At 49.6% G+C, this 140,051-nt stretch overlaps 3 protein-coding genes and 1 long non-coding RNA gene across 4 annotated transcripts; all 4 read left to right on the top strand.

Moving 5' to 3' along the window:
- Positions 1-26,684: 26,684 nt before the first annotated feature.
- Positions 26,685-55,844, top strand: MTMR4 (myotubularin related protein 4). The gene is made up of 18 exons (XM_053961547.1): positions 26,685-27,896; positions 30,222-30,311; positions 32,969-33,085; positions 33,725-33,807; positions 34,003-34,169; positions 35,948-36,044; positions 41,518-41,631; positions 46,831-47,027; positions 47,255-47,383; positions 48,412-48,523; positions 48,912-49,107; positions 49,558-49,743; positions 50,506-50,676; positions 50,785-50,939; positions 51,283-52,492; positions 52,813-52,923; positions 53,163-53,251; positions 53,634-55,844. The coding sequence occupies exons 1-18, from the start codon at positions 27,516-27,518 to the stop codon at positions 53,809-53,811; spliced, it is 3,783 nt and encodes a 1,260-aa protein (XP_053817522.1). The 5' UTR covers positions 26,685-27,515; the 3' UTR covers positions 53,812-55,844.
- Positions 55,845-72,945: 17,101 nt separating this feature from the next.
- Positions 72,946-74,541, top strand: LOC128798049 (uncharacterized). The gene is made up of 3 exons (XR_008434315.1): positions 72,946-73,158; positions 73,410-73,539; positions 73,646-74,541. It is a non-coding gene; the product is annotated as an uncharacterized LOC128798049 (long non-coding RNA).
- Positions 74,542-74,584: 43 nt separating this feature from the next.
- Positions 74,585-133,064, top strand: RNF43 (ring finger protein 43). The gene is made up of 9 exons (XM_053961204.1): positions 74,585-74,935; positions 113,865-113,987; positions 118,317-118,391; positions 119,728-119,859; positions 120,369-120,470; positions 121,159-121,314; positions 121,814-121,916; positions 122,391-123,914; positions 130,012-133,064. The coding sequence occupies exons 1-9, from the start codon at positions 74,699-74,701 to the stop codon at positions 130,053-130,055; spliced, it is 2,496 nt and encodes an 831-aa protein (XP_053817179.1). The 5' UTR covers positions 74,585-74,698; the 3' UTR covers positions 130,056-133,064.
- Positions 133,065-133,190: 126 nt separating this feature from the next.
- Positions 133,191-136,113, top strand: SUPT4H1 (SPT4 homolog, DSIF elongation factor subunit). The gene is made up of 5 exons (XM_053961205.1): positions 133,191-133,671; positions 134,183-134,289; positions 134,400-134,455; positions 134,650-134,703; positions 135,722-136,113. Exons 1-5 carry the CDS (start codon positions 133,594-133,596, stop codon positions 135,787-135,789), a joined length of 363 nt encoding a protein of 120 aa, XP_053817180.1. The 5' UTR covers positions 133,191-133,593; the 3' UTR covers positions 135,790-136,113.
- The last annotated feature ends 3,938 nt before the right edge of the window (positions 136,114-140,051 follow it).

The following is a 140,051-nucleotide window of genomic DNA, read 5'->3' as shown; positions in this document are numbered from 1 at the left end:
TTTGCCCGGTGCCCCCCTGGAGGCCGCATACGGCTGTGTTTGGGGCAGGTGCCTCCCCTCCGTGTTGGGTCGGAGCTGGTTGTGTGCTGGTTTGGAACTGAGGCTGGCTGGAGTTTGGTGTGGATATGGTGATGCAGGTTTGACATTTATTTAGAACCCCCTCTGCTGTGTTGTAAACACTGGCTTCCCTAAAGCAGCTGATGTGATGCCTTTGGGGTTTCCTGCTGAATTAACTGAAGTGGAATGAACTCTAAATAATCCATGGTAAATTGGAGAATCCTGGAACGTTATTGGGCATGTTATGTTAGCTGTCTCATAAGGATCCTGATGGTGATTTTGGCAATGACTTGAAGGAAGCTGACAGGTAAAAGCTGAGGAACTGCATGAGCAACTCAGAGTGCTGAGTAAAAAATGGGAAATGAGAATCCGACACTGTGGCCTGGTTAGTTTGGCAGTGGACTTTGGGGAGACCACATGTGTTTTACCAGAAAAAGGAAACTTCAGGAAGAGTCTGAAATGGGAACAGAGAAGCAAGGGAGGGACAAGTGGGATCTGTCCTGGGAAGCAGGAATTTTTGCCTGGGTTCATGAATGTACTGAACACAGGGAGCTAGGCTGGAGGTGGTCTTTGGTACCTCACTGAGGAGGAGGAGAGGGAGTGTTAGCTCAGCTGCCACACTGGTGCAAAAGCTGCTGTGCCAAAGTTTGGTCTTTGTGTGTGGTTCAAAGCTGGTGGAAAGCTGGGCAGAGTTTGGAGATGTATGAGGTGGGAATAAAGGTGAAAAAGCTGCCATGTGGTGCTGAGAGAACTCCATCTGCTTTCTCCAGCAAGAACTTGAGAGAAGATCTGGCCAGTCTGCATCTGCTTGTGGAGAACAGAGGCTGGAGACTGGGAATTCAGTCTGGCTGGTCAGAGTATGTGTACATGGAATCCAAAATGCATATCTTTAGGTGATAGAGATGCAAGCATGAGAACAAACTTCCCGAAGTCAGTGATGACTTGGTATTAGCTACCAACTTTTACATGGAGGCTCCATATTTTTCTTTTTTTTTTTAATAAAAGCATCTGGGCTCACAGCCCCAGGAGTTTGGGGGTCTGTGAGGTGGCTGTGGTGTCTTTAAGAGAGTTTGCTGGAAGATGAACATCTAAGTAAACTGGGAAATAAATGTAAAAGTTTCACTTACAGATTTCTAGGAACATCTGGGTTCCCCTTTTCCTTGCTGCATTCTCAGGAATCTGTTTATCTGGCTGTGACAGTTATTTAATTTTTTTGAGAGAGCCTTGACTGGGACATTACCTCAGAGGTGTCACTGCTGTGGGTTTTGTGGCAGGGTCCGTCCAGCCCATCTGTCTCAACAATAGTGTAACTTACCTGTCAGATTTAGTTGTAACAAGCCAGAAGGAAAAAAAAACAAGCCCAAAACCCAAATCAAGGGAAGCTTTAGGACAGATCTTGCCACAGAGACTTTGGAGAATGCTGCTGTTCCGGCTTTTATTGTGATCTCAATCTGCCAAATATGCACTGGCCTGCTTTTGTTTTTTGTTTCCGTGGGGCTTTTCAGAGTCTCCCTTGTGCCAGTGCTGGGGAGCACAGGGATGATGTGAGCAGCCTTTCCTCGGCCTGGTGCCTGTGTCTCGCTGAGCTCTGCTCACCTGGAGGCAGGTGCCAGGCCTGGATGACTCTCATCCGCCCTGTTGGTGAGGATTGCTCTGGGAATTGGGCCTTCTCCTCCAAGAGATGTGGTTTTAGCCTGTGCTCTTTGAGACAGCGTTATTTCCATCCCTCTTTGCTGTCTCCAGTTTGTTTCAGAGGCTGCTGTCAGTGGAGGGAGAGGGTTGTTCTCAGTAAGACTTTGGTAGGTGAGGAAAAAGGAGGGTAGAGAGAACTGAGATTGTTTTGGGGTGTGTGTGGTTGCACTGAGGGTGTGCAGTGGTGTTGGAAATGACTGAGCATTGTTTCACAGGAAAATCCAGCAGTGTCATCTAACCCAGGTTATTTTTATGAGAGAGAAATGTGAACAGAAGGAAAGAAATCAGTGTTGTATGCTTGCACATCACACTTAACTTCCCAGGACATGGTCCTCCAAGGAATTAATAATTATCAGAGTTATGAAAGTTCATATCTTTCCCCTTCTGAGGCAGCTCCAGCCAGCCAGTTTCCCGTGTGTTTTTGGATTTCTAGTGGTCTCTGTGAGACTTGTCGCTCTTTGCAGAACTAGATCAGAGCCCTTTTTAGATAATGATGAATGGAGATGAGAGCTACTTAAAAAATTACTTTGCTCTTAGCAAATTAGCATAACAGATTAATCCCTGCTCATAATCACTGGCCTGTTCTTCAGGAGGATGCTGGGGCTGTGATGGAGCAGGACGGAATTTTGTCTGGTCACTTGGAGCACGCTCCTGGCCGATGTAATCATGTTTCTCCCTGACGTTCCCGCAGTTCCACGCACTCCCAACAGCCCCAAAGGGTAGGATTTCCCTCCGGAGGGATCAGATGATTAGCTTATAAATAGCAAATGCCTGCTCAGGCCTACTTTCCAGGGTGATTTGGTCCCTGTCCTGTCCAAAGCAATGAGTACAGCTGCCTTCACACGTTGTGGCCCAGAGCCGAATCCAAGGAAAGGGGGATGCTTTCCCTTGAGATGGTGAATTTCTGCCCAGAAGGAAGTGCTGAGGTTTGATGTGCAGCCTCTTGTCGCTCTGACATACCTGGGTTTGCCTCGGAGCTGGAGGAGCTCCTTCCCAGTGGGGTGGGGATGGTTTTCATGGGGTGTGTTTTGCAATGTCATTGTGCAGTGATCTGTGTGTGATGGGTCTGGGAGCAGCCTCGGCCTTTCCAGACAGAGGTAACTTTAGTGGGACAGAGCATCAGCACAGCTAATCTGACAGTTCCCACTCTTAACAGCTCTCAGGCCTTTGTTGGTACTTATTATTTTGTCTGTGTTGCTCTTTCTTAGTTGAGAGATGCCCTCAAATTTCTTCTTCAAGAGAGAAGCCTGCCCAGGGCCTATCCCAAGAGAGGAGAGTTATTTGTCAGTGTATTCTGTTTCAACATGTATCAAGTTTCTGGCCTCAGAGGTTTCCTCTTATGTTGTGAGCTTTTGTAGGCGCTTTATTCCCTTTAGTCTCTGATGGAGAGCATTCCTGATCTGCCTTCCCTTGTGGATCCTATTGCTTCACTCCTAGGTGGAGTGTTTGCTCAGCAGTGTGTGTGAGACAGCTGATCTCAGGCACTGCACACCCGGGATTGTCGGCTGGCCCAGCCACACACGACAAGAGTTCTGGTTTGCCAGCATTTCCTAGGGGACAGAAACACTGTGCTGTCTCTTGCAAGGGTGCGGGTCTGATCCCACCACAGAGCGTTCACAGGAAGGATGGCAGTTAGGGTTAAGGTTTTCCTAATCCTTGCGAATGGGATTTGCTAGAAATAAGATCGGTGGGAATGTTCTGATAACAAAGTACAGGCAGCATATTGGGTGCCTCTGTCTGAGATGGAGCAAGAGCCAAATCTGGTGACTCTTGCTGAGGCTGCTGACCACTGTCAGCTCCTCCCTGCTTCGGAGGAGCCTGTGCCTGCGGCAGGGACAGAGGTAGACATGGCTCACAACTTATCTGCTTGGGGGCAAAGTCTTGTAGCTGAACTTAAGCCCAGAATTGCAGCAGGGTATTCTCTGGAGCTCAGCTTTCTGCCATTTCATGCTGTCAGAACAGCACTGTCTGCAAAGTGGAGTCCTGGTTCCTTTTCCAACCTGACCAGTTCTTTGCTGCAAAATGAAATTGTGGAATTGTTCTCAGAACGTGCTTGGACATGGCACTGCCTGTTAGTGACAACTTTATGGTAAGGACCCTCAAAGTATTTCTACTCTGTAGTCAGTTCAATTGCTCAGGCTCTGCCAGCCTTTTCCTGATGGTCCCTGCTGAAGCTGAGGATCGCTCCAAGCAAGCAAGGGCTGCAGTTTGCATTGTTCCTTCTGGAAGCTTCAGAGGGTTTTGTTGGTATGTTTTATTCTAGAAACTTGTTGAAGTAGACAGCTTCCCTCGAGTGGATGAGTGCCTTGTGGCAATCCAGCATGAATCTATTCAGTTGTCTCTGTTGTTTCAACTGTGCTGCCTGGATTTGCAATAATTTTTTTTTATTCTTTCAAAGGACTCAGCAGAAGTCTCCTTATTGCAGGAGCATGACTGGCACATAGCACTCAGGGCCACCAGTGTGACAGAGCCAGGTGGGATCTGTTTTAATGGGAACAAGAGCAGCCATTGTCCTGTTTAGTATCTCATTTATGAAGCACCTACACCCAGTTTGGAGAATGTCTCACTGAGGGTACTCTGGGAGAGCATGGCTGGCTGCCAGCCTGGAGCCTGGGTCATGCCCGTGCTTCCTGCAGCTCAGCTTGGCTGCCAGCACCACCTGGCAGCTTCATCACCCTGCAGGTGCCTCATGACCTGGAGTGCTCAGGAGGAGCTTTAGGAGGATGTGAGGAGCCCTGAAGTTGTTGCTTCTCACCCCAGTCAGAATCATTTGGGCTTATACTCACTTCTGCTTTCCAACCAGACAGCACCCCCTTCCTGCCTCCCCCAGGTCAGGCCTGCAGCTGCCCCCGTGCCAGAGGCACTTCTGTCTTCCTTCCCAAATGGCAGAATGAACTTCCCAAAAGCTAAAATGTTCTGTTCTTGCTGAAAACTTTGGAGCAAGCCCATGGCATCTGGACACAGGCCAAAAAGCCAGTGCTGCCCTGAAGTTCAGGCTTGGGGCAGTAGAAATGAGTCTCTTCAGGCACAAGGCCTGGGGAGACTGAAGTTGGATATGGGATGGAGCAGCCTGTATGTGCTAGGACAGAGTCTGTGTTTGGATGGGGGAAAAACAGCTGTGAGGTATTTGGGCATTTGGTGGGAAGAAACCCAGCCACGTGGGAGTTGGTGAGCTCCTCTGGAAACACTAGAGATGTTTTTCAAGCTGCTTTATGTACCACTGAGGATGCTGTGTCTGCAGTACATTCCCAGTGGCCTGGGGTATTAAACTTTCCTCTGGCTGCACTGAAGTACAGTTCATGGTTTGTGTCCTCTTGCCAACTTTCCTGTGCCCTTAGGTAGGTCTGGACCCTTTTCAGCCATACATTCCCTCTCCAGTGCTGCTTCAGGGTTTCTTACAGCCTGAGACTTATGTCCTCTGTATGTGGGATTTATTTCCTTTGATGCTCTAGTTCAGTCCTGCTTTATTTTTTAAAAGCTATGGCCCTTGTGACTTGGGGAACTGCTGCTGACTTCTGTTGTGATGAGAGTGTCTGTCTGTGTGCTCCAGGGCAGCCATTTCCCTCCAATTCCAATGGACCATGGGATGGCTGGGCACCCTGCAGAGGGATTCATTCTGGCTCCTCTTTCTGGGGTATCAGCTTTTCCTTCTGTGTGTTTGTACTCCTAAACAATGTGCCTGGTTCTTCTCAGTCCTCTGCAAACATTTGTCTCACCTTCACTGGGCTCTTCATCACCTGTCTCCTGTGGAGGGAAGATCTGTTGCTCCTGGAAAGTGCCAGAGCGTAATATTTTGCTGTCAGGAAGTCCTGGCTTGTGCTTTTCATATCCACCCCTTCACAAGAGGTAACTTCTCTAGGAAAAGAAAGTTCCTTGTGTCTGTACACCTCCTCTGACAAACAGGTGATATCTTGAGGTCGTGGATGTGCGTGCAAACCCAGCCAGGGGAAATGGATACAGTGAGAGGGAGTCTGGGCAATGAGAATTCTCATCTTGCTTGTAGCAAGGAAACGGCTCCCCTGGACCTGGTTTCCACTAAGTGCCAGGGGCTCTACCTGTTGCCCCTTTCCCTTCTGCAGAAAGAGGGAATAACACCATGTGCAGGAAGAGGGACAAGAGCTGAGGTCAGCAGTGGCTCTTCCCAAAGAAGCTGTAGCCTAGCTGAGCTGATTGGTAAGCAGCTGATTGGGAATTTTGGTACTGATGCCAGCTCTGACACTGGCAGCCTTGGTTGGTGCTACAGCTCACAGGGTACAGTGCCTTTATAAAGTAACTTTGTTACTACATTGACGGAGTTTTATCATACCCAGGATAACCATATCCTTCCTGTTTGCACTCCAGCTCCCTCACTGCTGCCCTGCTGAGGGCCTTGCTGCCTCTTAACTCAGGCGAAACTCAGGTGAAATTGCACTGGCCTCTGAATGTTTGTTATCACTGTGCCCTGAGTGCTCATGTTTGGATATAGCTGCCTACAGGAAGAGAAAGTCCCTTGATTTCCAAGGAGAACTGCTTGTTTGTGCTGTGAAGTCCCTATTTTCTAGGGGGTGTTGAACCTGTGGTATATCCTAAAGGGCACATAATGGCAAGAATAGAGGATCTTTTCATTAGAACTGTTGTGGTGAGAGAAGGGGCCGTGGGAGACTCCCAGACAGTGGAGGGGGGTGCAGAAATCCCCAAGGGGACCCAAGAGTGAGTCCCAGATGTTCTCTGCATCTTTGCTGGATTGCACCATCCCTCAGGGCCATGTCAATGGCTCCTGCCCGCAGGGGAAATGGTCCCTTCAGCAAAGCTGTTGCTGCAGCAGCTTTGCTTTGTGACAGCTCCACTTCTGCTCCTCCTGGCACTTGGGATCCTTGGAGTGGGTGTTCACCGTGCCCAGTGAGAACAACGCGGGGTGTTTGGGGGAAGTGTCTTTCGAAGGACTGACCTGGGCACAGTTCATCTTTCCCATAAACATTCCACAGGGATGCTGGCTGTTTCTGTGTGATGTGGTGATACTGGGGATTATCGCCCTGGAAGAGCAGATCCTTTGTCTCCCACAGCTGGTTGGGAGCACAAAGAACTGTGTTGGAGAGGAGCTTTGCTGCTTGCTGAAGGTGAGGGATGAGTCTTGGTGCAGGAAGGGGTAATTAGTAGAGCTGCCTCAGGCTGAGATTTGATGGATGTTGGGAGGAGCAGGGGCTGCAGAGAAACCTCTGCAGGACTTTGAGACAATACATGATTAGAAGAACTGAATGAACGGGTTTGCTTTGGCCTGAAGAATTGGTCACGTCCTTTCTGATGCCTCTGGCTGACTCATACCACTGAGTGCTCCTCAGGGAGCTGGTAGCTCCCAGCATCCAAGGTACTGTGCTTGTTATAGGGCAGCCTGGAGACATATTGCAGGCAGCTGCCAGAGGGAATGCCACGTTACCGGCAGGCAGCCAGCACAGCCTGGATGCAGATCCATGGGAAGTGGATGCCAGGGCTGGGATGTGCCAGTGAACGACTCATATCCCTCCCTGCTATCCTTTGCACTTCCTTGGGCTAGCACGAGGTTATATCTTCCTTACCCTGTTCTTTGTTCTTTCCCCTATCTGGAACTGGAAAGTTAATCTATTGGGACTCTCCAGAGAGTGCCACTCTTCCCAGTATGCCAGTGAGCAGATCAATCCCTCTCTGCTGTCTCATTTCTGCATTTCCAAACAAAAGTGGGTAGCTAAGCACCTTTGGATGCTGGCTCAGATGATCCTAGACAGAGCCTGTTTTGTTCAGCAAGGAGAGCAAATTGAGATTATTTTTTAATGTGAAACTCTTGAATGCAGAGGTTCTGTGCAGATTTAGCTCATTAGGAAACTCTGCAGAGTGCTTTTGCTGCCATTGCTAAATGAGGCAAAAGAGGAAGTAAAAGTGGTTCTGTGCTGTGAAGTGGATTCATAGTTTTCTTTTATAATAAACCACAGACTTATGGACAAGTGAATTCCCCGTCTCCCTTTCTCTTTGTTCCGCTGCATCGTTCCTTCTTTAATAGGCATTTTTACTAGAGGAATTCCCAGAAGTATGAGAGGAACTGTTCTTCCTGTGAGCTTGTCTTCTATTGAAATACAAGAGGAAGTTCCTTAGACTTCTGTGAAAAGGTTCAATAGGTCTCATGGCAGAGGAAGTCACATTTTCAGCATGTTTTCCTAATGATGAAGTACTCAAAACCGAAGCTGGAATGAGCAGCCAGTTCCTCCTTGGAATTCCTGGGGAGCAGCAGCCCAGCAGGTCCTTGTGCTGCCACTCCTGCTTCCTCCCACCCCCCAAAATCCTACAGCAAAGGATTGATACAGCAAAGGGAGTGATAGAAGCTGGGAAGTGGGATGTTTGAGTGCTGCGACTCCAGCTTTCCATTCCACCTGTTCTCTAGAGCTGTGAGGCTGGAGCCCAGGATGCTGGCCTGTGTGGCAATGTGGGCTGGAGTGAAAGCACAGTGCTGGGGTAAACCTGGATTCAGCTGGAATTGCTGATAGAGCTGCCACTGGTGTCAGTGACTGTGGGATTCCCTCAGTGCATGTCAGTGATGCACTGTTAGGAGGAAGGGAACTGCCTCATGTTTGGGCAAAGATGATAAAAATCCCAGTGCTTCCTGAGATTTGTCTTTGTGTTAGATAAAGTCTGATGCATTGCAGTCTTATCCTAAACCTTGCAGTGGTAGGAATTTGATCCTTAATGAGTTTTATTATAGTCAGTTATGAAGGGGAAAAACCCCCAGGCTCTGTTCCCTGTGTGAATTGCAGCAGATGAGAATCAATCCTCTGGCTCCTCTTGGTACCCAGCTCAGCATGTGGCCACCTTCATCCCTCGTCCTGCTGGAAGCTGCCAGCAGGGCAGGGACAGTGTGTGTGAATTTGAGTAGCTCTTGCTACTAGATAAGCTGGGGACTTGCTATATATATCAAATTGCCTTCTCTTCCCTTGTATCAATTGGCTGGGGATTTCCCTTTCTAAGAGTGCCTTTGGAGCAGCCGGCATGGCCAGTGCTGTTTTTAGAAGCAGTTAAGCTCGTGCTGAGAGAGAGCACGAGATGGCAGCACTTAAGCTCAGCTGAACTTGCTGACCTGCCCACATCCTTTGAGGTGAGGTGATTAATGAAAGCAGGTCAGTGTGCAAGGCATTACCTTCATGGGATTTTCCATTGCTGAAGTGGAAACCAGTTTTGAAAGGCCCCAGATACCTGGAAATTAAAGACCAAAGGCTCTGGTTTAACCTTCTTAGACTTTGGGGGCTTGCGGGGGGAGTGGGGGGGGAAGGGGAATTGTTAAACACTGGGTGATGTTTTGCTTGGTTTTGGGAGGGATACCACCTCCAGAAAAGCCTCACGGAGGCCAAGTTTTCAAGTTCGTTGCCTGGTTGTGAAGAACAGCTGTGGTAACACAAAGCCCTGAGAGGGTTCCTTGGGAAGGAGGATGTCCAGGCTTGTTGACATAGCAAACCATCAGGAGATAGTGCCTGCAAACTCTGGGTTTCCATGGGAGCCAGCAGCTCTGACCACGTTCAAGTTGGACATGCAATTGAAAGTGAGCTCTTAGCTTATTAATAACTGTCAAGGGTTTTCATCTCCTCTTGTGGTCTTCTGTAGCTTGATGGCAAAATCCCTGAGCAGATGTTCATTGCTCTGTGTTAGAGGTTCTTCCTGTGAAAGGCAGAGCTGGGAACTTAATGTGATGATGGCACAATTATTGCAAGTTTTGGAGAGGAACTGGCTTTCCCCCAGGAGCGGGGAGGAGCATTCAGCAGAGCTGTGTGTTCCCAGCCACATTTCAAGGGTCAGTGCTGCAGGGCCTGGCACAGGATCCTCCTTGTTGCTTGTGTGAAGGCTGCTGGGGAAACTGGGCTTGGTCTGGGTGAGTCAAGAGAATAAATCCTGATGCTTCCTTGTCCTCTCAGACCTGCTGATGGTTTCAGTCATAGCTTTTTCACATAGGTGTTTATGTGCGTTACTAAATGATGCTTCATTTTATTCCTGTGGAAGAAAACTACCCTTGGAGAAACCAGGCTTTCCTAGAAATTTTGCCTGTGGTGAATAGTGACACTTGAGCTCTGGCCTGGGGTCTGCCTCCAGCCAGCATGAGTTTCCAGAGCTGAGGAGCCTCAGCCGGAGCTGAAGCGTGGCTGTCACAGGGCTGTGAATCCCAGTAGTGTTATGTGATCACCTGGAATAAAAGCAGTATTTTCTGCTTTCAGAAACTGTTTCTATTGACTGTTGCAAGGGAGATTCCAGATCCTTGCAGGCAGGCACCACTTCAGATGCCAAAGGTGCCCTGGCTGCCCTTTACCAAGGGCTATAGTTCCCCCCATCCCATCCTGTCCTCTGGCTGCAGGAACATGCCTCAGAAACCTTAGGACTCCTAAAGTAATACCACATGGGTATGTTTATGCACTTGTATAAAATAATAATAGTTACATTTGTAATAGCAACAGGGCTGATGTTGTGTTGCTGCTGTTTGGTTGGAATTATTTTGAAGTACCCACATGTTGAATGCCAGGGTATTAGACATGGGTGTTTGGGAAAGCCCAGAGCTTGGCTGGGAAAACTTGTAGTGGGGTAGGGAGGGGAAGTGGCATACTTCAGGACTCTATCTTTGGATTTCAGAGCCTTCTGGTGTGTTTGGGTCACATATCTCAGGTTTTTTCTGCAGTCACAAAGATTGCCTTTCAGAAAAAACTGTGGCTGTCAGAGATTCCCCAAGCTGATGGGAGTTCAAGGTGAATTCTTCTTGTGCGTAATGAGAACTGAGGGTTTGCGTAGAGACCAGTTTAGGCAGCACTTCTCTGGCCTGGAGACTTGGGATGTGACCTCAGTAGTGCAGGCACCATTTCCTTGGAGCTGTCGCTGCTTCCTTCCCGAGAGTGGGCTGAACTCGGTGCACGGTGTGGAGGGAGGGGCCAGGGCAGCATGAGAGGAGCCCTGCGCCGACAGATTCCTCTCTTGGAAGCTGCAGGACGCCAGGAGCAGGCGGGAGCCCGGACTGCAGCTGGCATGGGTCCGTCTGCCTGCTTTGGGTAGGGACCAGGCAATTGTTTGCACTTGAATAAAGGCTTAGTTGTGACTTGAAATGTCCCAACTGCTTTTTTAAAGAAAAGCAAACAAAGCTGGAGAACAACAGGCTGTAGTTACAGGGAACTTTGAAAATGTTTGCCAAAGCTGTGCTTCCTGTCTCTGTCAGTCCTTGGTTATGGAGTTCAGCTCGGAGCCTTAGCTTTTAATTCCTTCTCTGTCATCTTGGGATGAAAGATCTGTAGGGTGGGCATGGCACAGGGGCAGCAGGGCTCTCTCGGTCCGTGGTTCCTCATGGAAAAGACTGAGGGGACTGTCACTGCCAGCGGCTGCCGCGGGCTGGCTGGGATGGGAATGAATCGGTGCGGTGATGGCAGCGCCTCCGCCAGGCCCTGCTCCCGGCCCTGCTCTTTCCGAGTACGGAGCAGGAGGCAGATGCTGACCTGGCAGGGACCATCTCCGGTGTACTGCTGCCACCTGGTGCCACCGGCTGCCCCAGCCCCGGGGCTGCGGCGCCGGCAGAGCCACAGCCCCGGGAGGAGAGGGCAGATGAGCTGAGAAGTTCCTGGTCCTGGCTCTGCTTCCTTCACCATCATTGCGGTCCCCTTGAAACTCCGATTTCACTGTCGTTAATGTAAAGAGCAGAGTCAGCTGGCAGGCAGGCAGGCTGCTGAAATTAATTATGCTTAAATCATTGCAGAGATGGATAGCAGTGCTCGTTGAGGGTCTGGCAAGGTGCTGGGTTCTGTTCTCTTCCCTCATTATCCCGTACACCTTGATGGCATCTGGGTGACACTGCTGCACCCTGCAGCTGGGGTCTGTCAGAATCTGCCCCCATCTCAGACTCACAGAAGGCAAGGTTTGAAAAGGACCTTAAAGATCATTTTGTTCCATCTTGCACATGATATAAACTGTTTTCTGGCTCCTTATGTATCAATCTCTCCTGACTCCTGACTGAGCAAGATGTGGCAGAGGAAAGGATGGGACAAACAAAATGCTGCTGGGGACATGGTCCTGCAGCTTGAATACACCATAAGGATCTCCCCCTCCCCGGTTCTTTCACTCTTCTGCAAAACAGTGTGTCATTACACTGCTTTGACAGTGTCCCCAGGCTAAGCTGTCCCCTGAGCCTGACACAGAGGTGGCTGGCAGGTGTATCCCTGGCCCAGCCTATCGAGTTCAGCATTTTTTAGAGTTTGGTGGTGTTTTCCTCCCCCACTAGCATCTAGTCTTGTTTGCCTGTTTCCCCCTCCAGCTCTTTCCACACCCGCTTCTACATTCCTGCATCGTTCCTTCCACCCTCACCAGTGCTCAGTTCTATGCTGTTCAGCAGCACAAACCCCAAAACTGCCTGTAGCCCAGTGCTGCTCCTGCTCCAGTGATGTCTGCTCAGCTCAGTGACCCCTGTTCCCACCAGCAACTCTGCCGCAGGGTCTGCATTGTTCTTCCCAAGCTCTGTGATCTTCAGCCACCTCATGTATTTCCTTTCCCAAAATTTCTCCTGTTCATTCTCCCTTTTGGCAGTGGTGCATCCATGGCAGCTCTAGGGTCCAGGCCTGCCCACAGCCATGCAGGCTCAGGGCTCGTGGCAGAGCTACTCTGGGCTTTGCTAAACCAGAGCTTTGTTTTTATTGCGCATTAAGCCTGTGGCTGCTCTGGGCACCCCTCTGATTTCTCCAGCCTTCTTTCCCCTTCTTTTTTACTGCAGAGGACTTTGTTTCTTTAGAGGGAGAAGGACAAAATACGATATCTGCATTCCCTCCTGCCTTTCTGCATTCTTCCTGGCACTCTGCTCCTTTCCCTGCACCAGGCACAAAGTTCTCCTCTGGTTTGTCCTCTGATCTCTGCCCCTGTGCTGTCTGTTCCCCCCTGTTGTGCTATTCTTCTTCGCCCCTTGCACAGTTTCTCACATGCCTCTGAATCCTTCTCCATGCTGTGTAGTTTCTCCTCTGTTAAAAGCAAAGCTCACCTCTGCTCCTACTCACCTCCTATGCCTAATTTTTTTTTCCCCAATTCCATTATAAGTCCCTTGGACACAGCCCAGTCAAAGTGAAGTCCTTCATCTCCTCAGCCTGGAACTGCTGCTGCAAAAACCCTGAGCTTGGCTAAATCTCCATGTTATTCTCCTCACCTTCACCATTTGGGAGATTTGACTCCGTGGCAGTTGTGCTCCTGAAATCCTGAACTCGCTCTGCCCGTTCTCTCCTTTGCTCTGCTCCTCCTCCTGCACTTCCTTGGGGATTTGCTGTCCCAGCAGGGCTCTGGTTTCTGTCCTGTTGCTCTGTGTAACCTTACCCTCACACACATTTCCTGCCCTCCTTTGCAGCTGGCACAGGCATATTCTCTCCCTCTCCCCCTGTGCCTGGCTGTCAGTTACAGGCCTGGATAATCTGTCCCTGTGTTCCCTGTGTCCCTTCGTGGCTGATCCCGGCCTCCAGCATCCTCCCTGTACAGCTGTATGTGCTTGCCCTGGGAATGGGCATGAGGACCAGCTCAGCACTGGCCACATGTGGGTGTGTTTTTGAGGGCTTGAAGACTGCTGTGCAGTCAGGAGCGTTCCTGGCTATGGCAGCTTTCCCTGAACCCTGCAATCCTGCAGAGAGCTGATTTATGTGTCCTGGCCTGAGCTCTTGGGAGCAATCCCACGTTTGAAACCTAGATGTTCCCCCTTGGAATGCAACTGAAGCCTCAGCAGCCTTCAAAGAAGTCATGATTACTTTGAAATATGAAAAAAAATGCTTTCAGGGTATTTTGATCATCACCTGACTCCCGGGTTGGACAACCAGAAAGAGTTTGCAACTCGTGACCTTCTCCTAATGGCTGTGGGTGAGCCAGGTGGGATGTGGTTCTGTGCCATGGGCTAAGTGAGGCAGTGGCCGTGTCTTGCTCTGTGTTGGCCTGAGGCTGTCCCCTGGAACTCAGGATGGGCCATGCAGTGTAATGGCAGGTGGCCCCCTCCCCTGGGGTGATTCCTCTTGCCCTCCTCACATCTCCAAGGTAGGATAACTTTGGACATGAGACTCAGTCTGTGATCCCAAGTCACTGATCATGCGAAGAGCACCTGGAGGTTGGGGTGTGCCGAGGGCACCACGGGCTGCTCTGCTTTCCCAGAGCCTGTGGAGATTCATGTATTCAGACCTGGACTAAAAACAACTATCTAATGGAGTTTTAAATACTCCAAGTATCAAAAAGGACAACTTTTCCCATAAGCTTGATGGAATTTATTCCATTCTGAAACTTTATCTACCAGTAATTGGATTGAGATCCGTCCTTGTCAGCAGGACGGATACTTAGCATAAATACTGCAGTATATTGAAGAATTCTTTTATTTTATTATCTTTGGGTTTCAAGCTGCATAGGTGAGCTGGTTTTGCTTTGGATCAGTACATGGCATTGGTCTTCCTGCTGCAAGTGTGCTGGCTGAGCTCTGGCAGTTGTAGCCATGGTCCCAGCAGTGCTGGGGACAGAAGTGCCACCCATCAGTCCCTCCTGTCATCACTGCTATTACATATTTTTGCAGTGTACTTTTTGCCAGTCCCTGTTGAGCAGCTCATGTGGGGGTGCCTGTGAGATCCTCTAATCTGCACTTCCAGCAGCCCTTCATCCATGGGTAATTCTGCATCTTGGAATTCAGCCCTTCCCCCTGGTTAGACCATAAATTATGATCCCTTCATGCTGCAGAGCAATCTGAATACTTTGGCAACTTGTCACCGTCGTCTGGTATTGCTGTGACATTCAGGGGTTCTGGTAGTCTGATCTTTTCTTTTTAATAGTTATTCAGCAGTAAAAGAGTTTTGTTGTTGAAGAGCAGCTGGTCACGGCCTTCATTAGAAACAACCCTCTTAGCTGCAATTTTGTTTAAAATAACAAAGACCAGCCCATTCAATCTGCTTTGCATGTAACTGTGGGGTCTGACAATTACATTTTTAGCCTCTAATTAGTGGGAGGCTTGAGATGGCTGTTTCTGTTTCATTTGGGATCACAATAAGGCTAATAGGTTTCCTGGCTTTTTCCTTCTAACATCCCCTGTTTAATATTGGACTTGTTCTTCCCCTTTAAGTGCACCAGGACCAACTCTACCATTTTAGCTGAAATTAAAGCAAAAATCTCTGCCTGGGGCAGATGCTGAGTGCAGAGAGCTCAGCTCCAACTGCAAACAATGGCTGGAGTTTTATGAGCAATTAAAATCGAGTCTCCAAGCAGGGAGTGAGGAGCTGCCAGGGGCCACCCACCTCGCCTGGGGCACCCATGACACCCCTGCAGCCAGGAAGCCTTAGCCAGTTCCTGCTCCCTTTCCCAGCTTTCCAAAGCTTCATGTGTGTATGTGTATGGGCACCCTCCCTCCTTCCCACAGGACCCAGGTTCCGTGCTGTGCTGGCAGGGAGCAGGTGCTGTTCTTCATTATTCTGTGTTCTCACCATTGTTAATCCCACTGTGCTGGAGGCAGGACTTTCAGCTTTTTTTCAGAGGTTCCTATAAATTCACAGCACTGGGCTTTCATGGCACCTCTGGGACACCTGAGGAGGCAAAGGGAGAGGAAGTGATTGTCCTGGGTTTTGACAGCCCAGTTGTTTGTGGGGATTGCTATGATTCCCAGTTCCTGTCACATCCTGGCTCGCAGCTGAGAGGGGACCTGGTTGTTGCAGTCCAGAGCTGCAGTTTGGAAAAGGAGCAGTCCTTTTCCCAGTGTGTGTGTGACAGTCTGGCCAGGGCCGAAGGCTGAACGTCCTGGAGGATGCAGGGAGAGCTTAGTCCTGGCCAGGTTCTTCCAGCAGCCTCTTCCACCATCTACAGGGAATGGGGACAGAGGTTCCAGACACTGCTCCAGTCCCTGCCCCTCTGTTTTTCACCAGGAGGGCCAAAGATCCCTAGAGGCAGCAGTGTGGTTGCATAAGGAAGTGTGGGAGAGCAAATGAAGTTTTACGGGTGTTCTCAACTCTGACACAGCTTTATTATCTGAGGTTTGTCTCCCAGACTGAGAGTTCCAGAGGAGGCTACAAGCTGTAAAAATGCTCAAGATAAGTGAATTATTTTCTCTGCTTCCCCCAGCTCAGATGTGTCAGGTGGCATCACCTCACCAGTCCCACCAGCAGCACCAGTTCCTCCTTCCTCCAGTGAGCTATGGGGAGGGCAGGCATCTGCTGCCCCATGCTCTGCCTGTGACTGCACAGCAGCAGAACAGCCTGAGGCTCTGGGCTTTGGGGTGACTTGGGGGTGAAAAAACTCAACATGAGCTATCAGTGTGCCAGTGACAGGACAAGGAGGGATGGGTTCAAACTGAGAGAGGAAATTTAGGCTAGCTATATTGGGAAGGAATTCTTCTCTGTCAGGGTGGGGAAGCCCTGGCACAGGTTGCTCAGAGACGCTGTGGCTGCCCCTGGATCCCTGGAAGTGTCCAAGGCCAGGTAGGATGGGGGTTGGACCAACCTGGTCTTGCCCATGGTAGGGCCTGGAGCAAGAGGAGCTTTAAGGTCCCTTTCAACCAAAAGCATTTTGTGATTCAATGATTCCATCTGTGTGTGAAAGGCCATTGTTCTCTTTTATCTTCAGTGCCATCCTTTTTGTCTTGGCTTTCTCTGTCCCTGGTTCCCTCTTCATTTAATTCTATAGCATCAGCCTTCATCTTGGAATAGCAGGTAGCCAACCCCAGCCCATGCCCTGTGATCAAGATTTTAAGGGGAACTTCTGTCCTGGATTTTGGGGTAATCCAGCCTCTTGCAGGGGAAGCACCTCCTTGAACAGGTGCCAAACCTGACTTCCACAGGAGAAGTTGGTAGGTCCAGCCCAGAGAGGTGCTGGACAGCATTGCTGGGTGCAGTGGGCAGCTACCCAAGGGCTCTCTCACAAGGGCTGGAGACCCTGGGCTAGAGGCCACAGGGCAGAGCCAGCAGCCAGTGGAACACAACAGCCTTTGAAAGGAGGAGGGCATGGCCAGCCCTGAAACAGAAGGATGCATTTGAGATGCCAGCACAGGAGCACATGGAGCTGCAGAAGTGCTTGAGTGAGACTGCCTGATAGCCTGGGCCGAGTGTCATTCGGGTAAGGCTGGAGGTCCCCAGAGGTACAAGCAGCACTTGGATTTTTATGGTATCTTCTGCTTTTTTATCACCCCATAAATCCTCAGGAACCTCTTCAGCTTTGCCCTGCTCCCACAGGAGGAGGAAGGCCCTGGGGACACAGGAGCAGCAGCATTCCAGCAGGCTGAGCTCATGGGGCCAGGACTCCTGCTGCCATGGATTGCCTTCCTCTTGGGCAACGGGCTGTCCAGAGAGCTGGGGGATGGGAGTGAGGAGGAACCTCCTTGGTCATGACACAGCCACAGAGTTTCAGTTTCTGGTCATTACTGACTTGTACAAGGAAGGAACTGAGAAACTGCGCTGGCCATTAGCAGTGATTGGATAAATTGGTACACAGCACACTGCAGGAACGGTATTCCTGTTGTTCAGTGTTGTCAATAATTCAAGTGTCTTCAGATTTAGGGAAAAAAAGCATATTTAACATTTTTCTTCTTCCCTTTCTTATTTACAAACTAATTGTGCTTCACAGGTCACTCGCAAGTCACCAGTTGGCAGTGACTCTCCTGGTAGCTCCTGCTGGAGGGTCTTTCCTCTGTGAAGTTTGATATGCGAGATCATTTGCTAAGTAGTGGGAAAAAGGCTTTTATAGTTCAAAAGAGCCAGACTGATTTGGGTTTGAAGGGTGATAGTGCAGTATTTGGCCTTTTCTGTTTTCAAAGGAAATTTGATTCCCAGTGTGTGCTTTTTTCATAGTTTCCTGGGACTTGGTGATCTGCTTTTAAGTGTAAGGTAATATGACAGAATGGTTTGGGTTGGAAGGGACCTTACAGACAATCTCGTTCTACCCCCTGCCATGGGCAGGGACACCTCGCACTGTCCCAGGCTGCTCCAAGCCCTGTCCAGCCTGGCCTTGGGCACTGCCAGGGATGCAGGGGCAGCCACAGCTGCTCTGGGCACCCTGTGCCAGGGCCTGCCCACCCTTGCAGGGAACAATTCCTTCCCAATATCCCATCCATCCCTGCCCTCAGGCAGTGGGAGGCCATTCCCTGTGTCCTGGCCCTCCATCCCTTGTCCAGTTCTCCTGGAGCCCCCTCAGGCACTGGCAGGGGCTCTGAGCTCTCCCTGGATCCTTCCCTTCTCCTGGTGAACACCCTCAGCTCTCCCAGCCTGGTTCCAGCACAGAGGGGCTCCAGCCCTCAGAGCAGGTCCATGGCCCCATAAAGATAAGAATCAAATGTAGAGATATATTGCATGAGTCTGCAGTCCTTTCTGACCTCCCATTCCTTTCTCCTGTCCTTTCCTGCCAAGTGCATGGTGGGATGTGAGAGATGACCTGAAAGGCCAAGGATAACAATTCCAACCTGGGCACAGCAGGAGCATGGTGGGAGCAGCTGCCTCACTGTCGAAATCACATCTCAGCAATGTCTCCTGTGTGCTGGCATTCAGCTTGGCCTTCTGATGTGTGGGTGGCAAACCTGACTTAATTCTGGGCTGGGAAGGAAATCCCTGAGCAAAGGAGAGCCTTGGGCAGGTATTCAGAACTCTTCTGTAGCCAACACAATTCCTGAGTGGTGGAAGGAGGGGGATTCCCAGCTGGGGTGTGTTGTGTGAGATGTTTAGATAATCTCCAAGTGCACATTTGTTGGCATTTGTATTTCACCTGAGGAGAAGAAAGGTTAAAATTAATAGTGGCAAAATTTACGGAAGACCTTGAGCATTCCCGGAGTTCTTGACGTGCCACAGGGAACTGGCAGAAATCAGGTTGGGTTGGTGAGCTCTGAGCCATCCTCAACCTACACTGAAATACTGAAGATCCCTGTTTAAAATGTCATTGTATTTAAAAAACATTGGGACACACACATGCAGATTTCTGTGCTGCTTCACAGAATCACAGGATGGTTTGGGTGGGAAGGGGCCTTAAAGCCCATCCCACCCTCTGCCATGGGCAGGGACACCTCCCACTATCCCAGTTTGTTCCAAGCCCCGTCCAGCCTGGCCTTGGACACCGCCAGGGATGGGGCAGTGGGAGGCTGCTCAGCCACATGAGTGGTACCAGGACAGGAGTGCCCAGGGCTCAGCCCATCCCTGGTCCCAGTGTTTAATTGTAGATAATTCCATCCCCTCTGGGGGTGGCTGGAAGAGCAAAGCAGAGGCAAAATGTGGGCAGATGAGAGAAATGTTGGTGATCAACTGGTCTTGTATTGGAGACGCCTGAAAACTTTGAGGAAGGATCTCTTCCTCCATGGAGTTCCCAGGATCACCTGTAGGAGCATCTGGTCCTGTTGGAAAAGATCTTGGAGCAGAACCTTGTTCAAGTCTTGATGCATGGCTTTTCCCTTCCTACAGACGCCCCCTGTGACCTCCCTCAAGCAGGGCAAAGCTGGCAGAAGGACCTGCTGGTTTTTCCTGGTACTCGGAGTGCTTGCATCCTGCCCCACCTCCCAGGCAGGACCCAACTGGATTTAGAGGTGTTTTCCTCCCAGCACCACAGTGATCTTCTCCAAACACTCAAGTTCCCTGTGAAGAATCTTCCCCAGGTCCTTGAACCACAATGACCAAGTCTGTCTTCCTTCAGCTCCCTCCTGTGTTCCCCCAAAGTGTGGGTTTTGTGCTTGTGGGGCACAGGCTGATGTGTTCTTATGTGACAAGTCCTGGGTGCTGTGTTAGTGAGCGACCAGAAGGATTTGGTGTGTTCCCCTGATGCTGAATCTGGTTTCCAGCAGCTCCTGGAAAGGGCACAAAACAGAAGTTGGCAGGGATAGGGAGAGACTGGGCACTGGCCTCAGGGGTCTTGATTTTTTTCTCCTCTGTGTTCACACTGGAGTACCATTCCTGTAAATTAAATTTCTTAACTAAATTCGTATAAGCTAAACTTCTGCTCTGGGTTGTCTCCTCTTTGCTGCAGGTGAGACTTGTGGAAGAACAAGAAGAGACTGAGCTGTGATTGAACCAGGAGGGTTTGGACGGTGTCTGAGGATGGTGAGTCCATGTCCTATTTCATCTCTACAGGATGGACATTGAGGGGCTGGGGTGTGTCCAGGGCAGGGAACGGAGCTGGGAAGGGGCTGGAGCCCCAGGAGCAGCTGAGGCAGCTGGAAAGGAGCTCAGCCTGGAGAAAAGGAGGCTCAGGGGGGCCCTTGTGGCTCTGCACAGCTCCTGACAGGAGGGGACAGCCGGGGGGGGGGTCGGGCTCTGCTCCCAGGGAACGGGGACAGGAGGAGAGGGAATGGCCTCAGGCTGGGCCAGGCGAGGCTCAGGGTTGACATTGGGAAAATTTCTCACTGAAAGGGCTGTCCAGCCCTGGCACAGCAGCCCAGGGCAGTGTTAGTGTCTCTGTGCTGGATGAGTTTAACAGCCCTGTGGATGTGGCACTTGGGGACATGGGTTAGTGGTGGCTTTGGCAGCACTTTGGGGATGGTTGGACTCATTGGGTCTTAGAGAGCTTTTCCAACCTTAATGATTCCATGATTCTGGTCTGCCTCTGTCCTCTGTGGGTGGTCTTGTTCTTTGTGTGTCCAAATCTTGTACTATTGCTAAATGTAGGAGAAGAAATACAAGAATGAGCAAGAAGAGTGCAACAGTATTGTGTATTATATACAATAATATAATAGAGAGGATTTGTCACTGTCATCAAGATGCTGTTAACAGGAAACATTTATTCCTCAATCGCTTATTGGAATATATTGGGAAAAAAGTAAAAAAGACTGAAACCCTCTTCTGTCTCCCTGTACTACTGACATAGTCATCCAGTTTTTGTGGCTTACTGATTTATTTTTTCTTTAAAACTTACTGCTGGGGTTTCTCATTGTGTTCCTCTGTTGCCTCTCAGTGAAGGATTTCACACCATGTTAATAACAGCTCTGGTGCCACCAAAGAAGCAGAAATTTCACAAGAATTAGTCACAGAAAAATGTGGTAGCAAAGAATCTGAACCACAGCCAAAGCAGCCAGATTGCTGATAAACTCAGATAAAGGGCCTCTAATACCTCCAGCAAGAAATAACCCAAAATACAAGGGATCTGCTGCGAGGAAAAAAGCTGGAGACTGCGAGGAAAAAAGTTGAAAGATATGCTGAGAGTGTCCTGAAGGGGTTAGTCTGAAGAGGGGTGATCTGTGGGTGGGCAGATCCTGAACTTGCTGCAAGTGACATGGATCAGCACCAGCTTCGTGTTGTTGTGGGGGAAGAGGTGCTGAGCAGAACTGCAGAGACAAAGGGCTGCAAATTCAGACTGGGAACATGAAAATTCAGGTTAAACATGTTAGAAAAAATAAAAGATAAAAATCTGGCAGAGTGCTTGAGGAAATGGTGGTGTCTCCTGAGGGATTGTCCCCGATGTATTTTGTTAACAACTGGAATAGGAAAGAAAATGTGCTCTCTGCATCAATCAGTTAAGCTCTCAGCTCGAGTAGTTACACACTCAGCATTTTTGCTGTAGCCCCTGTCCTCATGCTCCCTGGTGCTGCCTCACGATCTCCTGTGCTTCTTGCTGGAAGAGCTGATCCCCATGATACAGGGTGAGGAACTTAGTCTGGAGTGAGGAGATGAAAGTCCTCGCCTGCCGAAACCTGTGAAAGGGCCTCCCACTTCAGCTTGGAGCTGCCCTGGTGTCACATTGGAGGTGTAAAACCCAACAGCTCCTCTGGGTGGGATTGAGGCGAGAGGGATGCAGATGTATCCAGATATGAACAAAAAAAAGGGAATAAACACATGGAAAATGCATCAAAAATCCCCCCAGGAAACACAGAGAAGGCCAGACTGGGTCCCCTGAGGGCAAGGCTGGTCAGACACCCGGCCCAGTGAATGCTGCAGGGGTTTGTGACTCAGGTGTGTGCCCTCACCTAGCAGGACCTGCAGCTCAGGGACTTGGTAATCCAGAAACGATTTATTGATGTTTTATGAGCCCTTGGTAGGTTTTCCTTCCATGAATTCATCAGGCTTTTAAAGACCAGGTGAAGATTTGCAGTTGTGTCAGAGCTGTGCTGCCTAGCACCTCTTGCTTTGTTCGGAACCAGCTCCGTGCTGTTTTGGCTGGTTCTTGTATTGGGAATAACAATAAGGTGTGGTGCTGCCTGTGAGCATCTCCTGCCCTTCAGGATTTCGTAGATCTCCACACACGCCCCTTGGAAATCTGAAGAACTCTAGTCTTTTAAATTCTCTGTAGAAAAAGCCACCTTTAGTTCTCATCATCCCTCCCTGGACCTGTGATTTTTGGTTTGGTTGGTTGGTTTTTTTTAATTTTTTTTTTTTTTTTTTTTTTTTTTTTTTTTTTTTTTTTTTTTGAGTACAGAGACTGGACTTTTGAATTTACTAAAACATAGAAGCTTTTCTTTTCCCTGAACTCATTTCCTATGTCTGGACAGACCTTACCCTGACCTGGCCCTGCCCACCCTTAGCTGTAATCATTGTTTGATTTCTTGTACACGAGAGGGTTTCCTTATCAGTACCCTAAGATACCTTTACTGTTTCAAAGGATCTTCTGAAAAGGTTGTTTGGGGTTTTTTTAATATTTTATTAAAATGCTCCTGTGATTTTTTGAAAATTTATTTTTTCATTTCAGAAAAAATAAAACAACCACCAAAAGCCCCTCCCATTTCACCCATAGTTTTGGGAAGAGACTATGGGCTTTTTGTCTCCCATGGCAAGGGAGAGAAAGTGACTTGTAATTGCAAGCTGTAGAAATAAGCACTTACCTCCACCCCCTTACCTGAGCTTCTGTCAGCAGAAGGCAGAGAGCTGATGAAACTTCTGCCAGCCTCCTTGGAGTCCTGTGACCTCTCTGGAGGGCTGTGGCTCCCGACTTAGACAAAGGGTGGGCTGTGGGTTTAGGGGTGCCTCGGAGCTGGCTGGATCCCTGTTCCCTGCAGGCATACTGGGTGCTTCCTTAATTCCCTGTGCTCACGGCAGGCTGAGACCACAGCACCCAGTATGCCTGTGGTTAGCAAGGGCAGGCCCAACAGCCTTGCCCTTATTCAGCAGCACCCCAGATGTGCCTCACCACCTGCTCTTCCCTTTCTGCTGCTCTGGATTCATGGTCTAGTGTGAACAGCTTGGATTGCATGACTCTTCGCACTTTTCCCCAAAACTAGCTGCTGATAGGAATGACCTTGAAGACAGCACTAGTGCTGGTTTAATCCTGAACTCTGGCTAATGGCGCCCTAACGAGCACTTGGTACCTTAATACATTACCTAAAACTAATCTGCCAGGTGGGTTGGTGCAGGTGCTGTGCTGGCACTCAGTGCTCAGCTCCCACAGCAACATTCCCTCTCCTGACTGCTGGGATACTGGCACTGTAGGCATCTGGTTCTTACCCTGTGGAGGGGCCCATGACTTACCTGAGGTGGGCATTGGCAGCCACCCCTCATCCCCTCGTGCTGGTGCATGGAGTTGACAGCCCATGACTTGTGCCCTTTTGTCCCTCTCCTCAAAGGTTTCTTGGGATACTGGCACTGTAGGCATCTGGTTCTTACCCTGTGGAGGGGCCCATGACTTACCTGAGGTGGGCATTGGCAGCCACCCCTCATCCCCTCGTGCTGGTGCATGGAGTTGACAGCCCATGACTTGTGCCCTTTTGTCCCTCTCCTCAAAGGTTTCTTGCTCACCTCTGGGCACCTTTCTGAACAAATACCAAAAGCAGTATTACAGAGCTATAAATTATTCTATCATGCTATCCAGATTAAAACATGACACTCACCATGCCAGTCCTGATTTATGGGGTATAAAACAGTAACTTCTCTTTGCACAGGTTTAAGGGTTTGTTTCCACCTCAGGCTAAGCAGCCTTTCAGTTCACCCACAAACCTCCCTAGGCTTTGAGGAAATTAACTATTTATGTAGGGGGACCTGAAACAAAGATGCCCTTTGTGCTACAGAAGTAGGGGAGGCAGAACAAGAAGTGCTTTGGCCACAGCTCATCAGTCTCAGCATCAGCTTATGGAGAGAGAGAGGAATATGTGTCTGAGTGCAGCTCATCTCACCCAATGCAGGCATCTGCCAGGCAGAAAGAGAATAAATTTTAACTTTTAGAATGAGATAAATGGTGCAAGTCTCTCCCTTCCCCATCTGACCTGGAAAAAAAAAAATCTAGATAACTAGTTCCTAGTTTGATCTTCACTGAAAATAAATACTCAGGCCTGGAAGGATCTAAAGTAGAGTATCCTGATGGCCCCTCTACTGCTGGAGCCCCTGGCTGTCAGGCAGAGCTTCCCTGGCTCCCACTGACTTATTTCTCATGTCCTGGAATTCCCTTTCCAGGGTAGTCACCTCCTCCTGCCAATTTTTCTGTCAGTTTTCTCCAGCTGGAGGCGGATCAGGGCAGTCTCTGCAGTGGATGTGCTACCAGGGACAGGGCTGTGTATGCAGATTTCTGCCAGCCCTTGCCTTCCCTCCCCTCCATCTGTACGGTGATGCCCTGTGCTGGCGTGAGGAGACGCTCACTCTTAATCTATAGAAGGGATGTGTGTGGTGCCTTCTACCTAAGGAGAGGGCAATTTTATTTGCGGTGCCAAAAAGACATAGAGGATAAAGCTATGCCAGGATTGGGAAGGGTGTACATGTCTGTGGAAGGCTGAGTCAGGTGTGCTGGCAACTCCCTACAGTCAATGGGACCAGTTTTTCTCTTAGAATCATGGAATGATTTGGGTTAGAAGGGACCTGGCCAGGTGGGAATTAGCTGCTCCCTCGCCCACACTTTCCCAAACTTGCAAAAAGCTGGACCTGCCACTGGCAAAATTATTCATTTCAGGATGCTGACTGGCTCCAGACCACAAGAGACATTTCAGCATCCTGATGCCTGTCCTGTGCTCCCAATGCAGATTCCTTGGGTAAGTGGGACCAGATGTTCCCTGTGAACCCTGTGCCCTAGGCTGGGTTCCTGGTGCATGTTTGCGTGTCTCCATAAGGAATATAATCTCCTTTGGAGGCTGCAGGATGGCCCCTTGAGTGCCAGTCCTATCTTTGCCAAGCACTATATCATCTCCAAGCCTATAAATCCCTTTTGGGACCTTCAGGAGAAGGCTGCAAGCTGTTTACCTGCAGTGTGGATCCAGGGATGTCTGGAGGGGTGGGAGGAGCAGCACAGGAACAGTGGGCATTGCTAGTGGGAGGGAAAAGGGACAAATCCCTGCCAGCTGCCCTTAAGAACATGCTGCCCACATTATATTCAGCTCTTCCTCCTCAGAACTGAGAAACACTTGTAATGGTGGTTGGGAGATGATGAAGGAGATTTCTCTCTGCCTACATGAGCACACACACTGAGAACACTCAGAGGAGCCCAGTCCTGTGAAATAACCTTCTCTTCCTCTGTGATTTGTGACAGTGGAGAAGAGAGCCCAGCTGGGTAGGCATCCGAGGTAGCATTTAGGAATTCCCTCTGGCTAAGCCAGCTAAGGAGTCTGGAGCACTCTGCAGTCCTGTGCTGGGCTGCCCAGCACCACTCCTGCCTTTGCCTGGGTCACTGGAGGGAAAGGATGGCAATATTTTGGGAACTCTTGAAGGAAGTGAAAGCAGAGTCTGAATCAAGTTCATCTTGAAAGTCTGTGAAGCCACTGAACTTCAAAGCAATGTTTCTGCTCTGCACCAGGCTCAGTGCTTGGGCAGAACTTTCTAAGTCATGTGTGAGTCTTTTTCTGATACTTAAAGTGCAAAAATATTTCAGTGAAAGCAGAAGTTCTATTTGTGGACGTTCAGGTCAGCTTAGGTTGGAAATTCAGAGTACTGATCTGACGAGCAGCCCTTTAACTCTGCACAGCTGCAGCTTAGGGGGGTTACAATGCAAACAATCCCTGTGCCAGGCCCTGAACTGAGCCTTGGCCCTAAAAATCTTGCTGTTGGTTGGAGCAAACCTCTTACCTACCTTGTCTGTGGTTTTGTGTGTTATAGACTCTGTTCTTGTGCTGTGTGCTTTTAACAGCAATGTGTACTCGCACTCTGCCCGAGAGAGTCACGGACTTCAGCTGTTCCCCGGATGTGCTGTGTTGCTTTTCCCCTGATGCATATCAAAAACCCAATAAATATTGGCTTTACGGTGTTTCTAGCCACACTTTCTCTCCAGTATAAAATGTTCCTTCAGCTTCAGCTGCTCTGGTTTCTCTCAGCATTCCCTCCAGTGACCCAGGCAAAGGTCACCTGCAGGGAGCAGGGCACTCCTCCTGCCACTCACTTTTGGCCAAGAAAAATCTGTAACCTCATCCACAACCCTCTGTCCTTATGTGTAACCCTCTGTTTGTGTCCATAACCCTCTATTCTTGTGTTCCGGTTTGTGGGTGCCAATTGGTTCAGGTGCCCCAAGGATGAGCAATGCCTGACATCCACCCACTGCTCCGTGTAAATGGTGGCGTGGGGCAAAGCAAGGGTGAAATGGGATTTCATGGCTTATCTGCAGGTGTGGCTATGTGTTCTTCTAAGTCTTTTATCCTAAGTAGTGAAACTGGTGTAACCATGTGAGTCTGTGGGATTGTTTTGTCAGCAAGGGAGCTTCATGGAACTGAATTTTGCCCTGCAAGTAACAGTGAGCAGCATGTCTGTGTGTCACAAAGCTGTCCCTTTAGCGGAGGCAGCTCTGAATAATCTAACCTTGAGCAATTTTGCAGAGAAATGCTGAAGTCTTATCTGACTTGAGAAAAGCTCTTTGAGATCCCATTGGTATTGCTGGGGAGAGCTGTCTGTGGTGTCTTTGGGGCAAACACATCTAAGAGGAGCTCAGTGGCTGTGCTCTGTTTGGATTTGTGTTTTGGGAGCAAAAAGCTGATGTGATTTGAGCCAGATAGTGGGGCCTTTGAGGACTGATGAAGGGTCAGGTTTTAATTTTGCATTTTAACAGAGATTCTCCCTCTGGCTCAGTGGTGGGGGCAGAATAGCAGCTGATGGTAGAAATGAAGATGGGTTTGCCCAGGAAGCTGCTCCTGTGGTTCCTGAGAAAGACTGTGACCCGGGAGCTGTTTGCTCCTGGGCTTGATGAACAGCAGGTAGTAAAGGTGAGCCCTTAGGGGGCTGGTGTTGGGAGGTGGGTGCTCAGCCACAGTGTTTCCTGAGCCCATGGCCTTACCCTGTTCCTGTGAGCATTTCCAACAGGAGCTGGGAGAACTTCACATGGGAGCTAAGTGTCCAAGTGGTGAGCGAGAGGAGCCTTGTCCACTCCAGAGCCCAGGCACCAGCACACAGGTGCTGGTGGGAACCAGGGACATCTGACTAGTCCCTGTGCACATGAAGCTCCTGGAAAGGAGGACTTTTAGTCTTGGGAGTGTTGAATAGTGAGATGCAGCAGGGCAGCCCCCTTATCCTCATCTCCTGGTCCAGGCACGGAGGATTGCTGGCAGATAGAAGGCTCAGGGGTGCAGTCGCACATCCTGGCTGAGCTTCTGGGAGCAGGGCCGGTGCTGAGGCCTCGACATTGGAGTGGAGGGCTGGGGACAGAGGCCTCGGGGCAAAGGGCTTGATGCTGGGGTGCAGAGGTCAGCACGGGGTTGAAGGGCTCAGGGCAGAGGGGTCGATGCCAGGGTGGAGGGCTCGGAGCAGAGGGCATGCAGCTGGGGCAGAGGCTTCAGTGCTGCTGTGGAGGCATTGGTGTGGGGTCAGTGGGCTCGTGGCAGAAGGCTCCGTGCCGGGCTGCCCGGGTGGAGGGCTCGGGGCAGAGGGCGCGGTGCCGGGGCACGGAGCAGCCTTCCCGCTATTGTTCCCGGCGCTCCCAGTGCCGCCATCAGTGCGGCACGAGGCGGTGCCGGCGGGAGCGGCGCCATGGGCCGGGAATGCCGCTCCTGGCCGACGAACGGGCAGTGCCCGCGATGCCGCTGTCCGCTCCATTTTCTGTCTCGCCCGTCACGGGGACGCTCAGATGGCAGAGTCGCGCTCGGCGGTCCTGGGAGGGAGGTGGAGTCTGCCCATCCTCCGCCCGCCCTCCCTCCATTGTCGGCGGCGGCACCGGCACCTGCTCGGGCCACCGGCGGCCGGGATGCTCCTGCCCTTCCTGGCGGAGCGGGGACGCTGCCGCAGTGCCGGGGCCGCAGCTCGCAGCCGGAGGGAGGAGATGCTGCTTGTGCCTGCCCGGCCCTGCTGCCGCCTCGGGAAATGAACATGAGTCTGCCAGGCCGCGTCTCCTGCTCCATGCTCAACTGCTTTGTAAGTGCTGCTTTTTATTCCCCTTCTCTCCTCCATGGAAGCGGGGCCGTAAGCCAGCTGCGCTCTCCAACGCACATGCCGGTGGAGGCATCCTCTGGATCTGCCCGGGGAGAAGGGGGACCCCCTTCTCCTGGCTCCCACATGCCGCCGGAGGACGCCGCGGCCCGTCCCTGCTGCCCTGGCCGGGCCCAAGGGCACAGCAGTGCCCGGCGCCGCGGGCTGAGCCCAGGCAGGCCCTGGCCGCTGTGCTGGGCCCCGCAGGCTCTGCACCCTGCCTGGAGCTGGGCAATTACCGTGCGAGAGCAGCCGACCCCCGGGGAGCCCCGCGCCCCCTCCCTGGCTGCGGCTGTGCAGGACCCCTCGGGTGCTGTGCTGTGCTGTGCTGTGCTGTGGGGGGTCCTGCACTCGGCGCCTTTTACACCTTCAGCGAGAGGGGGTTTCCTGCTCTGACCCTTCCTGCAGACCCACCCTCAACCCCCCAGGGCACTCCTGGCCAGATTGGCTCTGAGGGCTTCAGGAGGCTTGTGAAGAGAGCAGCGTGCTGACCCCCACCCTGCTGGTACCGGGGATGGGGCTGTGGCGGGAGGGGATGCTCAGCCTCTGCCTGCCCTGTGCTGCAGGCGAGGAGGGACTCAAGGACACCCAGGCGGGTGGAGAGCTCAGGCTGCCCTGTTCCAGTTCCTGCTGCTCCCTGGGATTTTCTCTGCGAACTGCAAAGTGAGGATGGGAGAGGATCTCTGCTTCCTGGCTGCTGCACCGGCACATGGGCGCACACCTTCCCTTTGTGCTCTTCTGGGCTGGTGCCTCAGTCTTGGAGTTAGCCACTGGCAGGAGGGGCCCCAAGACCCCATGGTCTCCAGTGAGCATTGGCTGCTGCTGGAGCTGGTGCTGTGCTCTGTCCCTCACAGCATGGTGACAGGGCCGGTGCCTTTGCCCCCATCCGGGCCTGATGCTGAGATTTGTAAAGGCTCTAACAGCATGTTACATGTGTGCAGGATCCTTGGATGCGGGGTGGGAGGGGTCTGGCTGCCTGTCTGAGGTCCGGGGAGCACCTCAGGCCAGGCTCTTCCTTCAGGCACTGAGGCTTTAGCACCTGTCAGTAACACAAGAGGATTCAGCATCTGAAATATTCCTGAGCCAGAAGGATTGAGATCTCCTTTCTTCAGGTTGAAATTGGGATTCTGGCTTGGGTGACATATCCAGAAAGATATGTCATTTTAAAATATTACTCAGTGCTCACAGGACACAGTGTTTCCTGGTAAATGCTAGAGCCTAGAACTAGCTTTAGAGAGCAATCAGCCTTCTGAATAAAACATTCCCACACCAAATACATGTGGAATTAGCACCATCCTGGACTCCCAGCAGTGAGCATCTCCAGCTGAATGTCTGGGTGCCACTCCTTTGGGCAGCAGTTCAGTGATGTGACAGGGCCTGGGTGAGGGCTGGTGAAAATTGGCACCAGTGGTTCACACCAGAGCTCAAGGAGCATTGGGACAATGCTCTGAGACACATGGTGGGATTTGGGGCGTCCTGTGCAGGGCCAGGAGTGGGACTTGATGATCCTTATCCCTTCCAGCTCGGGATACCCTGATTATATGAGTGAATGAAGATTCTCATGTTCCAAACATGAGTGGAGTGTGTGGAGACACATACTCCACTTGTCAAGGATGGCATGTGCAGGTTCTGTGTGACCATCCTAGTCCTCTGTGGGTTTTCTCAGGTGTCCATCTGAACAGGATCGACATGTGCAGCTGCCCTGGGCTTGGTGCTGGCACCAGTCAGTAGTGCCTGTTGTGAATTATGTGCACTGGGGTGCAGTTGTGGTAGGGTTGTAGGTTGTTCACAGTTGTATCTTCTCCTCCAGAAGATTCAGGCTCTTCCCAGATTTCTTTGGTGTGAGAATGAAAACAAAAACTTCCAAAACAAAGCAGTCCTTAAGGGAAGAGTAGGCTGACATTGGACTGTAGGTGGAAACCCTCTGTGTCATGGTGTGTCTGCTCTGGTACCATGGAGCAGGTAACGGGAACAGCTGACGTGACAAGTTACTGTCACATCAGTCCTCTGTGACCAAGGTGTGTCTGTTTGACTTTGGAAACACCACTCAGCTGGAAGAGGCGGGACTCGGAGGCTTCAGCATTTCACTCTGCTGTGGGCACTCTGCAACAGCCAGAGGAACTGCTGGGGTCTGGAGGCAGAACAGACATTTCCATGAACAGGTATCCCCAAGCTCCTGGGCTGCCAAGAGTATCCAGCAGCTTCAGTTTTTGTCTTTCACAGCGTGTTCTGGCCAAGGCTGTCTGACTGTGTGCTCTGTTTGCAATGCAGGGTGAGGAGGGCCCTCCCAGTTTGGAGTACATCCAGGCCAAGGACTTGTTCCCCCCGAAGGAGCTCATAAAGGAGGAGGAATCACTGCAGGTAAGGAAGTAAAAACACCCAAACAGCTCTGGGATGTGCAGGCTGGGCTCTGCAGAGCAGCTCTCCAGCCCAGCACATCCTGGAGGCCACAGGCGGGCCAGTGTTGGGGGCACGCTGGGGCAGCAGGTCCCTGTGCGTGGGGCCAGGCCGGCTGTTCCCAAGGCCCTGTCCCTGTCTGCCCAGCCCTGGCAGGATGTGTCCGGCATCGCCAGCCACCGGGAGCGCGGCCAGAACTGCTGCAGTGCACAGCCAGCCCCGGCATTCCCTGTGGGAAGTGCTGCTGCCTGCCCTGCCCTGCAGCCAGCATCCAGGGAGGTTCCCGGGACAGGGGGAGCAAGGGGGCCGTGCTCTGTACAGCCGTGCAGCTGCACTGCCTGCTCTCCCCTCGAGCACCTTGCCCCTGGCGTTGTCCTGCTGCACGGTGGCTGGAAGAAGGAACCTCCGTATGGTGCCAGCCTCCTGCTGCAGAAAGCCCTGGGAAGAGCCCTGGGTGCTACTGCTGCTGTGCAGCAAGGGCAGCATTCCCTCCTGGGAATTGGTGCTTCCTTTAACAACCTGTGGTGCTCACCATCCTCCTCCTGGGGCTGGACCCAGGCTCACCTTGTTCTTGCTGCTGCAGTGTTTTGAGTTTGTTCGGAGACTGTCACTGCCTTGGCAAACAGTGCTGGGGAAAAGAAGGACTGAGAGCTATTGGCTTGAAGGAACAGCCATAGACTGGGGAGTCGTGCAGGGTCAGGCCTGCAGGGCTGTGACTTTGGTGGGTGAAGCTGCTGAGGCGACTCTGAGCTGAGACTCCTGGAGAAGAGCACACTCTGCCTTAGTTTGCTGTGTTGAGAAATGAAGTCCAACCCTCCCAGGGGTAATTTGCCTTCAGGAAATTGTTAATTTATTGTAAAGCTGAGTGTTCAAGACCAGCTTGGATGGGACTTGGAATATGGCCTAGTGGAAAGTGTCTCTTGCTCATGGCAGGGCATGGAACTGGATGAGCTTGGGTTGGGATGTCACTCCCAGCCCAAACCATTCCAGGATCCTGTGACTCTAGAAGGATGCCATCAATTGATAACAAGCTGTATTGGGGTACCTGCTGGTTTATTCCAGGATTTCCTTCTGTTGCTTCTTGCAGCCTTACCAGCCCCTTCCTGTTCTGTCTCCCTTCTGTTGCTGTGTGAAAGAGGCACGTAAGCAGGAGAGACACATGCCAGATAAAAACAGCTCTGGCAAGCATGCAGAAATCAACTGCAGAAATAAAGAGAGGATATTCTCTTAGGCAAATAATTAATATTTTTCAAGAGTGTTCGGACAGATGCCAGGCTAAGGTGGATTTTTATACAAAGAAAGGAGAAGTTGTTAGTACAGTTGTCACTTGAAGTCTGAAATTCAGGTTTTTATACCCAAGCCATAGAAACAACTTCAAAATAGAGAGAAGGTGGTCTGACTTTTACTAATTACAGTGTAATGAATTGTGTCATTAGCTGCCCTGTCTGGCAGGTTTCAGCTCTGGCTGAAATGATAAATTGTCATGACATTTTTTGCATAATTGGTTACCAACTTCACCTGGTGTAGGTGGCATTCAGGGAACAGGAGGAGCCTGATTAGCTAAGGACAAAGAAGCCTGGTGAATTTTAGGCTGTTCTGCCTTCTTTTTTTTTAATATAAGAAAAGTCAAACTAGACTGTCTGCCAGGATCCCATGTTTTAAAAACAGCTATGGCGTGTCCAGACTGATGGGGAAAAACAGACAGTTGATTATGGAGATATTTAAAATAATGGAATACAGGTAACTTTAATGAAGCTTTCTTGCAGTTTAATCAAGACAAGTTTCCTCAGTCATATAAATAACTATACTTATACTATAATACATATATAATACATATACTATAATAACTATACTAATACACAGTGAATCCCTGAGAGCCTTGTTAGCAGAAACTGGGTACAACTTTGGTTCATTTGCTTACCTGGATGTCACTACTGAGTCTCACAGGGCTGCTGAGGGCACCCCATGTTTAAGTGGCACAGCAGGTTCCCATAAGTGACACTGCCCTGGGACAGAGGCTTTTGATCAGCCACAGAATCCCTGAATCACTGAGGCTGGAAAAGACCCCCAAGACCATCCAGTCCAAGCTGTGCCCGATCCCCACATTGTCACCCAGCCCAGAGCACCGAGTGCCGCATCCAGTTGTTCCTTGGACACCTCCAGGGATGGTGACACCACCACCTCCCTGGGCAGCCCCTTCCTCCAGTGCTTCCCCATGGTGCTGGGCTCTTTCAGGAGCTGTGCAGAGCTTCTCTCTGAGCTGTCCTGCAGTCATGTCCCTCTCCATGCCTCTTGTGCCAGGGCTGGTTTCCCCTCTCTAAAGAGCGGGGACCATCAGTCCCTCTGTCCCCAAGGCCACCCCTCACTGCCGGGTGTGCATGGCACACAGGTGATCCTTCAGGAGGTGCTCGTTGGCTCCAGAGGCATCCTTGGGGAGAGCTCCGTGTGTGGGGCGGGGCAGCGGTGCCAGTGCTGCCCGTCCTGCTCTCGGGACACGGGGAGCACCTCGCTAGGAATGGTTCCTTGGGAGATGCACTGCGGAGGCAATGGGAACAGTGGCTCTGGGAATTCCGGTGCACAAGGTACCTGTGTGACCTGACCTGGTGCTGTCTCCCTTCCAGGTGCCATTCACTGTGTTGCAGGGTGAGGGAGTGGAGTACCTGGGCCATGCCAATGACGCTGTGATCGCCATCTCCAACTACCGCCTGCATATCAAATTCAAGGACTCTGTGATCAATGTGAGTGTGGCTCTGCCTGCACCATCACCTCTCCCAGGGTTTCAGAGCAGGGAGGGGTGGGAATACCCTGTTCCTGGGGGCTGTGGCACAGGAAGGGGCCTCTTGGAGGATGCCAGGCCTGGGCGTGCAGTTGCTGTTTTGTTACCGTATTTAAGTGTGAGGATGGGGTTTTCCTTTGGATAGTAATTAAGTCCTTCCTTTGCTGTTTTCTTTAAATTCAAGCAATAACTTCGGTCGTTTTAAGGCTGTTGAGGTCTCTTGCAGGCCAATTTTAATGAGACTTCTCACCAACGCAGAGTCAGGCAGTGGAAGCTTGAGGCTTTCTCTCACTGCCTTGACTTGCCGTCTCTTTACTGCAGCTGTTATTTGGTTCAGTTACCTGTGCTTGACTGGATGTGGTTGAGTCAGGAACTGGCCCCAAGTGGGAGATCACCGAGGGAGAGAACAGAAATCAGAATAATAATCATGGAAGAGCTCTCTGCTGACTCATGGAGCTCCATAACCCTGGGAGTGGGATTGTAGTTCACAGAAGCAGCTCATGACTGGTGGAGATGTGCTGCAGCGAGAGGAGCCTGCAGGCATGGCTGCTGGGACTGCTCTGCCATGGTGTCATGCCCTACATCTCTTCCTCCCTCACAGGTGCCTTTGAGGATGATGGAAAGCGTGGAGTGTCGGGATATGTTCCAGCTTCACATCGTCTGCAAGGACTCCAAAGTGATCAGGTATCTGGTTTATTGCTGTGGTGCAGCTGCTGGTGCTGCAGGCTGGGACCAGCTCCGGTAGCTCCCCCTGTGCTGCTGTTGGAATTGAGCTGTCCATGGTCAGGGCTCTAAGGCTTGGGGCCACGTTCCTTTTTCTGTCTCAGTCCTGGCTGAGTGAATGTCCCTGCTGAGGGTGATTTGCCTTTGGGTTTGCAGGTGCCATTTCTCCACCTTCAAGCAGTGCCAGGAGTGGCTGAAGAGGCTGACTCGAGCCATTGCCCGCCCTGCCAAGCCTGAGGACCTCTTTGCATTTGCCTACCACGCCTGGTGCTTGGGGGTGTGTGTGGATGAGGAGGATCAACATGCACATCTCTGCCGTCCTGGTGAGCTCCTGGCCTGGCCCTTCCTGCTGCTCTGGCAAGCAGCACTGCACTGCAATTGAGCTCTTGTTCATAAACCCTCTCCGGTTTCAAATTCGCCTCCCTGGGTCATCCTGTGCCTGGCCTAGAGATCCAGCTGATGGCCATATGCTGTTGGATAAGAAGCACAGTGAAAAGAATTAGTTACAAATACAACAAAAAGCTTTCTGAACCAGCAACACAGAAGCAGCTTTTCCCTTTCTCCTTGAGAGAAAACATCCCATACTTAAGTTCTCTCATCACAGTGATAGAGACCTCAGGCAGTCCTGTCCGGGAGTGGCAAACAGTGTCAGTTTTGAGGCAGCCTAATTGATATGAGCCCATCTGCATCTCTTCACCAACACCCAAAAATTCTGTGACATTCCCAGGATCAGGTCTGCAGAGAGCTCTGGCTCACCCTCGCGCGGGTGCAGATCAAGTCTTTGAGAAGAGAAAACCAGAGCTGTGCTGGTGCCCTCGTGTGGACTGGGAGTTTCCTTTCCCTGGGAACACAAAGTTTGCTTGCACTTGCTTTGTCTTATCGATAATGAGGCTGTTTAAAAATGGAATTAAAATGAGTGAGAAACCTGGCTTTAGACTGAAAAATGAGAGGATCCTAGAGGAGAGCAGCAGTAGCCTGAATGGAATGTCCAAAGACAGGCGAGATGGAGGGGTGGGGTTCAGTAGTACAGCTATTCCAAGAGAAGCTGATAGAGGAAAGGTAAGCTCTGTGTCCTTCTACCATGCCCCAAACCCCAGCAATCAGAGATATTTCCTGTGTTTCCTTTAGGGGAAGTGTTTAGTGTAAATAAACTCACCAGTGCAAGTTGTTGCTGCAGGATATGGCTGAGGTAAAGAGCCTTGCAAATTAACAAGATTTGACACTGGAGCAACAAAGGCATCCAGAATTTGTGAGGCAAGGCTAAAACATGAGAGAGGAAGCCCTGAGTCAGCGTCTGAGAGCAGTCTGGAGGAAGGAGCTGCCTCGGGTGGGTGCTCAGAGCTCCTTGCCGTAGGGTTCCTGACATCCACTTTGGAAGCTGTCTCTGCCAGATGGGCAGAAGTGGATTAAATTAACCCCCACACACCCCCTTGACATGGAGAGGCTGTTTCTGTGCCCTGAGATGAGATCTGACTTGACAATACAAGCAGGGGTACCCCTGTGAGGGACAAGTCTTCCTGCCTTCTGAAGCACAATCCCTTCTGCCATCCACTTGCCCTGGAGTTTCTCCTTGCCAAAAAGATGCTCCCAGGGCTGGAGCCCCTCTGCTCTAGAGCCAGGCTGAGAGAGCTGGGCGTGTTCATGTGGAGAAGAGAAGGCTCCACGGAAACTCAGAGCCCCTTCCAGGGCCTAAAGGGGCTTATAAAAAAAAGGGAGAGATTTTCATTAAGGGTGGGTAGTGACAGGACATGGGGGAACAGTGTTAAAGTGACAGAGGGCAGGGTTAGATGGGATGTTCAAAGGAATTCTTTAATCAAGGAATGGAGAGGCCCTGGCAAAGGGTGCCCAGAGCAGCTGTGGCTGCCCCTGGGTCCCTGGAAGTGTCCAAGGCCAGGCTGGAGGGGCTTGGAGCAACCTGGGATAGTGGAAGGTGTCCCTGCCCATGGCAGGGGTTGGAACGGGATGGGCTTCAGGTCCCTGCTGACCCAAACCTTTCTGTGGTTTTGTGACTCTCTCCAGCCTGTGACAGTTGCTGTGGAGTTCCACAAACAGGTTCGGATTCTTCTGTGCTGTCAGTAACTTCCTGTGCTCTGTTCCTCAGGGGACCACGTGAGGTTCCGGTTCGAGATGGAGCTGGTGAGGATGGGCTTCGACCTGCAGAACGCCTGGCGCGTCTCTGACATCAACAATAACTACAAGTGAGTGTTTCATCGCCAGGCCCTCCCCGCTCTCCTCTTGCCTTACTTTTCCCTTGGTAATCCCCGTGCAGAGCAGTGGGTGAGTCAGACTCCAGCTAATCCTCCTTCCTGGCCTTGACAGCCCCCAGGCTGATCAGAGTATGAGCCAGATCCCTTTTCTTTATGCCTTTCACATCATAGAATTGGAGAGGGAATACAGCCCAAACATCAGAGCTAGCAGGAACTGTAAATGCTGACTTAGGTACTTTATCATGTGGTAGCTCTTACTCCTCATGGAAAACATTTGGGAGTCTGGAGGTCCATCCATTGTGGGTTTGTCTTTCTGGTCAGTCCTTCTCTCTAAAGTGCTCAGTTTGACATAACAACCACAGTTTTCATATACTCAGGCAGCTGTTCAGCTCTGTGAGGAGCTAGGGTTAGCCAGTGGAGAGCTGTGGGCAGGCTCAGGAGTCTGGGATGAGCAAGGCTCATTCAGTCAGAGCAGAAGCTGAAGGGTGATCTGCCTCCAGCTGCTGGCAAGGCATTCACAAAGGGCATGGAGTAAAACTTCTGACAGTGACACATGGCAGAACAAGAGGTGGTGGCCTCAAAGTGTAGCTTGGGAGCTTCACAATGCGGAAGGGAAAAGAGCATTCCCTGGGAACATGGTGGTGTGCTGGGCACATCCCCACAGGGGGCTTCTCCATCACTGCGGTGTCATGTTTCAGTTAAGCCAGTGTTGAAAGTGTTCCCTATGGTCATTGGAGTGGAGATCTCTACAAGGTTTTCCCACTCTCACAGTGGAAGAGACCTTTTGCCACCAGTCAGTGTTTCCAGCCTGCCTTCTATTCCTGCAGGAGCACAGTACTCCTGGAGAAGGGCAGCTGCGCTCTTTGCAGCAGGTGGCATTAAGCCAATGGGATTTCAAACTTTGATGGACATACTCATTTGTGCATTTCCTATAATCCTGTTCCTGAAACCACTGGTATCCCTCAGCCTTTCCTCTCTGTCCCAGCCAGTCCAGGCATCCCCATCACCTATGGATTGGACAGTTCTAGGTCACTGGTTTCCTGTGGAGACCATGAGAAATCTCAGACACACTGGACTGGGGAAATCCCAGTTTTGGAGCTTGCTGCCTGTTCTCTTTTTCCTGAAGAATCCAGGCCACGAGTACTAAATATGGGGGGTGATTTCCATTTTACCTCTGTCCTACTGACCACGTTGTTGCTTTGGGACTGTTCACATGACTTTGCTGGCATTTACACAGTTTCTTCAAGGCTGCCAAATAAAAGTTGTTGTCCTGAACTGCTCTGTTTTGGAGTGCACAGCCTGTGGGCCTCTGCCCTAGATAGAGTCTCTGTGTGTTGGGCCTTCTTCTTTGTTGGGTCTTGGGGTGTGGTTCCCTCTGACTATTTCAGGAAGTTCAGCTTCCATTGACCACCTGTGCTTTGCTTCATGGCCAATAATCCACAGCCATTACCCACCTTCTCTGAAGACAGGTTTTTGATTTCCAACCAAACCAGGGAAGAAAGGACTTAAAACAAACCTCAGCAAGCTGGGTGTGGGCATGGCTTTGCTTCCCTCCACCTGCCAGGTTCCTCCCTGGGGATCCCCGCAGGTCCCAGCTTCCTGCAGACATCCCGGGATCTCAGGGGTGGGGTAATTGCCTTGTGCGACTCAAACCAGTTCTCTCTTGCTGCTGGGGGAGTGTGGCTTTAAATCCTGCCCTGGCTTTTGATCATAACCACCTGCCTCTATTCACAGGGATCAGGTTACTTTTTAACTGTTTATAGTCTTTTTTATCTTTTATTTCCCTGCATTGGCAAAACAGTGTTGTTAAAGACAGGATACTCCAAGGTAATGGCTTTGTTCCTTGTCTTTCAAGTCTGTTCCGAGATGTCCTTATCTGGGAACTATTATCTCCTTCCTGGCGACAGCCATCGTAAAATGAGAGCAATACAAGCTTATAATAACCACTCCTTCAGTCCTGATAAAAGTGTACAGTGATAATAAAATTATTGCATGGTCTCTCCCTGGCTTTCACATCTTCAGGGATCTTATACCCAGGGAAATGGAATCACTCCAGCATTGCCCATCTGGTCCACACAGGCTCTCTGAGGTAGTTGTTTCATATCAGCCTTAGTACTGGTGCATTTGATACACATATAGTTCCTTCAAAAAAAGAAAAAAAAAAAAAAAAAAAAAAAACCACTTTTCCTCCAATGTTTGATGCCCATTTTTAGGTTTCATCTTTTTACGGTTGTGATTTTATTTAACTTTTGAGTTTATGAGGAGAAAGTTGCCTGGAGTTCTGTTACTGCTTTAGCCAGATGGTGTTTCCTACTGGTCTCTTGAGACTGCTCTTAATTCAAATTTTGTCTTTTTTACACTTCTCTATAAATTTTAATACTATCCATACCATTGGAAAGGGATAATTACTGTGCCTGCTTGGATTTGCCACAGGAACATGAGGACTGGTAGTGGTACACGTGTTTGCCTTCTGTGAAACAAGAGCTTGGACAAGGCTCTGAGGGACGAGATGGGGTTGTTGGGGTGTCCTGTGCAGGGCCAGGGGCTAGACTCAGTCCTCGTGAATCCCTTCCAAACCAGGGTATTCCATTGTTATCTCTGTGCTAAGAAGGTTCTCCATCGATCCTCATTCACAGGTGCTGATTCCTGTGTCTGTGCTGTTCCAGCTGCCCTCTCCTGCCACCAAACCTCACAGTTCAAGGCTGTTTCCCTTTGTTGTCTGGCTCAGGCTGGTCCCGGAGCTTTCCAGGCCACCCCACTGCAGGTGGTTCCCTTTAGGACTCCCGTTGTGGTGAAAAATGATCGTTGAGGTTCTCAACTATTTCTTATCTTCTCAAGAGCAGCTGTTTCATAAGAGGAGCATCCTTCAGCTCTATGGGGACACACCTGTTAAAAAAAACACGGGCACACAAAAAATTTCAAAAAGCCTCTTCTGAAAATCTAAATCTGCCCTATCTGCTCATTCATTGATGTTTCAGGTAGCTCTCACACATGAGGGGTGACCCCCCTCCCAACAGCTGTGTTGGCTCAAAACCCAAGTGCCTTGAACTTAACCCTTTGTGTTGTTGTTGCTGCTGTGGGAGCCTTATCCCCTCTAAAACATTATTGAATCTACTGAGTGATGAATGCTGTAACAAAGGGAATTTTCAGTTATTCTACTTTGGAGCAGCTTAGGTCCAAAGGAATAGTCAGAGACTTTTGCATGATTTTGCTGGTAACACCAAGAAACACCTGGATGTGTCTGAAAATGTCAGCTTTGGTTCAGACACTTGTGTGTTCTGTGTGGAAGCAACACAAGTCTCCCATGGGAATTTCTGCCCTTGCAGAAATTCCCTTTCTGCTTCTCTTCCAGGCTCTGTGGATGTCATTACTGTCACTCCAGGGGTTGGTAGTGTTGCCTCAATGCTGTCCTGTTTCTCTTCAGGCTTGGGGTTGATCCATGCACATTCTGGTGGATGCTGGTCATTCTGAGCATCACACCGTCACCCTCACCTTCCCCTGGAAGTTGTCCACACTTTGTTCACAAGCTCAGCTTATTTCAGCCTTCCTATAAAGCTTGTACCCTGAAATTTAGGGTGCCACAGATAGCCTTCCTTGTATCAGTTTATAAGATGCTGTTAAGCCAACAGAGTTGCTTATCCTGGGTTTCCACTTCCTCTACTGTATTCCTCTGGAATTCTAGCCTAGAAAGACATACCTCTTTCTCTTGACCTTACTGCCTGTTTCTATGCACCCTGCTTGAATTTGTCTTCACTTCTTAAAGATGTCCTGTTTCCTACCTGAATTTTATTGATTTCTATCTTACTGTTTTTCTAAGGCTACAGAGTTTAAGTGATTTAACTCTTGGAAGATACACTCCTGAGCCTCTTTTGGACTACCTCTCCCCAGTCTGTACTTTTAAGACATCACCCAAGTTTCATCTGGGGTGCCAGGGAACTGTTTGCACTTCAGTGAAGCCTGTTCATGTATAGACTCAGCTATTCCAGAAGTTCCTCCAGACCTGAACAGGTGCTAACCCTCTCCCACATTCCTGCATCTTCAGTCATGCTTCACTGCTTGTCTAATTTCCTGACTGCCTTTATTTATGGAATCTGAGGCATTTCAGAGATGTCCAAGCCCAGACATCCTACCACAAACAACCTGGTCTTCACCTTCTTAACTGACAGCTTTAATTTTGCTTCCTGAATTCCTCATCCTCACCCAGTTGTTTTTATCCCTTAGCCACCCTTGCTTTCTGCCTGGGGCTCTCAGAGGAGCTGTCTAGACACTGCAGTGCCATTTTCCAGTGTGGCAGGCAGTTCTTCACTAGCGCCATAAACTAATACTGAATTGTGCCTGTTGCCATCAGCTGGAATAGCCTGGGCTCAGGAACACCAGACCACCCTCTGGAGCTTACTGGCTGGATCCTTTCACCCTCCTCACATTGCTCCCCATCTGCCCTGAAACATTCCTGTTAAATTATGTGGGATAGCCTTGAGCCAGAGCTGCTCTTTGATGTTCCTTGCCATGTACCCTCCTGTGCCTGCCTGGCTGCAGGGGCTCAGCTGGTCCAGCTCCCAGGCACTGCTGTGTCTGAGCCTGCCCTCGACCTGTGCTGGGAGCAGCAGGGGCAGGGGAGGAGCTGCAGGAGCCAGAAAAGCCCCCCTGTACTCCTGGAATTTCATGTGTGCTACAGTCCCAAAAGGGTTTGTGCTGGAAGGAACCTTAAAGCTCATCCCATTCCACCCCTCCATGGGGAGGGACACCTCCCACTGTCCCAGGCTGCTCCAAGCCCCATCCACCCTGGCCTTGGACATTTCCAGGGATCCAGGGGCAGCCACAGCTGCTCTGGGCACCCTGTGCCAGGGCCTCACCACCCTCCCAGTGAACAATTTTTCCCCGGTATCCCATGTCACCCTGCCCTCTGGCAGTGCTCTCTGCTCTTGGAGTTATCTTCTCACTGCTGGTACGTGTTCAGCTAGCTATAAGAATTTGATTTCTGGCACCCCACTGAACAAGTTATGCTGTAGATCTCACTCCTGTCACTTTATTTGCATACCCCCAGTCCCCGCTGCTAAATTTCTGGGCAGATTGTGTCTTCCTCACTGAACAATGTGTCGTGTTCTGCCGGGCAGAAAGTGGTGGGCCATTCTTTACCAGAAGCTCTGTGTGTACTTCCTACAAGAAAACAAAAACTCCATGTAAATTATTGACTATTCCCCTAAAACCTCATGAATTCTTAAATCCAGAGGTTGTTCCAAAGGCATCCTAGCCCAGAGGTGAGGCCTGAGGTGAAAGGAGGTTGTCTTCTCTCAGCTCATTCCTGACAGCACTTTTTGGCTCACTTGTTGAGGCTGTGCTGAGACAGATATGAGGAGGAAGAGCCAAAGTCCTGCACGTTGAGTTTGGGGAAATGTGAGCTGCTCTGGGGCAGATTTTTGATTGCTCAGTCCTCATCTTGCCTTTCATGCTTTCTCTTCTCCAGACTTTGTTCCAGTTATCCCCAGAAGCTGCTGGTCCCTGTCTGGATCACTGACAAGGAGCTGGAGAATGTGGCTTCGTTCAGGTCATGGAAGAGGATCCCTGTGGTGGTGTACAGGTAAATGCAAACCCAAAGTCCCTTCCCCAAACTCATGACAGCTGCCGTGTCCTCGTAGTCCTGCAGGGGCTTTGGGACAGGGATGGCAGGAGAGCTGTTTATCCTTTTGCCTCCTGCCTGCAAAGGAGGTGCTCCCAGGGCTCCTTCTCCCAGCACCATCTGCAGCAGGGTGTTTTCCAAAGAGAGAAGCAGTGTTCCAGAACTGTCCTTTGCTGTTCTCAGTTAGATTTGAAGGTGTGGGTGACTTTCCTCCTACGGGAGATGTTGCAAGATGAGGTCAAATTAAAGTTCTCTCAGAGTTTCAAAATCTTTCCACACGTTGGTCCTTGTCTGGCTGCTACTTTGAAAAGAAATTGGAGCCAAAAGGAGCCTGCTGGGTGCCCCATGCTCAGAAGGGTGTGCAGGCCTGGACAGACCTGGGAATGCCCAGATCTGCAGCTTTTCACAAGGGGCAATGGAGGGGCAGCTCTGATCTCTGCTCTTTGATGACTAGGGACAGGACCCAAGGAAACAGCTGTGTCAGGGATGTTTAGGTTGGATTTCAGGGAAAGGCTCTTCCCCCAGAGGGTGCTGGGCACTGCCCAGGCTGCCCAGGGAATGGGCACGGCCCCGAGGCTGCCAGAGCTCCAGGAGCTCCAGGGATGCCCAGGGTGGGATTGTTGGGGTGTCTGTGCAGGGCCAGGGGCTGGACTTGGATGATCCTTGAGGATCCCTCCGAGTTTAGAATAATCTGTAATTCTATTAAATATTCCCTGACCAGCCTTCCAGAAATAATCGAGAGGGGGATGCAGGAGGCCACGCAGTCAATGGAGCTCTGCAGGATAGGGGCTGCTTCCTCATTAAATGTGTCTCCCCAAGTCTGATGTGTTTGAAACCAATGGGAGGCTGATGGAAAGGGGCACCCAGGCAGTTGTCCTGTTGTAAAATGTACATTATGGTTTGTAGCCTTAGAACTGTGTGTTAGCAGTCACCAAATCCAAATATAAGAAAACCTTAAAATATCAGAGCTGTATTGGAAAATATGAAAGTCAGGAAGCAAAACCAGTGAATTTACAGATACCTTAACTCTGCATCTTCACACTTCATGGCTTGCTGTTAGATGTGGCAAAACACTGTGTGTTCCTTCTAGAACTCAGTTCTGCAGCAGAGTGGGAATGAGCACAGCTTATCGGATGGAGCCTTTCCCTCCTTGTAGCCAACTCAGCTAAGAAGTTAATTGTATTTGTGATTCCTTTTGCTAAAAATGGCCTGGTGCTGGAGCTTGTCCCACTGTGCCTCCCCACCCGAGGGCAAAGCCATGTCTTTTTCCTACTCCAGCAATTATTTTGTTCCTTGCTTTACATCTCTGTAATGGTACCCAGTAATTTATGAGCTGAGTACAACCCTTTGCAGCCTGGGATCAGATTAGAAGACGCTGACAAGTGATGTTACAAGATGGGGCAAGTGCTTGCCCATGTGTCTCTGATTTTCATGCACTTTTTTTAGTCTTTGCTCTCAAGATTGAAGTCTTTGGAGCAGGAGGGTCCTTGAGGGTCATGGGTGCTTCTGCAGTGCCTTGTGCTGTGTGGAAATGAAAAGCCTGACACTCAGCTCCTCCTCACTTGGAGCTCAGGAGAGAATGGATGAGTGCCTGCATCCCAAGGGACTCTGATAGACCTCAGAGCTTTTGGATAAGGCTGATCTCACTGGGTCACAGTCAGAGCTGTGAAACATGACACCAAAGGTACCTCATGATCAGATTTCTTGGAAAAAAGTATAATTTAGCTATTAAGCAAAACAGAAACTCAGGTCTCCATCTCAGTCCTCAGCAGAGATGTGCTGGAGAGATGCAGGAGCCTCCAGGCACAATCCACTTCTAAAACAAGGCAAAGGATGCAATCAGTTATGTAGCTAAGTAGAGAGGCAGACAGGCACGGTGTGGCAGTTCTGGCTCTGTCTGCTCAGCCACCTTGAAGAGACCTTGCGCCTGTGGCAGCAGGAATGCTCCTCCCAACACTCGGCAACCCCTGCCAGGGGACAGTGGCTCTGCTCCACCCCACGGCTGAGCCTCGCTCTCGAGCTCTCACATCCTGCCGCAGTGAGATGGGGGTTTACCCCAGTGATCTGGGAAATGGAGCACTTATACACACACACATCTCAGTGGGGAACCTTTAGGCTCGGCTCAGTAAACCCTCTCCAAGCTCTTTCTTGTGCTTTAAGCCAAGCTCCTTGACTTGTCCAGGAAATAACAGAGAGACTTGGGAGATCACAGAATCATGGAATGGTTTGGATTGGAAGGGACCTTGAGAATTGTCTACTTCCAACCCCCCTGCTGCCTTCCACTAAACTAGATATTAATCCATTGTGGAGGATTGTTGAAGGTTAAATGGCATGTGCTGACAGTATCAGATATGCTCTAGCCTCGTGCTCAGAATGAATCTGTGAGGAAAAATTCAACTGATAAACTACAGAGGCACTTCATATTGCAGCTTTGGACCATGAAAGGGTCTTGAGTCATTAAAACTAAACTGAGGATCACTAAAGAATCATTTGCTCCATGTAAGTTAAAACACTCTGGCACTTTCTGACATTCCAGTTTCAAGAAAGAAACTCTTTCCTTTGAGGAAAAAGCTCCCCAAAACTCCCAGGTAAGAAAAGGCCTTAAATGGTTCCTGTACTCGTGCTGGGGGAGATGTGCAGGGAAGGCAGAGTCAGGTTCTGGTGCTCCCCTGCCCTGGGAAGCTCCTTGCAAGCTCAGCTGTGGTTTTGGTTCCTTTGCTGGCACCAGGTGTGCTTTCTGCTTGCTGGTGGCTTCACACGCATTAGTGCTGCCACATTTCTTTGTTTACTGGCAGGTCACTGTGTCCCTTGAAAGTCCCCGGCTGTTGTTCAGTCCTCAGAGGTTTTGTTACCAAGAGTTTTGTGAGTTCGGCACGACTGCGGCAACATCGGCAGCTTTGCCTGGAGCTGCTACAGTGCCCTGCACCCTGTCTTGCCCCCCAGACTGCCTGCTGGGAGCAGTCCCTGGCACAGCACCTGCCTTTCCCAAAAACGTGCTCAGGCGCTGTCTGGGAAAGTGCTGCTTGGCACAGGCCAGGAGCTGTGGGTGGCTCACAAACAGGCTTGGATGATCACAGGCTGGTGCTTAAGTCCACACCTTGGCTCTGTTTCATTTACTACTATAAACAAAGCCTTTGCTGCTCTCTGTTATCCATCCTTGAGTGATCCTGAAGGCAGAAATAGATCTCCTGGGAGTGACTGCTCTGCAAGTCACCTTGCAAAACAGAGCAGCACTGAAAGTAAAGGGTCCCCACGGTGTTTTGACTTGGCCAAACATGAGCATTATTTCTTTGGAAGGCTTCAGTTTAAAGTCTTCATTGTTATTATCTGTGAGATGTCATTAAGGAAGCAATGTAAACTGACAGAGGGCAGGGTGACGTGGGATATTGGGGAAAAATTGTTCCCTGTGACAGTGCTGAGGTCCTGGCACAGGGTGCCCAGAGAAGCTGTGGCTGCCCCTGGATCCCTGGAAGTGTCCTAGGCCAGGTTGGACACTGGGGCTTGGAGCAACCTGGGGTAGTGGAAGGTGTCTCTGCCCATGGAGGGGGTGGAATGGGATGGGCTTTAAGGTTCCTTCCAGCACAAACCATTGCTTGATTCTGTGGTCTCCAGATAAATGCTGCAGCAGGGGTGGTGGGATGGTTGAGCATGGTTGGTGTGTGGGTCTGATTCAGGGCTGTTGAGATCATTTTCCCATCTCCAAGAAGGACCAGGCAGCAGGAGCAGCACTTCAGGGAAACGTAACAAACAGGATAGGGATGCAGGTGCTCTTTCCTCGTGCATCTTTGGAGCATCTGCTCTCTTAGATTTCCTACACCCATTTGGGAGAATCGGTGACTGTCTCATGGTCACTTGGTGAACCTGCCACCAAGTGTTGGAACCACTTAGTAGTTCCACATTGCACTGTGGCTGAGTCCACTCTTTGTTTTGTGTGTTGTCCAAGAAATACTTGTGTTCCTGAAACATGGCATGATCATTCCAATGCTTGCTTGTGTCTGTGCCAGCCATCTCTGGAGCTTGGTTTGACTACAACATGATCCTTTTTGAGAAGAGTTTGTGTTATTTTAGGATGGTTAAGATGTGAAGCCATAACATTTTACTTCTTACTCCTTTCCCAATAACTGTTAGCACATCCTTAACCTTCATGTTTCTCTTGAGCACTGAGTTGAGGCTTTTGAGAGCTTCCCAGTGACTTCAAAGCCTTTGGGATCTGCACTAAACTGCTCCGTGTCACAGCTGCGGTTATGCTTTGATCATCTGTAAATACTCTTCACTTACTAATGCTAAATTTCACACTCTCTGGGTCATTCTCTATCATCAGCAGCTTTGTCACATCACAGTTCCTTCCCTTTCCAGGCCAGTTGGGAATGACTTGACCAGTGTGTTCATGTGAGAAATGCACTGATTCCTACTTCAGGCCTCCTCGTCAGTAAGCACAGGCAGGGTAGGGTTCAGATTTAGGGGTTGTTGATAAACACCAGCTCAGGCCTCCACCCAGAAACTCCCTGGTCTGATGCCAAGTGAGCTCATCTTCCCAACTTGCAGGTGATAAGTGAAATGGTTTAACAATGGGTCTGTAATTTGAGGGAAGAAAAAAAGAAAGAGAAGGTGAGAACAGAACAGCCTTAAAATCAAGTGGGAGGTGTCCCTGCCCATGGCAGGGGGGGGTCAAACAAAATGATCTTCAACCTCCCTTCCAACCCAAACTGTTCCATGATTCTATGAAATAACTATTACTTTCTCAAAATACAACCATAATGATTTAAGTTCTTCTCTCTGGTTTAATTTATAAATACAGTCATATCTATATACAATAATATCTATTTTATATATTATATATTTATAGGTTACAGGATATATTAATATATATAAATAGAAGTCAGAGATTTGACTTGGGGATCTTGAAGGTCTTTCCAACCTAAATGATTCTATATTATTGTAAATAAAAGTTTGAGGCTGGTTTAGCCTCTCTCACTGCTGCGGTGATGAAAAATGGTTATTTGAAATTCCCTGCCCTCTTTCACTTCTCAGTGAGAATCAGTGCTGTAGATAGAGCAGTTGCTGCAGCCAGGAGTAGCTCAGGTGTGGCTGCACACAGGGAGCGTGTCCTGGGCCGGCCCCGCGCTCCTGGGGGCTCAGCGAGGCTCTGTGTCCCCGCAGACACGTGCGCAACGGGGCGGTGATCGCGCGCTGCAGCCAGCCCGAGATCAGCTGGTGGGGCTGGCGGAACGCCGACGACGAGTACCTGGTGACATCCATTGCCAAAGCCTGTGCCTTGAACCCCGGAGCGAGGCCGTCGGGCGCCGCGCCGCATGCCGGAAGCAACGACGGCAGCGAGCCCTGCGACGCCGACTTTGGTGAGATGGCTCCTGCCAGCCCTCCTGAATGGGGACGTCACAGAGGGGCTGCCAGGCTGTCCCAGGACAGGGCTTTACCCCAGTGTCCAGGGGGAGAACCTGGGCCCCATCAAGCCATGACTGCGGTGTGTGGGTGGCTCTCTGGGCTCGCTCACGGTGGCACTGGGGTGGAGGGAGGCAAGGAAGGAGGGAGGTGCCAGGAGCTCAGTCCCTGTGTGTCCCTGCAGACTCGTCCTTGACAGCGTGTTCGGGCGTGGAGAATGCAGGAACCCCTCAGAAGCTGCTGATCCTCGATGCCAGGTCCTACACGGCAGCTGTGGCCAACAGAGCCAAGGGGGGCGGCTGCGAATGCGAAGGTACCAAGGGCCAAGAACCTCCCAGAGCATCTTTTTCTTGGGCCTGGCAGTGGCTCTTAGGGCACAGCTGGGGATTGGGACAGCATTTTGATGCTTGGTCTCTGGGAGCAGGTTCCCACACAGGGATCTGGACAGGCTGGATCAACAGGCCAAGGCCAATTAGATGAGGTTCAATAAGTCCAAATGCTGGGTCCTGCATTTGGTTCACAACAGCCCCGCTGGAACGTTCCAGGCTGGGGCAGAGTGGCTGGAAAGCTGCCCAGTAGAAAAGGACCTGGGGGTGCTGGTTGGTAGCAGCTGAACATGTGCCTAGGTGTGCCCAGGTGAGCAACGGGTCAATGACACCTGAGCTGTACCAGCAATAATGTGGTCACAGGGCAGTGACCGTCCCCCTTATCTGGCCACTGGGGTCAGTTTTGTGCCTATTAGGACAAGAAAGACCATGAAGAGGGAACGGAGCTGGGAAGGGTTTGGAGGCCCAGGAGCAGCTGAGGGAGCTGAGGAAGGGGCTCAGCCTGGAGAAAAGGAGTCTCAGGGGGGACCTTGTGGCTCTGCACAGCTCCTGACAGGAGGGGACAGCCGGGGGGGTCGGGCTCTGCTCTCAGGAAACAGGGACAGAATAAGTGGAAGGGGCATCAAACTGTGCCAGGGGAGGTTTAGGTTGGATATGGGGAAAATTTCTTCATTAAAGTGTTGTCAGGCCCTGGCACAGCTGCCCAGGGCAGTGTTGGAGTCCCCATGTGTGGAGAGGTTTAACAGCTCCGTGGATATGGCACTTGGGGACATGCGTCAATGGTGGCCTTGGCAGTGCTGTGAAATGGTTTGACTCAATGACCTTGGAGGTTTTTCCCAACCTTAGACCGTCCATGAACACCAGGAGTGGTGTGTGAGGGGTGGCTGCACTGGGGTGTGGAGGCAGTTGCTGCAGTAGCAGCAGAGTTGGATTCGATGACCCTTGTGAGTCTCTTCCAGCTCAGAATGTTCTGTAGCTGCTGTAGCTCTCTCTAAATGTTCCTCTCTCATGTCAGAGTATTACCCCAACTGTGAGGTCGTGTTCATGGGCATGGCCAACATCCACTCCATCCGGAACAGCTTCCAGTATCTGCGTGCTGTCTGCAGCCAAGTGCCAGACCCCAGCAAGTGAGTGACTCTTCTCTAGCTGAGTTTGATGCCATATCTGTCAGTGACCTGGCGGGGTGGGGGTTTCCACTCCATTTTCCTTTTTTTTATCCCAGGTTTCTAACTGAGAAAATGGAGGGATGGGAAAGTGCTCACAGTGCTTGAATGCTGCTAATTTAGATCTATTAATCCAGAAGGGATTGTGGCACTGTCTCAGTGTCACTTGTGTGTATCCTCTGGGGGTTTCTAAAATGTGGGTGTTTTTGAGAAAAACTAAATTTGGGGTTGGATTCTTTGGCCTTCTTTCCAGGCTCCCTGGCTCCTCTGGGACATGTTTTAGAAAAGACTGATTTTCGCGGAGGACTCCAAGAAAACAGCAATCATTCTTGCCTTTTTTTCCCCTTTGCAGCTGGCTTTCAGCCCTGGAGAGCACCAAGTGGCTTCAGCATCTGTCTGTTATGCTGAAGGCAGCAGTGCTGGTCTCCAGTGCCGTGGACAGAGAAGGGCGTCCGGTGCTGGTTCACTGCTCCGACGGCTGGGACAGGACTCCACAGATTGTGGCACTGGCAAAGATTCTCCTGGACCCTTACTACAGGACCATGGAGGTAGGATTGTGCTCTGGTGCAGTTCATGTCTGTTCAAAGGCAGCTTTTATCTCGGAATCCCCGTGGAAAGGAGCAGCACTGCATTTGGGAATAAGCTTAGTGGTGTTTCTGAGCTGCTGTGGTGGGTGTTGAGTTTTCCCTGTTCTCTTCCTGCCTGTTTTGGGTGAACTGTTCCTCACTCCTCTGCCCAGCCTGGGGAAGTGCTGTGGGAAATACCATCTTATGCTCAAAGTTCAGCTGCTTCCCTACTCTGAATTCTCTGAGCTGGTTACTGCATAGACTTAACAACTGTTAGTTTGTGTCTGGAAACCTCCAACCCTGGTGAGCTTTGCTCCCAAACCAGGCACCACTGCAGCCTCCTTCCCAGCCTTTCCTGGTGGATGGGGCTTGCTTTGTCCTGCCACGTGTCCTCAGCAAAGTCTCTGCAGTTGTTTTTTCTTTTAATCACAGGGCTTCCAGGTGCTGGTTGAATCGGACTGGCTGGACTTTGGTCACAAGTTTGGGGATCGCTGTGGACACCAGGAAAAGGTGGAGGATCAGAATGAGCAGTGCCCAGTTTTTCTCCAGTGGCTGGATGCTGTTCATCAGCTTCTGAAGCAATTTCCCTGCCTCTTCGAATTTAATGAAGCTTTTCTGGTAAGAAATACATGTGAGCAGAGACGGAGGGAAGGTTGTGGTGTTTTACAGTACTGGAGTTGAAAGAAAAGAGGTCTGCAGAACCTGGGACATTGTGATGTGATCACAGAATCCCAGAATGATTTAGGTTGGAAGGGAACTTGAAGCACATCTCGTTCCATCCATCCCCTGCCATGAGCAGGGACACCTTCCACTACCCCAGCCTGGCCTTGGACACTTTCAGGGATGGGACAGCCACAGCTTCTCTGGGCAGCCTGGTCCAGGGCCTCACCACCCTTACAGGGAACAATTTCTCTGTAACATCTCACCTAAATTTGTTTTCTTTTAGTTTAAATCTGTTCTCCCGTGAAGGGGTGGTGGAAGGTTTATATACTCTGGTTTTCCTGAATCCCTTCTCCAGTCCCTTTCCACCCCAGGGAATTCAGATGCCAGCAGCAGCACTGGTTTGATTTGCATATCTCAGAGCTATATGGGTCTGAAATATTTTTTAAAAAATAAAATAGGGGGAAAAAAATTAATCTCTGTCTTACCAAAAATTGCAGGACAGGGTTCTAGAGGGATGGGTTTGGTATCAGCTAAGTGTTATTTTCCCTTCAGTTGAAGTGATCCCTGTCCTGCCCAGTATGGAAGCAAGGACAGCAGTGAGGTCACCCAGGACAGGTAGTGCATGAGCCATCCCAGAGGGGGGGAAGACATGTCTCCTGTAGGCAGGAGCCCCCTTTTCCCCGTGGCTCTGAGTGTGGCTCCCCCTCCATGCCACAGGTGAAGCTGGTGCAGCACACGTATTCCTGCCTCTACGGGACCTTCCTGGGGAACAGCCCCTGCGAGCGCGAGATGCACAACATCTCCAAGCGCACGTGCTCCGTGTGGTCCCTGCTGCGGGCTGGCAACAAGAACTTCCACAACCTGCTCTATATGCCCGGATCCGAGCAGGTCAGTAGAGCTCCCGGCCCCGCTTTCCAGGCTTTTCCCCTGGCGGGCACCGGGGAGGGGCTGAAGGGGTTTCTGAGGCTTTGGGCTCTGACACGGGTGGCGTCGCAGGTGCTGCATCCCGTGTGCCACGTGCGTGCCCTGCACCTCTGGACAGCCATGTACCTGCCGGCCTCCTCGCCACATCCCCTGGGACAGGAGGACATGGACATCTACATGCCCCCCGGATCTCAGAGCCAGGACTTCAGTGGCAGGTGTTTGGACAGGTAAGAGCCTAGAGCTTCAAGCTCAGGGTGTTGCACACCCACAGATCTTCCTGCCCTTCTTGTAGTTTCCCTGTTGTTGTTCTCATCTTCCTTCTGGGACCAAGAGCTCTGTAGCATTGCCCCAGCCATTTGGAGAAGGAGCTGAGGTCCCTGCTGCACCCCAAAGGCAGGAGGCCACACACTGTGGTGTTGTGCATTTCAGCTCCTGCAGCTGCACTGCCCCTCTGCACCGACCCCTGGAGCTGCAATGGGGAATATTTCCTTGCCCTTATCTCAGTTTTGACTGAAACCAGGGAAGTTTTGGGGGGTTTATTGTGAGATATGCTTTGCTTTTGGGTTCTAGATTACCAAAGACAAGATCTATGGATGACCTGCTCTCAGCCTGTGACTCCAGCAGCCCTCTGACCCGCACATCCAGTGACCCCAACCTGAACAACCACTGTCAGGAGGTGCGGGTGGGCTTGGAAGCCCGGCATGCCAACACTGAGGGAGCTGAAGGTGCTGCAGTGGCCACAGGAGAGGCACAGCCCAGGGAGGAGGAGAAGGAGGAGAACCCTCCGCTGCAAGGCAGCAGCCATGCTGAGCACGAAGGGCCAAGCAGACAGCTGGGCAGCCAGTCTGCTGTGCCAGCCAGCAGTGTCCCTGTGGAGGCAAAAGAGGGAAATGGAACACTCACCGAGGAACTGGATGGCAGAGGTCCAGATCCAAATCCTTCTGGACAGGAAAACAGTGACAAGGTTTCCACCAGTTCTGGAAGGCATTTGGAAACCTCTCCCCAGGAACCTTTGAAGGCTGCTGGCACTGTGTCCAATGGAGGAGGCTGTCCTAAAAGAGTCACCACCCACCCAGACATTTCCAGCCAGGAGTCCCTGGCGCCAGACACCCCTTGTCAGGACATCCCAGGCCCTGCCCTGGGTGTCTCATGCCCAGATGCAGACAAGGGCCGAGGTGATGCTGGCCGGAGCATGCCCTTCGAGGAGCCTGGCCAGCCGGGGAGGCTCCTGCTGGAGCAATGGCGCAAGCCCATTTCCCAGAGCCAAAGCAGTGAGTTCTCCTTCCTGGGGTGCAACTGGGACAGTTTTCAAGGCATGGTGACATCGCTCCCCAATGGGGAGCCCACACCCAGACACCTCCTTTCCTATGGCTGCTGCAGCAAGAGGCTGAGCAGCAAACCCCTGCGGGCCCCAGGCCTGTGCATCAGTGGCCCATGGTCTGGCAGGGAAGGTGGGAAGTCCTCGGCCTGCGCTGGCCATGTGAGCACACATTTCAGGAAGCCCAGCCGTTTGTGGCTGCCCTGTCACCTGAAACAAACCTCTGGTCCCAAGCACCTGCCGCCAAAATGTCCTTCTCCTGTGCCTCCTCTCTACCTGGACGACGACGGGCTGCCCTTCCCCACGGACGTGATCCAGCACCGGCTGCGGCAGATCGAGGCCAGCTACAAGCAGGAGGTGGAGCAGCTGCGCCGGCAGGTGCGGGAGCTGCAGCTGCGCCTGGACATTCGCCACTTCTGCGCCCCTCCGGCCGAGCCCCCCATGGACTATGAGGATGACTTTGTGAGTACAGGCCGCTCGCACCCCACGCTGGGTCCCTGTACCCCTGTACACCTCCCTCTCCCACCCACAGCTCTCCATACCTTTGGGAGGGGGTGGGAAAGATTGTTCCTCTGTCAGTCGCGTCCCTGTCCTGGCCACCCAGAGGTATCTCTGCTGCTCGAGGACCAAACTCCTACACACTCATGGATGCTTTGCCCCATGTCTGGGGGCTCGGGAGCCACCTGGGTGCCCCTCACCAGCACAGAGCGCACGGAGCAGGGCGTGCCCTGGAGTGTGTGCCCAGCAGCAGAGGGGATTGGTGACCTGGTCTCATTTTGCAGACATGTCTTAAGGAATCAGACGGTAGCGACACGGAGGATTTCTGTTCTGACCACAGTGAGGACTGTTTGTCAGAAGCAAGCTGGGAACCTGTGGATAAGAAGGAAACTGAGGTGTGTGTCCCATCATGGAGCTGTGATGCAGTGGGAGGGAATGCTTATTGCAGCTGACCTGGGTGGGCACAGCAGCAGAGTGTGGTCTGGAAGTGAGGCGGTGAGCATGTCCTTGACACATGCTGCTAATGGCTCAGGTGGGGTAGGCTCACTGTGGGGTGTGGCCCAAAGCCACACCCAGCCTGCCCAGAGCTGTCACTGGGGGGTTACAGATGGGAGTTGACTGGTGTCTGCCCTAGGTCACGCGGTGGGTCCCAGACCACATGGCCTCACACTGCTTCAACTGCGACTGTGAGTTCTGGCTGGCCAAACGGAGGCACCACTGCAGGTAAAAATGTCAGCGCTCTTAGCCCTTCCTCCTCTCAGCCTGGTGTCACAAAATGCCCCTTTGCCAGGGCTGTTCCCTCCAGCTCCCAGGAGAAGCTTTTAGGTCTTTCCACTACATGGCAGGCCTCATCAGTTCCCTGCAGAGTTCCATTCTACATTGTACTTGTTTCTATTTTTCCAAGGCCTTTGATCCCTTTCTGGGACAGCAATGAGTCCCTGTCAGCACTAGCAGTTTGCTTGCACTGCTGACCACAGTTTAAGAAACACATTTACAATCCTCAGTCAGGCTGGTGCTTTGCCCTGACCTGGACCCTTTCTACTTGCTAAAGTTCTGCTGTGGTGGTCCCAGCTCTCTTCTCACTGGTTTTCTTGCTCCTTGACAGGAACTGTGGGAATGTGTTCTGTGCTACCTGCTGCCATCTGAAGCTGCCCATCCCTGATCAGCAGTTGTACGACCCTGTCCTCGTTTGTAACTCCTGTTACGACCATATCCAAGTGTCTCGTGCCAGGGAGCTCATGAGCCAACATATGAAGAAACCCATTGCCACAGCTTCCAGCTGAATGCCAGACAAGGGACCTGCCTAAGCCCAGCCTTTTCTCTCATGGGTTTGAAGGGTGACTCTGCCTCCAGGGTAACTGTGAAGGCCTTTGGTGCAACACTTGAACACCAAGCTGGAATGCACTGTCTGCAGCAGCCTCGCTGCCGGGCTGGAGCAGAGGAGCTCAGATCAGAGTTTGCTGTGTCCCCACCTCGGAGCTGGTGGGCCCATGTGTTGTAGCCCTGATGGCCTAGAGCTGAGAGAAGATCACAACCTCTTCCTTTTGTGGGCTGGAAAGCAATGTTTTCACAGCTCTTTGCCTGTGCAAAGTCCCCCCAAAAGCAATAGAAAGGCATGTTTAGAACCACCTCCCCCTCCAAAGGCAGGCTGCTGTGTGAGAAGGAAGAGGGCAAGCTCTGGATGGTACTGTGGGCGTTGGAAGGGCCTCAGCCTGGAGCAGATCTGTAGATGTGATTTGGGATCAGCTTGATGAACAAGACTCACTAGCCATCACTAATTGATTTTCTTTTGGGCTCTGAAGAGAAATTAATTCCAGCTGAAAAGGGCTGAGCAGATCGTGCCCATTTTCAGGCTCCGCTGGGATCAGTGTCACACTGGACTTTGTCCCTGCCCCCAGCACCATGGGGAGATGGGAGATTGGCTTTTCACTTCTGCTCTGCCCGTCTGCTTTGTCTGCGGTAGTGTCACAGCCTGGTGCTAACACAGGAATGGCACCCTGATCCTCTCCTGGCATGGAAACAGAACTCGTGTTCCTGTGTTGCTCCTTCTCCCCTTTTCTGCCCTCAGCTCTCCACTTCCTACTGCTCTTTATCCTGAAAACTTGATACCTTGAGGGTATAGGCCATAATGTGTTGTTTTACCTCCTGGAATGTGCTGTCTGGTGTATGTGAGGGTTTCAGTCCAAATGCTGCTATATATTTCTGTGCACTTAATGTAACCCGAAGAAGGGAGAATGAAGCATTGATACCAAAACGGGGGTGGGGAAGGACACTGGCTGACATAGACACTACGGTCTGTGCTTTTCACTTTAGGATGTACAGCTGCAGTGATAACAATAACATGTGGCATTTGTTCAGTGGTGGAAACAATCTCTCTGACTTGCCCCAGTGCTACCTGAAATGCCTCTTGAATTTGACTTCTTTTTTTTGTCTCCTGTACAGCGGTCAAAGTTCAGAATTGCCAACTTGTAAATGCCTCTCTGCTGCTCCTTTAAACTAGAGAGCAGGAATCCCAACTCATCCTAAGGACAAAGAACTGGGTTTAGAAAGGAAGAAAGGTTTATAAAGTGGGCTTCAGTGGGCTTGTAATCCCTAGATCCCTTGGGGAGCATCCATCCTACCTCCTCTGTAAGGCATCTGTGGATACTAGTCAGGAAGAAGAGTTTGAAAGTGGGGCATTTCTTTGCAGAAATGTAGGTTTTCTTTCCAATATATTCTGCACTTCAGGAGTTGAGACTCTGTATGTGGCAGGGAGGACCTTGGTCTGCTAACAAGGCAAAGGACTTGACACCGTTGTGATCTCCCACATCTTGCAGTAGTGGTTTGTCGTCTCCATCAGAAGAAATGAAATAAGGACCCTTTCCTGCAGTTTGACTTGTCAGCCTCTGGTTTTGTAAATCCTGATGTGTAAGTGAAGCTCATCTGAAGACCCTGTACTTACTTAGACTCTGCTTCTTTTCCATACTGGGAACAACCAGCTTGGCTCTGGGAAGAGAAAGCACCTTGCTTCAGATTCTCCCCTGCCTTGTACCTTGCAGTCATTGCCAGACATGGAAGCGTGACCATTGGCTGGCAGAAGAAACTTGGATTTGCTCCTGTTTTGCACGTGTTGGAATGACTGCAAGTGATGAGGAAGCCAGAAACCAGGTACTGCTTGGCCCTCCCATTCAGGCCATTAGTCCAAACTGCTTTTAGCTCTTGTGAGTTTCAGCATCACAATGTGCTGGCCAAAAACTCCAGTCAGTTTGATGGCATTGTGACAAACAAAATGTGCTGTACAACTCGATACAGTCGAAATAAAATCTCTATATTAGTGCTGCTGGGTTTGGCCCCTTCTTTCCGTTGTGGGGAATTCTGCTTGCCCAGGGGGTTTCAAGCTGCTGTTACTCACCACCTTTTCTGTTGATTAAGGCCTGTCAGGGATTTAATATCCCTTCTCACAATCAGAATCACAGGTAGGGCACAGAACACCTCTGCCCTCTTCCAAACAAACCTGCAGGATGTCCTTCCCAGGATAACCAGGGCCTTTCAGCCTCTCCTATAAGGACTCAAGGAGTTGTTTTCTTTCTAAGGAAGCATTGTTAGGCAGGATTCCCTGCTATGAGGAAAGGCTGAGAGAGTTGGGATTGTTCACCTGGAGAAGAGAAGACTCCAGGGAGACCATAGAGCCCCTCCCAGTGTCTAAAGGAACTCCAAGAGAGGGATTTTGGACAAGGGGTGGAGGGACAGAACACAGGGATTGCCTTCCCACTGCCTGAGGGCAGGGATGGATGGGATATTGGGAAGGAATTGTTCCCTGTGAGAGTTGGGAGGCCCTGAGAGAGGATGCCCAGAGCAGCTGTGGCTGCCCCTGGATCCCTGGCAGTGTTCAAGGCCAGGTTGGACAGGGCTTGGAGCAACCTGGGATGGTGGAAGGTGTCCCTGCCCATGGCAGGGGGTGGCACTGGATGAGCTTCAAGGTCCTTCCAACCAAACCATTATTTGATTCTATGGTCCCCTCACTCCTCACTGATGTTTTCCTACCACCTGCTCCAGGTGGGTGTGTGGGTGGTTGCTCTATGCAGAATAGTGGGTGGGAGAGTTGTGCTTTGTCAGCTGGATGGTGCTGCAGGTCAGTTATAGTTTGTGATGGAGCCAGAGAGATCTCCTGCAAAGCCTGTCCTCAGTTCAAAGATCCAAGGATACTGAAATTCAGCAGATCCCTGGTGAACTACTCCCTCAGTTTGGCTCAGGTGTTCCTGTCAGACAGGTGACACCTAAAGGCCTCGTATCAGAAATGTGGGGAACAGGACAGTTTGTCACATTGAAACATGAACCATTGTTCCTCACAGTCACATGAGGTCCGCTCAGGAGGTTGCTTTTGCTGGAGATTGTAAAACTGAGACAAAGAAGGTGTTTAAATGAGATTATTTCTAGAAACCAGATAAATCAGTGAAGTTATAGCCCTGCAAACACTTGAATACAGATTTGCGATGTAAAATGGAATTGGTACTACCCAACTGACATGAGAATTATGAAGAGTTTAGAGGGGTAGCCTCTCTATGGAATGTGCAGTCACTGCCCCAGAGAGGCGAGGGCTCGGCTTTGAGGAATTCCCTCAGGCAGCTGCTGACCCTCAGAGAGAATCCCTGACTGCTGACCCGGGGATGAGACTCCACTGACCCTCGGCAGGGCTCCAGCCCAGTCCAATCTGATCTGTGATCAAACGTTCACATGAACCGTGGCTGGCCAGCATCTGACCTGCTGCCCACCACAGCCACCACAGGTGTGACAGGCTGGTCACACTGGGACTGCCTGTGGCAGGACACTGGCTGGAGGGGCTGCTTCCAGCTCTGGTGGGTGCTCTGCCGCAGCAACACTGCTCAATATTAGTCATGACCAGCATTTTTGCAAGAAAAGGCCATTTATTATTAACTTCCATCTTTAGCAGTCCCGATGTCATCTGGAGAGGCAGAGGAAGGCTGACTGCTGGGACATGGGTGTGACCTGTTGGCTTCTTATCCCCAGCAGGGAAAATACCACAGCAGAATTCCCCTATGTACAGTTAAAAGATAAATCATTATTTATAAATAATATTTATTAAGTAACAAGCTGCTGGGATACTCATGGCTAGTGTCACGTCAGCCTGGCCACCCCAGTGAGGGGTACTGAACTCTCCTGGTTATTAAACATGGAGGGAAGTGTTATCACTACAGGAACATAAAGCCCTCGTTGCCAACGCGTTCAGCCTGAGGTAATCAGTATCTGCCGAAATGGGTCTGAACCCAGCACAAACAGGGACATCAAAGCCTTCCCCATCCACGCACCAACTGCCAGGAATCCTTGGTGAATTAACAACCGGGGCTGTGTGTGATGTGCCACGCTATCTCAGCTGCCACTGAACAAAATAAACACGTATTTCGGTGTAGTGAGAAGCCAGGTCAGGCTGGCAAGGGCTGGGGTTACTCAGGTGTGTTAATGGATAACGCTGAAACAGCTGGGGATGTGGAGGAAGAAGAGGAAGAGGAAGAGGAAGGTGATGTGTGGCCTTGTGAACCCTGCGAGTGCTGCGCAGGAGGCAGTTCAAAGTGAGGGACACAGGCAGGAAGAGTTTCCGAGCTTTCTGAAGTGTGTGAGTGTCTGTCCAATCCATTTTCAGTCATAATTCACACATTTCACTCCAAAATCTTGGGCTTCTGTGAAACTGAACTTGGGGTGCTGCCATTTGTTTATGGGACCTCAGGTATCTCTGTGTGTCCCTAGATAAAAGAATGGTCTGTAGGTGAAAGATGCTGCACGCACCAAAGCAGCACACAGCTTCAGTCTCACTGAGCTTAGGCTGCTCATGCAACCTTCGAATCACAGAATAATTAAAGTTGGAAAAACCCCCTGAGATCACTGAGTCCAGCTGTTCTCCATCACTGCCAAGGCCACCACTGCCCCATGTCCCCAAGTGCCACAGGGCTGTTAAACCCCTCCAGGGGTGGGGACTCCACCACTGCCCTGGGCTGCTGTGCCAGGGCTGGACAACAAATTCCAGGAAGGAATTTCCCCAAAATCCACCCTGAGCCTCCCCTGGCCCAGCCTGAGGCCATTCCCTCTCCTCCTGTCCCTGTTCCCTGGGAGCAGAGCCCGACCCCCCCGGCTGTCCCCTCCTGTCAGGAGGACTCACCTCAACACCAAGTTAGGAAGAATTTAAGTTAAGATTTGATTATTAACATTGTTAAAATGAGTCATTAGAGACTTCTTCAGTGCAGCCTGCTCTGGCTGATGCACTGCAGGGCAGTGGCAGAGCAAGTGCTACGACAGGACCTTTTGATTTTTTGGCCTATCTTTCTATGGGATGCAGTTTTAGGGAGCTTTAGTTCTCAGAGTCACAGTTTCTAGAAAGGCAAAACAAGGTAAACCTTGGGTTTCATGCACAGCCAAGTTCCAACAGGCTGACACTTCCCTGTCCTGATGATTTAGGCATGGCTTTTCTGTAAATGTGAGGTAATTTGACAGATAAAAGATATTTTTGTTTGCAAAGTGTCAGTCTGTTCCAAATGTCTTGCAACATGGAACTTTCTGTTAAACATCCAGGAACAACTCCTGTCAAGCAACTGTTCTTCCTGGCTTGGCGTCCTGTGGTGTCTTGTTGATATGCTAAGACTAGGCAATCATAATTTCCCTATCCAAAAGCAAAATATAAACAAGGGAATTCTCAAATGTCCAGTCATTCTCTGTTAATATATGATAAAAATACTGATTGAAATAAAAATACTTTCTTTCTGCTCTTTCCAAACAGGAAACAATCAGTCCTAAATGTTAACTCTTAATAGGGCCAAGTTGTGTTTATTTAGTGAATTTTAATGATTTAATGTGAACTTGCAGAATGATGACTGTAAGTTGTCCATCTTGAGTTAGTTCCCATCGTAGAATCATGGAATGCTTTGGGATGGAAGGAACCTTAAAGCCCATCCAATTCCACCCCTCTACCATGGGCAGGGACACCTTCCACTAGACCAGATTGCTCCAAGCCCTGTCCAACCTGGCCTGTCAGAGGACAGAAAGAGGTAAATGTGAGGCTATTTTTAAAAATTCCTTTAGAGTGAGAATTGGGAACTTCAGGGTGAGAAAGCCTGGTTGCTGGATGAACTGTTTTGGTGTAAATGATCCTGAAATTTGTACTTGGCATGTGACATCTCTGCGGAAAAGGCACAAATGCAAAGGCACAAATGCAGGTGTGTTTGTAGGAATTCAGCGAGCACAGGGATCCTGGGTGTTGCTGTCAGTGTCTGAACAAATTCACTACAGCCTCTAATAGGAATCAAACTGTCACAGCTTATGAGCTAATTTAATTAAATAATCAGCAAGAGAGGAAGCTAAGAGAAAAATAAAGAGAATATCTACGAAATGACAAAATTACAAAGTTTTGGATATTTTTGTCTAAACTGAACTAGTTGAGCTGACTGGAAAAAAAATGGACTTTGAATTTTTATTCATGACAAAATACCTTGTCATAAAGTGCTGTCAGGGTCACCCGGAGGATTTGGACATTGCTCTTCCCCAGGCTGTCCAGGAGCTGCTAGCACTGGAGTTCTGGTGAAGCCTGGCTTTGTGATTTCCATTGTCAGGTTTAACACACAGCACTTTCTGAATGACTGCTTTGGTTTAGTGGCTCCTACACAGTGGGACTTCCAGCACATTTCTGAGCACTGCTGACTCGTTCCTGGGGTTGGAGGAGACGGGGCACTGCACAGGGGTGGGCTGGCACTGCCCTCCTGCCACTACAGCAGCACCGTGTGCTCACGGTGGGGACACAGCCTGGTTCTGGGCCAGCTGCAGCAAAGGTGGTCGTGCTCCCCCCAAGTTTTGTGGAGCCTCAGCTCCTCTTGCTGCCTTTCACTGCCTGGGAAAAGTCCTCTCCCCACCACTCGTTTCACTGTCTCGTGTACCCCCGAAGCACTGCAGACTCATGGCACTTTTATCACTTTCTTTCCATGCTTTTACATAACAACCTCATCCCAGAGACAGGAAGATTCCCAAACGTTTCCAGATAAAGGAGTTTCCACTCTGGCTGCTTCAGCAATGGGCTCAGCCCACCTCCACTTCCATTCTCCAGCCCTGCACATCCTCAGGGCAGGACTCAGGTCCATCAGGCATGAAAAGAATTTCTGCACTTGCTTGTCAAAAAGAGAGTTAAAAGTGATACTTTTACATATATTTCTGCAATGCTCTGTTGTGTGTCTGTCTCAAGTGAGAATTGGATAGAAGTGGAAAGTCTAAACGGAAGAGAAACCTTTAAAGCCAAAAGATTCTCTGTTTGGTGTTCCTATCTTTCCTCCAGATTTTGAACATTCCCTGGTGATTTCCAGACAGTCCCTGCTGAGGTTTAAGGGCAAGGAGAAAAACATTTGTCCACAACTAGTCACTGTTAGGCTAACATTAATTTTTTTTAATTAAGCAAAATTAGGACAATAAAGAACTGATGATGTACTGAGAAGTTCTCGGTCTTGTGTTTTCCCAGGTTATGTTTTTAAAGGCAAAGATTAGTCAAAAATATTGTGTAGAACAGTTCATTCTGCTCATATTTATTTTTCTTGTCTAACTTCTTTATGTTGTATTTTTTTTATGCACTGAAGAGCAGAAAGTACAGAAATCATAACTTCTTCCTTTCATCCAAAATGGTTCTGCTAAAATTTTCAGTCTCACTGAAATATTTTTATTCTTCAGAAGAGAAGCTGAAGCAAGTTACTAAAAAATAATTCTTCCCTGTGAGGGTGGGCAGGCCCTTGCACAGGGTGCCCAGAGCAGCTGTGGCTGCCCCTGGATCCCTGGCAGTGCCCAAGCCCAGGCTGGACAGGGCTTGGAGCAGCCTGGGACAGTGGGAGGTGTCCCTGCCATGGCAGGAGTGGCACTGGATGGGCTTTAAGGTCCCTCCAACCCAAACCATTCTTTAATTCTGTGATTTTGTGTATCCCTTAATCTCTCTGCTCTCCTTCCTTCTCTAGAGTGTTACATACAGAATGCTGAAAGCTTTTTAATTCTTGCGCTCACATAAAAACACATTCCCTTCATCTTAAGGGCACAGCACCAAGATTAGCTTATTTGCAAAGTGATACTTCAAATATGCATTTCCTAAGTGAGGGGACCAAAGAATATATTTTCAATCTTGTTCTTGATTCTTTTAATGTCACTGTTGAAGTCTCAGTAAATTAATTCAAAGTAGAACTTTGTCAAAAGGTTTCTTTTTATGTGTATTCAAACTTCTTTGTTGACTTCAGCAACAAGAAGATTTCTGTGGGGTTTTCACTGTGAGAGCAGTAAAAGAAAAGATGTCCACCTGGGTCTTTTAGACCATAATTATTTGAAGGGTTTAGTTCTGTTTGCTTTCTCCTATTGGCAAAAACTTTGCTAGAGGTAGGGCTGGATCAGAAAAATGCAGTGAAGCTTTATTATCAGAGAATAATGAAAAATCAGTCGAGGAGGCTGTGAGAGAAATGGGAGTTATTGGTGCCACCTGACCTTGCAAGTCCAGCCATGCCTTCAAAATGCATCAGTGGCCGAGGGTTCTTTTGCCCATGATCACCTTTATGGCGAGTGGTAACCTCAGAGCAGTCGTGGTTCTCTTGAGTGATACACCCCCATTAAGATAAATAATTGTCTTAGTATGCAGGGCTTAAAATTCACATGGCCAAAAGGGGATTCTTAAAATAAAAACCAGCTGAAAACATCTGTTTTAACACAGCGTGAAGAGCACCACATTTTCCCTTGAGAAAAGCAGAATAGTTGCATTAGTAATGCACTTGCAAAACTCGTTGTAGGATTCATCTTGCCTAAGATTCATCTGAATGTGTAATAGTCAGTTGGATGTGCCTGAGCTTGCACAGAGATTGCACAGAGAGTCAGTGGAGAGAAACAGGCACCTCCCAGAGCTTGAATCACTCCAACTTTCTTAGATGAATGCCTTTAGAAGACAATTAATTTCTTTCTGATGAGCCTATTAATTCATCAAGTGTGCAGGGAGTTGACAGCTGCCAGACCTCTGGGGCTGTGGCAGGAAGGCATTAATCCCACCTGGCTGTTGAAGAGCAGACAACACTGTCTCTCCCATTTTCCTTTCTTGAAAAGACTTTCTTCATTTCAGTGAAGAGATCATTTTCATTTTCATCAATCCTTTGGTTGGTACAGGCCCAGAGCTTGCAGATTTTGTATCCAGACCTATTCCAAGTGTTCATTGATCAGGCAGGAACAGGCACAGCTGCATTCCCTAACTTCCTGCACAGCTTTGAGTTCTGTTGACCCCAGATGAGTAACTACCTCACCTTAAGCATAACTTCTGGGCCTGACTTTATAAGTTCCCAGTGAAAGGATGGTCTTAAGTTGCTTCCTCGGTATTTCCCATGTAGTGCGTGCTCGAGTGGGATGGGAGATGCTGGAGAGTGCCAGTCTTGTGTCCTTTGGCCCAGCTGAGCTGGTGATAATCCCTTTTGATGCCTGTTGCTACCCACAATGCCTGGAAATGATCTGGACATTCCTTCAGTTTCCAACAGATCTTTAGAGAAATGATGTAGCATGTGCTACTTCGAGCTTGGAAGACATCTGATGCTGGTCATGTTGGATTTGCATTTGTTTCATAGAACCATAAAAACATGGAATGAGTTGATTTGGGAGGGACCTTAAAGCTCATCCCATTCCACCCCTGTCATGGGCAGGGACACCTTCCACTACCCCAGGTTGCTCTAAGCCCTGTCCAGCCTGGCCTTGGACACCTCCAGGGCTGGGACAGCCACACCTTCTCTGAGCAGCCTGTGCCAGGGCCTCCCCACCCTCACAGCCAAGAATTTCTTCCCAAAAGCTCATCTATCCCTGCCCTCTGGCCGTGGGAAGCCATTTCCCCCTGTTCTGTGACTCCAGACCCTTGTAAATAGTCTCTTTCCATCTTCCTTGTTGTCTCCTTCAGGCACTGGAAAGTCACAATGAGTTCACCCCAAAGCCCTCTCTTCTCCAGGCTGAACAATCCCAACTCTCCCAGCAGAGCTGCTCCATCCCTCTGATCATCCCGGTGCCTCATCTGGACTTGCTCAAACAGGTCCATGTCCTTGCTGTGCTGGGACCCCAAGGCTGGATTTCTGGGCTTTCCGATTTCCTGAGCTTGCAGGCAGCCCTGGGACCTGTGAAAAGCTCTCAGTACAATGTGGGCCCCTCCTGAGTGCAGACCCCACCAGGAAAAGTGCCTGGGGGTCTTGCTCAGCCTCATCACTGGACCATTGGACTGGTGAGAGCTCTCCCCAAAAGTGCTGGGCTTAGTTTAGTGCTGGGCTTAGTTTAGTGCTGGGCTTAGTTTAGTGCTGGGCTTAGTTTAATGCTTGGCATGGGGCCATTCCCACCAGGCTGTTTGGATGTGGCAGTTCTGAAATGGAAGAGTAAGAGATTTTCCCAGTATTAACAGCCTTTCTGCCAGAGAGTGGAACTGGATACAGTTGCTGGTAAAGCTGCAGCCTTTGTGCCCTCAGCTAAAGTGATGATTGGTTTGTTCTTTACTGGAACGCTGAGAGACACAAAATATTGTCTCAAGAGGAAGGTGTCTGTAACAATGTGGTGTTAGTGTTATCACCCCTCCAGCTAGATTTCACATGCTTATTTCTATCCAATTAATCCAATTTTTTCCAGTTTTGAGAAAGCAAGATTTAGTGAATGTCTGAATAATTCTCTAATGAACACATCTCTGCTTTGAAGATAAGAACACTGGCCTTGGTCAACCAAACTCCCATCCCAAAGCTCACTGTTTCTTTGGACAGAAAAGTGATTCCTGTGAGCTGAGGGAGTTAATAAACCATAAGTTGTATTTAATAGCTCTAGGTGTATTTAATTTCCATGAATTTGTTTGTCCCAATTGATGCAGACAGTGGCACATGCATGACTGTGCCAAGGACTTCACCATGGGGCTGCTGTGCCCAGAGCCACCTTCCCCTGCCTCTTTTGAGCCTCCTGCATTCAATCTCCACTTGGCTTTGGTGTGAATGGGTCTCCATGCATGTCTCTCTCATGGCCCATGATTTTAAACACTTCTGTCTCAGTTCCCTTTGTTGCAGTTTCTCCGGAATGGAAAATCCTGCCCTACTCTGCTGTTCTTCAGGACAGTGTTCTGTCCACCATCCATGTGCCTTCCCTGGTATGTTCTTGCTGAGATGCAGGGTCCATCCAGAGTTTCTGTGGGCCCAATGAATCTCCTTTCTTTCCAAACCAAATTTGTTTTAAGGATGATCTGTCTTGTTTGGAAGAAGGAAGGGGCTGTGGGGTTGGGGATTGTTTGTTTGTTTGTTTTTGTGGTTTATCAGTAAATATTGATTTATTCCATAAAATGTCATTCATCCCTGTTTCCATAGTACTCAAAGGAGATCATTGTTCCCTGTCAGCTATTTCATAACAGCTGGTGAGAGAATGGGCTGTAGCTGGTAATTTCTCCTGGGTAAGACTGGATCAACCATAAACTCTTAGACAAAAGATCTTAGAAACTTCTCTTGAATTAACAGGACAGGATGAGAGCGTGTGAGTGAAGTCTCCTGGGTCTGTTTGTTGACTCTTGCTTCAATCTTGAAGTCTTAGAAATGAATCGCCACCTTCCCCTTTGATATCTCTGCCCTCAGCAAACACTTCCTTCAGTGGTTTGACTTTTTACTTATAGGTTTTAATAGCATATGATCTGAATTTGATGTCTAACACTTATCTCCTATTCCATAAGCACTTTTCCCCTTCAAGTCTTTCCTTTTATTTTCTTAGAAGACTGGGTTTTTCTGTAGTATCTGTTTGTTTTCCCTTGGAATCATTCCAACAAGCTACAAGAAATTTCTCCTTTGCTATTGCTCACTCATTTTGTCTTCACTGGAGCCCTTCAAAGGCTGCTTTTGTTGGTTTCTCAGGTTTGCAAACACACCTTGGAGCTTGCAGTGAGAGATTCACAGATATCATTTAGGGGCTTTGGCAGTATCCAGAATTGTGTTCTGTTCACAGGTCACAGAATGTTCTCAAAGATGCCCAGATTTCATCATAAAGCTGCTCAGAATTAGCTTTTGGGTAATGGGAGTCATTCCCACATCTGCTGCTTTGGAGTGATGGCCACCAGCTCTTTCTGTGTTGTTCAGCTCCCCGGTTTGTTGCTCCAAACAGCACAAAAATACAGCAACATCCTATTAAAAAGGGCAATAGGCAGAGATACTAAAAACTTTCTTGGTTATCATAGCAATGATCTCTTGTACAATCCCATGTAAGTGCCAGGCATTGCAAGTTTATTATCTGAGCTGTTTGCCATCTCAAGTTATACCTGTTACATTTACTGATTATCAACACTGAACTAAATTCGATTTCATCAAGGATTTCTCTCTTGCTCAGAACAATTGCAGATTATAAAGACTGTCTTCCTGCAAGACAAATCTGTCCTTTTAAATTATCTCTGTCTATCACCAAGTAATACCTGCAGAAAACTGCCTCATCTACAAAGTTGATTTTTAGAATAAAATCAGTGTTTAATTTCACGGTGAAATTCACAATCCTATGTGATTCCACTTTCTGTGGCTTGCTGTGACGATAAAGTCAAGCATCTAAATCAAAAGGCTGATACTAAAACACTAAAGACTGTAGTTATGGAGTTTCTATGTGTGTGTAGATCAATTTTCCGATGTATACTTTTAATATTTATTAGAATATATATAAAATAAATGATATATATATATTTATAGACAATAAATAGAATATATAACATATATTAGAATAAATGTTTTTGAAGACAGAGAAATCAGTCTTCAAATCACTTGGGTAAGAATAGATTTCTGGAATTTATTTTACTGTGTGACTTTTGAAATGTTAAATCAAAGTAAGCCGTAGGACTCTGCAAACTGAGCACAGATTCTAGGAGTCTGGTGGCTGTGCTCAGACCCACCATGGGGTTGTTCAGCCCCCAGCCCTCTCAGTGGCTTTGCTGGTTCTGCAGCTCCCCTGCCACGGCAGCAGCACCTTCCAGGGGAGCCCAGGGGATACTGCAGCAGAGAACCGGAGGCTTCTGGACTTCTGGAATGAAGGCTACACATTTGAAAATGGATCCACTTGAGAAAAAGGAAAGCATTGTGGGCTACAAATATCTATTTCAAAGAAGCCCTGAACATGAAACAGCAGTTCTGTAATTCAAGTGAGGTTCCAGGGCAGCAGCATAGTGGGTGTCCTCATCAGTGCAGTGGTTTGTTCTTCAAGTTTTTTGCTTGACTTCACCAGAATTTATCTTAGTTAACGAGTCCATGTTTATCTTTGAAGGATGTCCTTGCCTGGACAAAAAGAGATTCTTTATTATTATGAAAAGATTGGGAAATAGCTCCACTATTTTTTCCCAGACAGCTTTTTGCAGCCCTGAGTTTCATTTGATGAATGAGAAAAACTATGGTGAATTTGGAATCAGCCCCACCTCCAAGGTGCCTTATTAAAGAGAACTACAGGACTTTAAATGCTTTACATCATTCCAGTGAAAAGTGTTCCTTACTTGGAGGGCCTGGCTTATCAGATATCAAAAGATCTGAAGTAAAAATGCAAGGGCTTCCTTTTCTACTACAGCATAATGCTTATCCTTTTTTTTTTTTTTTACCCTCACAAAGGACAAGCAAAGCTAGTTATGCTTATGTGTTTTGAAAAAGTCTTGACCTACCCAAGCTTGATCATCCAGTTTCCTGCCTTGCAAATATCAACCTTTGTCTTTTATTCATGATTTCTTTTTAAAATATAAGCTTATCCAAGTTTATTCAACCATACCCAACTTGGCCAGGCTATGGCTAGGATAATGTGTTGGTGTAAGGATGGGAATAACCAGCAGCCAGTCAAGACATTGATATTCCAAAATTTATTTTTCTTTCACCCAGTCCACCTTCGTCCTCTCATTTTCATCATGAGCTTCTTTTTCATCCAGGACTTAAGGATCAGAGTGGGGGAGTCACAATCACAAAATTTGTGAATCAGAATGGATGTTTGGGATAGAAAATTATTCCAAAGCTTTTGGTTTACTCATGGCAGTCCCTGAAAAGGGCTGGTTCTCAATGAAACTCCCATCTTCCCTTTCACCACTTTGGCTAAATTTGACCATTTTTACTCTTGAGCTCAAGTGACTAACCATAAGTCTTTTGAGTCCTGACTTTTGAGTCTTGACTTCTCCATCTTTTGTCCCTTTTCATTGTTTTACTGCTGCCCCTGTCCCATTCTTGTCTGTCCTAGCTAGAGAAACTTTAGCTAGAAAGTCTGAGGATAATCAGGCACTAAGGACTAATCCTTCATACCTAAATCTCTTCCAAAATAAACCTGTATTTTAAGTATACCTGAGTTTCTCTTCATCATATGTATGTGACTCATCTTTGTCAAAAGAAATTATCTTTCCAGCGTCCTTTAACTCTGATTTATCTCCAGAAGAAGGAGCAGGACAGACACTTGTTGTAAAAATGGGATTCGTTGTTTCCCTTGGGTAGGACTTGCTGATTCTGAAATTTCTCCTTCTCTTCTTTCTGCTTTGAAGGTTGTTTGGTCTATATGAATTCTACTAAAGAAAAAGGCCATTGGAGGTGACTGTGCCCTGTCAGCTTGTGATCACAGGAGAACATTTCAGCAGCTTTCAGACCTACTCTGTAATGGCAAAACATCCTTGGGAGTCATCCCCCTGTAGGCCTGGACAAACTCTTGAAGAGGAAGAAAATGTTATTAGCAGGTAACTGAGTGCAGGTGAATTCATGATCATGAAGTGGAAGCTTTTAAAACTTGTATTAATCTTACATAGATGAGTATTTTGAGATTTGCCACTGAAGGCAGAAATTTTCATTGAAAATTTATATAAATGGTCAGATTGTTTCTGATGAACAGATATTAAGATCCGGTTTTCTGTGGAAATTATAATTTAATAATACTTGATTGCTACAAAGCATCCTCAGGGCTTATATTGGTGATGCCTGACAAGTTGCAATTGCACTTTGTGTAATACATCACAGAATCATGGAATGGTTTGAGCTGGAGGGGGCCCTAAAGCTCATCTCATCCCACCCCTGCCATGGCAGGGACACCTTCCACTGTCCCAGGCTGCTCCTGGTCCCATCCAACCTGGCCTTGGGCACTGCCAGGGATCCAGAGGCAGCCACAGCTGCTCTGGGCACCCTGTGCCAGGGCCTGCCCACCCTCCCAGGCAAGGGTTCGTTCCTAATATCCCATCCAACCCTGCCCTCTGGCAGTGGGAAGCCATTCGCCCTCATCCTGTCCCTCCATCCCTCATCAGTACTCTCGCTCCATCTTTCCTGCCTCCTTCAGATACTGGGCATTTTCTCTGTTGCTGAAGGTGTTTGGAGTTTGGGGCCCAAATTTCCTTGCTGGAAACTGAAGGATCAGGTGTGTGAGCCCCCTGTTCTGGGGAGAGATTGGTTTTGAGGCCCCATGTATTGGGTAACTGGTGAGAAGGCTGATAGTGGTCCTGGACATGAACTGGCTCAATGACTGGAGCTTATTCTGTGTTGAAGAGCAATTCAGGGACTATCAGCCCTTTTGTTTGACAGATTCTCTCTTTTTTTAGGAAATACCCTTTCTCTAACTCTTCTCTTCCCAAACTGGAGTATTCAGTTACTATATTTGCCCAGGTCTTTAGGAATATTGTTACATAATACCGTCAAATAATGCAAATGTAATTCTATTAATATGATACACATTATTTATTTATTTATTTATTTATATATATATATATATATATATATATATATATATATATATATATAACACTGAGCAGACTCCAGAATCACAGAATTAGTAAAGTTGGAAGGAACTTGGAACACTGGTTTCATCGGGTGGGACTTACGAGTGGGACATATACAGTGCCCCCTCCCCTGCTCAGGCAGGGCCATCCCAGAGCACAGGGCACAGCACTGTGTGCACAGGGCTCTGGAGTATCCCCGCCCAGGGAGACTCCAGCCCCTCCCTGGGCAGCCTGTTCAGGGCTGGGCACTGCCCAGGGCAGAAGTTCTGCCTCCTGGGCAGGGGCAGTTCCTGGGCTCAGGCCCTGCCCGTGGCTCTGGTGCCACTGCTGGGCCCCGGAGCAGAGCCTGGGCCCTGCTCTGCCCTCCCTGCACACAGGGACAGGGGATACTCCAGAGCCCTCTGCACACAGTGCTGTGCCCTGTGCTCTGGGATGGCCCTGCCTGAGTGGGGAGGTGGCACCAGTGACCCTCTGTGGTCCCTTCCAGCCTGACCCATTCTGGGATTCTGGCTTATTTCTTCTGGCCAGTTTGATGGCTGAGGGCATAGTTCAGACTGTGAGGACATGTACTCTAACTTTTTGAATTCTACTTTTTTGACTTTGTGTTTTGCTTAATTTTATAAGAGCTTGAGTTTCAATCTGGCACCCTCAATCCTGAGGTACTAATGTATTATGTAACATATCCAGATAGTGTTCACCTCAGCTTAGATGCCCTTTTGGGGTGGAGAAGAATAGTTATTATTTTATACTGAAGTGATTACAGGGAAATATTGAGTTATGTTTGTCCTTCCTTCCTTCCTTCCTTCCTTCCTTCCTTCCTTCCTTCCGCACTTCCGCACTTCCGCACTTCCTTCCGCACTTCCTTCCGCACTTCCTTCCGCACTTCCTTCCGCACTTCCGCACTTCCTTCCGCACTTCCTTCCGCACTTCCTTCCTTCCGCACTTCCGCACTTCCGCACTTCCTTCCTTCCGCACTTCCGCACTTCCGCATTCCGCACTTCCTTCCTTCCGCACTTCCTTCCGCACTTCCTTCCGCACTTCCGCACTTCCTTTTTGTTTTGTTTTGTTTTTTTAAGGAGAATAATCAGTGTGATCTGGGAATATTCAGGAACTCAGCATCTGACTGAATCTCTAGAAGGGACAGATTTAGCTGGAAAACCTAGTGGAAACAATTTCCTCTCCCTTGGTAAAAAAGAGATTTGACTTTTTTTAAGAGATTGCCAAGAAAACTACTTTGAAACTTTTAAAGAAAGGGGAGATATGAATAGTTTAGTTATTGGTGGCAGTGTGAATCCTCAAATAGAACAATTAAAATATTACACTTGTACAGCCTCTTAGTGTTCTTAACAACACACTTCTGCAGAGATGCTTACACTAATTCCTCTTCCATGGAAAAGGTATTAATTAAATTAGTAATTAAAACCTGAAGTTCTGGGAGTTGCAGAAACCTGGATGTCACAATTTGGAGCTGATGTCCACAGATGTGTTTGCTGAAGTAATGAGATGACTCTGGAAGTAACTGGGAAAAAAACCCACCAAACTGATGAAGTTGATGTAGAAGTCCAAATATTTCATCTCAAATCACAAAATAAATGTTGTACCAGCCTGCTGATATCTATGCTGAAGTACATGAGAAAAACCAGCAGCAGAACATCTGAGGGCAAACAATCCTCTAATCTAGCAATGAAAGAGAAACCTAAATGTCAGATTAGTGAGACATAAGAGGACACCAGGAGCCCTCTGGACACATTTTAGAGCCAAAGTTGGTGCCACCTTCAGCCTTGTAGGAAGCTCTTTCCCTCCCAGCTGTGCATCCAGGAGCTGGTGGTGGAGTTGGAAGAGCTGTTGCTCACTTCAAAGGGGAGTTTGTAGATTCCAGATAATGGTGCTAGTTAATAATTCAGCTCATAATGCCCATCAGTTTGAAACACTTAAGGAAGAATGAAGTATCTTTGTCAGTACAGAGAAAGAACAAGGGCTGCAGTTCTTTGCCTCAGATGTGAATGTCTCTGCTGAGATTAAAGCTCTCCTGAGTGCCATCCCCAGGGCTGCTGTGGGGACTTAAGGATGTGTGTTCACTTTCTTGACGAGACATTGGAAATATCCTCATATCGCCTCAAATTAGGATAATCTAGAAAAAAAAAAGGAGTCTCTCGTTTGTGCTCTCTGTCACACCTCGAGTTTTCTGTAGGATCTTGGCACCAGCCTTGGCAATGGTGCGGCAGTCGAGCCCTTCACGATCAGGGAAGGTGTGTGTGTCACACGTGGGATATTCCTGCAGGTCCTGCCAGCCTTTAGATTAATTAAGGTATCCATGGAAGGGAAGGCAAAGATCTTGGAGCATGGGAGGACTTTGCTGATAATTTGTTTTGTTGTTGTTTTATATTTAAAGCTTGAAGAACTAGAAGGATTCCTGTACATTGAACTGCAGGCCTCAAATTCCCAAGTTGGAGCTGTATTTTTTAGTCCCCGATGGGAGCACACCTGCCATGTGTGTGCCAGGGGACACACGCAAGGCCCCAGATTTACTCAGCATTCCTGCTTCTTCCTAGATCTCCATCTGCTGGCAGATGTGCCTTTCAAGTGGGGGTGCTTTGGAAAGGAAGGAACAAGAGAGTGCATGTGAAAATGCGCAGCAGCTGCCAGCTGGGTTCCCTATGTATATAGTTATATTTATATATGTGCACAGCTATATTTATATATGTGTATGTAGCTATAGTATATATATGTCTATAGTTATAGGACAGTTATATTTTATATATAGTTATATACATATATGTGTGCAGTTATGTATAGTTATATGTGTATATAGTTAGATTTACGTATAGAGTTATATGTGCATAGTTGTAGGTATATTGACATTTCATAGGTGTGTTGATATTAAGATAAGTATATAGATACTTAAATAGATAACTTGACATTTTATAATAAATCTGCAGTAAGTCTTTTAATAGAAATGGGTGTTGATTTGCATTTTCTCTGTGTTTTAAATTGCAGATGGTTGAGTGTTGTAGTTGAAAACATGCTTCGTGTTTCAGTAGTTGCGGCTGTCACGACAAATAACCCTCAGCACAGCGACAGCTCACAAAAGAGGGGACCGACTCCTCGTTGGCATCACTTACTCATTTCCGTGAGTGACTCCACGGGTGTCACAACCCCGCCTGCTGACCAGTTCGCTTTCCTGGGGCCCCTTTTCCCGGGGCAGTGGGCGCGACCCCCGGCCAGCTTCGGGTCCTGGCCCGGGTTTCTCCCGGTGGGTTCCCCGGTACCGTCCCGCATCCCCGCTCCGGCCCGAGACCGCGGCTCCGGCCCGCAGCATCCTCCACCTCCCCGCGGAGCCCGAGCGGCGGAATTCCGGACCTCTCACATCAGCCCGACCTGGAACCTCCCCGAGCCCGAGCTGGAGCGCGGGGGCGACGGGCAGCGCCCCGCGGGGCAGCGCGGCCGGCCCGGAGCCGCGGCGGGCCGGGCCCGGCCGGGTGTCCCCCGCCCCCGCGGGCCCGGGCGCTGCAGGCGGGCGGCGGGGCAGGAGGGGGAGCCCGCGGCCCGGCCGGGGGCGGCGGCTCGGCTGCTCCACCCGCCCGTGTCCGCAGGTACGAGCGCCCGGCCGGCCCGGGGCTCCCCCGCCCGCCCGCCGGCACCTTCCGCCGCTGTCGCCGGAGCCGCGCTCCGGCCCCGCCGCGCCGCCCGCGCCGCCGGCAGCGGCTCCGCCGCCGGTCGCTGCCCATGTCCCAGCTCTGCTCGCCGTCCGCGCTCGCTGCCGGCACGGCCGGTGCCCGCCTCCGCTGCGGGGACGCCACGCTTTGGAAGCTTTCCCGGAGAGAGCGGGGGTGCTGGCGCAGGTCGGGCGATTACATGCGGACACTTCACTTTCAGCCATGCCTGCCTCGGGAGCTCTCTGTCTGCTGTAATTTTCTCCCTTTGATCTCCCTGGATCCCTTTTCGGGCTGTGGAGCTCTGCTTGCACCTACCTGCCTGCTGCGTGTGTGCGAGAGTTTTTCTCTTTTTTTGTTTTTTTTTTTTTTTTTTTTTTTGTTTTTTTTTTTTTTTTTTTGTTGTTGTTGGGTTTTTTTTGTGGTTTTTTGTTTTTTTTTTTTTTTTTTTTTTTTTGTTTTTTTTTTTTTTTGTTTTTGTTTTTTTTTGTTTTTTTTTTTTAAGACCGAGCCCAAACATCACCAGAGCCACATGGTTTTGTTAAGCTACTGGAAATAACTTTTGCCTGGGATTTACAGCCGGATTCCCTCTCGGCCCAGCCCCTGCGGACTCCAGCCGGCTCACTGCCTAACAGGTTTGCAAAGTTTTCTTTTTCTTGTATATCCTCTTTTCTCTCCAGAGCCATGTGATCACTGTAACTTCAGTTTAATCGAAAACACTTTCTGTCTTAATTCTCCCAGTTATGAAGACTCGTCGATGCGTTTCATGTGACCTTTGGGCAGACCGTGGAGCTTTCTATTTTATTTTGTGGGGCCTTGAGTCAGGATCTTCTTAACGTGCGCTTGGAAGTGGTCATACCGGAACTCGGGTGCGCACAGAAATAGTGCGAGAGAAACCAGATACGCTGTAACTTTCTGCCTGATACCTGTTGGGCTTCATGTCTAAACTTTGGCAGTGTTTGGGGGCCTTTTTATTTCTTGGGAACTTCCAGCCATGAAGAGGAGCTCTGTGTTCTGTTAATTATCTTTGAGAACTCTATCCAGAGTCAGACTGTGAGCATGGATTTCTAAGGGAAAAGTAAAGCTGATCTCCAGACTTGAATGAAGCACTTCTGGCATGAGGAAGATGGAAGGGATCATCTCCGTTTGGAAGGGAACAGTACTAGAGCAAGCCTTCTTGTCACCATAAATTCAAGGAATACCGCCTGCCGAATTTCTGGGAAGGATACCAATCGCCGCAGATAACATTCAAGGTTGTGCTTATGCTGTGGGAAATGCTAGCAAGAAGGTGAGGTGTCTCTCGAGGGTATTTGGGATGGATGTTTTGAACCTGGGGGTCTTCCTAAATCTTGGCCAGGAGACAGGAGGCCTCCACAAGCGCGGGGAGACCTCCCCGTGCCTCACCTCCGCGGGACCGAGGAGTTCCTAATGCTGCCTGTGCACCCAAACTGACTTCTTGCTTGCAACCTGTTTCGCTGATCCTTCTGGAGTTATCTGCCGGAGGAGAGACTCACAATTTAGGATTTTTTTTTTTTTTTTTTTAGTTTGTTTGTTTAAAATATGTCTCTGAGCTCCCGGCGGCCTGTGAGCACGTGGCACGGGGCAAGAGGAGCGGCGATGGCGAGAGCCGGCGTCGCCGGGGAGCCGCGCTGGCGGTGACCGAGCCCCGCTCTGCGGCCCCTGGCTCTGTCCGCAGCCGGCTCGGAGCCCCGGGAGCGGAGCCGCCGGCCGGGCCCGCCGCGCTGAGGACGCGTTGCCGAGCGGTATGAACGGCCGGAGCCCGCTGCTGGTAGCATGAGTGCTGGCCCCCAGGTGCAGCTGGCTGTCCTCTGGCCTTGGCTGCTCATGGCGACCCTGCAGGCAGGACTGGGCCACACCGGGCTGGCGCTTGCGGCGGCCGTGGAGTCAGAACGGGCGGCGGCGCAGAAAGCCATCATCAGGGTCATCCCGCTCAAAGTGGAGCCCATCATCCTGGAAGGGGAGTTCGCCAACGTCGCCGAGGTGACTCCAGCCGAAGGGAAACTGCTCCAGGTAAGAGCAGCGGTGCCTCGCCGCGCTCCGGCGGCCTCGCCCCCGCCGCAGCCCGTCCCCTTTCCCTCCCGGCTGCCTCGGCTCCCCGAGCGGTGCCTCGGCTCCCGGCTCCCGGCGCGGATTGTGGCGCGCTCCGTGCGCTGTCCCCGCGGGTTTGGTCGCGGGGGCCGAGGGGACGGCATCGTGCAAAGGGCCGAGCCTTCCTTCGGGGCCGAGCTGTGGCTGCGCCTGATTACTGCTGAACTGTGCATGTGGTCGGCTGATTCCATAGAGATTATTTCGTATCTTAATTGATGCTATAAAGCTGAGTGTGTCAAGTCACATGTCGGGATGTGAAACATCTGACAGGAGATAGGATTAGTTTTTTCTTTTCTCTGAAACTCATGAGGTTTTTCGCACACTGCCGAGGTCGGGGTTCTGTTTCAGTCCTGAAACCCATCCTGGCTGTGCCCACCAGAATCCCTGGCCCTGCTTGTTGTTGCCTGTACCTAAAGGGTGAATGTTACCTACACAGGAGCTCCAGTGGTGTCACCACCAGGTATTTTTATAGATAAATTGATGTTCTGTTAATGTTCTGCTGTTCTCTGACCTTTATTAAGGGTAATCTATTAAGGTCACAGGTATCTCCACACCTGGGCAGGAGGTGCACATGCTGCACAGCCGGAGCTGAGCCATTCACTGAACAGACCCATCTCCTGCACACTCTGAGTTTGGAGCTCAGATTCCTGAGACCTGGTGCGCATTCTCTCCATTCTGTGGCTCATCTGCTTGGCAATTGTGTGCTTTATTCTTGAGGAAAAAAGAAAAAATTACAAAATAGCCTGCATTAATATTGTCTTAATTTTCTCCTGGACTTTTCCAGGACTTTCCAAATGGGGTATGTTGAAATCTTAATTACATTTGTAGTCTGGAAATTTAAATGAAAGTAATACATTTTGTGTCGTTTAAGAAGGGAAGGACAGTGGAGCCAGCTTTAGAACATGGTCACCTGTCTAAAAGTGAACATGGACAATTTGTGATATGAATAAAGTCTGCTTTTCCATGCCTTTTGAACTCCTCAGAATGAAATCTCTGCTATAAAATTATATTACCAGGCTAAAAAAAATATCTGAGACAAATGCACTCAAGGTCCTCTTCTGTTGTGAGGCAATGTCCAGGAAAGTCAATATTTATTCCTTACTAAAGCTACAGTGGTGTTGCAACCGAGCACAAAGTATAGAGCAGGACCTTTTGGAAATGGGAGGATGATAGCCTCTCCTGAGAGATGTGTGGAGGTTTCTAACTAAATGCAGCAATACCAAGTAGGGATTTTGTGCCATCACAGCAGCACCAACCAGGTGTTTGGAATAAAAATCTGTGAATAGTGTGCAATTTCATCCTTTGAAAGTCACACTCCAAATGGAGAGGGCTGGGGAAACTCTAATCCAGCCTGTTGAGTTTGGGCACAACAGACACTGACCTGCCCTGGGTGTGTTTTCAGGCCTTGACTCTGCCACTCTGTGTGCTCAGGTGAGCTCCCACTCCACATCCCACTGGATCCAGTGCAGGAAGTCGTGGTTTTAGCTGGCAGCACTGAGACAGGGGGTCAGGCTGTGCCTCCTGCAGCAGGATGTTTGCCCGGTGCCAGGCACTGTGCTCTGGAAGGGCTTAGCCAAGTGTACGTGTGACCTCTCCTGCAGATCTCATGCTGTGGTTCCTAATTCTGCTGTTAAATATTGAAACTTGGCCTATAAAATGGCGTTTAGAATTGTTCGGGTCCTGATCCTGCAATGGGTTCTTACCTCTGGAAAGAGAAAACGGGAAATGGGGATGTAACTCTCCAGGTGCAAAAGAAGTAAGAAATTAGTGGGATGTGTACTTTCCAGTTTGCTTTTAAATAGTGGGTTATTAAACAGACCAGAACCAGGCTTTATTGGAACATCTCATTTTGCACATGGTTGTCAACATTCCAATCTTGCAAAAACTTTAGGTCACGTGCTTAACTTTGATGTCACTGGAACTCCTGCTTAATAAATAAACTTACGCTGTGCATGCATACCTGCACAATTGCTTCTTCAAATGTAGTTTAGGGACCTAACATGGTACATTTGCAGTTATTGAGTCAAGAAGTGGGGTTTTCACAGCATTTTTGGATAGTCTTGGTTATGTCAGACTCTGTAAGGTACAGTCAGCCTGTCCAGGAGAACACAAACTGCAGAACTTAGCTTGGAAGAGAGGCGTGGATGGCCCAGAACTGTTTCCAAAGCAATGCTCTCTTCTTTCAGAGGTAGAATAGGATTGCCCAGGGATCAGTGGTACAGAGTTGGCCCTGCAGGCAAGTCAGGTTCACTTCATTATGACTTATAATTATGTTCACAGTGCTCTGGTCAATATATTTTTAGAAATGCATTCTTAATTTAATACAGAAAATCCTGCACGCAAGTGATGGAGCCTCACCAAAGGTACTTCTACCAGAATGTTTTCCTGGTTTCGTTTCTCCTTGCCCTATTTTCCAGGATCATCTACAGAAATGGACTTTGATTGTGGTGTGTTACATCCTAGAAGCCAACTTTAGCAATATCCTCTTTACCTACAATAAAAGAGCCCCAGCGTTGAATTCCCCCTCATGGCCTTTGCCCTTGTGAGTGGTTTTGTGGGAAATCTCTGTATTTCTATTGTTGTCCAGTGGGCAAGCAGGAAGATGCCAGAGAGCCGCCAGCCCTGCCGGTGTAACCCCAGCAGCGTTCCTCTGGCACTCCAATGCTGCTGCTGCTGTGTGATGCAAAGGGAGAGGAATTTCTCAAGCAGGCAGAGCCACTTAAGCCTTTATAGGTCAAAAAACCAACACCTCAGACTTCTTGCAGAAATCATCTCCAGGCTTGTGCACTGCTCCAGCTTGTTCAGGGAGCTCTGAGCATTAACTCTTGCTGGATGTGGGAAGCACCTGGGGAACTCACTGGCAGTTTCCAAACTGGAAATTTGGGTTTGGAAGTTTAAATTGGGAAGGAATCCTCCCCTGTGAGGGTGGTGAGACCCTGGCACAAGTTGCCCAGAGAAGCTGTGGTTGCCCCTGGATCCCTGGAAGTGCCCAAGGCCAGGTAGAATGGGGCTTGGAGCAGCCTGGGACAGTGGAAGATGTCCCTGCCCATGGCAGGGGGTGGACTGGTTGAGTTTTAAGATCCCTTCCAACCCAAACCAGTCTGGGATTCTATGATCTCTGCTGGGCCACTGTAGGAGCTTGATCTGCTGTTAAAATTCCATGGAAGTCAAAACCTGGCCCTTTACTACAGATGGAGGAACCAAAGCTTTTAGACAAGTAAGTTGGAAGGAACATATTTGGAGCTTACTGACAATGGACAATCCAGGAGCAGCTCAGGATTTGATATTGCAACTTCTGTAGCTGCCGATGAACTCCCTTTCACAGGATTGCTATAGAGATTTTTCAGTTTCTATTTTTGATACTTCTGCTGCTCTATCGGCTGACTTTTGAGGAATAAGTCTCAGTTTCCTTCTTGCCCTTGACTCAGTCTCAACGTGGTACTGGAACGAGTTGATGTTGATTTGAAGGTAGATAAGAAAATAAGGAATGTCTTGGAAAGAGAAGGAGAGAATCACTGGAGAGAGTTGCAAGAAGATTTTTCTAATTTGAATTACAACATGTGCAAATCTAATTGTGGAAGGAAAAAACCCTTTTTATTTTAGATATAGTTCATCACTTACAGTCTTGTTTAGGACAGTTCAAGGATGATCAAGATTCAAGGATGCATTATTAAAACTGAGCTTTAATATCTCTTTGAGTGTGTATAACCCTCATCTTCTACACAGGGAAAAAGATGATTCCTTTAGTCTGTGCAAAGTGGCAGGGATCGGTACAGTCTTTAGTTCTAGGGTATTTGAGAAAAAGTGTTAAAAGTTTGGGAAGAGTCCTATTAATGATATTTAAAAAGAGATGGATAACCTCACATTACTTCAGGGAGGGCAAAGTGACCAGCAGTCCCAATCTCTTCACATGTTGACACATAGAAAATTCCAGTACACGTGTGCGACAGTGGCACAGTCTCACTGAGCAGGCAGTGTGTAGAACTAGTTTTCCCAACATCCATTATTTCATTGCAAGTCTCACAGTGCTTTATTCAATTTCTGTACAAACTCAGCAGTTTCATAATGAGGGGATTGTAGGAGAAAGTCAGCTTTCACTTACCCACGGAGTGCATTGTTTTAACTTAGCACTGCAGGAAAACACCTGAAGAAAATAAAACCAAAGTTGAAGAAACCCCCAGAAAAAGCTCCCTAAAGGCTCTGAACCCCCAAACCAAGGACTATCCTCCTTCCTCCTCTCCTCCCTGAAAAATAAATTATTTCAAAAACATTCAGAATTATCTATTTAGGATGTATTGGGTGAGAACTGGAGGAGGAACCTGAATCGCCTTTGACATGTACCATTCAGAAGGAGAAAATCAATCACAGATCCAGTTAGAGGAGGAGTGTGGTGTTCAGAACAGCAGTGGTAATTATCCCATGGAGTTGCTGCAGTGAACCCCTTGGGATCACCCTGGACAATGGAGAGTGTTCCCAGTGCAAGGCACATGCAGTTGGAATTGGAATCACCTCCTTCGGTGCTCACAGAGGTTTACACTCCCAACCCATCCCAAAGTAAACAACTTAGTGTCTTCTATACTCCCAGCTCCTGCATCAACAAAAGGATGTTGAGTGCATAACGTTGACAGAGAAGTGGGAAAGTTGAACCAAATAATTATGGGGACTTAAATTACGTGAGAATAAACTGGTCAGATAGCACAATACGAGGAAGTTCAAAGGAGCAGTTTCTGTCTCTTGGAAGAGCTCGTACTCGTGTACACAGACTTGACTTAACGTTAAGTAATGTGCAAGAGCTGCTTCAGAAGCAGCAATAATGGAGCCACTTGGCCTGACTGCAGCACAATAAAAATAGGTGCCTAAGTACCAAAAAGTGTTATTCTGACACAAACCATTAACAGGAAATTGCACTGAAACACTGAGACGAATGGCTCCTACAGAGGAAAGATCCCCACTTTTTTACATGGCACATAGACACTGCTCAGGAAAGGCTAAGACATTTGGAATCATTTAGCCTGGAAAAAAGAAGTTCCAGGGTTATCTGATTGTTGCCTTCCAGTACCTGAAGGAGCTGACAAGGAAGATGGAGAGAGACTATTTACAAGGGCCTGGAGTGACAGGACAAGGGGGAATGGATTCAATCCAAAAGACAGTAGATTTAGATTAGATATTAGGAGAAAGTTCTTCCCTGTGAGGGTGGGGAGGCCCTGGCACAGGTTGTCCAGAGAAGCTGTGGCTGCCCTGAATCCCTGGCAGTGCCCTAGGCCAGGTTGGACGGGGCTTGGAGCAGCCTGGGACAGTGGAAGGTGTCCCTGCAGATGGCAGGAGGTGGAACGAGCTGAGCATCAAAGTCCCTCCCAACCCAAACTACCCTGTGAGTCAATGAAAGTAGAAGCTGTGTTGGGGAACACACAAAGCAGTGACTCAAAAAGGCTGTAGTCACCCAACACAGGGACGTTGGTAGTGTTGAAGAAACAATTTGGCCCAAACAGATCTCTCAGAAATTGGACATAGAGTATGAGCGCAGTGTTGGTAGTGTCCAGTGTAACCCACAGTGTGGATTAGTTCAGTATTGGTGCAGGATTTAAGTGTAACTGGAAGGTGAGCCATTAAAATCCAGATGCAGAGTGGGAATCTCAGAGTTGGCTGCTAGAAGAAGTTGATCTCAGAGGCTGTTTCTGAACCTCCAGCCCTCTCTTGAGCGTATACAGAGGCTGAGCTGGAGCTTTCCATGGTGTGTCTTCTCCTTTCCTCACCCAGAAAACATGTGACAGGCAACTGTTCCATGCTTAAGGAGTTTAAAGGACATTAAACCTAAACCTCCCAGGTTCCCAGTGCACCATCTGGTGCTAGTTGCAGTTGCAGTTGAATTATTTATGACGGTGGGCACAGATCCATCTTGAACTGAAGATCTTCAGTACTAAAAAGGTGACAGTTCTGGAGACTCACGGCTGGAGCAGTGATCTGTTGTCAGGAGACTGAACCCACAGGGCTGGAGTGAGTGACAGTCAATAGAGGACATCTGGCCATGCACAGGCTCTGGAATACATCCAGGGAACAAGTGGACATTTCCCAAAGATAAGCTGGCAGAGGGATGAGATTACAGGAGAAGGGAAACAGGGCCCTGTGATGCTTGCAGGCTGCAGCCAGGCTGAATTTGTGATAGAATGGTTCTGAACCATTAGAGAATTTTTTTTTTTTTTTCTGTGCCTCCATCAAGTGAAAGCTTTGGTGGGCATTTCTTATTGAGGAAGGCTGTTCTGAACTGCATGTGAATTTATTATTTTTAAACGAAAACTTTCAGAATTGTCAAAGTAATACAACACCAACTCCGTGTGATCAAAGAGGGCTCTGTTGTATCAGACTGGATTTTGGACAAAAATTGACATGCATTTTTATTTAATATATCTCAGTGGTTTTCCATGCAGTGAAACACGCCAAAAACATGCCTAAAAGCCTAAAATGTTCATAACCTTGCCTAAAAGCTTTCTGTGGACTTTGCCCAAAAGTCATAGTATGAAAACAAGCAAGTTTTAACCTAAACTGAAAAATGTGATAAGTAAGTACAATGGGAAATGTGCAGTGTAGTTTGACCTTCAGGTCTACAATCTTCAGTATCACCGACAGTCTATGTTGCAGGGATTGCCAAGGGTCAAATAAGTGAAATTTTTGGTTATAAACAAAGCAGAAGTATAAAATGAATCTCAGTACAAGGCAATATATCATACTTCAGTAATGCACATTCATATTTTATTACCCTTTTGGTCTTTTCTCCATTCAAGGTCTCGCACTTGGCTGCAGCAGGACAGGTGTAAAGTAGACAGAAGTGGTGTGGATGGTAATGGTGGTCTCTTCTGTCTTTGAGTTCTGTGATTTATGACTTAGTTTTAATATCTGTTTATTTTTTCCCCTTATTTCCCTGGCTGTAAAGAACAGGAAGCGCTGCACAGCCTTTCATTTGCCCACAACACTTTCAGGCTGCATTAAGGAATTGTAATCACATCTCATGCTTCAGAGCTTTGGGCCTGCTCAGGCTGGAGTTGGACAAGAGTTGTCTTGGGACCTTTTCATCTTGTTTCTAGGAGCATCAAGGATTGGCCTTATTTCAGAACAAGGCACTTAAACATGTAGGTCATTGTTCAAAGGTAGTAGAGAGAAGATTGGTTTGAATGTGCTTAGGTTGTATGGGTTACTCCTGTGTTGCCAGATTTCTGTGAAGACTCTCTTCCCCCCTGCAGCCACCCCATTCAAATTATCTAAAATTTTGGGTGTGTATCCTCTTCCCCTGCATGTTGAGATCTGAATCATCTGCCTAAATCAACGGATGTATTCTCACCTCGTCACTTCCCCATCCCTGAAGGGTCTTGTTAAGGGCATTAGTGGCCCTTTGATCTCTCTTTTGTTCTCCATCTCGGTAATTTGGTCTCCAGTGATCAAATGGGTTAATCTAATGCTTATTACTGTGTTCAGCATCAGGGTAGTGGCAAAGATGTACTGGATTGTCAAACACAGCAGTTCTGACTGGGGAGCTGAATCAATTCCTCTGGCCATAAACTCTGTGAAACAAATCAAAAGCTTTTGATGGAGTTTGGTTATGACATGTTACTTCTGAATGTAAGTAAAGCAGTTTGGGGATTAAATTTGCTTTGTTTTGGTAAAAGGTATGTGAATTCTAGTTCAAAATAACATGAAAGGATAGATTTCAACTTCCTACTTCCAAAGCTTCTCAGCATCTGTGTTTCCATGAAGTGTGTGTTGGGCAGCACTGTTGGTGCAGAACTGTAGGAGGGACATGTCCATTGCAGAAACTCAGGGAGAATGACCCTGGGATCGAGTTGATCCAGATGTAAAAGATGAACAGCACTCCAGTCCTGTTAGAGATGTGAAACAGTTCTCCTTACAAAGGCCAACAAGCTGAAATACAGAGCAGGGCAGGCACAGTGTCTAGAAAGGGTGATGACCACGTGGCAGAGCAGAAGAGACAAGTTCTAGGGATTGAGTGGAGAACACTGGTTCTTTCATTAGTTGAATTTTCTGCAGGATCCTGCACCAAAATGTTGCTTTCAGATTGTTTAAATATAGGGAATATCTCTAAGGATATGGAAGTCAAATAGGAGAGTGAATTGTGATAATTCCTGTAGCTTCCTGTGTGTCAGTTTGAATCAGACATTAAATCTTGGCAAGTTGGTCTCTTTACAGAACCATCCACTGTAGAGATACAGCTCCAGAAACCCAGCCTTGACTACTTTTTAGAGTAGTAAGAGAGATAATGTTTGTGTTTGTGTTACTGCTCCAGTCCTGAGTCTCCTGTTCCTTGCAAAATGATCTGAATAACTTTTTATTTACTAAGATAGTTCTATTCTAAAATAAGGGGAATCTTCCCAAGATCCTGAAGAGACAAGAGTTCCCCTTCTTCTGCTTGTGATGCTGTACCTCCGCTGTTCCTTATTCCCTAAGTGTCCTGTTGGATGTTACTCCTGCAGCCTTGCTGTGGGTGCACATTGTCCCTGAGTGTCAGTGCTGGAGACCTCTCTCCAAACATTTCCGTGGGGCCACCAAAATGCCACTGTCTTCCCCGTTACCCTCTGTTTCACCTGGCCTCATTCACATAACATGCCTCAGGCCATATAGTCCCACTCAGGTATTTTTTTTTCCTCATCTGCTCTCTCAAATGTCTTTTTTTAATCTTCTATAATTTTCATCTTGCTTAGAATAATGGTTACTCTCGTTGCTTTTCTGGATGTGTTGTTCTGGTTCAGTAGCAGTTCACAGGAGGGTTTAGGCTGTTGCCTGTCAGCATTTGCTTCCAACACTTTGCTCTCCTCAGAGGGATAATCTGGTCTTTCCATTGCCTCCTTAAGAGGACTCTGACGTCTCTTCTGTTACTCCAGGGGACCAAAAGCTGCTGTTTGTAAACTTTGCCCAACTTCTCCATGAGCGAAGCACGTCAGATTTGAGTGATGCACAAACCCCACGTGCTTGTACAACACGCAGCCCTTAAGTTAGAAAAGATCATCAAACAACTTGTGTTGGTTTTTGGTTGAGAAACCACCATTTCATAATTTCTGGCAGTTGCACCTGGTTGTGGCCTGAGTTGGTGGCAGCTCTTTTCTTTGTGCTCCTTCTCTGGCTGCCTCTTTCGTGGTGCTTTCTCCGCAGAACAGACTGGGGAATGCCATGCTGGCTTTGGCCTTTTCCACACCCTCATTCAAACTCCTGCTTCTGAAAAGCCACTCTGGGACAGTGACAATCATGTACTTTATTCCTGCTGAGATGTTAAGGGGCCAAAAATCATCCACTGTTGTGTTTTAATTTAGAAAAGAGTGACATGAAATCAAATAAGGTCATTCAAAAGAGTCTGAGAGGGCAACCAGGAGTTACATCCTTTGCATCAAAGTGTTTGAGGGCACCACAGTAAGAATTAAGATAAAATGTACCTCTCAAGCAATACTTGAAAAATGAAAAAAGCCCTAACATACCTAAACATAAGAGTAAGAAAGTATATAAAAGCATCCTGGAAAAGGAAGAAATCTGGTAAAATTAGAAAAAAAGAGGAGCAGCCTAAAAAGACATGAAGACAGTGAAGAGAGGAGAAATAACTTGAAAATGGTAATGCTAGATTCTCTTCAGTCATGAGCAGAACACTCACCTGACAATTGGTAGGACCTATAAAAAATTAAAGTCTAAAAGCTGTGCTTAGGGCAGCTAAACTCCTAGCAGAAAAATGAATGCAATTCTCCTTGTGCTTTCATCTGTCTCAGGCTGAAATGTCTGGAGATGAGATGGTGATGGAGATAGAATTACCACTATCAGTCGCTGGGATCAGGTGGTATTCACCCAAGGACTGGGGAGGATGAAATCATTGAACTATTAACTTGTCTATGAACTCTTGTTTAAAATCCCTGGAAGGTGGCTGATGGGATTCCAGTTTTTCTCTGAGCTCCAGTTCATCCATAAAAGCCTGGAGCAGTGTGTTGTAAAATGATACGTTGATGGAAATTATAACACAGAGTGCTACGAGTGGATGTGAAGGAGTCAACAGTGGCATCAGTTGGGCAGGCTGAATTTTCCAAATGCAAAGACTTCCAGGGAAACTAAGATGTGGATTAAGAAGGAGGCTTCTGGATAAATAATTATTGGAAGGTAAGAAGTAGGTGGAAGGAATAACTGGCAGACTCTCCCTTTGGAAGGAGCCCGTGGCTACAGCTGTGTGTGCTGTAGCTTTGCTCTCCCAAGTGTTGATGAACACATGGAAACAGGAATGCTTGGTAATGTTCTAGAGCTTTCCAATACATGATCTAATTAGAATTGATGAAGACAAGGTTCATCTGTGAATCATTACATGACCCTATGAGACCAAATACTTCAGGAGAACAGGGACAATCAGTCATTTCTTCACATTCAGGTGATGGGCTCTAATTTGCCCATTGCCACAACTGTGTCTTGTGATTTTAACAGACTGGTCCGTGCAAGTGTCAGCTTGGAATGTGGTGGTTGTCATGAAGACAAAGGGAACATTAGCAATGAAAATGAGAGAATAAGCCAGAGAATCTCTCTGATCTCCTGTGGAAATCCAAGGTACATCCGGATCTTGAATCCTGTGTGAAGTTCTGTACTCCACAGCTCTAAAAAAGCAGTAACTGTATTGGAAGATGTTTGGAGAAAAACATAAGGATCAAAGAAAGCGTAAGACGTGTTTTATCCAAAGACAAACAAACTGGACTAACTCTCTTCTGGCTGGAAAAGAGGCAGCCGAAGGGTGATCCGGAGAAGATCCACAGAGTCATGAATAGGGATTGACTGTTAGTTTCTCTTCATATTAAAATAATGGGGCATCACATGAGGCTACAAAGAGCCAGGTTCAAAGGGAAGAGCTCTTCACTCACTGTACAATTAACATGTACAATCCCTTGCTGCAGGAACTGCTGTGGATGCTGAAAGTTTACATAGGTTCAAAACCCACTGGAACTAATGAATGGGAGAAGGCTCCATCCATGGCTATGAAATAACAGGTCCCAGCTTTGCCTCTGGGAGTCTATAAAATGGTGGAGGCCTGGAGAATGCCTGGGACAGAAGCCCAACAAGCTTGTCCCGTTCTTACTTCTCCTTCAGAAATCCACTGTTGGCAACTATCAAGGCAAAGATGCTGGGCTGCATGGACCTTTGGTCCAAATCCAACCTTGCATTCTCCTCTCCCGCAGAAACCTTCCAGCCCAAGCCCCACTGCCCTCAGCACCAGCCCTTCCAGCCCCCCCTCTGCTCTTTTGGGCAAGACTGGGAGGAAAAACTGCCTAAGTACCTCCTTCATTCTCCATCACTGAGATGAAGCTCAGCTTTCTGTTCACATAGAAAGCATTACAAGGTTCCTTAGGTTCAACTATTGAAAATCTCACAGCATGGCTTTCAGTTTCATGGTGCTGTTAATCCGCGTTTGTAGCCCTTGGCACTTTGGTCTTCATATCATAGAATCTTGGAATACTCTGGGTCAAAAGGGACCTTAAATATCTTGTTCCACCCCCCTGCCATGGACAGAGACAGCTTCCACTAGACCAGTTTGCTCCAAGTCCTATCCAGCTTTACTGAACATAGAATTTTTATTCTTTGTCACCCTCATCATTCATGATTCCCTCAGTATGTTTCACTGATGGGATAATAACTCTGTGTGTGTATCTCAAGCAGCAGAACCTGGATCTTTGATATCTTCCAGAGAGTTTGGGTACAGCACATGCTCTCAGCAGTTATCTTCTCTTTCTAAGAGCTGTATCTCAGTAACAGTCAGATATTCCTGCATTTGAAATAAGAGTTTCTCTACTTATTAGAGAATATATATTTTTTGAAGGTCTGTTGGCATATCCTCTTTCCTTGCCTAGGGAATGAATCAAGGTAACCTGCAAACAGCAGGTACTTCATCACCAAGAAAACCAGTTGATGTGGAATCACAGAATCATTTAAGTTGGAAAAGGTCTTTAAAATCATCAGTTGCAACCATAAACATTTATCTTGAAACAAATAGGACTGAGACATCATACTACTGGGAAAAAAAACCCAGCCATAACCCTATGGCCATCAGCTGAATTACTCTACACTGCTAATTTAATGAAGCCCCTAAATTTGCCCTGAATGGCCATAAATACTTTGTGCATTTTAGAAAGATATATTTTATTCAGAGATATCAGATAAATCAGATAACTACTTCTGGGACATAAATTCTTACCTCGACTGGGAGCTCAAAAATAAGCTTCAAGCCCTTGCCAGCCATACCATTTTAAATTTGACTTTGGGGCAAATTAATTCATTGAAACGTTGGTCAGGCACTGGCAGAGGCTGCTCAGGGCAGTGGCAGTGTCCCCACCCCTGGAGGGGTTTAACAGCCCTGCAGATGTGACACTCGGGGACATGGGGCAGTGGTGACCTTGGCAGTGCTGGGGGAATGGTTGCACTAGATGATCCCAGAGGGCTTTCCCAACCTAAACACTTCTGTGTTTCTATGATTTGCATTTTTAGGTCTTCTTGTTCAGCTAGTGTCAAAGGAAGTATTTTGAGGTCCTGTAGTTTGTTTCTCAAGCCATGGAGCCAGGGAATGCAGCGTGCTTGATGCTGCCCAGCACTGGGAATTTTGGCTGTTCCAGGGGCAGAAAGATGGTTTAACTGACAGGCCACACATGGGAATTGTGGGATAATGTCCCAAAGGGCAACTTGCAGAAACAAGGGGATTTGCAAAATCCATTTCTTCAGGTGCCAGCAAGTCCTGGCCCTGTTGCCTACAGGCCAGCCTGTTCCTTGGAATCCCGGTATCACGTTCTTGATTTTGCAGCCTGAAGGATTAATTGACATCTGTCTAATCCTTCTTCCCCAAAAGCCGAGTTCAAGATAAGGCAAGATGATGATTCTGCAGGCTTTGGTCTGGCTGGGACAGGCGAAGGGAAAGTTAAAGCCAGAGGGACTGGAGCATCTTGCCTGTTCTCCCAGCCTGACTTGAACAGAAGACAAGACATTTGCTCCAGTCCCTCTTCTGAACTCTCCCCTCCAGATTTTGTTGGTTATTAGAAGCAGCTTCTCTTTCCTTGACCTCTCATCCCTACTGTGTTTCAGTGGTCCTGGTGGTCCTGTGGTTCACTGGGCCTGGTGAGCTGTGATGTACAGCTGACACCTGGGCAAGTATTTCTGTCCATCTGAGGGATTTTCAATTTTAACTCCATGGTCCTAAATTCTGTAGGAAGCTTTGGTAAAAGAGTGCTGACTTCTACCACAGCATGAGATCTTAAGCAGAATCTCACCATCCAGACACCACAGGGCCATGGCAGCTTGTTTCTTATTCTAACCACGTTCCTAAATATGACTTCCCTGGCAGCACAGCGTTCTGCCAGAGGGTGAGAAGGACCCTCTGCTAAATTTTTGACATCCAGGATCTTTGGTTCCCCTTCCCAGATAAGGTTTCTTACATGTTTTCCTGAGGTCATACCTAAGTTTTGCTGGAGCCAGAAAATAGCCCTTTTTCCCCCCCATGACCCCCAGACGTTCACAGACAGAGATCTTTGTTTCCTCAGACATCAAGCAGAACATCTTCTGTCTGCCCAGGACCAAACCCCGCGGGAGGCCCTGTCCATTTGTATCATGAGCTGGGAGATAAAGAGATACAGTGATACTGATAACTGCATAACATACTGTATCAGGAGATGTTGTGGTACTGACCAAGTGTTGTGCCTCCAGCCATCAGTAAATTCCATCAAAGGTCAAGTTGTTCAATGGCCTCTCCAGAGGATGGCTCCATTCCTGATGTCTGCATGGCTGTGGAGTTCCATGAAACTCTGTACCATTGCTGATGCTTTCAGGAATGCTACCCAATTAGGCACACTGTGGCTTGCAGGCTACTCTAAAAGTGCTTGAGATGCCCCATCTGTGGAGAGAGAATTAGTGCATGGAGTAGCCTCCTGAATGTGTATGTGGATTGTCATTTAGAGGAGAAAAGGAGATAAAGGGATAGTAATTGGGTTGTTTGGAGATGTACAAATCCACATGAGCTACTCTCCCTGCTTCCACTGGAGTCTTGTCCTTGGGGTGAATTGTCAGCCCACAATGGGGAGACTGTCCCTGCTTCCCATTCTGAACACATACACATAGAAGTCTGCATCCCAAAGAATGCTGCTTAATGCTGGGAACATTTTCCTTCTTCATGGCAGGACTGGGACCCTTGTGCCATGACTTCTGAAGTGAGGGGGAAAAAAGGTGGAATGAAGCTGGTGGTGGTTTTGGGTGGCCATAGTGCTTTAAGCAGACAAGATGAATGCAGGGAGTAAGGCTGATGTGTCCATGAAGACAAACCTCCTTGTGTTTGTTTAATTCTGTTGACCATGTTGAGAACTTCAAGAGATTTTTAATACCTTCAAAACTCCAGCTAAGCATCTGTGTGAACATGGGCTTAAAGAAATTGGCTGGAGAACTGTGGGTGTGTTGGGAATATTCCTTTGCTTCCCTGAAAAATCCTGTGGGACCCAGGTGAAAGCTACTGAATTTTAAGACCTTTGAGGATCTTTTTTTTTTTTTTTTGATGCATGTATATTAGCACAGATTTGAAGGACGATTTTGTATTGAATTGTAGCTTGTCTGTGTCCTGGTGGAGAGGTCACATTGCCTGAAGAGGTCAATGATGGTTTGGCTGCCTTGTGGTCATGCAAACCAGTCCACATTTTGGGTGTTTGTTACGGATTTCCTTTAATCCGGTCTGGCAATTCCTGTGATCTTCGATCTTCTCCATCTGAATTGTACCCAGAGGTTCACATCTGACCTTTTGACCATGATATCAGTCTGGCAGCCTATGTTAATTTGTTATTTCATCATGATATTGTCCTTTCATTGACCTTTGGTTGTTTTTAGAGTCGGTGCTTTCATGAGTGCAAGTCCCTCATCCTCTGTATTTTGAGCTCTTTGTTCTTGGATTATATTGGTGTCTGAGACTGTGTCTGATCACACTAAAATGTGCATTTCTCACGTGGAAAGACATCAGAGTTGGTGGCAAGCCTTGTTTTTGACATTATTTATGATGGTCCTGGACTTGGTGTTTGTTATCTGCAGTGAGATTGCCACAAAGAGCTAATCTAAGTTCCTCCATTTGATTGACTTTTCCGGTTAAATAGGTAGTTATTAAATGATTAAACTTAATTGATTAGAGCAGGGTAAAGAGGACAGAACAATGTATGACTATCTCAAGTGCATTTCTGATTTATTCTTCACCTGTGGAAATTTCAGTGTAGAGTGTGTAGAGTCTTGCCCACAGAAATGTTTGAAGCCTGACTGTAACGTGTAGCTGAATTATTCATTAAGCAAATCTCTAACAAACTTCCTTCTCTCTCTCCAGTTGAGAAATGCAACATCTTGGGGTAAAAAATGAACTGAAATATCCTGTTTATCAAATGTTTCTGTAGAATTTTTCTCTTACACAAAGCCCAGTTCAGTGATCACCCAGTGAGCACTGGTGGAGGGGGAGAGCTCAAAGTTTCAAAGTATTTTTTTTTTCATCCTTAAATTTGGATATTTAGTTGTGTTTTGTTGGAGTTCAGAGTAACTTCAAGAATTGAACTGTCTTTCAGATACGTTTACAGGGAAAATGTATCTGCCATTTCCACTCAGACTGTACCTGTAAGCTGATATCTTTGGGGTTTCTCTGAGCTTCATTGGTTTGTTTTGCTTTGTTTCCAACCATGTTTTAACAAGATAAGCATCTCTCCGTATTTTCCCTTCATTTCAGTAATTGCCTTCTCTAGTGACCCATTTCCTGTGCTCTTCTGTTCAGGTATCAAGACCTCTGTGCACAGCCCATGTACCCCAGTGCATAGAGCCCTCACTTAATCATATTATCATCTCAGGTAATTCATTAAAAGCTCCTCAGAGCAGCAAATGGAACAAAAAAAAGCACTTATTTCTTTCAGCTTCCTCCCCAAAGACACAACCCTTGTAAACAGAGCTGCTGACCAGATGCTTGGAAATTTGACATCATCAGCCACTGAGGTGGGAATTGAGCTTCTTTCAGGTTTTCAAAGTCCTTTCACTGAAATCATTTAGCCCCCCAAAAATTCCTTCCAGTTGTTATCAACTCAGTGTTTGCCACTGTTTGCATGTGCTGCAAAGCAATAAAGAAAAATACATGAGTTTGAGTATATGTAAGATTCAAACCATAAAGCGATTTGTAACAAGAACACAATGGTTGAGGTTCTACATCAAAGAAATAAGGAAACAACTCTGTCTCTTGAAGCCAGATGTGATCTGTTCTCTTAAAAGGAGCTGACCAAGTGTTCAGGTCTATTCTGCATCCTCAGAGCTCACGTTTGTGATCTTGCTTGATAAAAATCCTGGATAACTGATGCAGTCTCCTCAGGAAGAGGGGGGATGGTTACCTTGCAGGAACATGGGAATGCAACGTACTTTTACCTGCGACTGACTGGAAGTTCAGGCTCAAATGAGAAATCAAGGTTGTAAATTTAGATAACTGAACAAAAGTCAAGTTGATAATGCTTTTTCTCCTTCTTGCCTGGCACTATTGTTTTGGTCTTACTGGGACAGTGCTGGGTCAGGGTTTGTATCGGTGTGATCCTGCCTGGAGCCAAGCAGACACAGATTGTTGTGTTCATCTTCACACCCTGAGGGATCCAGGGGCCTCACAGGCATGCTGCAGAGGGAGGTGAGTGAGGCTGAGCTGAGCCAGTCCAAGGGCAGCAGGAGAGTGACCGCGCTGCCTCTCTCGGAGAGCATCCTCCACAACAAACCCAGCCTTGCTAAACTGCCTGATCAGCTTAGTTACTTGACATCAAAGCCTGGAGCCAGGTTTAAAGGAAGTATGAAAACTCGAGCCAAGAGTTTAATTCTGTATCAACTCTGCTGCCTTTTTTTTTTTCCAGCAATAATAGACCAACAGTAATCAATTGGGATATTTCAGCCAAGAGGAGAAGGCTCCGGTGTGACCTAATTGTGGCCTTCCAGCACCTGAAGGGAGCTGAAGAATGATGGAGAGGGACTATTTACAAAGGACTGGAGTGACAGGATAAGGGGGAATGGCTGCCCAGTGCCAGAGGGTGGGGCTGGATGGGTATGGGGAAGGAATTGTTCCCTGATGGTGCTGAGGCCCTGGCACAGAGTGTCCAGAGAAGCTGTGGCTGCCCCTGGATCCCTGGAAGTGTCCAAGGCCAGGTTGGACAGGGCTTGGAGCAGCCTGGGACAGTGGAAGGTGTTCCTGCCCATGGCAGGGGGTTGGAACTGGATGAGCTTTAAGGTCCCTCCAATCCAAACCATTCTGGGATTCTGTGATTCCATTATATTAGATAGTGTTGAACCTCTCCCAGCAGTGCTCTGTGGTTCCTGCTTCCATAAGTTGTTCCATCCTCATCTCCTTAGGATCAGGATTTTGTACAGACAAGAGACTTGCTTTTCTGGTTTTAAAATTATAATAGTTTTCTTACTTTTAGTGGAGAACATGAAGCCAAAGGTGCCTTTACTTGGAAGTAAGAAAAAGTTTTACGTAGAAGTGAAAAATAAGGTCTGAGATGGTGCTTCTTTCTTCAGGGAATCCAATCCCTGCTGTTAGACTTAACCTCTCCAAAAGGTTGTTTTCTGTGCAGAGGAGTTTTTCCTCTTTGGTGGAAAGTCACTGGAAAGGACTGGGACTTCTTGGGTCAACTGCTTGTGGGGTCTGTCACAGGGCAGATGAACCATGCAAGGGCCCAGGGAGTCTGGGGTTGTCTCTAAAGGGAGATGGGGCAAAGCAGCTCAGCAGGTGTGGGCTACACATGGGCACAGTGAACATGGCAGGTGCTTGGAGTCAGTAGAGAAAGCCCAGGAGAAAAATATCAAGGTGGGTCTGTCGTCCCAAAATCCCAGCATCAGGAGCTTTGGGGTCATCAAGGCTGAAATGACAGAGAGGATACTTGGATTGTTACCTGGAATGGGTCTTGTCCCATGGTGATGTGGATCTTTTATATCTCTACATCATCTGCCAGCAGGGAGTGTCACACTGAGCCTGTGAGAAGAATTCTTCTTGTTTATTTTACACCTTTTCCTTGGTTTGAGGTGACACCTTCCTCTTTGCATTATGAAGAATAGTGAATAATTAATCTGTATTTGCATCATTTCCAATGTTCACAACTTTACAAGATACCATTCTCTTCTGGGTGGAGCATCCTGGGCTCCTCTTACCCACAAATTTCCCACCTTTTTGCTTCCTGACTATTTTTGCTACCTGTGCCGTTTTTCAGATTTTCCCATGTTGAGATAGAGTCACCATTACCAAAAGGCCTGTTGGGCTGTAAGTGTGCCATGGACAGCATTTCCCAGTCTTTTTCCCCCATAGATTCCTAACTTAATCTGCTTTATTGGGTAGGGCAGGAATATATATATATATAAAATAGATACAGTGCCCACCAACAATATGATGCTTTCAGAAAGTGTTACAGGATAATTCCAGGGTCTCTCCTGAGTTTAATGAGCTATTTTAAAGTCTACATCCTTGTCTTTACAGCTCAAATGATTGTTCCCAGGCACATCCCTCTGTCCTCACTGGTACTAAATTTCCCCTCTCCGAGCACAGAGCCATTTCAGCAGCAGTTACACACAAGGCTGATCCCAACTCCTTGCTGAAGAGGACTTGCTCTTCTTTTTCCCTAACTACTGCGTTCCCCTCTCCTACTTTCTGTGCCATAACTCATCCCTCACTTGCTGTGACCCCAGGCCTTGTGAGACCCTTTCCCAAACCTGTCCAGCTCATTACAGGTGCAGCAAATGCTCAATTTTACTTGCTGGGTTCATTTTCTGATGCTTTCATGAGCTGAATGAGCTCATGGAGGAGTCGAGGACGGGGTGAGCAGTGGGGAATGTGTGGCCAGGAGCATGGGAGGAGGTGGGAGCTGTTGGTATCGTGTTGCTCAATAAACTATCCACTGAGCCTGAGATCCTTCATGCAAGTCTTCCCAATCAGTTGGAGATAGGATAATTTGGATTTTGAGATGTGGGTAACTAAAAAAAAACCTATTTCATCTGCAAATTTTGTCACCTCATTAATATACCCTTTCCCAAGTAATTTATGACCATGCTGAAATGCTCTGCATGGGAACTTCCTGACTTCCTCTGTGGTGCCCTATGATGCAAACAATTCATGTAGGTTTTTTTGCAAATATTTTTTGAGTGTATCTTTCATTCCCTGAGTTATTTGTTGGCCACAGAGACTCACTAATAGACATCCTGCTTCTAATGTGTTGAAAAAGACTTTATTGTTTGTATGGGAGCCCCTGGCATGTTTTTCTCTTTTGATCAGTCTCTTTAACTTGCCAGAATTACAGTCTCTGTTGTTCTCATACTTTGGAGTCAAGTTCCACTTTTCAAAGGTTTCCTTTTCTTTCTGGTCTTCTCCTTTCCTTTATTATTCAATGTTGGGGTTTTGGGCTCAATGGTGTAAATTTACTCCAAGCCTCCAGCAGGAAATCTTTCAGTATTTTCCGTGTAACCCAAAAACATTTTGCCTTTTAATTTGCTTTATAAAATGTTTTTCCAACTACTTTTCTTATTCTTAGACTTCTAGTATTTGAGAATGCCTTATTTATTTATTTATTTTTCTTTTCTAAGAATAGGGGGATTTGAGTATATAATGGGCACTATTAGAGAAATAATCTGTCTTCAACCAACCTCCTCCCCGTGCACTATCCATGATGGTACCTACTTTGGAGGTTGCTCCAAACTTTTCCATAAAGAAGTTGATAAAGATACCAAAATGTGTCTTTTGATCTGACTTCAACACAACATTTGCCCTGCTGGTATGGAGATGATTAAGTCACCCATTAATTATGAGCTGCCCAGGGAGGTTTGGAGTGCCCATCCCTGGAGGTGCCCAAGGAAAGGCTGGACATGGCACTCAGCGCTCTGGGCTGGGGACAAGGTGGGGATTGGGCACAGCTTGGACTCAGTGGTCTTGAAGATCTTTTCCAACCCCAGTGATTCTGGGATTCTGTGGTTAATACTGTGCTTTTCTACTTCAGTTACCTCCCTCACTTGCTTTTGCCTTTCCTGGTTTCTGGGATCACCACGGAGAGATCATCAGTTGGTAGCTTTGGTATTTCTTTTCCATACTGGTGTGGAATTTCAACTTACAGATTTTTGAAACTGTTTCATGCAATTAAATATATTTTAGTGCAGCCCACTGTATTATTCCTGTATCTCTGTTATCACAACAACATCTGAATTAACTTCTTTACCTTGAATTTCCCAGGTGCTTATGAAATTAATTTTGTAATTTGAAAGTAGTCAATTTGGTTTACCCATCTTAACTTCAGGCTTGGGTTTTGTGTTTGCAGTACAGGTAAATATTTATATATATTTCTACATAGAGATGCATATCTGTATATATGTACACATACAGATATATATACACATGCATATGTACTTATACATTTACACATTCGTGATACACATTTATTCATCAAACCAGAAAGGTTTGGTTTGGGAGGACCTTAAAGATCATCCAATTCCACCCCTGCCATGGGCAGGGACATCTTCCACTACCCAGGTTGCTTCAAGCCCTGTCCAGCCTGGCCTGGAACATTTGCAGGGATTATTGATACACAGAGCATTCCTGCATGTGCTATTAGTGCAATATTCAGTTTTTTAGGTGCAGGAATTAAGAGACAAATTTTATCCCCAGATACCAGCTACGAATACATAAAACCTGACTTGCAGAATTACTTTAGAGACCCAAGGGATCAGCGTGGTGTGGGGGTGCTGCTGGAGTGGGGCACTCTGGGAGCTCCGGTGCCTCGGGAAGCACAGTGGATTGGGAAGTGCCTGGAGTGCATGGTCCGGAGCTGGAACCAGGCACAGAGGGAGGCAGTGATGGAACATCTGCAGTGCTTGATCTCTGCAAGCGTTCATCAAAGTCTGAGCAGGCAACAAGTTTCCTCTTGTTGTGTCCTGGTTGGATCTCACTCGCAGACAGCACGCCATGATCCTCATCTTCACTCGCCATCCTTCACTCCAGCAGCAGCTTTCCCGAGCCTCAGGCACCACAAGCTCTGACTCATTTACTTAATATTCCTCTAATGAAACTGCCCAGAGCTCTGGACCTATTCTCCTCCAAAACAATCCTTCTCCTCCCTATTTTTCCACACCCTTCACTTTCTTCTCAGCTCCCGTCACAGTCCTAATCAGACTTTAGCTGAGCTGCCCTGAGCAGACTTTCCCTTCCAGTCCCTGCTGGACCCCTCACATCCTGACAGCCCAAGGAGGGTGTGAGTGGCAGTGGAGGAGCCAGGTGACCTTTAGAGCAAAGCCAGGAGGGCGAGAATCGAGCAGGAGTTTCTTCAGCCGCGGTGCAATGGGCAGAGAGGGACAGCCATCCTGGTGTCCTCCCCACCCTGGGTTTGGAGCAGGACCCTGGGTAGCTGGAAGCTGCACTGGTTCCAGGATATCCGTTGCTGTGGCAGGGGAGCTGGGACAAGCACAGGTGCTTCTTCCAGAAAGGATGGGAATGGCAGAAAAGTCTGAGAATGAAAAATCTCCCCCAGGGCTGTCTGTATTGTTTGGGTGGGCTGGAGGACACTGGGATAAGCAGAGCCTCAAGTCAGGGGCTGCCCCCCAAATCAACCAGACAGCAGCTGTGGAAATTCTTGCCCAGCCTTGTTGAGACCACGTTACCACCATAATTCAAAGATGACAAGGTGGTAACATTCCTGGAGTCCTGATCTCTTGATTTCAGGACCTGAAATCCCAGGTAGCAACCCTGGATTGCTCAAGGGAAGCTGGCCGAGATGAATTTTCTCTTTTTGTGGAATCTGCATCTTCCAGGATCTACCTGAGACACCTCCCAGGCATCTCCTGGAGTCTTTTCATATCTCATGTCTTTTCATATCTCCTCCAGGCAGCTGATATCCAGGTACCATCTCCCAGAGTCTTTTCATCTCTGATTTAGGCACTGGATATCCTCAGTAGCAGTCCCAGACTCCTCTAAGGAAGTAATCTGAAATTATTTTTCTCCTTTCATGGAAACCTTATCTTCCAGGATGCACCAGGCATCTCCAGGAGGCTTTTCACATCTTCTCTTGGGAGCTGAGATCCCAGGCAGCAGCCCCATACTCCTCCAAGGAGGTACCCAAGAGGCTCTTTCTCTTTTGAAGGAAAGTGTATGTTCTGGGACCTACCTAAGCTGAGCCCCTTCTTAAGCATTTCCTGAAGTCTTGATATCTGATTTCAGGGACTGAGATACCAGGTAGCAGTCCCACACCACTCCAGGGAAGCTTCCCAAAGTGTTTTTGCTCTTTTGGTATAGTTCTCTGTTCCAGGCTCCAGTTGAAACTCCTCAGATATCTGCAGGGAGGGCAGAGCAGGGCCCAGGCTCTGCTCCGGGGCCCAGCAGTGGCACCAGAGCCACGGGCAGGGCCTGAGCCCAGGAACTGCCCCTGCCCAGGAGGCAGAACTTCTGCCCTGGGCAGTGTCCAGCCCTGAACAGGCTGCCCAGGGAGGGGCTGGAGTCTCCCTGGGCGGGGATACTCCAGAGCCCTGTGCACACAGTGCTGTGCCCTGTGCTCTGGGATGGCCCTGCCTGAGCAGGGAGGGGGCACCAGTGACCCTCGGGGCTCCCTTCCAGCCTGGCCTGCTCCAGGATTCTGTGGGATAAAGGGAACTGCAGCACACATTCATTGGTAATGCTGAGGTCCAGGAATAGGGAGTCTTTGGTCCTCTTGGGAAGCAGATGGGGCTGATCCAGAGCAGGACTGGCTGCCCAAGGAAGGATGTTTCTTCCTAGGGCTGGAAAATCTGTGGACATGGCTTCTCAAACTCACTGTTGATAAGCAGATTCCTTGCTCCTAAGGAACATGTTGAGTCCATCCTCAGGATGTCTTTTTAAAAGTGTTGCTATGGTATCTGCAGAATGGCTGCATCCAGGGCAGAGGATTTGGTGGGGTATTGGTAAGTATAAAACAATAGATGGGTGGATGTTCCTGCCAAGATCTGGCATTGTTGCATGGAGGATTTCTTCCTCCTGAGCAGCTCTGAAGGATGCACAGGGTGTTTCTGAGCAGCAGGAGAGAAGGATTTGGGTTTGGGTGGATGATGGGGCTGCTGAAGGGGAGGTGGGTGATGGGGAAGAGGTTTGGCTCTGGAGGAGGGGATTAGTGGGGTGAGGAGGACAAGGTCTGTCCAGGGGTGCTAATGGGAGGAGCGGAGCCATTTCCCGTGCGTGAGCTGGAGGCTGGTCCTGAGCAAGGCAAGGCAGGGGCTGGTGAGAGTTGTTGGAGCTGCACACACAGAACTCTCCTGCTCCCACAGCCTGTACAGACAGGCCCGTGCTCCTCAAAGGAGGGATCAGATTCTTGCCCTCCGGGGGTTTCCAGCCAGCTGCAGTTCAGAGGAGTCCTTTCTTTCTCCTGCTGTTCACGCCCTGCAAAGAATTTTCTATCAACAAAAGAAATTGTTTTGTAATCAACTTGATGTTCATCCCCAGTTCTGGGCTATGAAGGGGGTTTTGAAGGACCAGGGAAATGGAGCCTGGAGGTTGTGGAAGAAGAGGACAGCAGACAGTGTCACAGCCCAGCTGGGATGGGCTAGAGGAATTTTGGGGACACTCCAGAGCCAGTGAAACTCTTGGGTGCATCTCTGGGAGTGGGAGCAATTGGACAAAATGCAAAGCAAAGGAAAGGAATAATCCCTGGAAAGGAAGCATTGGGGGATCCCCTGAGTGTGCCGTGGTAGGCTGAGAAGACTTCTACTCCTGCAGCTTTTCTGGCTGGATTTAAAGTCTGTTGGGTGCTCCATGGCATGAGGGTCCTTGAAATATTGGTTGTAGCTCAGGCTGTACCTCAGCCACTATGACCATGTCAAACTCAGAAGGATTTTGTTTGAGCACTGTTTGTTATCGTTCCAGGGATAAACCAGTCCTGTTAAACCCTACTTGATATTAGCCCTGTTGTGAACCTTCTGAGGTCAGGCTGGGCAGAAGAACTGTTTTGACATGCCTCAGCTTTTGGAAAGCAGCTGTTGTGTCCCTTTGCAGTACAAGTGTCCTTGCCTGGGTCTGCTGTTGTGGAGTCAATATTTTTTAGAGAAAGATGGAAACATGGGCTGCCTCAGGAGCTGGACTCGGTTACCTGACTGGTTTTCTTGGCTTCCATGAACGTGTCCAGAAGCCAGTGAGTTTGGAAAGAAATTTTTTTGTGCTTATAAAAGGTGATTTTTAAATGTCGAAGTTGAAAGTACTTTTTTTTAGTAAAAAAAAAATCACCACGGAACCATCCCAAGCTGGCTGAGCATGAAACTGCCTGAGCAGCTGAGCTGAATCCGTGGCACTTTCTGGAAGATTTTTTCAGGCCCCATGTTAGTGTTCTATCTCCCAGGCAGGAGCTCACACTGACCAACACACCACAGCCTTTAAGCTGTTTGTATCCAAAGTTTTTGGTTACTTAATTCTAAACTGACCACATCCCCATCTTTGGAGGATTTGCCACATCATGGTGCTCTGGAAGTGTCCTGTGGCCCTTGATTTATAGCAACTAAATAGCAGTGGGGTCAGTGGTCAGCTGGCCACTGAGCAGGAGGCTGGATGACAACAAGAAAGAATAGTTTTCCATGGAAGCTGGAGTGTCTAATGGCACTGGAGGTGTGAGGATGGATCAGCCTCTGGAATATTAACCATGGAGATGGCTCTCAGCGTTTGCTGCCAGTGCTGATAGCCCGGGGAGGAGATGGCACATGGGTTCATCTGCCTCATTGCATTCTGAGCCGATGAGTTTGGCTGGGGATGAGGGAATTTGATACAGTTGTACAGAAGCAGCATCTCTGCAGGTTTCCAAAGCATGAGAAACAGCCATCCCTGGACAGATCTGTGGGAGAAGCAGCAGTGTTTGGGAATTCCCCACTCCCAGTAGCAGAAGTGATTGATGGGAGCTGGGGGATCCTGGGGTTGGTACATGAGCAGTGGTGTTTGGGCTGTCAGGCTGCCCACACTGCGAGGGAAGCTGTGGTGAGCAGCGCTGTCGGAGAGCGGTGAGGGATTGATCATGGAGCTGGGAGAGAGCTCAGGCCGAGAAGAGTGGGAAGGAGGGGCTGTGCCGCTCTCTATCTGGATTAGATTCAGCAAGGAAGGTCACTTCCAGACTATTTTTTGGTATTAGAGGAGGATTTGAATGCTCCTGCAGGAAAAGTGCCACCCCCACTACCCCACAGCAGTTTGTCCGAGTTGACCTCAGTGGTTTCCTGCCAAAAATACCTGTGAACAATAATGACTTGTTAATGATTTATCCCCGTGTTCTCGAGTACCACAGAAACCATCGGGACTCTTAAGGTTTTGGCTACAATGGCTTTTTGTCCTTCCCTGTGACAGGGATGCCAGTTGCATGAGGGAATCATGGGCTCAGTGTACTGGGCAGTGTAAATGCACATTGTTCAGTGTGACTTTAGGGAATATTGGTGGGAAAAGCAACTGCATTGGACCAGGGGAGAAGTCAACTGAGCTGTAATGCAGGATTGTCCCTTGCAGAGTTGTGAGCTGACGCCAGCAGGTTCACCGTGGTGCCAGCAAGGCACAGCTGTACAGAGAGTGTGCTCTCTGCAAAGAGCTGCAAGTCCACGTTGTGTGGACCTGGTGTGGCTCTGGACATGGGATCCAGCACAAAAAACTCTCTCCTTCCCTAGGAGATGGGCACCTGCCATTTTCCCAGGCCATCAGGGCAAGAGAATGGAGGTTTTATGGCATAGAGGGGTGAGGTACCACACACAAAGCTCTTCTCTGTGCTTCCAGCGTGGCTGTGCAGTCAACCCGCCTCAGCCATCCTGCCTTGGGAATGGGAGCACCACAAGATGAAAAGCAGCAGATAGACAACCACCTCCACCCTGCAGAACCAGGAGAAAAGGCAGTGGAACCCAGGAACCAGAGTCTGCATGAGTGGACTCAAGGTGTACATGACTCATTTTATACAACAAAGAAGAGTTTCAGCGCTGGGCAGCCAGAGCAGAAGCTTCAGGCAGTGCTTGACTTTCCCAGTGTTCTTTGTCTGGCAGGAGCAAGTGTCATTGTTAAGAAAAAAGCAGAAAAAAACAGAATTGGCAGGTGCCAATGGAGACTCCATTCATCATGTCTCCTCTGTAGGAACCAGGGATGAGAGCAGGAGACCTCCCTCTAGTAACAGGAGGACTTTCTCCTTTCTGAAATTCTTTAGTCTGATGTACTGTTCCAGATGTCCTCATTATCCCAGCACTCATCCTCCTCTGTCCCCTCTCACAGAGATCCAGGATGGCAAGGGCTGGATGCTCCAGTGGAGGAAATGTCACAGCTCGCCTCCTTTCACTGCCCCAAACAAATGGGCTGTGAGTGGCTCCCTTCCCCTTCCTTGGAGTAAAACAGCTGTTATAGCTCAGTCATTTCAAAGGAATGTTTGATCAAATTATTGGGGCCCTTGAATGAAGGCAGTGGGCAGAGCATCCACTGGATCTTACTCTGTTGAGCAGGGAAGTTATTTCACTTCTGCCCCATTTGTCCTTCATCCTGTGTTCACTGCTCTGTGCTGCTCTGGACATGGCAGCAGAGATGCCTGAAAATGGAAATTTCTCCACATTTTTTGCCTCAGTCTCTTGAGTCCTGGGGCAAGACTTCTGTCATCCCTGTCCCTAAGAACCTCCACATGGAGATTTGCCCTTTGGTGATGAATGCTGGAGGCTCCAAATAGGCTGAAACTATGGGAGGAGTTTCATGCTTACCTGCTTCAAGCTCCTTCCAGTGTGCCAGTTCAGCTCTTTGAATGTCTGTGACACCGTGGAGCCACCTGGTCTAGTGGAAGGTGTCCCTGCCCATGGCAGGGGGTGGAAGGAGATGGTCTCCAAGGTCCTTTCCAACCCAAACCATTCTGGGATTCTGTGATCTTCAGTGGCTGGAGTCCCCCAGGATGCAGCAAGGATGGTAACAGAGTTCACTCTTGGAAGTCTCCTGTGAAATTATCTTCAGTCCAAGAAAGAGTATTTTATTGACTTCTCTGGAATCCTTTGTTGAGATCAATTGCAGGGAATGTTGTGGAGCAAGTATAAACGGGCTAAAAGGAAATAAGGTGTGTTTTTTAAATCCTTCAGGCTGTTCACCAGCTGGCTCTGGGTACAACTGCCAGATCAGTAACTCTAGTAATGCTGGGAAGATATCCCAAGTGGAACACCAAGTGGAAAACCACTCTTTGAGTGGTCTCTGCTGGTCTGTGATAGTCAGGTCACAGATTCCCAGAATGGTCAGACTGGAAGGGGCCACCGTGGGTCGCCTGGTCCCAACCCCCTGCTCAGCAGGGCCATCCCAGAGCACAGGGCACAGGATTGTGTCCAGATGCGTTTGGAATATCTCCACCCCCTCCCTGGGCAGCCTATTCGGGACTCGAGCACTGCCCAGGGAAGAAGTTCTGCATCATATTCAGGTGGAATTTCCTGGGCATCGGTTCCTGCCCAGGTCACAGGCTTATGTCAATTCTGGGTCTGATCCCGTGGGCCTGTGCTGAAATTCTTGTCTCGGCTCAGCATCTGAAGATGTCACTGAAAGAAATTTTCAAGCAATTTCACTTCTGCTGTTTAAACTGGTGCAGCCCAGTTGTTGTGTGGCCTTGGGAAGAGCAGTGAGTGTAGGTTGGAAGTGAGGCAGGAGTGCAACCCAGGCACCCACCTTTGGTGTCTCCTGCAGCAGCAGATGAGCTCAGCATCCCCAGGAGCCCGGAGCTGCATTCTCGGCATTCCTGTAGCTCCTTAGATGTCAGTGATGTCACCGATAGCAGCCAGGGAATTGCAGATCCCAGAGGGCCTGAACTCATGTCTAAGCAAGTAAAGCGTAGGAGGAACCAATTTCTGTCGTGTACTGCACTGTGCCAGCAAGTTTCATTGAATTAAATCACAGCAAATATATTTGCATCTACATTTCTGTCTTCTGGGAATACAGCAATGTCCAAGAAGAGATACTTGTGTCCTCCACCAGCCACTTGCTCATCCATACTACAGAAAACTACATCTGAGCAATAAAACAGCGGGAAGCCGGTGCAGAGTGAGACTGAAAAGCAAATAACTTATTCCTTTAGCTGTTCAATCTTTGTTCTTGTGCCCAGGACCTGCTGATATAAAACATATTTCAAGACAGAACTGGCATGGAGTGAAGGCATGAGCCCTTCTCTGGAAAGCATCCCTTGAAACTCTATCTCTTGTCAGCCTGTGAAAGAGATGAGTTTGCATTTCTTTTTTATGCAGGACAAAATAGCTTGATTTAGGAACACAGAAGCAAAATTTTAATTGAAGTTTCATAGTTTTATCACCTGGAATTCTGTACCACGAGCTTTGGGATGATGGCAAACCAGTACTGTGCAGGCTCTTGGTAGGCACGGGATGCATCAGTTCTTGCTGCTGGTGTAGCTGGGAGTTTGGAACTCTGGGATAGACTAAAGCAGCACTTTTTTTAACAATGGTTTGGTGGTATCTTGAAGCCACAATGGCAGAGTCTGCGCATGAACGGCATTAAATAGCGTTTCACAGGCTAAAGTTTGGTGGTGAGGTAGACTGATGGGCCATGAGACATGTTTCTATCTGAAATGGAAATCTTAATATTTTTTTTTTTTCCTAGTTGTATTTAGGAAGTTACCTCTGACAGGACCTTCCAGGGCAGAGCATGGTGCAGAGATTAACTTCTGTGCTCGCTGAGCCTCCCCAGGTGGCTGTGGGTGCAGGACCGTGGGTAGGACGGTCTCCTCTGTAGCTCCTCTGCAGCTGTGGAATTTCTTGCTCAGAAGCAGAGTTTGCTCTGCAGCCTCAGTGCTGCTTGAATGTGGCTCTGTGTTACTCAGCTGTAATTACAGCAGCTTGCCAGTTCTTTATTTCATCCCTCATTTCAATGGGATTTCCAGATCTGCTGCAATTTGCCCCAGAGAGCTGGGGTTTGTTTTCGAGCCCAAATCCAGCCAGACCTTATACCTACGCCTGCATTTCTCCATCTACAAATAACAATGGAAGTGATTTTATCTAATCTCCCACCACCTGGCTTGTTCTTGTGCTCACTCTTAGGCATGAGGGTATTGAAAATGCTTTTGGCAGGAGGTGCTTTAAGCTGTGTAACCACCAGCATTAACCCAACCACCCAGGCTATGTGTAAAGAACCAGGTATGGATGGCAGTGACCTCATGCAGGGAGGGAAGCCTGGATAGCCAGAGCTCATGGTTTGTGCGGTGTCCTCTGTGAAGGGCTGGAAGGCAGTAAAGCCATGGCTGATGTCCTGCAGGAAATGGCCCACCCACGTGCGGCCCTGGGCACTGGGGGTTTCAGGGAGCCCTCAGGCCTTCCTGTGTCTCTACGTGACTTGGCGCCCAGATCCCAGGACACCTCTCCAGAGCAGATCTGTGACTTTCTAGCTTGAGTTTCATGACGGAGCGCCCAAGGCCCCTCCTCTACGCCGGCATTTCGGCGCTGTGCTTTGGAAGGACTCCAGACCAGCAGTGAAGGGCTCTTTGATAATATCTGACGGGTGGGTAAGAATTTTGGGCAGCAGCCAAGGTACACATTGCCTGTAATCGTTAACTCGGTCTGTAAACAGTTCAAACGGCACTGAAGAGGCCGTCAGTTATTACATTAGAGAGAAGCCTTTCATGTGCCCGCGCAGGAGCCGGAGCCGCGCAGTGCCGGCCCCTGCGGAGCAGCTCTGGCTGCAGGGCTGCAGCACGGCCTGGCCCTACAGCGGGTGCTGTGCGCCTGACCTTCAAACCCTCGGCGCTGCAGCAATAACTAAATCATTACTTTCCTTTTGTTCTGCACCTGGCTCAGTGGTGGAGCCCAGTGAGATGGAGGGGGAAGGGATCAGGCAACGCTCTCCCCGGCGCCAGCCGGGAAGGTTCAGCAGGGCTGGCTCCTCCACCCCAAACCCATCTCCTGACAGCAGCTTTCCACTGGGGTGACTCTTCCATTCCAAGCCCATCTCCTGGCTGCGGCTTTTCCCTAGTGAGAACAGCTCCATGTGCAATCCTAACAAACATTTCACTTGTGAACTGATAAAGCTTCCCTGGACCATTCCTGGTTTCTCTAGAATTGGCCGCAGTGCTGGTTCAGGGCCATGTCAGGGTCCTGACATTTCCAGGCAACAGTGCTGCTGAGCTTCATCTTCAGGAGAGTTTTAGAGAATTTCCCAGTCCATATCAACCTCTGGAGAGATCTTTGGTCTCTTTCCAGGAGCAGTTCAGCCCTTCTGGAGATGTGTGATGCTTCAGAAGTTGTTGCTTAATTTGCCCCAAAAGGAATTTTCTTGTCAGTCTTTTCTCTTCTAGACCTGCTTTCTCCTTTCTAGAGGATCAAGAATGCTCCTTCTGGCATCAGTTGTCAAGGTTTTAACTTTGAAACCTATTGTAAAAAGCTGGTGGTTGAGGAAAAGTACCCAGTGACTACAGTAAAGTGATCTGGGCTCAGGTGAGTCTCTGTATGTGGCCAATCACTGCAGAGCTGCTTTCAGGGTCAGAGCTGTCTCAGGTGTTTCAGTTATGGGAGTCCTCATGTGTTTGTGCCACCCCCGAGCTGTTCCCAAGAGACGTCTGTGCTTGGAGAGGTGAGAAAGCTGGCACAGCTTGGGCTTTGCCAGTGCTTTGAGGGCTGTAGAGGGACAAGACTTGTGTGAGTTTGTGGGACAGCTTTAACCTCCCAGCCACTGCCAGCACAGTACAGAGGGTCATGTCAAAGAGGGTCTTCAAGGATGGAGATGGCTCCAGAGTGGGGAGAGGCTGGGCCCTCCAAGGTATTTGAGGTGAGCAGGACAGTGTGGGTTGGATGCTCTCCATGGGGTTTGGGATCCAGACTGCCTGCAGAGTGCTTGAGGCAGAGGAGCATGAGCTGTTCTCCCGTGAAAGGGCCAGCTTGCCTTTACTTCCATTTAGTGCTGTGAGTCAGGGCTGACCAGACTCCCTTTGCCTTTGATACTCCAACATGGATGTTGTTTGATACTCCATCATTGTTGTTGTTTGATACTCCAACATGGAGCAGACAGAGACAGTTGAACCAGACATTGTTAGGGAACTTTGCCAGAGGTTTCCTTGCCGGTCCATACAGTCCTCGTGGTGGCTGGGCCAACAGAAGTGACACTTGTTTCCCTCAAGTGGGATTTCTCTGTCCACAGGAGAGCAAAATTCAGCAGAGCTGTCAGTTAGGCGTGTTTGAGAGTTTTCACCAGCCCCATGGGAATCATTTGGGTTGGAAAAGCCCTCCAGGACCATCAAGTCCAGCCTGTGCCTGGTCCCCACCTTGTCACCAGCCCAGAGCACTCAATGTCATATCCAGGCCTTCCTTGGGCACCTCCAGGGATGAGAACTCCATCATCTCCCTAGGCAGCCCCTTCTGAGATCTGACCACTCTTTCCAGGAAGAAATTCCTCCTGATGTCCATCCTGACCTTCCCCTGGCACAGTTTAAGGCCATTTCCTCTTGTCTTGTCCCTTGTTTCCTGGGAGCAGGGCCTGACCCTGACCTGGTTCTGAAGTCCTTTCAGGGAGTTGCAGAGAGCGACAGAAAAGATCCAGACTTCACCTAAACTGTCTAATCCTGCACGTGTGGTAATCAAATAAACATCTCTCTTGGGTCGAGCACTGCTTTTCATTGCTCACCAGCTTGGTAATGAAAAGGAGAGGGAAAACCAGTAATTTCTTGATTAGGGACTGATTTGTTGTATCAAACCCTCAGGCCCTGCTGACCCTTGACTCGGGCCAAAGGTAGTGAAGTTCATGAGCATGAGTAAGGGCACAAGCACAGGAGTATTGCACTGGCACCTTGCAGGTCGTTTGTCTCCTCTCCCACCTCTGGCCCTTCCTTCAGGGGACTCGGATGGTTGTGAGAGCTGTTCGCACATTGAGGTAGGACCTGAGTCTCTCTAAGAATAATGCATCTGTTATCAGTGAATGTGTTTGTCTGTGACTCATATGTGGGTAAGGTGTGTTTGCTGTTATAACAGCTCTTGAAACTTTATGCAGGTAAATTTAAAAAGCCCCATATCCTGATGGCTGAGCTTCATGCCCAGGAGTCATGGAAGTGGCAATTTTCCCTTGGGCCTCTTGAAACACTCTGCTGTTCTTTTCCAGCCAGTCATTTCCATCTTCATGGCTAAAATCCACTTTATCTCCCTGCCCCATCCCTCCTCATCCTCCCATGTCCTTCTAGCAGTGTCCCACAGCACTTTCCAGCTCTGCTGTCGCTGTGTTTCAGCCGCCTGGCAGCATCTCCTGTGCCTGTGTTAGTGTCCTGTCATTCCTACTGCTGTCTCTGTGAGTAGAGTGGAATGGTCTTGGGGTAAGAGTGGCTTCTGTTCAGCTGGTAAAGCTGGAGACTTCAGGTAAACCGGGAAGAGCCTTTCTTACAGCAGTAAAGACATTCATACAGTATTATTCATGGAGTCACAGAATCACTGAGGTTGAAAAAGACCTCAAAGAGCACCAGGTTCAACCTGTGACCAATCCCCACCTTGTCACCCAGCCCAGAGAACTGAGTGCCATTCATGGACACCTCCAGGGATGGGAACTCCACCACTTCCTTGGGCAGCCCCTTCCACTATCTGACATGAAGAAATTCTTACTAATGTCCAACCTGAACCTCCCTGGACACAACCTGTAGCTGTTTCCTCTTGTCCTGTCACTTGTCTGGGGGAAGAGTCCGATCCCCACCTGGGTCCAACCTCTTATCAGGTTGAGCTTTGGGGCAGGCTGGGAGAGGAGGATCTGGTGACCGGGTGGTCCCAACAGGGCAGTGCTGCTGATAGGAGCATTCTGCAGTGACTGAGAAGTGCACATGGCCTGTTCCATCCCAGCTGTGCACAGTCCCTGGTGCCAGCAGCTGGGACATTGCTTATGCTCTGACACCTCTGGGAGATGCACTGTGCAGGTGCAGATCTGGCTTTTAGAGCTGAGACATCTGCCCTGGTCCTGCTCACAGGAATCCTGTCTCAGGTGCCCTATTTCCATCTCCTCATAGACCCAGCAGAGGATCTTGCCCAGTAATTCTTACATCCAGGCTAGTGTTGGCAGCAAAGATGGAGAGGGTGGTAGGAGACCGCTTCCACTTCCCTTTTGAAGCCTACAAAGGAATACAAACGTTACTTAGTTCAGAGGCTCACTGACAGAATTCCAGCAGGGAAGAGATGTCTTGAGCCAGACATATGCACAGATCCAGGAATATCCATATCCTGCCCCAGAAGCTCATGCTGGATGACAGTGACATGACAGCTGGGTGAAGCCAGCAGTGGGCAGTGGGTGTCTCTCCCATGGATGCACGGACGTGGCATGACAATGTCCGAGATGCTCCGTGTCACCAAAGGTGCCATTGTGGTGCTCTGGGCCCCTGGCTCATCCCCTCACTGCTGCTTTGGCTGTAGCTCATCTGTGAAGGAGCTTTTCCACAAGGCATTTCATCCACTCAAGGCTGTGGCACCAGTGGCATGTGGAGAATGGTCCTGGCATGAGATGGCGAACGGTCCTGGCACAAGCTGTGGTAGGGAAGCCCTTGCTGTCGTGGACAAAATCCTTGCACCCTTCTCCTGGTCCTGCATGTGTGAGCATTCCCTCAAGGTCTTGCCTGGGATTGTACCTGCTGGAATACTGGCGAGAGGAGGGGAGGGAGAACTGCTGCTGGGACACAGCCAGAAGTCACAGTACTGTCCTGCAGATAAGGCAGCAGCTGGCTCTGCTGGTGTTCTGGGCACAGATGCTGTCCTGGCTCTCTGGCACCACTGACCATGAATCCCAACTGTATTCTGGAGTTTGGTTCCTAGATGAAATATTTGTGGCAAAAGTCTTCTAGTGAGGAGGTGAGTGTGCAGCCCATGGTGCTGCCTGGTGAGTGCAGAAACCCGTGTGTGCCCCAAAATGTGCAGAGCACAGGCAAATCCCAATGGATACTCCTCTGCAGACCCCTGACTGCAGCAGGCTGTGCCCACAACCAGGCTGGTATCCCCACCTTTGCATTTAACAGCTCTTCCTGGTGTTTTGATCTGGGAATTCTTCATATTTTTAATGAGTTTCTGTAGCTTTAACATATCCCACCTGCAGTAAGCTGAAGAATTCTTGTTCACATAATCACTTGTACAGAAATGTCTATTTGAGATGGAGTGAGCAGGACTCCTTGTAACAGTTAAAGTGTTGACACACTGCAGCTTTATCTAGTGGATTTTCATTTTTCATTTGTTTTTTACAGTAATGCCTGTTTGCTTTTTGACTGCTTTGGGTGATTCAACAATGGTTTTCATAAAACTCCCCACAGTGACTCCAAGCTCTTTCCTGTTCATTAACGGCTCACCTAGAGCTCATCCCTGTGTAAAATACCTGGATATATTTTTTCATATTTGCATTTTTTAATATCTTGTACCACTCCATCACTCAGTAGCATGAGATCCTTTGCTAGTCAGTTTTAATAATATTTTTACCAAGTTGGATTTTTACGTCTTACTGAAGAGTTCAGTCGTTTCACCGTCCCTCTCATTTTCCATGTGGCTTGTGAATATTTGGACCACCCAAATTGCCTTGGGACTGTCCTGGTGAGTTCATTGTAAGGGCTGCCCCGCTTTCTTCTCTTTTTAGTCCTGAAGATCATAGAACCATGGAATGGTTAGGATTGGAAAGGATCTTAAAGCCCATCTCATCCCACCCCCTGCCACGGGCAGGGACATCTCAGGGTGCTCCAAGCCCCTTCCAGCCTGGCCTTGGACACTGCCAGGGATGCAGGGGCAGCCACAGCTGCTCTGGGCACCTTGTGCCAGGGCCTGCCCACCCTCCCAGGGAACAATTCCTTCCCAATATCCCATCCATCCCTGCCCTCTGGCAGTGGGGACCTATTCCCCCTTGTTCTATTGCTTCAGGCCCATGTCCAAAGTCCTTTTGCCTGGGCAGTACTGCACAATATTCCATTGTCTTCCATACCCTTGACCTTGCAGAAGAACAGGAGAGGAGACACCAGAGTCTGCCATTCATGGAACTACCTTTAGTCCCACACTCACTGACTGCTTTGAGGAACCCTGTGGCTCTGTGAACCATCCCTTTCCTTTTCCAAAGCTCTGTTAGTTCTTCCCTTCTCTTCGTTAGCCTGTTTTTTTAACCTGGCTTTTCTTTTAGCAGGGACATCAGCATTATCAATCTGCCATTCCCTGCATTGCTCTTGACTCCTTCAAATGCATTTTGGTATTTGCTGCCTGCAGTTTTTCTGGGATTGTGGTCAATGTAGTGAAGAGTTCAGTCCAGGATTTTTCTCAAGCCCTTTGGTGAACACTCTCCTGTCCTGTTCTCTTCCTGACTTTTCCATGTCAATCCTATGGGTTGGTTATACCATTTCTTCTGCCACTTCATATCAGATCAGATTTTGATTCCTCCTCCATGAAGAAAGTGTGGGAAGTGCTCTGAGTTCCCTTACAGAGAAAACTGAGGATTTTCTCCATGTCCTTTTTCAGCCCTTGTCCCTCAGGACTCCTGGGTGAACAGAAAGGGAAACAGAAATGTTTAAAGGCTCCCTGGGGAAGAAAAAAAAAAAAAAAAAAAAGCACAAATAATCTCTTTTCCAGGGGCATGGTTGATTCAGTGAGAATTAATAGGCTCAGGCTGGAGCAAAACTGACTCCAGTGAGGCACTGCAATACACTTTCTGATGTGGAGGAGAAGGGAGTCCTGGAGTGAGAGAGAAGTCTCCCTTTTTGGAGGTCTTGAAAAAACAGGTTGAGCAAGTGTCTCAGAGGAATGTTTTAGGTCTGGCTAATCCTGCCTTCAGGCAGCAAAGTGGGCTAGATGACCTCTCAGAGTCACCTTTTTTCCTCCTGTTTTCTACATGAAGCTCCCAAGTGGGAATTGTGCACCTCTTCATGCCTGATTCCCCAGGACCTTTCCCCACGTTTCTGCTGCTCAGTGCAACCTGTGATTCATGCTGGTGTGAACTTCAGTATATTAGGAGTGGTACTGTGGACAGAAAAGGTAGAAAATAAAGAGAAGCCATAAGGTAAGGAAACAAGAAACCAAAAAGGTTATATCGAGAAGATAGGGATGAGGAGGAGCTCTGTGTCTTCTCCGAAGGTGTGACAGGAGGGATGTGGTGACAGAGACAGATGGAGTGACAAAGCCAGGGGTCACAGGTTGACAGTGTCTTACCAGGGCTGGAGTGTGGACAGAGCTGCAGGGCTGAATCACCCAAGAGTGGGTCCAAACCCTGTCAGCTGATCCCAGCCTACCGCTGGGATCCTTGAGCACAGAGCCAGGCAGGGATTGTCCTGGGAGAAGGATCTGGCAGAACAGCAATGTGTGTTCCACCAGGGAGCCCTAGCTGGAACAGCATAATAACCCCTGCGGTCCCTCTGCTGACTGGGAGCCCCTGGGAGTGGGCAGTGCTGGCACAGGAGTGTGATGGGATTTAGGCAGCATGTATGAAACCTCTCTGATTTTGGGTATGAACATACCCCTCTCTCCAGCAGTGGGATTTTGTTGTCTCCTAGATCAGATAAGGGTCCATAAGGAGCTGTGGCCCCGTGGTGCTGCAGAGGTGCCCAGCCCAGCAGAGAGGGGGATGCCCTGCCTGGGAGCCCATCTGCAGCCACAGACCCAGGAAGGGAGCAAAGGGTCCTCACTCTGCAGCCGCAGCCATGCATGGGGCACGAGTCCTCTGCACCGAGAAGTCTCATAATATTTGTTTTTCCACATCATCCTTAGATTATTTTTCGAGTCTGCACTTGTCCTGTAAGCACTGTGTGCAGCCAGAATTCCTCATTCATAATACCAGGACGGGGCAGTGGGAATGCCAAGAAATGCTGTTGCAGGATGAAGAAAGTAAGAGCCATGTCTTGCTGCTGTGCTGCTGCTGGAGGAGTTGCCTGTACAGCAACAAACAGGAGAAGGAGCTGAGGGGAGGAGAGGGAAGAGGTCTCTGGAGCAGAGACGAGTGGAGTGTGTGGCTTTGGTGGATGGTGCTTGTGTCCTTGCCCCAGGAATGTCCCTGAGCTGCCCCTGGGCATTGCAGGATGCTGAGAAGGCTCCTGGGCTCAGCCTTCAGCCTAATCCATGTCTGTGAGGGACCCAGCACAGAATAATGAGGGTCCACTACTCTGCCTCAGCTCCATGGACAGCTGCCCGTGTGGGAAGGGTCTCAGGTGCAGGTACCAGCAGGTCTTCTCCAGATTTATCATCTGGGTCTTGCTCCAGAGCAGCTGCCAGCATTTTCCATATGCTCCCCATACACATTTGGAAGTGCAGCAGCTTGGCCCATTGCTCATATTCCTGGTGTTCATCATTAATCATGGAATGGCCTGGGTTGGAACAGACGTTAAAGCTCATCTTGTTCCACCCCCTGCCATGGGCAGGGACAACATCCACTGTCCCAGGTCTCTCCAAGTCCCATCCAGCCTGGCCTTGGACACTTCCTGGGATCCAGGGGCAGGCACAGCTTCTCTGAGCAGCCTGTGCCAGGGCCTGCCCACCCTAATGCTGGGATCAGCCCCAGCAATCCTGGTCACAGAGAGGCTGCTCCAAGCTCAGCACACAGGACTATCGCTGCCCCGTGAGTGTCACAGCCAGGGTCGGACACAGCTCCAAGGTCCTTCCCAGCTCCCCCAGCCTCCAGGAGCAGCCCAGGGAAGGCTCGGGTGGGGTCCCTCTGAGTTGTTGGAGCTATCCTGAGACACACTCCGCATTTCCTGTTTGGTGTTTTTTTTTGTGGCTGTGACAAGCACATATTAACCCAAAGCCATGATCACATCTTAACCCCAGCTCCCAGCCAGGCAAGCAGAGCACAAAGCGATGCCATTCTGGGTGAATCCAGCGGATCATGGGTACTTGGATGCTGTGTCGGTGTTGGTCAAGGCAGCAGCTCAGTGCTCCAAGGGAGCAGGGGCTTTTGGGGAGCTTCCCTGTCTGCTCCAAGCTATAACAGATCAATTGCTTCCCTGAAAACCTGGATTTCTAGAGTTTGTGGTGCTTGGCTTGGTACAATTGCACTCTATCTGATATCCTGTACTCTGAAATCTAACTTCTAGCATCCCAGAATGGTTTGGGTTGGAAGGGACCTTAAGGATCATCCAGTTGTCCCCACTGCTATGGGCAGGGACACCTTCCACTATACCAGTGTTTTGACAAAAGGACACAAACTTTTACTTTAAAATATTACAAATTTCAGTGAAATATGAAGTATTTCAGCTTTTACTTTGGTTTTAAGCAGTTCCAGACATGATTAGGAGTTGGGTGCAAACTCACAGCCACGGACATTTGCACTAGGCATTTGAACTCGTTGGTCTCCATGCTATCATCCTAGGATTTGATAATTTTAATTTACTTTCATGGTTTTATTAGATCTGTTTTTGTTTTGATGCCCAAGACTTGGTGCTACCAAAAGCAGCTCTGTGGCTTTGTGGTGCCTCCCAACTCTGCAGTGCTGGGTGCTTGTGGATGTGGGATTGGTGCTGGGTTGTATCACTGCACGGGCAGCAAAAAGCCTCCCTGTGACTGCCAGCAGCATTCCTGGCCCTTTTCTAATGGGTATAACCCTAGGATTGAGGGGATTGTCTGCCAGCCAACTTCCTGGGAAGCCCAGTGCAGAGGGGTCAGTGGGGCGCAGCTGGAGGCCATAAACTGTTGTCTCCGGCTCCAGAGTCCAGCCAGGCTCTGGGTGGTGGTTGCAGTGGCTGGGGTGACACCCAGCTTGGGCAGTGGCTGTTCTTTTGTGTCATTCAAAGCCTCACTGGCTCGGGCAGGGCCATGGGATGTAGCAGTGTTAGGGTGACACCCAGCAACAGGGGGTCCTACACCTCTGGGCAGGTCCAGAGAGTTGCAGGGTGGGGTTGAGCCCCCTTTGCAGTGCTGAGCCCCAGGATCTGAGTTTCCCCTTGCTTTTGTCCCACAGTCCCACCCACTATCCCTGTGCAACACCAGCGAGGATGAACACACGGAATCGGGATTCATCACCATCGTCAAGCTGGAACAGCCGGATCGGGATCCCAACCCCTGCCTGTCCCTGGCCAACAAAGTAAGTGCAAAAATGCCTGAAATAGCATCAGCCTGGGAAGTGAAACCCGTGGTGCAGCAAAGAAAAGGAGAGGAGGAGGCAGCAAGGTAGGAAAGAGCTGTTGAGAAGGAGAGAAAAGGACAAGGACAGAGCATGGTCCTTGGCAGAAGGGGTCCTTTGGGAGAGATGCTGTGCCAGCCATCCCAAACACCCATCCCTTGACCTTTTGGACTGTCTGACTGGCAGCTCTGGGATGGTCAGACCTTACCCAACATCCCACACTCTTTGCTGCCCAGTAGCCTTGTGCCCCTCCTGTTTTACAGCCTCATGTTGCTTCTTGCTCTGTGTGATTTGTGTTTCTCTATGTTCTCTGGTCTATGGGAAAACATGGACACAGAAAACATCTTCTGTGGCTCTGTTTCCAAAAATAATGCTGCAATACTTCACTGGATGAGGCACGGGAAGAGTCAGTGCTGAGCAGTGAGATAAATGCAGACCAGCTGAACTAGTGGTGGGTCATGACTTGCTAACAGTTCATGCCCTGGGAGATCTCAGAGGTCTTTGGATCAGGCACCTCAGTGAAACAGCACTTCCTGTGCCAAAAGCTGAGGTCAGTGGTCCAATTCTCTGGTAATAAGGAAGTCAGGTAGAAACAAGGGTCATTTTAAGCCTTAAAGTCTTTGTGATTCTGATTAAGTTGCATGGATAAGGATGACATTGATTTTTTCTTTTGATTGTCTCTCTACCAAATGTGGGGCTATTTTCATGCTTGTGCAAGTGTTGTACAAGCATGAAAACCCCCTTGTTCAGCTCCTCTTGGCTTTACCTGGATTGCCTTCAGGTGATGAAATCACCTGGCACCCTGATGAAGGCACCCTGTTGCCGTCTTCCTGGTGGTGGTGATGTGGTGGGGACGGAGATAGGGTCCTTTTCCATGTTCCCTGCAGCTCAGCTGAAGAAAGCAGGCAAAACTTGTACCCAGTTTTTGCTCCTTCACAGCAGGGTTTTTTCATGGAGGCTGTGGCATCAAAAGTAAGGAAAGGGATGTGATGCCATGGTGGATTTGCCATCCCAGGGCTGGTTCCCCCTGGCTGCACAGGCAGACAGGCAGCAGTACCTATCCCTTCCTGGGTTGCCCAGCCCAAATTTGGGATGCTGCTGCTCTGGAGCTGGTACCACATGTTGGCATGAGCCAGTGTGATGGAGCTGTCAACCTGCTGACCGTTTCCCTTACACCTGGAAAATGGCCTGGGCCCACCTGGGCAGCTTGTGACACAAGACACAAGAAAAAGGGCTGGGCAGGTGCCTCCAGCTCTCCCATGTCCATCCAGACATGCCCATCACATGCTGGTGGTGCCAGGATGCCCCAGGATGTTTGGTTAGTGCAGCTGCTGTGGAGGATCATGAGCAGGAGGACGAAGCAGCTGCAAAGGCCCATCTTCCATTTCAGAATGTTAAAAGGTTTCAAAACTTAGGCCATGTTGGATGGAGCTTAGAGCAATCTGGTCTAGTGGAAGGTGTCCCTGGCCATAACAGGGGGTGGAATGAGATGAGCTTTAAGGTCCCTTGCAGCCCAAACCATTCTGGGATTCTGTTTCACTAGTTTTGTCCTTCATCTTTGAGACTCAGATCACAGCACTGGCAAGTACCAGTGTGTTACCGAGTCCAAGGATCAGCTGAGGAAGGTTGGCATGGGAGGGACACGACATGGTGCATTGCTGCATTCTGCTCATCCACCTGGATCCCTTCTCCAGGACTCCTAAACCCCCCAAAGCAAACAAACCCTCAGTTCACCTGGTAGACTGAGTTCACTGGCCATCAGTCATCACTACTCTGTTACCAGAGCCAGGTCCAGCACTGGATTTTGACATCCAGCTGTGCATGACAGCAGTTGCAGTCCTGCAGGTGTTCCTACTCTAAAATCTCACCAAGGGAGGCTCACAGTTCTTCTCCCATAAACAGGAGTAGTTCAGCCACGGAATAGAGCAGATGCTCCTTAAGCTGGCGACATCCCTGGGCCCTGCCTTGCATCATGGATCCTCCATCCCCTGCAATTCCTCCCTGTCTGCTTCTCCATCCTCCTGAAGCCTCTGCCAAGCTCCCTCCTCTAATATCCTACAGATCAGAGAATCACAAAAGGGTTGGGACTGGAAGGGACCTTAAAAGATCATCGCATCCTAAGTCTCTGCCATGGGCAGGGATGCTGAGGTCTCTTCCTCAAACTCCCAGGACCACACTCCTCCTCTGGAGCAGGGGTGTAGCTGTGGGATGTGGCTGGTGCTGACTGGAGCTGGAACCTTGTTTTCCTGGCAAGTGTGTCTTGGGGCAGAGCTTTGTATGTGGAATTGCAGGGCTGTATCAATGATGATAAAAATAGCCATGTGCAGTGTTATCACAAGCTCTGCTTGAGCTGTCACCCAGCCAAGCCCTGCACATGGACAGCCCTGGCCAGCCCAGCACGAGGAGAACTCCACCAGCCACCTGAGGCACTTCCCTGCTTCCTAAATTCTGTCACTGCTTCAGCTTCCAAAGCGAAAACCGCAGGAAAAGTATTAGAGGAGAGGAAGGCATGGAAAGGACCTCTGGAATAAATTCAAAGTGATTCATTGTTCTTTCTGATCATAATTTGTAAATTTCTTAGGGGGCTTATTTTTTATTAATTCTGAGTGAACCAGTGATTGCAAGCCTGGTTGTCAGACTGCTGAGACCTCCAAAATCATCCTGTAAATACCTATTTGCACCAGAAGTGTTTCAGTCCTAAAAGAGGGAATTCAGCTGTGCCATGTGGCTGAAGAGATACAGCGCAAAGACAGCTAATGCTGAGAAAATTACTGTATCAAGCAAATTGTGAAAGGCTTGAACTGGATTACAGAATATCTTGAGTTGGAAAGGAACCCCAAGGATCATCCAGTCCAGGCCCTGGCCCTGCACAGACACCCCAACAATCCCACCCTGGGCATCCCTGGCAGCAGTGTCCAAACTCTCCTGGAGCTCTGGCAGCCTCGAGACTGTGCCCATTCCCTGGGGAGCCTGGGCACTGCCCACCACCCTCTGGGGGAAGAACCTTTCCCTGAAATCCACCCTAAACCTCCCTGGCACAGCTCCAGCCGTTCCCTGGGCCCTGCCCCTGGTCACCACAAGTTGTATCCTTTGCAACAGGAGTCAGAAGGATATTGGGAAAGGTCACTTGTCCAGTCTCAGTTGTTCATTGCCCCATAGTCAGTGTCTTTAGCAGGGTAAAATCATTGTAGAGCTGTTTGTTGTTCATCAAAGCCTGACTATCAGATGGAATTCACTCCCTGAAAGTCCTCTTCCCCTGAAAGTGCTGGCAAACACTGGGGTTCCTTCAATCTCAGGCAGGACCCCAGTCTCTGATCCTAGTCCCGAGCCTTGATCCCACTTTTCCAGCTTCTCTATGAGTGTTAAATCCCATCAGCAGCTCAGAGCCTCCACCTCTGCCTGTTGCCAACCATCTGCGGCTCCATTCCCATCCCTGTACCCAGACCAGGGCCCCACTGCTCCTCGCCGAGGTGACCCAGGAATAGGGATGGAGCCGGTGCCCCACGGCCCCAGCCGGCTTTGGCAGTGCTGCTCCTGTTTGCTCGGCACTGGGGACCGCGGATCAAAGGGCTCCGCCTGAGCTGCCCCGGCCCGGCCCAGCTCTCCTTCCATCTCCCGGGGCTGCCTCTGCCCACCCGGAGGGCTCCAGGGGCTGCCTGGGAGGAGGTGGGTGACTCGCGAGCTCCTGGCTGGTTACCTCATCGGGGTGGCATGTGCGCTCGGCTGGGTGGGTCTCTGAGCTGTCCCTTCCCTCTGGGAAAGCTATCGAGCTAATTCTAGAGCAGACCTGCAGCCCTGGCTCCACGTGGGCTTCTGCCCAATGAGCAGGGGGAAGCAGGGAGAGCAGCGTGAGTGGGAATCAGGCCCTCTGATAGCCCTGGTGCTGCCAGGTGACAGGGGACCTGTGGGAGTTTCTGCTGTCCTAGAGGTCAGCAGGGCTAACGGGGCTGCACATCCCTCCCCAGCAAATCCAGCTCTGAAACAAGGGAGCAGCTGGCACGCAGACAGCTGGGGAATGGTTAGGTCTATGTGTTGCTGTGACTGCGATGCCACCAAGTAGTTCACCTCCACAACTTTAGGAAGAAACCACCCATGAGCCGCAGGGCTCTGGCAAGTGCAGGCACTGCAGCCCCAACACAAGTCAGGAACTGAGGGAGGAACGGTTTCCTCAGTCCAAACAGGTGCTTCTTTCTCCTGGGAAGAGCCCAGAAGGCAGACATGGATCCGATGGCAGGTGTGGACACAGGGTACAGTACAAAATGTCCACTGAAGTTCTGTTGTTTTGGACAGGCAAAGTTGGCAGGGGAGCGTGGAGCCCGTGCGATCCTTTTTGACATCACCGATGATGAAAGTGCTGCTGATCAGGTACAGACCCCAGTGATACCCTCAGCTAAAACACAGTGCTCCTGTCCCATCCCGAAATGTGCTCAGGGCAGGACCCCCAGCCACCAGTGGGAGGTCCCAGGAGGATGCTGCTGGTGTTGACTGTTCGCTCTTATCCTACACAGACAGTTTCCATGGCATATCCATGCTCTTAAAAGACACTGTCTGGTCAATCAAACTCTTCTGTGAGGAGCTGGATGCTTCCTCTTGGGAAGTCATAAATTTCCCCATCCCACATAGTCCAGACAGCCCAGTGTACCTCAGGAAAGGTGATTTCTCAAGTTTCCAAGCCAACCTGCTTTGCTGTTCATGCAGGTTTAACCTTGGTTAGGACGCCTCCAAGGGTCCCTTTCCCCAGCACTGTTGTCATCTCTGGAAGGGAATCAATTCCCCATCCAGATAATCCAGGGATATGAAAAACATCCCGTTTTAGGTAGGGAACAGACAGGGGAGCTGGTGCCTGACCTCATCCAAGCTTTGGATTCCTTGCTGGATCCATCCCTCGTGGCTCTTTCATGCACTTACATCTTAATTTCTTGTGCCAGAGAAACACAGCAGCAAAAGCAGGTCCATGAGGTGATGCTGAGGTTGCTCAGATCCCAGTCTCTGATCCCTACCCCGAGCCTTGGATCCCACTTTTCCAGCTTTCCCATTTGGTACACAAAAGCCAAGAGCATCAGATCCTATCAACAACTCAAAGCCTTCGGCCTTGCCTCCATGGTTTTCTTGACCATCTGCACCTCCATTCACATCTCCATCCCTGTCCACTGACCTCTGGATTCCCCCAGGGTACGGGAAGGGGTTACTGGGTCTGATGGCCACCCTGATCCAAGTCAGTCTGGAGGAGAGCAGGCTCGGACACTTGCTGAGCCAGCCTGTGCTATGCTGCCTGGATCACAGTGGAAGACTCCCGGTGTGACAAACAGAAAGCAGAATGTCCTTAGGGAGCAGGGGAACTGGATGGGTCCAGAGCAGAGGAAGCGTTTCTGTGGTGAAGGCAGCACTTGGCAGTGCTGTTGGCACTTTCACAGGGAAGAGGAGGGACCAAGAGCTTTTGCACAGGGGCTTGAAAGAAGCTCAAGAGACACCAAGCATGAGGAGTCACCAGCAGGGAAAATTAAGAAATCCATGCTGGAAAATTGATAAAAGAGAAGTTTACATCTGATTCATTATAGAGGGATCATGTAAACTTGAGGGAGCAGTCAGTCCCCGAAGTGTTGCAAGAAGCATCATGAGGAACGGACGTGTCTGGGGGGCTGGGATCGTCCTTGTTTCAGGCTGTTCTGGATCAGCCCTCACTCTGTTTGTTTCTTTGCAGCTGAGGAAGCCCAGAGGCCTGAGCCAGCCTGTGGTCCTAATCAGGGGCCATGACGCTGAGCTCCTCATGGGCGTTGTGAACAAGAACAGAGAGGCCCACGTGAAGATAGAGGTCAAGGAGCCACCAGCTTGGGTGAGAGACACGTGATTCCCACTGCCTCCTGTATCCTCCCTCCCAGCCTGCTAGCCTTTCCCAGAGAGGCTGAGCTTTCCTCCTCAGGGATGGAGATCACAGCCTGTTGCAGGAGTTGTCTTTAGCATTCAGACTTGCTGCAAGTAAAGGCTCAAAAGCACTTTCAGCTTAGTTTTTTTTTTTTTGCTTTAACATCATGAGTGAGGCAAGGGGATTCTCTGTCTTCAAGTAAGACCAAGCCTTGATTTTCTCATCATGTGCTGCCTTAGACCATGGTCTCAAGGGAGCTGAGATGCTGCAAGACAGAGATACTCTATTCTTGTATGGATGTGCAGAAAAGAGCGAACCATTTTTTCTTTTACCTGTAAAGAACAAAGAGGTGGAGCTTGGCCAAGGATGATATTTCCCAAGACTGATGGTCCAGAAGAGATGGAGATTCCCCTAGCCTCTAACTCCCACCAAGAGTAATTTCCACACAAGAGTAATTTCTGTCCCGTTTTATCCAACAGCCAGACTACGACGTGTGGATTCTTCTCACAGTGGTCAGCACTGTGGTTGTCATCATTTTGATTTTTGTTGTCCGCACAAAGTGCCAGCTGAACAGGACTCAGGTAGGGATCTCATACACCAGATGTGTCTGAGCAAACAGGAATACAGGAAAAGCAGGAACAGACTCCTTTTGGGAGGGGAAATGGCAGATAGTGAAAGGACAGGGAGAATAGTTTTAAACTAAGAGGAGAGATTTAGATTTGATGTGGGAAGAAATTCTTCCCTGTGAGGATGGTGAGGCCCTGGCACAGGGTGCCCAGAGCAGCTGTGGCTGCCCCTGGAACCCTGGAAGTGTCCAAGGCCAGGTTGGATGGGACTTGGAGCAACCTGGGGTAGTGGAAGATGTCCCTGCCCATGGCAGGAGAGTGGAATAAGATGAGCTTTAAAGTCCCTTCTAATCAAAGGCATTCCTCAATTCTGTGATTGTGTGATTTAGTATTCTTAATAGAAATTAACAAATTAAATAATCATCTTCCCAGAGTCAGATGTACTTCCATATTTGAGACTATCTCATTTGTCCTATAGAGAGACAGTCCTTTAGGGATCAAAAATTCAGCACTGCTGAGTGATTTGAATGTCTAGGGCCAGATTTCTCCTGCTGGTGACAAAGCCGACTCTGGTGGAGTCAGCTTAGACAGAAAGTCACCTCTGCAGATAGGTTATCGTCTGATAATTTCTGATAATGCCATTTTGAATATGGGAGGGCAGAGTAAGGCTGAACCTCTCCTCAAGGCCCGTCTGTCTCTGCAGGACTCGGTGCAGCAGCAGACCCTGCAGGCCATCGGGCAACTGGCCACACGGCGCTACCAGCCCCGGGCACGGCCGGCCCCGCGCTGGGACTCAACCAGCAGCTGCAGCTCCGCCCCGGTCTGTGCCATCTGCCTCGAGGAGTTCAGCGAGGGCCAGGTAGGGTTTGGGCAGGACTGCTGCACTCATGGCTCTGGCTTCGCAGGTGGGGGCGTCAGCAGTGGGAGCTGAGCATGGCAGGAGCCAGAGGCCTGTGAGATGCTTCCTTCTGAACTCCTGAGTGCTGGAAAGGGACTGCATCCACGGAGGTGTGCCTGCCCCTGGGCTATAAAGCCTCTGCTGAAGTCATGTCTCCAGGCAGGTCTCCAGCTGTGGCTGTGGGGTAAAATGCCCATGCTGAAATAGGGTAAAATTGGGTTTGCTGCTTCAGAGCACCCAGCCTGAAATCTCCCTATTCCCAAGGGCTTGCACCACTCTGGATGTTCACAGAGCAGGACCAGAGGTGCTCCACAGCCTCCTCCATGCACAATTGGGCTGCAGATCCCTCACTGTTAGACATCTGTCTGTCCTTCAAAGCTCACTTCCATCAAGAAGGACCCATCCAGGTCTTGAAAAATGGTTCTCCTTGCTCATCCTCCTCCTCTCCACTTCTTTCTAGGAACTGCGGATCATCTCGTGCTCCCACGAGTTCCATCGGGAATGTGTTGACCCTTGGCTGCAGCAACACCACACATGTCCACTTTGCATGTTCAATATTCTTGGTAGGGCTCAGACACAGCATTTCCTGGTTGAGGACAGGGTTGGGTGCAAGATTGTGCACAGGAGCTCCAGTTACTCTTGGGAGATGGATCAGCAGGTCCTCGTGTCCATGTGCACAGAGTGGACAGGGGACTGTGTGCACAGAGAGGAGTCCCTTGCCTGTAAGCCCACCAGGGTACAGCGAGGTGCTGGGCTTGGGCTGGGACCTGCACCAAGAGGAGGGATTCCAGTCCTGGGACCTGTGGGGAAGGGAAGGTGGGATCTGGGGGTCATGGCAGCAGGAAGGGTGTGCAGGACCATCAGGTTAGTTTGGTGGTGGCAGCGAGGAGTTGCAGAGTATGGGTGGGACGTGGGGCCACGGTGGGAGGGCAGTGGAGCATCAGTGCTGGGGTTGCTGCAGCTGGGCTGTGGGACATGCTGGATACTCCCTTCTGGGCTGTGGGATGTGTGCTGTATACTCCCTTCTTTCTCCACAGCCAGAGACTCGGGGGACCAGGCCATGGCTGCCAGCTCCAGGCTGGTCCCTCAGGAAATGGAGCCTGGGCGGCGACTCCACCTTTTCCGCCAGCATCCAGGACATGCCCTTTACCACCTCCCCCAAGCATATCCTCAGAGGAACCTCAGGAACTTTCCCCCAGAGCCAGCCCACAGCAACCCCTTCTTCCACTCTCCAGAGCTCTCCCAGCTGGATTTTGGCACCATCCACTACATGCCCTACAGACCAGCCACCTCCCTGCTGGCCTGTGGCCACGTGGCCCCGCTGGCCCCAGGCTTGATGGGGCAGCAGCACCCCAACCCCTCTGCATGCGGGCAGGCGCTGGCACCTCACAGGACATGTCCCCTTCAGCCTCAGCCTCCCTGTCTGGCACCCAAGGCAGTCGTGGCACAGAAGCAGCACCGTGTGCCCACCCTGCGCCGAGGGCTTGGCCACGGGCACCAGCACAACAGCAGTGGCTCTGGAGAGAGCTATCTCACGGAGCACAGCGGGTACCTGGCCGACGGGCCGGGCAGTGACTCCAGCTCGGGGCCCTGCCACGGCTCCTCCAGTGACTCCATGTTGAACTGCACGGACGTCAGCCTGCAGGGCATCCACGGCAGCTGCTCCACATTCCGCAGCTCCCTCAGCAGCGACTATGATCCCTTCGTGTACTGCAGCTCCGAGGGCCCCACCACAGACCACGGCCAGGAGCATCTGCGGCCGCCCAGGGAGAGGCGGCCCCGGTCCTTGGACCTGATGGTGCCCGGGGGGGCTGCTCCGGCCAAGCCGCAGGTGCTCAGCCACATCCACTACCACCACCACCAGCACCACCACTACAGGCAGGACACAGAGTGTTCCCCTGGGCGGGCCGGTCAGGGGCCCAGGCAGCGCAAATCCCGGTATTCTGGGGCCAAGGTTGCCTTCCACAGTGCTCGGACACAAAAGAGGACTGCGAAAAGCCATCACTCTCAGCAGCCTCTGGAAAGCAGTGCCGTGCTGCAGGAGGCAGCTCCAGCAGGCCAGCCAGCCTGTCCCCAGGAAGGCCAGGAGCCCCCTCACGCCCCCTCCACTTCTTCAAACAGGCTGGACTTCAGTGTAGATGCCAACAGACAATTGGGAGCAGCTGGCACAGCACCTGTCCCACTGCCCCCCAGACACAGCTTACAGAGCAGGCATCACCGAAGGAAAAGAAAGTGTCACCTGGAGCCCGACCCCGCTCTCCTGCCCAAGGACTCGGCCGAGCCCGGAGCCTGCCACACTCACTTTCCTCCCGGCCATCCCACTGGCTACCGCTGCTCTCCCGAAGCCCAGCCCCTGATCCCAAGCGCTCCCCTGCCCAGCAGCTCCCGGCCGCTCTGGAAATGTTTAGTGCCACAGTCCAGCTCCGAGCTGAGGAAGCAGGAGGAAGGGTTGTCAGGACAGGAGAGAAACCACTCAGTTCCTGCAGATTTCTCAGGGACATGCACCCCCAGACACAGTCTGAGTGTCCGTCTTCACTGCCCATCTCAGCAGGGTGGTCAGGGTAAGTCTGGCCTTTGCCTTTCCTGGCAGCAAGCAGGTGAATGAGGAGGGAGTTTGCTGAAGGAACTCCAGCTGCCAGGACACCTGGTCCCTTCCTGATGGGTTTTCCTACAGGAGCACTGACTGCAGGAGCATTCCAGAGCTCACCTGTGAGGGTGGTGGCCTGAAAGATGAACAAGTGTGTTAAAGAGTGCACCAAACCCTGAAGTACTACAACTGAGAAATAAGGTGGCTAATTTTAATTAAACATCTCTAGCAGTTGGAATATCTCCCAAAGGAAGGAGTGGGGCCACTTTTTTCAGTGTCTTTGCAGCAGTCTTGGGTGTCTTACTGGCAGAGTTGTTATCATTAAGGCTTTTTGGGCTCCAGTTGTTTTAGCCAAGCCCAGCTAACTGGAATCAGTGAGAAAGGAAGTGTGTGTGGCCCGGGGTAGTAGAATAGACTAATTGAGTTGCTTGATTTGCACATCCCTCATTTCTCACCTGCCTCTGTTGCGTGGGAGTTGCTTTTTAGAGTCTTTTGGAAATCAGATGTAATTAAAGTTTGGCCCTCTGCCTAACTGCTGCACTCTCTCACAAAGAGAGGGAAATGCCTTTGAGACGAGTGTCTTTGAAAGAACCTGAGTTTAGCTCCCAGGTCTTGCTCTCTCAGGTCCTCTGAAGGCAGCAACCTGCGAGTCAGCAGGGACAGATGCTGGCTGGGAGCAGAGCCTGGCTCCATTCCTCGCCCTGCCACTGACTCATTGCAGGTCCTCGGGCAAATCCTTTTGATTTAGGTACCAAACACAGATCTGGCTGTCTAATTTCTGTTAAAACACTGGCCATAAACTTGTGACTCACTGTGCCCATTGTGCCACAGAGATAATAACTTCCTCCCAGTGCTTGTCTATCCAGTCCCACCCCACGCCCAGGCTCCCGGTGCTGTGGAGGCAGCGGGGCAGGGGAGGCTGGATGGGCATGGTCCTGGCTTTCTGCAGCATTCTGGCCTCCCAGACTCCCAGGAACAGATATTTTTCCCAGGTGCAGAAGTGCCTGACACTGCAGATAGGTGATAGGGAGGTTCTTCCAAGGCCTGGAGGGATGCTGGTGTTTGGAGAGATAAGGAGGCATCAGGGCAGAGATGTCTCTGGTTGCAGGGAGCTCTGAGTGCCGATGCCCTCCCAGGGTACCCCACATGGAGAAAGCCCTCCTGGCTCAGGGCAGGCTGCTCAGGGCTTGCTTTGAGCTGCCAAATGAACCTGGAAGGGCTCAAAGAGCAGGAGTCTGTGCACCTAACACAGGGTGCTAGGCATTGTTAGGTCCATGCTGGGATGCTTCTGTGTCTTTGGAAATGGTGCCAGTGCCCACCTCCTGATGACCCTCTGACCCCCACCAGAGCCAGTGCCAGCTGCTTTGCCAAGCACACCAAGCCTTCATGCCCTCTTCCCTCCCCATTCCAGCAGGTATAAGGACCAGTGTGTCTGAAAGTGCTGTGAATCTGTGTCTGTTTACTGCAGCAGCTTCTATGGATGCTTTCAGGGCCACCCAACGAGTCAGAATTCCCTTGCAAGATTGAGAGACTACACAGATTCAGGATTTAACTTTATTAAGAGCAGAGGACAGAGCACAGAGCTTGTGCAGGGCTTATGCAGAAAAGCCACCAAGCTGAAAACATTGGTTGACATAACACTACCTCTGAATTATAATCACATTGGTTCTTTATCTTGGGAAAGGTATAGATCAATAGAGAAGTAAAAAAGAGCAAAGAACAATCTCAGTAGACAGTCCCATGCAAACAGGACACGAAACACAGACAAGGAAACCAAGGAAAAATGCATCTCTGCCTCCAGCTAAATGGCATAAGGCTGAAAATACAAGAATGGATGAATTAGAAAGCCCAGCTTTAAATTAAAGTTTTGACATAAACTTTTCAGAAACCTAGTTTAAAAGAATAGCAAACAGTGGGACCCTGTAATTCCTAGGTGAAATTACAGAGAGGGAAGCTGTGTCTGTTCTGGTGGCAAGGGAGAGACACTGCACTAAGAAGAGTGTGAAGTCCAGTGACGAGTGACACAAAAATCCCCAAGTGCCCCCGAGTAGAAGGAGGGTGGCATTAGGGTTATAACACTGCATCAGCACAGGCTGTAAAGAGGAGCCTACATAGACAGGAGAGCCTTATGAGAATATTGCTAAAATAAGCAGTCAAAAGATGTTTTTGGGCACAGGGATCATTTACAACCCCAGAAAAGGGCTGGTCAAGCAGCAGGGCAGAGAGGGCACTTGGAAACTGCTGTTCCAAAGCCAAGGTGTGACTGGAGAAGGAAATCAGAACAGAGCTGGATGCCAAGTGAAGTACAGAGCCATGGAGAGATGGGCCAGGAAATATTGCTGTGAACAGGTTGTGTAAAGCAGACTATTAATGCAAACGTTTTCAGCTGCACTGGAAGGGACAAGACTGCCTAGGGTTCTTCAGATCTAGGGAGTAACACAAGTCTGAGGGATATTCAGGGGCTGTAAGTGCAGTGCAGAAGAGCAAACTGCCTTTATTGCATTAGTGATCACCACGGGGGATGCTCGGGGAGGTTCTCACCTGGCACTGCTCCATTCAGGGCAGGGGGGGCAGAATCCCTCTTGAATCAAATCACCAGTTTGAGCACTTCTGAAATAGAGTGGAGAGTAACAAATTGCCAGGGGTACAGATTACCCACTGGGCATCCTGCAGGGCTCAAGCACACAGCTGATAAATCCTGAATGTGGACTGCAGTCTCTTATCCATGCTCAGACCGAGGAGGAAGAGCCGAGGGCAATATCAGCTGGAAATAGCTGAAGCCACAGAACGATGAGCCTGACTTTCCAGCCAAGCAAATTGTTAAAAATTCAAATACAGGGTCTGACTTGTAGGCACATGACTGAATGTGAAAACCAGGGGAGGAGGCAACCCAGTTTCTGTAGGGAGAGATAACACCTGGCAGATCTTTTAGGGGAAGGAAGCTCTGAAAGGATAAAAGGAAAGGTGCTCCCACAGGTGAATAACTCACTGAAAAAGGAGACAAGAGTGCAGATCAGACTTAGTGGAGGGGAATTACTCAGAGAAGGAGAAAAGTGGAGTTCTGCAACTGTATGAACCTTTCAGCAAGCTCATAAATATCCTGGACAAGGAGAGGAGATAGCAAAGTGTATAACATATAAAATCCATCAGGATGTCAAGCATTAAAACTGGATACAGAGTGTTACAGGAGGATCTCCTGCTGCTGAGCTGTTGAGCTGTTCAGGGGTGAAATCCCCTATAATTAGCACAAAATGCCACACATAAGTAGAGCCACTTTTAAGTAAAAATCACAACGTTATTGTTATTATTATTGTTGTTATTTATTATCATTATCATTAGCTGGCTGAGAACTATGTGGAACAAGCAGAAAGTGCCTTTATGCAGCTGTGTACGCCTGTGGTGATCTCACAGCTCCTGATCACCAAAAAGGGTGAAAAAAGAAAGGAAAATAATTTCTGTTCCCTTGGAAGAAGGGCAGAAATGTATCTGGTACAATCCCAGCAATGTTTTTTTCTGAGAAAATAGAAAGAATAGTGAGACTTTCATGTGGGGAAAAAGTGATTAGCCGAGGATATGGAAGAGAGGATATGGAATAAGGAGAGCAGAGGAGAAGGCAGACAAGAGAGTACTTAGAACAAAGTAATTGATGGCATCAAATGGGAACCAGAAGCTTTAAAACACCCAAAAGGCAACACATGGTGTGTAGTGAAACTGGTGCTGGTTGCCCCCGGGATTTAGATGCCAGAAGTAAAATGGTTTTGAGAGCCCAGATCAAGAAGTAGCAAATGCAGAGATGCAAATCCACCCTCTGGCTCAGGAAGTTCCTAAACCAGGGCTTCCGGAAGCTGCTGGTGCTCCTGTGGGATGCAGCACCCTCCAGGTGTGTGCTAACCTCGCCCAGCTGCCAGGTGAGGCTGAATATTGGTCCACAGCCCCTGGAGAAATTCCACTTGTGCAGGCAGTGCCATGGACTGGCATCGCAGGGAATAACGCTGTGGATGATCCCAAAGAGCCTTGCATGATCTTGGAGTTTATGCCTCTTCCTTGAGCACCTCTATCAGCCGTTCTTTGCGGGCTTTGCATGAAGGTGCATCCCTGACTCTTCCGTTGCCTGGGAAAGACCACACCTGGGAGTTGTGTCCCTGGAGAACCAATCCTGGAGCAATGCTGATGGATCCTCTTAAAGGAAGACAGACAGCTGGCAGTGAATTCCAGCTGGATGGTTTCCTGAATCGCCCTGGCACACCTGGGAAGTGTCCCAGAACAGCCACATTGCTCCAGCACAGGCTGATGAAATCTCTTGATTTCTCTCCCTGGGAAAGCTCACCTCCTGCAGAGCTCTCGACATCCTCCCCCTCTTCTCCTTCCTGCTCATCCTGAGTCTCTTTTTCTGCTACATCTTTCTTTTAACCTTACTAGGGAGGGGGGAAGGGTTTAGAGGGAAAAAAAAAGACCACCTTTAAAACCTAACACCCAAAGAACATGATTTCTGTGGGGTCATAAAGGTGTGCTCCAGGTTGTTGCCCTGCCATGGCCAGTCTACCAGCCAAGGTTCCCCCACCTCTCCCAGTTCATGATCTTTTCTTAGCACAAGCAGGGGACACTTATGCAGGCACAGCTTTCAGAAAATATTTTAGTAATGCTATCTGAGACTGAAGGCATGTGAACACAGAGGGCTTGAAGCTGGACAGTCTCTTTTTGGGTTGCACATAAGCTGGTGACAAGGAAAGCAGTTGGAAATGGCTTATTCCACATACTTGTGACTCCAGTCACAAATGCAAGAGATGCTGAAACTCCGTCTTCAGCTACTATGGCCATGCTTGCACACATGTGTAAATGTATAACACCATGTGCATTCATTTTCCCACATTGATTAGCTACGGTTTTCCAAGCAGAATCTCATTTGTTTGTTTTCTTCCTACATATTTAATTTTCAAGGCTCTGCTCCTACAGCTGGTGATATATAACCAACAAGAATTTGTTATGACTGTTCTGAAAAGCTGTTTTAAATTGCCCTCGATGAATCTCTAAGAGGGCATTTCTTCCCTTTGATCTCAGAAACATTCAGAAAAAGGGAGATAGGAAGAATAATGCCTGTATGCCTTTGCTGGGCTATGCTGACCTTGTGTAAGAGTTCTGGGCAGGCTTGAGAGACATCTGGGAAGGGACTGTGGTGTGTGGGACAACAGGCAGTGACTTGGAGAGAAAGGGGCTGTCTGGAGCAGTGACTTGGGTGCACCTTCTTAGGCAGCCCTTTTGTTGGATGGTTCCAACTAAACTGCTCAGCACCTGCCTATCAATAATTCTCCAGGCAGAAGGGGCTGGCAAGAGCCTGGGCCTGAGCTGGGCTCAGAAGCAATTTGTGCAACCTCTTGAACACTGTGGAACATGTGTCGTTCCTGTCTTGCATCACTGCTCTCTGCTCTTACTGCCTGGAGTTTCTGTTGCCCCCTGGCTCTGTGAGATATGAATTGGTGTTATTTTCTGTTCCTAATAATTTTTAAATCAGCTGTACAGATTTTCACAAAGAGCAAACATTAAAAAGCCTCAAAAGCAAATACCTAGCAGTGATGTGAATCCTAGGGTGCCCTTAGCCTGCCTCCTCTGAAATATATAAGGAGTAGCTTGATGTCTTAAGATTTTATTGTACTTCACCTTAGAGGAATAAACTGGCTGGGAGGTGGCCAGAAAGTTCCCTCTGAAAAACTGAGAGAAACTTCCTAGAATCATGCAATATTCTGAATTGGAAGGGACCCACAAGGATCATCCAGTCCAGTTCCTGGCCCTGCCCAGGACGCTACAACAATCCCAGCCTGCGCATGCATCCCTGGGAGCGTTGTTCATCCCTGGGAGCTCCTGGAGCTCTGGCAGCCTCGGGGCTGGGACCATTCCCTGTGGAGCCTGTTTCAGTGGCTTAGTGGCTTTTTTAGTAGCTTTTAAAACCACTTAGTGGTTTTTCCTGCAGCATCTATTCTCTGGATTGCAGGGTCAAGGCCCCAGCCTCTGCAGAGCCTGGGAATGTTCAGCCAGGTGTAGCTGACACTTTTCTTTCTCCTTTTCTTTGAATGCAGGATCTGAAGAGGAGGTCCAGGATGTCCATGAACACTCAGTTTAATAAAACACTGGCCTGTTTGCTCACTGGGAGTTGGAGTGGACACAGATGTTGATGGAGCTTCTCACATCTGACTCTGCCCAGCCCTGTCCTGCTCAGACACAGACTGGCAAGAGCAACGGGCCACTCGTGGTCTCCTGACACGTCCCCATGCCCTGACAATCACACAGACAGAGCCCTGCCCTCTGGGCCCATCTCCTCTGGAGGCACGGGCAGCCCCTCGTCATTGCGTGGCACCGCTCCAAGCTGGGCAGGGCTCCCAGGGAGAGCTCACCGAGTGAGTGCAAGCTGCTATTTTGGCATGTTCATGCCACAGAAGGTTTTGCTAAATGCTGCAAAAATAAACAAGCCTTCGAGACCAAAAGCTGCAGAAATTACTTTCTGTGGCCTGGTAGCTCCTGACTTCATTTCCTCACTTAGGTCAAAAGCCAGATTTCTTCAATGAACTTTTCCATGCTTATTTCAGACACAGGATCAAGCTATTCTCCATCTCACCGCTCACAGGGCTGCCCTGCAAGGTGCTGCTTCTGACTTCAGTGGAAACCAAGTGCTCTCATCACTTGGTCACCTCAATGTCCCTCAGCTGACACCGTCTCGGCCACTGACTGCCAGCAGCAGGAGAGGGGAAGACACAGGGACATCAGCATTTCTGGGAAGGAGCTGGGTCAGGCTCTTTCCATTGCAAAGAATCCACCCTCTCATCTGGCAATGCGAACAAAGTCTATCACTCACCCCCTAACTCCTCCACTTACCCTCAAATAGCTGTTCTGGCCAGCCCTGTTAAGAGCATATTTCAAACATATCTTAGATGTCCCCATCACAGGAGTAATACAAAATCCTGGATTTCACATGGCTCCTGCTTCTCTCCTTCCTCTCATTGCCCCAAGACACAGCAAATATTCCCAGCAAAAGCCTCCATAATAAATGCAGAGCAGAGCCCTATCCATCACCCAGCCTTAACTTCATATTCTGAGACTCCTGAAATCCTTCAAAAGGATTTTTCTGTCTTTTCCAACATTTTGATGATTCAGGGAGAAAACTTGAGAAATCATCAGGCTCTAGTTTATTACGTTCCCACTCCCCGCATTTATGAATATTTTGGGGTTTTCTGAATGTCACTGGTTCTTATTTCCTACATCTCATAACTTGCAGACATTCAAGCAAAATAAAACCTGCCAAATTAAAAAATACAGAACCCGTGCAGCTTTCAAACAGCAGAGAATTCCCATCAGGTTCACTGCCCTAAATGATCAGTCAGGCCAAAGAATCAGCCAGATTCCCATGTGAAGTGCACGTTTCTGTGGCACCAAGTGCCTCCAAGCACAAGGAAGCATTGGTGAGGATACAGCACTAGAGCTAAAGACAACTCTTAACAATTTGAAACTTGATGTAGGGACAGACTTTCTCATCTGCTCAGTAAAGCTTCCTGTGTCTTCCTTTGAAGCAGCAGCTTCTCAAGAGAGCACTCTGGTGATGCAGTCCCAGTTCAGGATAATCCTTTGCCTTCCTTTGTTGGTGGGCTTTTTACGGGGTTTGCTGCCCTTAATCCTCGAAAAAGGCATCTTTGTCCCAGCTGCTAATCAGTCCCTGACAGTCAAGTGATCAGCCAATAGCACTGTTTTAAACCCAGCATTATCCCCTTGTAGTGCTCATTCCTTGTCTCCTTGTGACCAGGCCCCTGTGGGACCTTTCAGCCTAGGGAAGAGCTGAATATCTTTCATCAAAGAACCCAGCAGAACTAAATTCAGACCTTTCCAGGCTCTTGTTTGTCCTACAGTGCAAGCAGAAGACACAAGCTCAGAGAGTTTTCTCCTGTGAAGTTGGTCTTAAACTAGAGGAAAAATCCAGGAGCGGGTCTGGATTCATCCCATTCAGCTTCTCGTGCTCCTGGTCTGTGGCTTGTCTGAACCAGCTCCCTGTGTCCTTGACCATCCTGGAGGGCTCGGAGGCTTAACAGAGGGGGAGGGTCATGAAGTCAGGGTGCTCCCACTTGCTTTTTTGAGGAGTCAGGAAGGCAGAGAGCCTCCAGGGATGCACTTCACTGCTCAAAAGAACGAGTGCAGCTCTAAAGTCCTCTCTTTGCCTCCTTATCCCCAGCAGAAGAGGGAATTGTGGAAAGAGGGAATTCTATGGCTCAGAATTTGTGAGCCACAAGCTTCTTTGGGAAAGCTGCACCCTCTCCACTCCCCACTGCAGTATTACCAGGCTGCCAGGGCAGCGCCTGCTTCCAGGTGCTTCCCTTCCCTGACCTTATGCTGCTGCTCCTGTTCACGTAGGAAATGCTGGAGTGCAGGTCTGCCTCGGTGGGGGCTCAGGGGGAGGAGAGGGAGGAACTGTCTGGGAACCTGGGTTTGAAAGATCCTCTTCAGTAGATGGATGACTATCCTTGGCTGCCTGGGAGGGAAGAAGCAGTATCTGAGAAAATAGGGAGTGGTTCCTCACAGTTCTTTGCCTCTTGCTTCTGGGTGATGCTTTTGAGTGCTTGGTGCCTGTGGGCTCCACCATGGAATTTCTCCAGCATTCCTGCAGTGATGCAGAGCTCATTTTCCTTCTTTGCATGCCAAGTCACAGCCAAAAACTGATGGAAGCCAGGGCATCCCAAGCTCCCTCTATCCAAACGGAAGGTCCAGTCCTTCTGCTGGGACCCCGTTCCCAGGAGCTCCGGCCCTGTGAACTGGGCATGTGGTCGGGCTGGCTGGATAACTCCCCTCCTGCACAAATCCTTCAGATCCTTTGGAAATGTGAATATCAGTTCGTTTTGTTGTTGCTTTTTGTTTCGTTTGGTTTTTTTCTTTTTTTTTTTTTTTTTTTTTCTTTTTTTTTCTGAGTCTATCCTGGTTCTCGGGGTTTGGGAATAAATTATGACCCACACACAAAAAAAAAAAAAAAAAGAATACGTTTTATATGTATGCAAAACTGTGTATTTATGTCCGATAAACACAAAGATGTGTGAATATGCTGATGTGCTCAGAAATATATTTATTTACTAATATATTTATCCATGTACCCGTCTGCTGCCTGCGTTTGTTCTTTGTACGTGGGGCTGCGCTGGCGGAGGAGCCCGCGCGGAGGGATCCCGGGATCCAGGGCCCGGCCGTGACAGAGCCCCCGCCCGCCGCGCCCGCTCGGGCCGGGGCGGATCCAGGGCCGGGGCGGGTCCGTTCCCGTTCCCGTTCTCGTTCCCGATCCCGGGGCGGATCCGGGGCGGGTCCGTTCCCGGGGTGGATCCGGGGCCGGGGCGGATCTGTTCTCGTTCCCCTTCTCGTTCCCCTTCTCGTTCCCGATCCCGGGGTGGATCCGGGGCCGGGCCGGGTCCGTTCCCGTTCTCGTTCCCGTTCCCGTTCCCGGGGTGGATCCGGGGCCGGGGCGGATCTGTTCTCGTTCCCGTTCGCGTTCTCGTTCCCCTTCTCGTTCCCGATCCCGGGGTGGATCCGGGGCCGGGGCGGGTCCGTTCCCGTTCTCGTTCCCGTTCCCGGGGTGGATCCGGGGCCGGGGCGGGTCCGGGGCCGCGGCGCAGTCGCAGAATGAGACCCGCGCAGCGATGGCCGCGATCTCGCTGGAGACCGTCCCCAAGGACTTGAGGCACCTGCGCGCCTGCCTGCTCTGCTCCCTCGTCAAGGTGGGACCGGCAAGGGGACAGGGACAGGGGCAGGCACAGGGACTGCTCCCCGCCGGCTCCGGACCTTCCTCCGCCCGGCCTAAGCCTTGCAGCCCCTACCCGGCCCTTCTCCCCGGCCACGGCACTCCCTGGCCCAGCCCCCTCACGTCGGCTCGGGCCTCCCCGACCCCGACCCTTCCCTGCGCTGGCTCTATTTCCTCTCGGCCCCGGCCCGAGCCTTTCTGCCCTTCCCGGCCCTTTCCCCGCCCGATCGGCCCTCCTTGTCCCGGCCCAGGCCCCCCTCCCCGGCCTGGACCTTCCGACCCCGGCCCGGCCTCCCCGCTCCTGCCACGGCCCTTTGACGCCCGGGCCTCTCTCCCTCCCCTGCCTCCTGCAGCCTCTTTCCGTCTGAGCACTTTCTGTCTGCCCCGGTCCTGGCCCTGAATCCTTCTCGGGGTTTCCTCCCTTTTCTCAACCCTGCGGCCACCCGGCTCCCAGCTGGTCCCAGTCTCAGACACCCGTCTTCCCTTAGACCATCGACCAGTTCGAGTACGATGGCTGTGACAACTGCGAAACGTATCTGCAGATGAAGGGCAACCGTGAAATGGTCTATGACTGCACCAGCTCCTCCTTTGATGGGTGAGTGGGGCTGGGCCTGGACGCAGTCCCCCAGGAGCCTGGGGACACTGAAGTGGCACTGTGGGGTCACCCAGCCAGGAGACATCCCCTCACTGCCATCCCTCCTGCAGGATCATCACCATGATGAGCCCTGAGGACAGCTGGGTCTCCAAGTGGCAGCGGATCAGTGAGTAATCTGGGAGCTGGAGATCCCTTCTCTGCAAACCCTTCTCAGGGGCAGTGGGAACTGCTGGTTGGGCTGTGGAAGGGGTTCTGCCCCCCCCCCCCCCGCCCCCCAGTGAGGGGACATCTGCACAGCTTGAGGATTCCCACTTGCTTGGCTGGTCCATGTGGGATAACTTGAGGTTTTATTTCCTGCAGGTACCTTCAAGCCAGGTGTCTATGCAGTGTCTGTGACTGGCCGCCTGCCCCAAGGTACCTGTGTGATGGAGTCAGGGTTTGGGGCTCTGAACCACTGCACAGGGAACATGCCATGTGGGTGATGGGATCAGCAAAGGTGTGATACGATCAGCAAAGGGGACTGCGAGGAGTCACCTGCTGGACTGGAGAGGGAGTTTCAGGGTTCAGCACTGCACCTGCCAGAAGTTTATATTGTAAACTGCTGACTAAAGCCTGCTTATCAGAGGGAGAAACTGGGATTAATGAGTGATTCTGGAAAGTGGGCACATCTCAAACCATTCAGGTCCAGGACAACATGGAGTTTTGTTCATAGAAAAGGGTTTTGCAGGATGGGGTGCTGTTGTGGCAATCCCAGTGAGCACACCCCTCCTCCTGCACTAAGGACTTATGCCATGGTGGATTTGTGTGTTTACAAATGGAGTGGAGGGTACAGAGGATTTGCTTCTTCTCTGGAATGCAGGAAGGGCATCATCCATCCAGCTGAGTTCCTGCCCAGTATGTAGCCCCAGAGTAGACTCATAACCCAGGAGTGAATCCCAAACCCCTGTTGTGAAAGCTATGCCTGTGTCTGGAATCCCAGCTTTCTTATTTCTGACTGAGCCCTGTATTGGGAAGGAGCCAGAAACATCATGAGGCCGGAAGCTGAGGCCTGCCTTCTGACACAGCCCAGGCACATCTGAAATACCCAGGGTTAGGGTTTAAATGGGATATTGGGGAAAGGTTCTTCCCCCAGAGGATGGTGGGGCACTGCACAGGCTCCCCAGGGGATGGTCACAGCCCTAAGGCTGGCAGAGCTCGAGGAGTGTTTGCACACTGCTTCCAGGGATTAACAGGCTGGGATTGTTGGGGTGTCTGTGCAGGGCCAGGGGCTGGATTCCCATGATCCTTGTGCATCCCTCTCTTCCAACTCAGGATATTCCATGATTCTGTGAAATGAAGATGATTGTCCAGTTCTACATGACAGAATCACCAGATGTTCCTAGGGCTCCTCATTCCAGGAGAAGACTGAAATGTGTTTGTCTCCTTGCTGCAGGGATCGTCCGAGAGCTGAAGAGCCGTGGCGTGGCCTACAAGTCTCGGGACACAGCCATAAAAACCTGAAGGGCCCTTGTGCTGCCTGGAGATCCCAGTGCTGCGTGGAAGAGGCAGTGGGTACTGCTCCAAAACCTCTGAGCTTTATCCTGTAGGGAAGTGGGGCTGGACTCGGAGTGTGCTGGCTCAGCTCCCTTCGCTCAGTACCTCCAGACTCCACCACACCACAGACCACAGACATTTATCTGAGCCTTGACAGGGGGGAGGGTGTGAGTAGAGCTGGAAAAGTGTGTTTAATCATGATGCCCAAGCTTTTTTACAATTGGTGTGGGAAAGAGGGGATTTGGGAAATAGCTGTGTAAATAGTTCAATAAAACCCACTGCCTGACCAGGGCTGGGTCCAGCTGTCACTCTGTCACTGTTTTCACCACTGCAGGGTGGTGAGGTGTGGGGGCTCACACTCACCTCACCCTGCCTATACCACACTGTGGAGCCTGCGATTGTCACTGCTTGTGCCATGGGCCAAATTCCTGCCTTGAGAGCAAGATCCTGCCCTGGCTGCACAAGGTGTCCTTCCATGTGGAAAACCTGCAGCTGCCAGCTGGATGGAGCAGATACGGTGATGGCCAGTGCTTCCTGTGGAGTTGGTTACATGGAGGTCACGGAGCCCTGGGCCTGCAGGCCCTGTACAAGGGATGGGGTAGCAGGACGGAGCTTCCAGGACCATCCACTGCCTGTTGATTGGCTCCAGGACAGGCAGGGCAGGACGAGCCCACTGCTGGTGTGGTTGGGAGGCAGCACCAGGTCTTGCACATGGGTGGGGTGGACTAGCAAGGGTGGAAACACCCACCCAGCCTCCTATTCTGCAGATCTGACTGTTACAAATGTCAGCTTGGTGTCTGTAACACTTGAACTCCTGAGGGATTTGGCCTTCTTTTTGAATTGCTTTGTTTTGAGTTCAGCATAACCCGTCGATGAAGAAGGGCGGAGTCCTCGATCAGTAGCTCTGTGAAATAACCTTTTTTTTTTTTTTTTCCCGAGATAATCCTGGAGCTGGAAAGCTCAAATTTTGTTTTCTGGAGACAAGTAACGGAAAACCATTAGAGCCTGAAAACTGCACTTGGTCTGGGATGAGAGCAGCTGCAGCACAGGGACTGGCTGAGGAGTGACACTCCCAGGAGTGCAGATGTGATGCCCTCTCTGCACTGCTCTGGTTTGTAGAGCTGGCCATGAGAATTGAGTCCCAGGTGCCCCAGGTCAGACAGAGCATGGGCTCCTGTGGAGATCTGGAGCAGAAATGTGGTGGGAGAAGCCTGGAGCACAGGGAGGCTGGAGGCAAAGGTGCCTTAAGCCACCTTTTGCATAGGCCCTTGCAGATGTGGTGCTGAAGTAATCAGTATTTTCTCAGTGCAGACCAGGGCCAAGTCAAGTCCTTGCTGGGCTCTGAGCTCCAGCAAACGTCTCCATGTGCAGGTCACCTTTTGTGGAAAGAGCTGAGAGCACATCAGCCCCTGGTCTGGGGATTGGACTCTCCTCTTCGGTAGAGGGAGCAGCAGGTTCAGTTCTGCAGTCAAAAGGGGGAGTTGACCATGACTTTCACACATCCCTGGTGAAATCAAAGCCCTTGAGTTGACTGGTGAATCATTCTTCAGGCTCGCTAGGTTGCAGTCTGTGCAGAAGATGGACCTTGGGAATTCCCAACAGGCCTGTGGGACAAGAGGTGTGACTGTCCCAGCAGCCCAGGGCCTGCCTCTGCAGGATGCTCGGGTTTAGGCATTCTGGGCATGCACCTCTGGGCCCTGGAGGGCAATTTTGGCCCAGCTGTGCCATGAGTGGCACAAGGTAACCTGGGATCCCCTCAGATGCATTCATCCCCTGTAGAATGGTCTGGGAAAGCTGCACCCAGGGCTGTCTGGGCAGCCTGATACGTTCAGGATGGAAGGGGACAAGGAGGATGAGGTGGGTGGCTCTTTCTGCAGCTGGCTGGAGATGGTTTTGGGGGGCAAGGGTTTGGCTCCAGCCAGGGTGGGAGGATGTTGGATGACAGAGCCACCCCCCTGCCATGCCCAGCCTGGGGAGCCTCACGCTGGCAGTGCCACGGGGTGGCAGCACGGACTTGTGCTGGGGCTGGGGAACTGCTGGAGACCGACTGAGGCACAAGCTCCATTTTCTGCTGTTCCACAGCACCTTTCAATCCAACTGCCTTCCCCTGGCATCAGGGAATGGCCATGCTGGAGCTGATTCAAGGCTGGAGACATATCAGGACCCAGGACCCTTGTCCCCTGGCCCATGACGCAAAGGAGGTGACGAGAGGGCTCTGCACAGGACCCTGAGCAGGATGGGCTTGTTTGACTGGGTTTGCTGTGGGGCTGAGGCTCCGTGGTTCTCATCTCCTTTCCTGGGAAATTGCAGTCACCGCTCAGGGCTGGGAACTTTGCTTAGGAAATTGTCCCCAGGAGCGGTGTGCACTGTCACTGTGCCTCTCCGGGAAACTGAGGGGGTTTGGAAACCCTGCAGAGACCTCACCCCTTGCTAGAAGCCCAAGTGCTCCAGGATATGTAGAGTTAAAACCGGCTGGAGCTGCAGTGCAGATGCAAAGGAGCCACCCCAGTGAGGAAAATGAAGGTGGTGGTCCTTGAAAGCTGCACCTCCTGTGCCTGTAGCGCTTCCTAGAACGCAGTGCCTCTCACCAGGCCAGCCCTGAGCCCATTCCCTGCGAGCTCCCTCACCGCCCACGCCAGGCCCGCAGCTCACACCACGCAACCCTGGTGACCCTCTGCTCCTGCAAGGCTCCCAAAAGCAGCCCTTCAGTGAGACTCCAGCCCCAGAGCTGTCTGGGGTTTGTGCGAGCAAAAAAGCAAACGACGCGGAGATTTATTCGCTGCAAAAAGTAGGGCAGGGAGCTCTCACGTTGAAGAAACTGGAGGAAAAATGTGCACCAGCAGCCAGAGTGGCAATCGGGAGAGAAAAGCGTCAACGGGCTGGGAGCTGAGATATGAGTCAGGACGGCTCCTCCCCCTGCATCAAATGACGCTCAAATGTTTCAGCTAGGCCTGAAAATGCTGCAGGTTTGGCACCCCGAGGAGCCTGGGAGCTCTAGGCGGCAGGGCCAGGGCAGCCCCGGCAGCGGGGCAGGAAACACGAGCCACTGGATTTCGTGCGGGTTTTGAGAACCGATACCCCGGCTCTCCCTGCGGACGAGAAAAGCGACTTTCCAAACCGCAGAGCCCTCGGTGCCTCTGCAGAGGCAGCTGCCGGGAAATGCCTGTCCCCACCTGCGCGGGGCCCCTCCGGTGCTGCCCGGGGACAGGGACCTGCCCACAGCCGGGTCAAGGCGGCCCTCGGCCTCTCACTTGGGCCACCTGGGCTTCAGGTGAGGGGGGCCATGTACGAGAGCACTTTGGACCCTGCCCGGGGGGCCGAGGCAGGGTGATCTCCCCATTCTGCCCCCGGGGCTGCTCTGTGCCTGGTACATCGAGGTGCTGCTGGCACTGGCAGCAGCATCATGGAATCATGGAATGCTTTGGGCTGGAAGGAATTTTAAAGACCGTCTCGTTCCCTGCCTTGCCATGGCCAGGGACACCTTCCACTGTCCCAGGCTGCTCCAAGCCCTGTCCAGCCTGGCCTTGGACACTTGCAGGGATCCAAGGGCAGCCACAGCTGCTCTGGGCACCCTGTGCCACAGCCTCACCACCCTCACAGGGTAGAATTCTTTCCCAATATCCCATCTAACCCAGGCCTTTGTAAATTGTCTCTCTCCATCTTTCCTGTAATTTCCCTTCAGGTACTGGAAGCCCATAGTTAGGTCACCCTGAAGCTTCCTTTTCCATGCTGAACAATTCAAATTCTCTCAGCCTTTCCTGATAGGAGAGGTGTTCCTACTCTCTGAGAATCATTCCTGCTTCGCTCTAAATCCACTTTCACCTGCTTCACTGGCTCCCAGTGTGGACTTGGACTTTCCCAAGTGCCTTTTGGCCACCCTGTGTGCCTGGGGGAACTGGTTACCTCAGGGATGTGGAAACCCTTGGACACAGGTGGTAGGGGTGGGGGGAAAGCCCCAAACAGACCCCAGCTTAATACAAAACTGTTTTCCTTGGAAACTGGCTGAGGAGACCTTGGCAGGTGGAGGTGATGGGGAAGATGACCTGAGTTGTCCTGGTACCTGGAGTGAAATGCTGCTGTAGTGAGATTGGCAAAGCCTGAGGCATGCCAGGAATGGGTGCCCCATCCTGCCTGTCACCTCCATGTTGGGGCACATGGGCAGAAGCCATCGAGGCCCCTGTGTCTGATGTGGTGGGGAGAGGAGGCGCCCAGGGCCAGATATGAGCAGC

This window comes from Vidua chalybeata, chromosome 20 (genome assembly GCF_026979565.1).
Source record: "Vidua chalybeata isolate OUT-0048 chromosome 20, bVidCha1 merged haplotype, whole genome shotgun sequence".
Classification (NCBI taxonomy): domain Eukaryota; kingdom Metazoa; phylum Chordata; class Aves; order Passeriformes; family Viduidae; genus Vidua; species Vidua chalybeata.
This window is presented reverse-complemented; position numbering and strand designations above follow the sequence as displayed.

Bases quoted from the DNA above. Each gene is read 5' to 3' on its own strand.
- MTMR4 (XM_053961547.1), top strand. From the start codon at position 27,516: ATGGGCCGGGAATGCCGCTCCTGGCCGACGAACGGGCAGTGCCCGCGA. The intron at 50,677-50,784 runs GTCAGTAGAGCT...GTGGCGTCGCAG, and splicing joins ATATGCCCGGATCCGAGCAG to GTGCTGCATCCCGTGTGCCA. The intron at 52,924-53,162 runs GTGTGTGTCCCA...TGTCTGCCCTAG, and splicing joins TGGATAAGAAGGAAACTGAG to GTCACGCGGTGGGTCCCAGA.
- RNF43 (XM_053961204.1), top strand. From the start codon at position 74,699: ATGAGTGCTGGCCCCCAGGTGCAGCTGGCTGTCCTCTGGCCTTGGCTG. The intron at 119,860-120,368 runs GTGAGAGACACG...TTTATCCAACAG, and splicing joins TCAAGGAGCCACCAGCTTGG to CCAGACTACGACGTGTGGAT. The intron at 121,917-122,390 runs GTAGGGCTCAGA...CTTTCTCCACAG, and splicing joins TTGCATGTTCAATATTCTTG to CCAGAGACTCGGGGGACCAG.
- SUPT4H1 (XM_053961205.1), top strand. From the start codon at position 133,594: ATGGCCGCGATCTCGCTGGAGACCGTCCCCAAGGACTTGAGGCACCTG. The intron at 133,672-134,182 runs GTGGGACCGGCA...GTCTTCCCTTAG, and splicing joins TGCTCTGCTCCCTCGTCAAG to ACCATCGACCAGTTCGAGTA. The intron at 134,290-134,399 runs GTGAGTGGGGCT...TCCCTCCTGCAG, and splicing joins ACCAGCTCCTCCTTTGATGG to GATCATCACCATGATGAGCC.